The sequence below is a fragment of the Pipistrellus kuhlii genome, unplaced genomic scaffold (assembly GCF_014108245.1).
Source record: "Pipistrellus kuhlii isolate mPipKuh1 unplaced genomic scaffold, mPipKuh1.p scaffold_m20_p_8, whole genome shotgun sequence".
NCBI classification, from domain to species: domain Eukaryota; kingdom Metazoa; phylum Chordata; class Mammalia; order Chiroptera; family Vespertilionidae; genus Pipistrellus; species Pipistrellus kuhlii.
Window position 1 is genome coordinate 21,452,010 of NW_023425584.1, and position 105,705 is coordinate 21,557,714.

Genomic DNA, 105,705 nt, shown 5'->3' on the forward strand with positions numbered 1-105,705 from the left:
AAAATAAAAAAGAGAAAAAATTAACTTAAATTCCATGTACCAATAGGAAAAATATATCTCACATATATATTCATGAATTTAGGAAATCCATTCCCAGATATATATATTTAATTTGATGCCATTTGTGTAATATTTTAAAGCATAAAAATTATTATCTACTGATGCAAACATATAGCATAAAGACATGATTGGGAACAAAAGCTACCAGAATAAGTATCGTGGTTCTCTTGGGGATGGGGTGAAGATTAAAGAATATCACTGGGGAGATTGAATTGTATTCATAATGTTTTATTACTAAGCTGGGGATAGATATATGGATTAATTTTATTCTCTGTAGCTTTTTATACTATGGAAGTATTTAACTTAAAAAAATAAAGTTAACTGAAGTCTATATTAAGTATATTTCTTAGTTATTATTACTACTAAAAAGATTGTAACACATCTATTCTCCAAGAGAGTACAGGAAATGGGAATACATATGTGATAAACATTTTTTCATTCATTGCAGGGTAAATAAACTCCAAGCTCATAAATTTTATTAGGTCAAAAACTTTCCCCAGTCCTGTAAGTTCTTCCCAGAAATCCTGTATATAAAAGACAAGAAGGAAGTTCAGAAAAGAAATGCTGTTTCGCTTTGTTGTTTTTTTAAATCTGTCTTTATAACAGCAACTCTTCTCACAAACTAGGACTCTCTGGTGACTGGCTGGACTTCTTGCAAATCCTCTATATCTTTCTTTGGGAAAGAGGCAAATAAAATGAAAAGCAATCCGGGGAAGGCAGAAATAGCTGGAACCTTCCTCACCAACGATGCCAAAGTCTTGGCGCCAGAGGGACAGCACCCTAATCAATGGCTAAGTGCATGGGGATGGATGATGCTCTGCCCCATCGTAAATGGCTTTCAACGGTCTCCAGACAAGAGACTCCTGGACTTTCGTGCATCTCTGGGCATCCTGGGTCAAAGCTGGTACAGGGGAGGAACAATAGGCTTCTTGTTTCTGAATATTTTCTCATGAGTCCAACGTGGGTCTCTGGGGTAGTCCTTAAAATAGCCAGCAAGGAGAAACTGGACTGGCAGCCAGATATCGACCATTCAGCAGAGTGCTAGAAGCTGTCATCAGGCCAGAGTAATAGGGAGACCATGTACCTGCCCTCCCCTGGCAGAATACATTTCCCCAAATCTTTAACACAGACCCAGAACTAAAAGCCCTCACCAATTTGCTACTTCAGCAGCATGATGTCTAATAATATCCTCTGATAAATGGAGATAAATAGTTTTTGGAAGGTGGACAGCGTTTTCTAGATTGACAGCCCAATCCTAAGAGACACAAAGGCGTCAAGCCATCATCTGAAGTGAAAGTCTCAACAACCATCAGCAGTGGAGGCTCTTTTCCACCCTGGATCCATTGCTTTGGCCTATCCAATTGCTAAATCCATCCATCCACCTGTCATCGAAACATGGCTCAACGTCTTTCTGTGTCAGGTTCCATCCCAGGTTATGGGATATGAAAATGACCAGAATTCTGGCTTGGAGGAGCATGCAATCAATGTTGACCACATATCCACCAGAAATAGGACCTGGTATAAGATTTCTAAGGAAAAGATCTTCCCTCCAACTTTGATAGGCCAAGTCAATTAGATGATGAGATTGATGGTGATGGCTAGATAGTCCAGGAATAGCGAATGAGTTTGTATATTCCTGTGTCACTTAACTGGTGATTACTGTCTGGAACACTGTGATAAGGATGATTCTGAGCATAGATTCAGGTCGGGGAAAAGAATATTGTGGTTGATTAGTAATGTCTGTTACAAGGCAAGAGTATGTGGCAGGACATATTCTTCCCTCTGGTGCAGGGAAAAGCAATGGGCTGGAAGCCTGTACACAGAGCCTCTGATTTTACTTCTATCAATAACTGTGTATCTTAGGCAAGGTAGTTGCTTTCTCGGCTTCCTTACCATAGATCAAGGATGATAATATATGCTTTGCTCTGTCTCTCTCCCAAGTTTGCTAGTAAGAATTGAATGAGCCGAAACCGGTTTGGCTCAATGGATAGAGTGTAGGCTTGGGGACTGAAGGACCCGGGTTCGATTCCGGTCAAGGGCATGTACCTTGGTTGCGGGCACATCCCCAGTAGGGGGTGTGCAAGAGGCAGCTGATCGATGACTCTCTCTCATCGATGTTTCTAACTCTCTATCTCTCTCCCTTCCTCTCTGTACAAAATCAATAAAATAAAATAAAATAAAATAAAATAAAATAAAATAAAATAAAATAAAATAAAATAAAATAAAATAAAGAATTGAATGAAATAAGATGTGAGAAAGTACCAGGTATTCATCACCACATCCTTATATATAGTTATACTGTAGGTTAATAGTGTAAAGGAATTGGGTAGGCTTTAATCAGCTTATTGTTCTTCTTTATGGATTCAATTTTATTTTTCTGTTCTGTTCATATTTATATGAGGCAGGTCTTTTTGAAGGGACATTCAAAATAGAAGAGTGTCATAACACTTCTTTTAAAAGGAGAGGTACAGAGTTCTCACAAAAAACTCAGGAATATTGGGGTCTTACGGATACTGGTACCCAGTTTAAGATAAGGGGTTAGTTTATGATCAAATGTAGCCAAGAGTCTGATCCTCCAGTCAAGACAGCTCTCTCATGGTTAGTGAAACCTCTCTATGATGCTGGAGGCAATAATGATAAGGGAGATGAAGATAGTTATTGATCAGGCACTTTACCAAAGGCTTTGCTGGGATTTCTTCATTTAGTCCTTTCAACAGCCCATTTTAGAGATGAGCTGAACAAAACCTTAAGAGGATAAATGACATCCAAGGTCACAGAGCTAGTGAGGACCATCTGACAGCAAAATCTATTGAGTCCTCATTGACTATACTCTACTGTCACCATAGAAGTCTCCAAAAGAGATGTTATAACCACCTACCAAAGAGTAATTTGTGCCCCAGGCTAGGAGCTGGATTAACAATCCCAGATCCTCAATAGTGGGGAGTTCTGTGATTCTAGCCCCATAACCACTGGTGGAAGGGACCATTTTCTTAACTAGAAAGATTATTTTTCAGGAACAGGTAATACGATGAAGCCAAAGTGGGCACAATTAACCCAGGAATGTTGTAGTTCTATTATTCATGATTTTTTAAGAGTACTTTGGATTAACTTCTAGCAATGCAGCAAAAATTAGAATTTTCTCCCATTTCACTCAAATTAACTTTTTCTGTTCCCAGAACTCATAAAATTTCCATTTTCTAATATCACATTTTACAGAGCCCTTGTCCATAATGTAGATAGACCACATCCTTTTACCATTTACATCCTAGCAGGTAAATAACATTAATTTTAAGGCGTTCCCATCAGATGCTTCTTAAGAACTAGCAAAATTCTATATATAGTGCAGATGCTTGGGCCTGTCTAGACCACCAAAAAGGAACTATTCTGCCATAGGACATGGGGTAAAGGTTTCTTGAATTGACAGCCTCTTCATATTCGCTGGTTTCACAATATCTTGTTGAAACTTCACATTTTATATTGTGTCTATTTTGCCCACAAAGTGATTATAGGGACTTATAGATGGACAATAAGGCCAGATGGAGTTCAGCTGTTCAATCCCAAATTCAACTCAGGCTTAGGGGCCAAAGTCATATCTTTAGGTGGAAGATAACAGAGAGTAATTTATCTGCATTTAGAGTACAATACTTGGTATCTAATCATAGAATTGTTTCGAGGGATAAAAATCAATTTACATGTGCTAAGTGCTCGATGTCTGAGCCATTTAGGCACTCATTAATGGTAGCTTGTAGCTGTTACCATTGCTTTGGTAGCTACCATGACCTTTTTTTCACAATATATAAATCTCTGTCTTAGCCTTTTCATGACTGCATAGTATTTCACTGTAAGAAAAAAAAAAATGTATATATACTGAGTTGCCAGATTATTATGATCTCTGAACACATAATAATCTGGCCACTCAGTGTGTGTATGAGTAATATATATATATTAGAGGCTGGTACATGAATTCATGCATAAGTGGGGTCTAGCCAGCCTGGCCATGGGGAGGGGACATGAGCAATTGGCCCACCTGCTTGCTGGTTGAACTCCTGATTGAGGGGACAATTTTCATATTAGCCTTTTATTATATAGGATATACACTGAGTGGCCAGATTATTATGTGTTCAGAGATCATAGTAATCTGGCCACTCAGTGTATACTTTCTTTATTCATTTATATTATCTGAATTTCTTAGAGTGATTATAATGTATCACATAAGTAATAAGAAAATATTTTTAAAGCCTGATACTTGCAGTCACTTGTTCTTACTACTAATAGTCAGAATCAAAGTCCTCATTAAACACATGCATTTGTAAACCAGTGAAGTACTATTTTAGGATTGTTAAAGAAAGCCTCACCTTACTCATCTTTACATAACAAACAAAAATTTCCCCATGTGATTACCACTTAAGAGAATTAGGTTTCCCAGAGAAACCTAGCACAGGGTTATAGCCTTCTAAAGTAAGACATCTCTTTGCTTATTCTTTAAGTTGTTTAGCAAGATTTAGAGCACAAGCATTAATGTTGAGTTAGGCTAGTTAACTGATTTCTTTAAGAGCCTGAATATAAAATTTAGCCCCAATCTTTAGATAAGCATGATCCTCAACCGTGTCTCCTTCTATTATATTAGACTGGGCAAATAGGCTGGTTAGAAATCCACACATACACATGTAAATAAATACAATTTTGGGCCACCTTCATGTTGGGAGTTATGGGGACACTGAATGGAAGTTCCCAAGTATTTTGAATGTGTGTTTATTTCAATAAACACACATTCAAAATATCAAAGAAATTTTAAGGCATACAAAAATTTCAGACCTATCATAATAGACTATGATAATGATTTTAGAGAGAGGGGAAGGAAGAGAGAGAGAGAGAAACATCATTGTGAGAGAGAAACATCAGTCAGCTGCGTCCAGTACGTGTCCTGACTGGGGATCAAACCCACAACTTTTGGTGTATGGAATGATGCTATAACCAATTGAGCCACCTGGCCAGGGCCACCACCACCTCTTGCCTTCTAACTGACCTCCTGACTGATCTCCTTATCTCCCTGTCTCTCTAGTCGATTCTCAAATCAACAGCCAGAGTGATCCTTTTAAAAAGAGTTTCAACATATCACACCCCTGCTCAAAATCTTCCCATAGCTTCCCAGCACACCCAGAATAAAATCCTAGGACTTTCCTAGGGCCCACAAAGTCCTATGTGATCAATTCCCCTAGCCCACATCTTATCTTCTCTACCACTCCCCACTCCCCGCTCTGCTTCCTGGACCCTAGCATCCAGAATAGCAGGACTCCACTCCTCATTTACTCATCTCTCTGTTTGGAACCTTCTGCTCCCAAGCTAAGCACATGACTTGTTTTCATGCCCATCTCTGCTTTATTTGTTTATGTTCTGCCTCCCTCCCAGGATGTAACTCCACGGGAGCAGAGGACCTTGCTTACCTTATTCACTGATGAGGTCCCACATTCTAGTGCTGTGTCTGGCACTAAGAGAGATGATGATACGAAAAATTATATTTGCAAGTGTAAAACCACAACTTGGATACGTGCAGGTACTACTCAGGGATAGGCTGTAGCAAACAACCCTTATATCTCACTCTCAAATAACAAGACTTGTTTCTCTCTCCTAGTACCTGTCTATCAGATGCCAGGAGATGAGAGGTGGTCTCTGCCCAGGTAACCCACACTCAGCGATTATGGCTGATTGAATCTCTACCATTAACTGCAATTCCATGGCAGGAAGGCGAGATTAGAGCAAATTGTACCGTTTCTTAAACACTTCTAAAGGGAATCGATACATATTGTTTCTGTTCTCATTTTATGGACCAAAGCAAGTCACATGGCCATACTCATCTCCATGGAGGCCAGGGATGCAGGACGCAATCATGTGCCTACGCAGAGGGGAACCAGAAGTACAGGGTCTCCACAAAGTCTGAAAACACAACGAACACACAATGAATAGTTTCTTAATGTTGCAATTTATGACAGAAAGGTATTTTCTTGTTTCCAGACTTTGGATAGTCTGTGTTTGGTCAACAATGCTAATGACTCTCGCAGTGCTGTGCAGAAAATGCCTTTCTCATCCGTGGGGAGTCTGACCCTTATTTGTGGGAGATAATGTTTGAGCTGAGATCTGGAGGATGTAGAGCTAAAGGGAAAAAGAAGATGCCTCAGGGAGAGGGGACCTCTTGGACAATGGGCTTGTGGTTGAGGGAGTCCAGGAGAAGAACAGTTGGAGACAGGGTGAGAGAGGAAGCAGGACCAGGGCTCTGTGTGCATTGGAGTGAGGGTGAGGGTGTGTACACAAGTATTACAGTATCAAAGCCAAGTTATTTCATATCCTGCTTTTCTCTAACTCAGCATTATCTCATGAATAACTTCCTTGTCATGATAAACATTAATACAACTTATTTTTTTCTTTTCTTTTTTTTAATAAAGAGCAATTTTTAAAATATATTTTATTGATTTTTTACAGAGAGGAAGGGAGAGGGATAGAGAGTTAGAAACATCGATGGGAGAGAAACATCAATCAGCTGCCTCCTGCACACTCCCTACCGGGTATGTGCCAGCAACCAAGGTACATGCCTTTGACCGGAACTGAACCTGGGACCTTTCAGTCCACAGGCAGATGCTCTATCCACTGAGCCAAACTGATTAGGGCTAATACAATTTATTTTTAATGACATCATGGAATACCATTATATAACCAAATCATAATTCATTAAACCAATCTCTACTGTTCAGGTTTGAAATGGCTTCATTATTATTTATTTTTTTACCACAGCAAATTACGCTACAGAGAAGACTCTCGTTCAGTTTCCACTCTTCCACCATCATTCATTTTGAATAAACTACTCAAGGCATGGTTGTTGGGTAAATGGGTATGCACATTTTTTAAAGCTGTTACGGTTTGTTTTGTGTGTTTTTTGTGTGTGTTTTGTTTTTGCTTTTAATGAATTCACAAATCACCCTCTGAGATGCTTCTGTACTCACATGATCAATATGGCTTTATTTTCAATGTGAAGACCCCTGAAAGTCATTTTATTTCCGTCTTTTCTAGAACAACACATTACACCAGAATGGAGGGAAGGAGATGGGAGGGGAGAGATCTCCAAGTGCGCGGGGATATTTCATTGAGACAAAACGGCAAAACTCATCTATCAGGCAACAGTTTCCAGTAAGTACCCATCATCGTATCCACAGTATAGATCTCTCTGGCAGCACACATTCAGGGGCCCTATAATTCAGGAGTCGTTGTCGAAACAGATCAATGGGTCCTGCACACGCTAACAAGCTTCCACCCGCAATTGAGAGCGGGGGAGTCTGTGCCTCCCCAACAGAGCAGGCCCGTGAATGGCGTATCTCCATTCAGCCCTCCCGGAGCAGCACTTTCCTCTCCAGCCCGGCCTGAGGCTGCGGAAGGGGAAGCTGTGCGGCTTTGTGGTTTGAGGGGAGGCCTGGGCCATTAGAACTTTACGTTCTCTTTGGGGCTCTGTCAATGGCTTCTCCCAGGGCCTCAGTACTCACTGTCTCCTTCTTCTTGGTGAGCAAATGGAGACAGCACTGCTGGCTTCTTCCACACAAAGCATGCCTCCAAGTGCTTGAAGACTCTTAGTACTCTGGGCGTCCATAAAGGAAACTTTGTTACCCAGAGCAACTAAAACACACACACACACACACACACACACACACACACACTCACACCATCATTGTATCAAAGACTTTGTTGTATCACTTCAGAAAAATCCGAGCTTCCTGGTCACGTTAAAACAGCAACTCAAAATGAAGGCATCAATGAGAAATAAGAAATGTGGCAAATTGTGGGTACCATAGCTATGGGAGAGAAGGGAGTCACTTTATAAAATAAAAACTGTCTGACCACCATGCTGCATATCTGAAACTAATAAAAAATAATATTGAATGTCAACTGTAATTGAAAAAAAAAAGAAATGTGGTAAATTGTCTTTGTCTCCACAAAGAACCTCTAAGCAAAAATGATATTAAAATAGGAAGTATTAAAATGATGTAAGATAAATATTTTTATAATTATGAAAGATAACAACTTAATGTTGAATGAATAGGGTAATAAAAACAATGTACCAACATGATTCCATTTTTTAAAAATTGTGAGCACACATACTCAGTATGTAATTACTTTAAACACGGAGGAAGTAAATCTAGAGGTATACACATAAAAATTATCATGTGGTGGTCTGTGGATTCTCATCATCTACCACTTGGCTAATCTCTATTTTCTGATTTTTCTACAGTGAACATAACTTACTTGAGTGCTAAAAATTACTTTAAAGTAAGTGATGAATATTTTAGAGGACAATGATCTTTGTGAACCTAAATAGAGAATTAAACCGGGAAGCTTTCATAGTATACATATGGACATGGTCCAAAACTGAGTAAGATGAAATATTTGTTTTCATTGGAAATGAGTAAATAAATCAAGGAGGAGGCATTTCCTGACTTGAAGTAGACATACTTGGGGACCTGATTGGGAGTACCTGTATCACCATTTAGAAAACTATCTCTCTAAATGTTGTTACAGATCAGATTCTCCTTGTTCTCTGCCAAGGATGTAAACTTTAGTCACAATCACATCACGAGCCAATATCACTTCATAGCAAAAGTAGTCACAACCCAACACCTAGCACCACGCAGTCTCATGTAAGTCTGATGGCTCTCCTGGCACATTATATGTATCCACACACACCGATTACATGCCTACCATACTAAGTAACACAGAGCTAAGTGTGGTTGATCCGTGACTAGAATGACAAGTCTATCAAGTTCTTATAGACTGCTTGCTTGCAATGCCACTCTTGAAGAGGGGTCAAATGAAATGTTGAGAGAACAGAATGGACAACTGTTTTTAAGCTTGCCACCATCCATTTCCCCTTTGACTGTTACACACTCCAGTGCTGCTTTAGGGAACTAGCCCTTCCTGAGTGGATGCAATCTCGCTGGGCTGTCAATCCGGATGATGGTTTTGTAAGTGGCTCAAGGTAGGCCAGTCACATGTTCTTGGAATGGACACCAGATCCAAATGCACTGACAAGAACTGTAGGAGCTCATTCACAACAATCACAACACCTGAAAGTAGGGACCCTGCATTCCTGTTGCCTTAGAACAGCCTGGTTCTTGCCACTACTTGAGATTTTCAGTCTTCTCTTTGGTTCTGCATGCTACTCTATTTCCATTAAAATATTTTTTGTTTAAATTAGACAGATTTAGTTTCTCTTGCGCACAACCAAGGAGCCCAAAGAGATATCAAGCTCCCTTTTCATGGACCATAATCACAGTCTCTGCAAAGTCATAAGGTGATATGTGCCAGGAGTCTGATGCCAAGAGGACAGAAAATATCTATTATTCCATGAAAATGAAATGAATGCAAACCAACATATATATCATAATATATATATATATATATCATATTACATATATATCATAATATCTGAAAGTCGCACTTTTTGTTTTTTTGTTTTTTTTGTTAATCCTCAACCAAGGATATTTTTTCCATTGATTTTTAGAGAGAATGGGAAGGGGGGAGAGGAGAGAAATATCAACGTGAGAGAGACATGAGGGACTGAACCTGCAACCCAGGTACATGCCCTTGACTAGGCATTGAACCTGTGACAATTCAGTACACAGGGCAATGCTCTAACCACTGAGCAACACGTTTTTGAGATTAAGATGAGTCCCCTGCCCCCATCTGCTGTAAGAAGAAAAACATTCTCAACTACAACTAATGCAAAATAAACTGAAATCCTGGAAACAACCCAAAGCAATGATGACATAGCAGCAAAAGTTTAGTGATCCCCAGGGAAAGCATTGTGAAAAGGGAGAGGGGGATAAAAGAAGCAAAGATGGGACAACCTAACATACAAACTCCTATTGGCTGAGAATCAAGAGCTGGTCTTTAGGAAGCAGTGACACTGATGAGTGAGGCGTTTCTCAGTGACATCTCTCAGATCCAGAGAGGAGACAGCATTATCTCTTGACTTGCTCTTTGTCTAAATCCCCAGAAGACATTCCGGCTGATTCCGCCCACCAGGGACTGCTTTCCCCTGAGTCAGATGTTCACCTGTGGTCCAATCACCTGAGGGGTCACAGAAGGACAAGGTCGGGTCATCTAAAAAAGGATGCAATATGTATGGCCCATAGACACAGACCATGGGGCTGCAAGGGCCTGGGAGGGGGTTGCTGGGGGTTAATGGGGGGAAAAGAGGGACATATGTCACAATTTCAATAATTTAAATAAATAAATAAGAATGCAGCCCTAGCTGGTTTTGCTCAGTGGATAGAGCGTTGGCCTGCAGACCAAAGGGTCCCAGGTTTGATTCCAGTCAAGGGCACTTACTTAGTTGGTTACAGGCTCCTCCCCTGCCCCAGGCCCTGGTCAGGGCTCATGCAGGAAGGAACCAATTGATGTGTTTCTCTCACATCAATGTTTCTCTCTGTCTTTTCCACTCTCCCTAAAAATCAATGGAAAAATATCCTCAGGTGAGGATTAAAAAACAAATAAACAAACAAATAAATACAAATAAATAAATATGCAGAAGCCCAGCCCTGAGGGAGGAGAGGACAGTTATGAAAGGCAGGAGCTAGGAAAACAGGGTAAGTTTAGCACAAGGTGGGGTAGAAAGCAGGTCTGAAGTTCCCAGAGAAAGGTTTCAGCTGCCAGATTCCACCTGCATTCGGAATACAGGCTTTCTGACAGAGGGTCACATCAGCTGTTTCCCACGCCCTACCATCAACAGATCACTATGGTCAAGTGCAAGTACAATTCGAAGATGGGATGTCTTCGTTAGTAAACCAAGAATGCTCATTCACACACGTGTGCCATGGGGTGGGGCCCTTGTTCAGGGAAAGAGCGTGGATTGGGACTCAGACTCCCTCGCTCATCCTGGCTTCGCTGTGTGCCTCCAGTTCCACGGAAGCTCTCCGATGCCCCTGTCAGCTTGTTGTGAGGGATACATGAAACCACTGACGCAAAGGAGTCACTGCAAAGCCTGGTGCTTTATTTTTATGAGACAGACAAATTCATTCCACTGCTGTTATAGCAGCAAAATATGTCTGAATAAAAGCATTTTTCCATCATAGGCTAATTTTGGTGTTTAAGCTATCATAAACTCATAATCTGACATCGACCTTTTGCCATATCAATCTGATCTGAGAGATAATTCCTTATTACAGATGGCCTCTTAGGATAAAGTGGAACGAACAAAGAAATCACTATTTCATCATATAAGCATTGATAACTGACTTCTTTTTTTAAGTGAAGAGAGAAAAGAAAGAACATGTTTCACTAAACCCTGGTCCCCACAGTGAATATTAACACTCACAGCCTCTCCCCCAGACACGTGCCCCCCCTACCCCTCGTCCACCTCCTCCCTCCCTTCATCTTCCTGTTAGCATCTTCCCAGCATTGTCCTTGCTCCTGTGATCTACCCTCCCAGGACTCTCTTCAATAAAAGAAAAAAAATGCACTTCTCATTGATTTCATTTCATATACATTTATGCTGTTGGTTTGCTGCTTTTATGTTTCATCCAACCTTCAGAATCCAGGTTGAACGTGTGGTGCCACGGTCCGCAGGGGGCCTGCCGAGAGGGCGCCCTGGACTTTAATGGGAGCCACGTGCATTCAAAGGGAGAATTTTGCTTTCAGAGTTTTTTAACACTGTTTGCCTAGAGCTCTGTCCCCACCGGGGCTAGCATGGGGCTAGCATCGGTGTAAGACTGCAGGGCGAGGAGCTCCAGGCCTAGGCCCTGCTGAGAACAAAGCCAGCATACCTGGGAATGAAAGGTTCAAAGGTTCCTAAGAGTTGTCGTCCCCTGCACATCCTGACTCTTTTACTCCCTATGTAGGTGTCACTAAACAATTCATAAGCAGCAGCAACATTGTGCAAGCTTACAGACTGGATATAAATGGCATCATATTGAATGCATCCTATTGCTACTTGCAATATGTTTTTGAGATTTATCCACATTGTTCAAGCTCATTCATTTTAATAGCTGCATCGCCTTTTTATTGTCCATAATATTTTACTTCTTAAGCCGAATAGTTATGGTGTTTGTTGCATTCTTTTCTAAACTCTATAGGAAGCCTGAAATAGCATGATTTACAAACTAAAGCGAGTGCTGTCTTTCGGGTATTTCTAGACATGGAACGCTTCTTGCAGCGACACGTGGCCATCCTGGTAGGTGGCGGAGGTCAGTTCCCCAATCACCCACGTTCCTGGCTCTGTAGGCTTAGCCCAGCAACTAATACTTTTGTTGTCATACCTCGCTGTGTTTATTGAACACTTATGCTGTGCCAGGCCCTCTGCCAAGTGCTTGGAGAGAGTGATCCCATTTAGTCCTCATAGCAATACTACAGGGAGTGGGGGTGTCATTATTACCCGGCATTTAGGGCTGAGAACGTTGAAGCTCAGACGTTTGGTAGCATGGCCAACATCTGACAGCTGGGAAGGTGTGGAGCCAGTATCTGAAAGCAGGCCTGGCACTGGGTGAATGTTCTCACCACCATTCCCTACTCGGCCATAGCTGGGGGAGGGAGGATGCCTTTGGCTTGGTCTGGACACTCATTAACCTGTTCCCTCCCCAAGATCCTCTCGTCCAGACACCCCCCAACCCCTCCTCACTATAGTAACTGTGAAGAAAACACACTTTAAGATGGTTTGATCTACCTATTAAAATCGTTTACGGGACCACAGATGACCCCATTCCCACTTCCACTGAACACAGGCATTTGCCCAGGGTCTGCCCTCCCATACTGAGCTCAGACCTGCCACAAGGGTGGTCCAGCAGCTCTTTTGGCAGGGCCTTTCTTTGGATCTCTGAGATTTTTCTCCAAATGAGATTATTATACTTAAATTCTTTGTAATTGTTCTTTTCCCAATTCTTTCTTCCTTCATTTCTTCCACTTCTTTAATTGCTAAAAGCATTTATGCTATTTAATGTGAGGATTTTAAATATGCTGTTTTCAACCTCTTTATTTTGTTATTTCTTTCCTTTTAAATATATATATATATTACATCAGGAGCCTTTACTACATGGCAGTGGTCCAGGCTACTGAGAAGTCTTGCTTGTGCTCAGGGGTAGGGAAAGGGCAGGGTCTTGCAGGCCATTCCCCTGTGTGCTGTGTGTGCTGGGAATGCTCTGGTGCCCTGGAGAACTCTCTAGCTGTGGCCACAACAGACAGAATAAAGCCGCTTCTGCATCCCCATCTGTAGCAGGTCTAATCAAGGCAACATGAAAGAGACCGGATTGTTTGTTTGTTTGTTTGGTCCAACCCAAATTGGCACGGGCTCTGGATGAACACTTACTGCAAATTGCTATTTTAGGACCAAGCTGACAGGTGACACCTCTCACCTGCACCTTCCCCCAAACCCCCTCCAGCAGTCCCACAGCTATTCCTTCTAGTCTGCAGCTGTGTTACCAAAATCCAAACCAGTGGGTGGCAAAAACAACACCGCTTTATGCCTCTGGAAAACCTCCGCATTTCATTCATCAGTCACTTGGACAAGATTGCTTCTGAGCCAGAGGCCTGAGCTGCTGGTTTCATGATGCTAACCGCTCTGAGGAGCACCGCTGCTCCTTCTCAGAGATTGCGGTAACTCCAGGCACTTGTGACAAAGGGTAGGTAAATTATGAGACAATTTCCGGCTGGCTTGCAGAGTGATTAACACAAGTGGCCTTGAATGATAGCGTATGTTATAGAGAGATGGAGCCTTTCAGTTATAAGAGATGTATCAATCAAGGGAAAGAAAATCCAAATTAAAGTTTGATGAGCAACTGGATATTAATTGGTACTAACTCTGCTTTTTATGTCACTTTGATGGGGAGTGGATCGTAAACATGGGAAGCGATACTGATAATGTATATTCACTTCAATACAACTATATGGCGCCGTTTATTAAAGAAACCGATATTGAGGATGAGTTGTGAGTGCCCTAGAGTGCGCTTTCCTTTGCGTATATTCCCCCAGCTCTCGCCTTGCAGACTCCCAGCGACAGCCGTGGGGTGCACTGGGCTTGGTTAGACACGTGGGTCATCCCCGAGTTTTTTCTTCATGTACCAATTCTAAATTATAGTGGAAATAAGTCTTGCAACAAACTAGGCTTTATACTTTTATCCAGAGGTGTGTATTTTTTTTTACAAGTGGCATGCTTTTTTTCTGAATTTAGACAGCAAGCTCAAGGAGAGGAATGCCATTTTAATGTAATTAAGTAGATATGAAATAGGTATGGTAATGTAGACCTATTTAGCCAACACACTTATGTCAAATACAACCCACATGTTTTGTCTAAAATGTAAAAGTAATTTTTTTCCCAATTACAAAAATGAGGAAGTAATACATGATCACTAGTAAAAGAAAAACTGTCTTTTAAAAATTAAAATGGGAGCATACTGAGTAGTTTTATAATGTCCCTTTCTCCTTCAGCAATCAATTTGGACAATTTTTACACTTTTTCTCACCTGAATTCATAGCCGAGTTCTGCCTTTTCTTCACTGGGCAAGTTTCTTAATCTCTCTGTGATTTAGTTTTTCATCTGTAAAACAGGGTTAATATGCACTGTAAGAATTATTGTAAACATAAATGAGACATTTTTAAAGACATTCTCTAAAACTATGCCTCACATTCTCAAAAAGTTAGCTGTTTTCATTATTACAATATCATTTATAATGGGTGGGGTCTGTTCAGCTGTATTGCCAAACTATAGCATTAAATCAATCTACTAATGCTGATCTTTCAGGTTGATACCAACATTTCTCATTAATGCCCGATATTATTAGCTTGGGATAAATCTTCAGAAGCCAGCATGGCTAAGGAAACATCTAAGAAATACAGCCTCCTGTCCTAGTCAGTGTGGCTCAGTTGGGTGGGCATCACTACATGTACTGAAAGGTTGCTGGTTTGATTCCTGGTCAGGGCACATACCTGGGTTTCAGGCTCAATCCCCAGTAGGAGGGTTGTGCAGGAGGCAATAAGAGGCAGCAGATCGGTATTTTACTTTCGATGTTTCTCTCTCTCCCTCCCTCTCTCTCTCTAAAAATCAATTTTTTAAATATATTTTTACTGATTTCAGAGATGAAGAGAGAGACAGAAAAATCAATGATGAGAGAGAACCACTGATTGGCTTCCTCCTGCACGCCACTCCTACTAGGGATCAAGCCCGCAACCCAGGCATATGCCCTGACTGGAATCAAACCCTGACCCTTCCAGGCCTATGCTCTATCCACTGAGTCAAGCCGGCCAGGGCTAAAAATCAAAATTTAAAAAAAAATCTTCAAGAAATACATATTCCCTTTCTTGCAATGGTTGACATTAGAATTTTAGCCCAGCCATGTGGGAGATATAAAATACATCATTTCATATGAAGGCCTTATTTCTGTATTATAAGCTTATTCTACTAATTTTGTTGTTTTATTTTTAAATCAGCCACAATTTGCCTTTGGTTGGGTGAAGTGTGGCCCAGCTCCGAGCCAGGCAAAACCTTTCTTGAGACCCTTGGGAAAAGTCCAAGAGGGTATTTTGTTGACATCTGGTCAGTTTTGCCTCCTCTGGGCATCAGAACCAGGCAAATACAGATGTGCATTTAATGTTTTCACAGGAGGAAATCTAACTATTAATTAGGCTAAAGTTCTTAAGGGAATCATCTCACTGGGCTATTTGCCTCTGAACCTATATTTTTAATAGTTTGCCCATTCATCTGAACAGATTGTTTAAAGGGGATGTGTATTCAACAGCTAGCAGGGAAATGGGGGCGGGGGAGGGGCAGGGGGGGCGGAGACACAAAACACTGGAACAAGGATCTTACTGTATGAATATCAATTTAGAGGAAAGCCCCGCAGGTAAGGAAAGCACAAGGAGGAAGAGAGTCGAGTGTGAAGACAAGAGAAATCCTTGCATTTTAGATTTGTCTGATTAAAAGGCCATTTGTGGTAATATTTTATAAATATGTCCATGCAATAAATCATTACTACTTGTGTTAAATGGGGGTGGGATGGATGGAAGGTCTGTATGGAAAGCCAGAGAAACAGACCACAGAACAGACACCTTAGCAAACAAAAAACACGTGTTGTATTAAAAGAGGTTTCCTTTTATTGCCATCAATGGACTCTGAAGTCATCATTTTCCTTTAAAAGTAAATGGCCTATTTTCAAAATAGGCAGAGTCCCTGCTCCTTATATCTGCTCTTAATTCAAGAAATATATCTAACTGTAGTCTAACAAGAGTCAGTTACAGAAGAAATTAATGAGGAACATCCATTAATTATTTATGCTCTGAAACAGCAGGTCTGCTAATGTTTCTGCTAATCACCAAAGCTAAACAGATGTATCTTCATAAAGACAACCTTGAAGAACAGAGTGAGTATGTAAGAGGCACAAATAGGAAAAAATATGTATAGGTACAGTGATGACAGGGAACAGTAACAGTGGGTGGATCACTGGCCCCAAGACAATACTTGTTTAAACTACAAGGCATAGTAAAATTGTCAGAGCAAGTTCTGTTCACATTTTCTTTTCTTTTTTTCTTTTCTTTTTTTAAAACTATATTTTATTGATTTTTTACAGAGAGGAAGGGAGAGAGATAGGGAGCTAGAAACGTCGATGAGAGAGAAACATCAACCAGCTGCCTCTTGCACACCCCCTACCGGGGATGTGCCCGCAACCAACGTACATGCCCCTGACCGGAATCGAACCTGGGACCTTCCAGTCCGCAGACAGACGCTCTACCACTGAGCCAAACCGGTTTCGGCTCTGTTCACATTTTCAATACTTGAGTGTTATACTAAGCAATAATAATGGAAGTTGAATGTACAAAGGCTAAGACTAATGTTAGAAAACAAAAAGAATGAGATGGCTAATCTTTAAAAGAGCATTTAGAAATCTGCCTGATTTTATAAGAATTCTAAATTTGTTATTGATTTGAGAGAGGTAGGGTGGAGAAAGAGAGAGATATCTCAATTTGTTGTTCCACTTATTTATACATTTATTGGTTGATTCTTTTTTTTATATATATTTTATTGATTTTACACAGAGAGGAATTGAGAGGGACAGAGAGTTAGAAACGTCGATGAGAGAGAAACACCGACCAGCTGCCTCTTGCACACACCCTACTGGGGATGTGCCCGCAACCAAGGTACATGCCCTTGACCGGAATCGAACCCGGGACCTTTCAGTCCGCAGGCCGACGCTCTATCCACTAAGCCAAACCGGTCCCGGCTATTGGTTGATTCTTGTATGTGCCCTGATCTGAGATCGAACCCACAACCTGGGCATATCAGGGTGATGCTCTAACCAACTGAGCGACCCAGCCAGGGCTCCATAATCATTCTAAACTCAGCTTCTTTCCTGAAAGTTAAATGAGTGGTAAGGTTGTAAATTTTGAAATCATCATATACCAATTTGAAATGATTCAAACTTTCATTTTTTGCCTCATACAAATTTGGTCAGCATAAACTCCGTTGGTTCCTTTGAGTTGTAAAGGTTGTGTGAAAACAGCCCCCTGCAGTTGTGTGAGCTGTTATACAGGGCAGCAGTTAAAGTGGGGCTATGTCCGAGAACTGGACCATCTGGATTTAAATCTTGGCTCTTCCACTTATTAGCTTTGTAACATGAGCAAATTAACCTCAGAACCTCAATTTCCTCATTGCCAAAATGAGATACTAAGAGGACCCATCTTAAAAAGTTATAAATGAGCTCTTCGGACAACAGGAAATACATGCTCATTTTTTGTGAGTTATATTATTTCGAAGACAGCTTTGTTTTGGTTTATTTATGAGTACAACCATGCTGGGTATTTTACATAGAATTCACGTTCTGTGCAGCCCTGGCTTTGGGGACAGAATGAGAGGGACAGGCTCCATCTCACCTCCTAGCTCATATTCTCACTCATGATATTTCTCCCAAGCCTTTGAAGAGAACACAATCCCCTTCATGTTCCAAGGAAGGTTACAGGATGGCTGCATCAACGTATTGGCTCAAGTGGGAGTGGTTGGAGGCTGGGCTGCTAACCTCATCCTTTCCCGTGTGCTCTCCTGACTCACTCTGGAGTCTGAGAAGCAGATCCTTTCAAAGGCTTGAAGCACTCAGACCTTGACACCCAGCCTGCTGAATTACGTGTTATCAATTACCTGGAGGGATTCTGGGAAGCACTTCTCATGCTACATGCCAGAACCACGTGGGGAAATTTTTTTTTTAATTTTAATATAAATTTAAAAACAATAATAATATTCATATACTGTGTGTGTACATATGTGCATATTCTTGAGCCCCTCTATAGGACTACTGAATTAGAATCTTCATAGCTGAGACTTAGTAACATGTATTTTTTTTAAATTGATTTTTAAGAAAAAGGAAGCGGGAGAGAGAGAAACATCAATGTGAGAGGGAAACATTGGTTGGCTGCCTCCCGGATACCCCTCCCACCCACCACACACTGGAAATAGAGCCTGAAAGTCAGGCATATGCCCTGGCCAGGAATGAAACCAGCAATCTTTTGGTGCATGGACAACCCCAACCAACAGAGCCACACAGGCCAGGGCAGTAACTAGTACTTTTTAAAAAATATATATTTTATTGATTCTTTACAGAGAGGAAGGGAGAGAGATAGTTAGAAACATCGATCAGCTGCCTCCGGCAATCGAGGTACATGCCCTTGACCAAAATCGAACCCGGGACCCTTTAGTCTGCAGGCTGATGCTCTATCCACTGAGCCAAACCGGTTTCAGAAGTAACCAGTATTTTTTAAAGTTTCCTTGGAACCTCCTAGTGTTCAGTTAGATTTTGGAGCTACTATTCAAAGGCACCCTGTGACATGTCTTGTATCATGCCCTCGATTTAAAGAGTATCAACATTTATATAAGATCCAATGTCATAAGTTAGGATGGACCTGTGGTTATCCCCTGTAATGAAGTCACTCTCCCTCACTCTGTTTCCTTACGTGGAGAGAAGAGGGAGTTATAATGCTGGCGCATAAACCAGCATCCTCTCTAATCTCTGCAGGAGTCTGAAGGAGTGAGTGAGAGCCAACTGATGGACGGTTGGCTCATGTGGTTGAAATATTGCTTTACTTATCAGAGAATAATCGGGTGGGAGGGGACTATTTTCAGTAGCTAGTACAATGCACTCACGAGATATGCATTACTTACCATAGTCTGCAGCAACCAAAGGCATGTTCTCCTATCGGCCAGAAGGACCATCTTATCTTTGAAGTAGGAGCCACACTGGCATGAATCCACTCGCACTCCACCATCCAGCTCTCTTCAGTGCCTCTGTAGGTTTTCCTCTGTGCCTGATCACCTGGGATGGCTTCAGCCAAGGACTCATAAGAGATGGAAGAGGAAATAGATATGAAACAACACAAGAACAATAGATTCCTTTAGTATCTCCATCCTCCCTGCAATCCACCCCCCCACCCCCCCCCCCCACCCCCGCAATACTCCTTTTGCATCAGTGATCCCTGGACCAGTTTTTAGGGTGTGAAATTAAAATAAAAAAACCACCAAGGGAGGAGAACCTACTACCTAAAACCAAGCTCTCAAAAGGGAGCGAAATAGTCAGGGGCCGAGCAAGGCATCCATGCCATTAGCTGCACCAACAAAATCAAACCCAACGTGCAGCCAACGCTTTCTGGGTCACTTCCATGTTTTATTAAACAACACATAGCCTGTCAGGCCATGTAACTGGCACTGCTTTCTGCAGAGACAGAATTCAAAGAGCCACTCTGGCAAGTGGCAACCTCATACTTACATCTTTCTACCCACACTGGTCACGTTTCTATGTCCTTCTGCACACACTTCTAACCTGCTTATGTGCTATGTGATCTGTAAAAACACAAGAACTCTCACAGAGCAGAATGCAATTAATTTGAAGTAGAATCACAAACACTTAATAAACAAAAACATGAAAAAAGGTGAGATAGGTTGCTGATGACCAAACTAGTTATGTGTTTTGTACCACATCACAGCACACATTTTCTAATTTGCCTCCTGCACAAGCCCTGACAAGGCCCAGGCCAGCGAGGAGCCTGCAACCAAGCAATGACACAAGCATGGTATCATTGATCATTCTTCCCAAAGACCAGATTTCACGAGTGGCAGATGAGTTTGTTAGCAGATGAGTTTGGAACTGTGTCTAGCATTAAGTTCCGAGTAAGCAGCCTTTCAGTCCTGGGAGCCATTACATCTGTACAACAAAGACACAAACTTTATAACCAAGTACCTCAAATGGCCTGGTTGTGTACTGGGGTATAATTGCAACAGAAGAAGGAAAGGAGAAGAAAGTCAACATTGACTTTGAACCTTTCAAACCAATTAATAATGCAACATTGTGTCTGTAACAACAAATTCCATACAGAGGCTCGCTCTTACAGCACTCCTTTCAGATGACAGCCAATCTGGCTTCATTGTAATGGATGGTGGTGGTGCGCTTTTTGGCACACTCCGAAGACATACGAGAGGAGTCCTGCACAAACCCACTGTGGATCTCCCAAAGAAACATGGTAGAGAGGGTCAGTCAGCCTTGCGTTTTGCCCATTTAAGAATGAAAAAGCAGCCTAACTACATTCAGAAAGTAGCTGAGACTGCTGAACAGCTGCTTATGACTGGGGACAAAGTGAACGTGACTCTGATCTCATTTTAGCTGGATCTGCTGACTTTAAAACTGAACTAAGTCAATCTGATATGTTTGACCAGAGCTTGCAATCAAAAGTTTTAAAATTAGTTGATATATCCTATGGTGATTAAAATGGATTCAACCAAGCTATTATCTACTGAAGTCCTCTCCAACGTAAAATTCATTCAAGAGAAGAAATTCATAGGATGAGACTTTGATGAAACCAGCCAGGACCTGGGCAAGTACTGTTGTGGAGTTGAAGATACACTAAAGGCTGTAGAAATTCTAATAGTGTATGAAAATCTGGATATAATGAGATACATCCTTCATTGCCAAGGCACAGAAGAAGAGAAAATTCTCTAAATAACTCCAGAACAAGCGAAGGATAAATCTCATTTCCCAGACAAAGAGACAGAACAAGAACATGAACTAATTGAGAGCATGCCCTTGCTGTAATGGTTTGCTAATAACCATAAAAAACTTGGAGATACACTGGAAGTTGTCATAGTTAAGTCACAAGAAGGATCCCAATGTGTGAAAGGAATTGGAGGTATCTGGCAGTACTGAGTAGATTTCTAAGGAATGGAATAGCAAGGAAAGACCACAACTGTTTTTTACCTCAATGACCACTAGGTAGTCTACATGGGTCCAGCAAATTGTGCCTCACCCTCCAGCATTCAACCCAAGGAGCATACATGTGGTGGAATCCAAACAGAGCCCTGCCTTACAATTAGAAATTTCAAAAACTTAATCCATGAGCATTGGATACTGAAAAGAAAATAGAAACAAAACCAAACCCAACTCTCAGTTTGGTTTGTCACGGTGTCAGCGCAGCAGCAGCCTACAACTAAGTTCCTAAATGCCACTTTGAACTAATTTAAACAAGAATCCCAGTTTTTACTTTTACTCGATGGTGAAATTGGTTGCTCTTTTATTTTATGGGGGAAAATGATTTTTTTAAACCTTCATACATAGAAGCAAAAATACTTTAACTGCTGTAAACCTTCAAAAGTTAATAGAAATAAGATCAAATTGAATTGTTTCTTATTTTGATTGGAAAAAAAATTGCTGCATTTCACAGTGACACATTTACATGGCATTCTCAGCTTAGACTGCATAAGAAATATATGTGGTGAAATGTTGGGGGGGGAAATAATCCTCTCTCATCATTGATGATTCTGTATCTCTCTTCCTTCCTCCTGAAATAAATAAAAAGTATTTTTTAAAAAGTAATCTCTATAATTGTACCCATTACTAAAATATCTGTAGAATATATTGCAATAACAATTAAACCAACTAGTGGGAGAAAGGAAGAAAATTAAATGGCTTTTCCAGAATCTCTCTTCTTCCCTGAGATGCCAGCCTTTTATTGCTCAGGAGGAGGAAATGATTCTTATTTAAAACCTGAGCTTAGTAGCCTTATTAGGTAATGCAAAATCAACTCACATGGGGCAAAATGGCTCCTCTATGTTTATAATTTAATATCCCCCTGAAACAAACCAGCAGATGACACTCATGTTTCTGATGCAATAAAGTACAAACATTCTTCAAAAACCTGTAAGTTGATTTTTGTTATTACTACCAATGCATAGACTGACTAAAGTGATCTTTTCCTACACAAAAGCCCCAAACTCCCATGTTCTGTGACCCCAGGTTTGTTGTCTGAAAACAGCAGTGTATTTGGTTATAACACATATTTTTCCTCCTGTAAGTGCTCATATTTTTCCTCCTGTAAGTGCTTCCCTTTTGGGTCACAGTATAGTTAGAATGGAGTCCACAGGTATATTCATGACCGTGGAAAAAACCCATTCAACAAAAGTTCCAGATAAAGTCATTTTCAAAAATTTCACATCTGCTACCTCAGTTTGATTTTTTAAATATTTGAAATGTAATTTTGCCTCTGGCTTCTGGGTAGTCACATTAGGTTAATTACTCCAACATTAAGAAAGAATCAGGCAGAAAACAAAGAAGAATTAAGCATAGTGCCTCTAGCCATTCCTGAGGGAGTCATATGGTCACAGCCTCTTTCCTTCTGAAAGGGAAATCCTTTGCTACCAGGAATGGGTTTTTAAAAAAGAAAAGTCTTGCAGTTTTATGTATAGAAAGATGAAGTATCAAATATATATATATATATATATATATATATATATATATATATATATATATATGCCTAAGTGACCAGTCGACCTGCCACTGTGACGATGTACTGACCACAAGGGGGCAGATGCTCAACACAGGAGCTGCCCCCTGATGGTCAGTGCACTCCCACAACCTGCTGTGGTCCTTCCCGCTGGCCCCGATTGCCAGCCAGGCCTAGGGGTCCCAGTCATGCATGAATGCATGCACCAGGCCTCTAGTAGATATAGAAAAACAGTCTCAAAGAAGGAAGTTTCCCTCTGGTCAGTGGGGTGAGCTAGAAGTGAGGAAGGGGAAGCCAGCACAGGAAAGATTCCATTTTTTCCAGATAAAACATGTGTCTATTTTTGAGTGTTTCAAACTTTTTTATCTTCCAGAATGTTTAATAAATCACTAAATTTGCTTAAATGGTTATAATAGAACTGACAAGAATTAAAAAAAAGAAATCCTTAATAGTTTTAAGAGCATGATTTCCCCCCCAGCATGTATCTTTAAATAATCTTATAAAGATGGACAGAAATGACAGCTTGCTTTTAACTACTTTTTCTGTTTTTATCTAAAAACATAAAATTCATGCACACTTTGTACAATTACTTCGCATACATGTTACTAATAATATATCTACTTAATAGCTAATTCTACAATAGTTTCCCCCCAATAGACCCTGTATGCAAAATAGTTTCAATTTTACTATTATGTTTCTCAATGGCCACATCCTAAAGTACAATTCACTGACCAGTATATAAAAGTACACTGTACAGAATTGATAAGGCAAGAAAAATTTCCTTTTACATACTCAGAGATTCACACTACAGGATATATCAGACTAGAGCAGATTAGATGACAAACAGAACAGCCAGGGAGGGTGATTCTGCAATATGTCTGTTAAGTAAAATCCCAGGTCAAAGGGCTTGAGACTTGGGGAAATATTTATGCTTTTCTGTAGCATACTACATAAGTATGTAAAAATACTTATGTTCTTTTTTGGGAGGCTGATAAGAGGATTCTAGTCAGGAAAGAGACCCCCTTCAACCATCAGCAGTTGAGTGACTTGTGACTGGACTCACTTCAAGGCTAGATGTAATATATACATTTTCAATTGCCAAGGGTTAGAAAAATGTCTTAGTCTTCTATCTAGTTGATTAATGTGGCACATAAAAGTGAAAACTCAGATATGAAGTATTCCTTCTCTTTTTCCCCCAACATTGCTAAACACATTTAAGCAGTTCCACAAGATTTAATAGTCCATGTAGAAGATTCCATTGTAGGTAAGAATAACTCCATTCAGACAATTGGATGATGATTAGATGGTCTGCTAATAGTGGATTACATTTCACAAAGTATTTTCAGAAACATTAACTTACATAATGCTTATTGCAATCCTGTGAACATTAAATGGGCACTAATACTGTAATACTCATTTATAGGAGTAAACTGAGCATTCAAAACACAAATTAACCCAAGCTCAAATAGGTAGCTGGAATTGGAACGTGAACACAGTATGAAGCAATGATTAAAGGACTTACTTTTAAGTCAGATATAAGGGGACTTCAAATATTGGTTTTAAGACTATAAACTGTGCCTCAGTTTCCCCTTGCACGAAAAGGGAAAAATCTTAGAATACCTCAGAGAGCTGTTGAAAGGAATAAATAAGAATGTTTGAAAACACACAGCACAGTGGATCACATAAAGAACAATTAAATGGGAGACAATGTTATTTTGACTATATGGCTGGGGAATGGCCCAGTTGCGGGAGATGAGGTACCTGTATCAGATCTGTGGGACCTCAGTTCTGCTAGCCATGCCTCTTTCAGACTGGGAATATGCACATTAAAAGTACTACACAGCCATGGCTGGTGTAGCTCAGTTGGTTAGAGCATCATCCCATGAAACGAAGGATTGCAGGTTAGATCCTGTTCAGTACACACACACAGGTTGTGGGTTTGATCTCTGGGTGGGACAGAAAGTAACCAATTGAGGTTTCTCACATCTATGTTTCTTTCTCCCTTACCCTTCCTCTCTCTCCAAAATCATGAGAGAAAAAAAAATCTTGCCCGGTTCACGTGGCTCAGTGGTTGAGACTCACCCTAGGTACTAGGAGGTCACAGTTCAGGGCACATGCCCAGATTGTGGGCTTGATCCCCAGTGGGGGATGTGCAAGAGGCAGCTGATCAATGATTCTCTCTCATCATTGATGTTTCTCTCTCTCTCCTTTCTTCCCTGAAATCAATAATTTTTTTAAAAAATTAGTGGGTGATATTAAAAAAAAATACTACACAAAAATGGTACCATGCTTAAGGATTTAAATTAGAAAAAAAACACACACAACTCATGGGGAATATATTGGGAAATAATAATAGTCTTCACAATTCCTTTTCCAAGTTTACAATAATTTCTTAGCACCATTAAAAATGACTAGTGAATGAAATAAAAATTAACCAAATAAAAGGCAGAGGTAGATTGTTTTATATTTCCACTGCTTGGTTCTTCAAGTCATTTATTTACTCAAGGCTTATTCAAGGGCTTCTGTGTACGGAATATTTTACCCTGTTTGATCTATGTTTTAATTTACTTGTGGTATGCACACATACAAAATCATGTTTCTGGGCAAAAATGGTCAATGACAGCTAGAACTAAAATGTTGAACAGAATCAAAATTCTCTGCACTTACTATTTTAAGTGTGCAAATTTTCTGTGGATTTTGATTCTAATAGCCACAAAGAAAAACAAATGAAAACAGCTACTGTACCATTTCTCCCACCTTATGTCCATGAAGCATAAAACCACCATCAGTGAAGATAATCAAATCTCAAAATGAATAAGAAGGCAATCCTGATTGTAAAAAAGAAAAATCAAAATATGCTGTGTATTGTTCCTATAGACAATGTTCAATATTTTCGAAACATGTCTGAATATGCCAGTTAGGTGTGTGTCCCCCCCGCCCCAAGATACGGTCAATTTCCGAGAAATTGAGAGGTGCCTATAACTCACAAATAGCTTTCCAAAATATTAATACTCAGCACAGAAGCTTGCCATAAAAATAGGGCCCTTAATAAATAAATTCTCCATTCTAAGTAGATTTTAATTGTTCACTTCCATCTTTTAAATTTTTCTTGAGCTTTATTTGATTTATCAATAGTCACTTGAAAAAGTAAAACTAAGAGTGGAAGAAATTTCTTTGACATCCTTGGGGCCTCAGGCAACCACACAGCACCATTCTATTGAGAAAACTCTAAATATTTTTCACATGAATGGCTAAAGTGCAGAAATGTATAATTTATTAGGATTTAAATAAATCACAAGGAGAGAAGTGCTTGTCATTCGCAAAAAAATTTTCAAAAAATATGAAATTATGATTCTAAGAAATTAAGTTGTATGTGTAAAATTTCCCCCCATCTTTAATATTTTGAAGGAAAAACATATTGATAATGCTTTAAGAATGGCACACTGTTTTTTAGCATTTGATGACAGCTAAATATTTTTCAATGACACATTCCAAATTTTAGGGGTAAACACCTTTCTAAAGCATGTACTATAACCAGAATGTTATAATCATTTTGTTCAGTAATTTTCCTGACCAACTTATCATATTGGAAATATTCCCAGTGGCTACTAAATTTGTTAAGAGTAAGAATCTTTCCCTGTTGTACCTATTAGAATATGCCTAGTTTTCTCATGGATTGTCAAAGAACAAAAAAACAAACAAAAAACACCCTTTCTCCCAAGGGTGCTTATATCTTTTTTTTTTTTTTGAGATGACAATTACTACCATACCATTAGTAATCAATAAACATTTTATAGTTACCAAAATAGCTAACATTAGAAATCCACAAGGATTTAGAATGGCGTTACTAAGAAACCTGAACATGTAAAAATCAGATAATTCTATAAACAACAGAACATGAACACCAGTTTTATTCATTGAGAATATATTATATTTTGAAAAAAATCTATGGCATAAACATAACTATAAATGAACACTGCTATTCTCAGCACTTTCTGCCTAGAAAATTCAGTATACTATATGAAAACATCATTAAATAAAAGCATGTAACTTATTTATGTGCAACATGATTTTTTTAATGCCAAGGTTAAAAGGAAGAAGGCACCAGCAATATTAAAAAACACAAAGAAACAAGGTAGAAATATTGCAAGATTATCATAATCCAGTTTGCCAGAGAAAATATTTAAGATAAAATTGAAAATAAAATAAACATAGGTTATGATATAGCCAAATCATTGTGAAATGTATCAAATTGGCTGGCTGTACATTACCGAGGTCACAGAAAATTACTTTAAAATGTTTCCCCACAAATTAGCATATATAAACACGGTTCGCTATGGTTTCCAATATGCTATCCAAAAACAGTGCTGCTCCCTACGGAAGCCTGGTACCAATCCAAGGCAGATGAAATAGATGGAGCCAGCATGGCAGTGTTTGACAGACACTAATAAAAAAGACCAGTGACATCCTATGGACTTGTAATATTCCATTTTATTAAAAGCAGCAGAGCACAAAGGTTAAAAGCTGAGCACTAGAGTTAGATCTGTGTTCAAATCCTAGTCCCACCACTCGAGGCTGTGTGATCTCTGGGAACCACTTAATCTCCCCAAAACTCAGTTCCAAGACAGTTGCACTCCATCAAAGTGCTGTGCAAAAACAGGATGCAGGCAAACTACAGAGCCATTCCTGGAACACTCTGCATTCAATACATGACAATTACTTTTTTTAAAGTTAACAGTTTAAAATTATCAATTTAGTTGAAAAAAATATATATATATTTTAATGAGTAGCTTAAAATAAACAGTTTAGTGGAAAATATTTACTTGGTACCATGGTATTACAGGGAAGTCAGGTTTTATTGCTTAAAGAAATCTCAAAGGAATGAACATGGACAGAGGATAGACATTCTAAAATATACAAATAACTTACATTTCATCAGGGCTGATTTCAATACTTTGCAGACTTAATGGTTTTCCTCCTGTGGCTTTCTGAAAATATGTCAACATTCTTATCAACATGTTCCTAATCTTTTTCTTTAGATTTTAGAAACTGGAAAAGCTCAGACATGTAAAGATACAAGTAACACACTTGCCTGAGATTAAGAAAAATGGCAATGATTAGGTAATTATTTTTTATTACCTATTTCTTATAAAATTTTTATTTCCTATTTCTTATAAATTTTCTTATAGAAAAATGTGTTTGAAAAAGGTAAAATTCAATGGCACAAGGCTGAAATGTGTACAATTTTCTCAGAGATAGATATCAAACTTGGATTAGTTTTGATGGCTGATAGCTAAGGTGACTCTAAATGCAAAACTCAAAGCCAATGACTTGAATTTCATAAAAAGTAACACCACTATACTACTATTCTACTTCTTCCCCACAACAAATGACAAAAATATAAAACTGTAGGCAAGTTTAAAGTCACTCACAATTGTCTATTTTAAAATTAAAAATATCTTCACACTCAAGAACATCAAGATATATATTTTTTCACCTTTAATTTTAGACTCAACTACTTTTCCAAGCAAAATATAAAACATTAAATTACATCATTTTACACTCAAAATAGTACTGACAATGTTACAGCAAGAGAGTGATTTAAAAATCCAATTCAGCCCAGCCAGTGTGGTTCAGTGGTTGAGCATCAACCTATGAACCAGGAAGTCTCGATTCCATTCCCTGTCAGGGCACATGCCTAGGTTTCGGGATCAATCCCCAGTAGGGGGCATGCAGGAGACAGGAGACAGCTGATCAAGTTATGTTCTCATCACTGCTGCTTCTTTCTTCCTCCCTCTCTCTCCCCCCCCCCTCTCTCTCTCCCTCTCTCTCCTTCCTCTCGGAAATAAATTTTAAGAATATTTTTTAGAACTCCAATTCACCTTGTATCTCAATAGGATAGTGTTTTCCAAATTGCAATTTTGAAAGTCAAGTTGTGGATCCTGACAAAAATTAATAATTAAATATCACATGCATACTGAGTAATAAGGGTGTTGTTTGATAAACTTTTGTTTGTAGGAGGTGTGTATATACTGTATCATAAAGCAAAATATTTTTACTGTGAGTTGCTGTGGGAGAAAAAAGATTCAGTCACTACTCTAAGACCGACTAAATTTTGTCTCCTAGAGCCCCCTACAGGCTCAATATGTTAAAAACTTGAATCCTACAGTAAATCTTTTGTTCGAGGGGTAGTTCAGAATCTATAATTCAGTAGTTTATACAGGAACAGGTGTTTACACAGATAAATAGGAAGTGTTTGGTCTAAGAACTCACCCTTGAGGCCAAATCATCCTCCAGAAACAGGAATAATTGGGCAAGGTCTATATTAGCCCTTATTCTCTCATTTAATTTAAAACTGGGAGAAATATAACAATATTTTACACTAAGAGCTGTCTGGGGGAAATAAGAAAAGATGGAATAACAAGAACTTTAGGAAACTGCTAACAAGACATTCCCTTTTATAAGGTTTTTACAAAGCAATACTGAGAATAGAAAAAGGCCTAGGCAACTAAAAAGACTTTTTTTCCACACCTGGACTCCCTGACAAATAATTAAGAATAATTTTGAGCAATCAAATACTAAACCAGTACCTCTATATAAAAAATAACTATTACTTTAAATTACAAATGGACCACTATATCAAAATTAAAGAACTCTATGAAGTGGTTAGAAAACTGAAGGGATGTAGGAAATAGAGGCTTATTTTCACGGAAAACAAGCTAACAAGCTCTTGCTCCTCTTTCACAGAAAGATAATAAATAAAAAGAAAAGGTACCAGCCACGTTTATCATGCTTAATGACCACCTCCACATACAAAAAAGGAGAGAAAAATGTTTGCAGGAGCCCAAGAATAGACTCAAACTGCAATTATCTTGCAAACAGACATTAAACACTATTCTAACCTTAATTTCACCTACGTATATCAAGTTACCCATCTCAGAATGCTGGGATGGTTTAGTTAACCTAAGATTGATCAAAGAACCAGTTAAGAGACCAAATGGTAGATGACCCTATAGAAAGATCACTTGGCAATAAAATCAATTTAGCATAAATGAAGGTGATTCACAGCACATGCAATAGCAGTTAATAGCCTTGTATTTTGAGTCAATGCTCCCTGGCTCCTCAAATAGGTCTGACACTAAAATGACACAAGATATGCAGGTCTGTCCTTGTTTAAAGCAAGCCTATCATCTCAAACATTTCAAGTGTTGACATAAATGTTCATACCTTCTGTTTATGGTAACAAAATTACTATTAGATACAGACTAGATACTACACTGGGACTCGTGATTCAAAATTTATCCTTGCTTTAGGATAATTTACATCTAAGACACTAAAAGAAATAATATAAAACCAGTTAATTTTTAATGAGAGGTCCATGTTAGTAAAATATTTGACTTAATATTAAACAGATGTAACTATTTTCAGAATTATGCTTATTCCCACTAAAATTCCCAGAACTAATGTTTATTATAAACATGTAGGGTGTCACCCAAAAATGTATCTCACTTTAAATAACTATTAAGGCAGTGTTAATCAAAATACATTTCATTTTCAAAATTGCGCTATCAGCTGTTAAAGTGTATATACATTTTTGGGGGGCACCCGGTATAAATGAGGATAAATTCTCATCTATTCAAAACAAATGATCATAAAGCTTATTTGCCATTTACCAAATTCATAAAATACAGATTAAATTTATTAAAAAGACTGAAAATGAAATTTACTCCCATTCTTTAGTAATTTCCTGTATAGATTGAAAGAATGACTCTTCTTAGACAATGAATAATCATTTCAAAGGGAATTTTGTTAAGAAATTTTTCAAATGAAAAACATGAGCCCAAATCACATACTTTCCTTTCTCATCACCTCCCACCGAGTCCTTAGAATGTAAGATCACTTCTTGTTATTCTTTACTATTAGAGATCACAATTAAAAGTCATCTCTTCAAGGTGTTTTTCCCCATATTTCTATTCCACTAAAGAAAAATGTCCTTTCAGGCGGCTGGCATGGCTCAGTGGTTGAGCACTGATCTAGGAACCAGGAGATCATGGTTCAATTCCCAGTCAGGGCACATGCTTCTTGGGTTGCGGGCTCAATCCCCAGTGTGCAGTGTGCAGACAGCAGCCAATCAATGATTCTCTCTCATCATTGATGTTTTTATCTCTCTCTCCCTCTTCCTCTCTCCCTGGAATAAATAAAAATATATTTTAGCAAAAAGGGGGGGAAATGATCCTTCCTATTGTTGGCAGGCACACTGAATATCAAGGTAACATTAAAATAATTGCTTTTATAAAATTGTTTGTGCTTTTTATCAGGGATACCAAGACCCATCATGAACAAAGAAATATGGCTATCAAAGCTAACTAATAATACTTTAATCCCCTTCTTTTTAATTTCCAAGACACCCTGTTGAGGGAGTTATTCTACTGAATATTTTACAGCCAGTGGTTTCAATACCCAATTTCATCGAGTAGCATTCTCTCATGTACATGAACCCAACATAAGACACACATACATACCCACTACTCACTCATGGTCACACACAAGCAAGCATACACACACATTTTCTTTCTTTCTTTCCAGAACAAGCCAGAATTACAGCTCTTTTGGTGATTGTTATAATTTTTGGAATGGTTCATAAATTTTCCAAATTCTTTTAAATTCATAATACTTTTATCTTTTTTCTTTTTTCTTTTTTTTCCGATTGTGAACCATTCCATATTGCATCTTTATTGCAAAAGTCAACATGCTTCTTAGAAATTCAGATTGTAATTGATAAAACAAACATTACATATATGAATTTAAATGTATAAACAGTTAGAAATTCAACAATATCTCCTATTATACTATTACACAAGTTCACAATTTTGTAAAAACTATAATACAGGCGTACTATACATAGGAAGAACCACTATTCCTTTTCACATGATTTTTTTCTTCTTTTCGAAATAATGATCCATCAATAGGACCTTTGTTTCATCATAACAAGACCGTTTTTCAATTTATCATCAATGCTTTCCCACATGAAGAAATGCAAAGAAATTCTGCGTTCCCTGGGTTTACCTTTTTAAACTTGGGCAGCAATCCACTAGTGAACCAGGCTGACCTAGGCAGATTGGTCATTAGCTACTTAGAAACTTAGAAAGTTGTCACACTCATTAAAAAGAATACAGCTTGCCTCAGATGGTATATGTTATATCTGTAACTGAAGATACCAAGAAAACAAGTTATGGTACTTCCTTTTAAAATAAATTCTAATAGTTGGGGATAAAAAAAAAATCCTAAAGGAAAAAATACATATTCAACTATTTTATGTTACCATTAACTTAAATGTTCTAATATTATATTTAACTCATTATTTTGAATTCATTTTTGAGAATCAAAAATGTTTTAGAATTCTTAGAACATTTAAAAAGTATTTTAGTCTTATATAAGGTGCATTGAAAAATCAGTTTTATACAAAGGATCTTACTGGAAAGAGTCTGTCTATTCTTCACTTTAACACTCTTCTCTTTCACCCCCCTCTCTCCCAACAACTAAAAAGGCAAACAAATCTCCCTGTACAGAGTGTAATAAGATGTCAATTTTGAGGTTAAAAAAAAAAAAAACCATATGAAAAGGAATCTCATTCTGTTGAACTGTCAGTCTACTGAAAATTTTCTTACAGCTCCATTAATTTACTGTAATTTTCAGTTTCCAAATACAAAAATACAACAATTCTTATTGAAATCTATACGCTGGTAGTTTTAGTTCACAAAAAAACAAAAACAAATTATTTACAAAATTATACAGTTTAAGAAAAAACTTTGTACAAAAAATATATAAATCCTTTGTTCCCTCTATCACGCTTAAACTGTCAGGACTCAAAATATTCACCACAATGAATCTTTCAAAATATATACCGACTGAGCCACAGACATCAAGAAAATTTCATTAGAGATGATGGAGGGAGGAGCAAGATTGCTTATTCTAGGTACCCCACTGTAACATTTTCATCTTTGTATAAGCTTATTTTAGTTTCAGTGTTATCAGAAATATAACAACCACCTAGGAAGAGGAAGTCCTTATTATTGCAAAGGGGAAGTTACAATGAACATAAAAATGATCCTGGTTTGACACATCATTCCAGGAAAATAAGTAGAAAAGATAATCAGAACGTGGGATTTAACTTCTCGTAGCTATGTAAATCTAGAGTCCTGATGGTTTTAAGTTTCTTAGTGAATAGTTTCTATTTTAAGAAACAGTCTTTACTTCAAGAAATAAAATCCTTGATATAGTGATCACCAAGAACTTTTTGAAGCCAACAGGAAGTTTTAAATTTTCATACCACACGTATATAAAAACATAGATGTGTATACTCTTGAAAAAGTGACATCCTATGTACATTAATCATTTTATTTCCTCAGGGGTCAATACAGTGTAGTGTGACTCCTCTGTTTTTCCATCTTACATTCAGAACACAAGGACATACATTTACATATATTTTACTTAACAGATACTCTACTCTATACAGTGTACAGTAAAAATGCACACAGTGAAAGAAACTGTCTACTGAAGGATGCATATGTTCATGGATAGCAACAGCTACAAAATTATAAAAAAATAAGGTCATCTGATCAAAGTCAAGTTATGACTCCCATTTATTACTAGCATACCCATCCCCCTACCCTACCTCAACCCTACCCTACCCCAACACCTCACCATCATGGTTTAATTTTGGAAAAGAATTTCAGACACTTTTTAACCCTTTTGTGTAACTATTAACTAAATTGAAGCATTAAAAAAGAAAAAAAAGCTAGTGACTAACTTTCTCCATGAATCTTCCATTATTCTCATCTAAACATTTATCAAGGTGTTTGCTGGTTTAAACTTTTTATTAGGGGTTGACTTTTGGTGACCGAAAAGAATATCTCAATAATGGGTAAGTAGGGCCTAGTAATAAAAAGGCAGAAGAAAGTGGAATTGAAAAAGGGGCAATGGGTAAAAACCTTTTATATCCTGAGAATGTTAAAAAAGAAAAACAGAACACAAACCAACTGAACCAATACTCACTAATTTCAAAGTAAAGAATCAGCAGCAACAGAAGTGCAGGAAAGTTGATATAATGACAATAAAATTACCATAGAGCTAGCTTCCATTACCTTATAGCATTTAAGAACACAGAGTTTGTATGGTTTACACTAAAGTAGTACTTACTTCTACAGATAAGCCTCCTCCCACCCCAAATTTAGATTTAATACAAATTGGGCTCCTCCTCAGTAAAAAAAAAAAAAAAAGAAAAGAAAATAAATTTACTTTTCTTCCAAGACAACTCTTGAAAGCAGAAGGGTATTTCAATTACAAATGTCTCCTACTGTCTGACGACCCATCCATAATAGCTAAGAGTTAAGAGATTCCAGGCAATTTTGACATTTAAAGAAATTTTATCAGATTATAATCCAAAATAAAATTTCTGAACACCCTGTCATTTACATCATAATCCAACACCAGTAGCAACAAAGACAGGCGGTGTGGAAAAATAAGGCTCTAGAGATTATCCATGTCATCCTGTGGATCTTCACAACTGTGTAAAAGTACTAGGCCTTTGGTGCTATAATATTATGAACAGTTATGAGATGTGTTTAAATAGCAAACTTGCTGTCCTTAAATCTATTGTGTTGAAAGAAAAATAAAAAAAATTTTTTGGCTCATTGACGTCTTTAAATAACTTTAAAAGTTGTTCTTCTAAACAAATATTCCTAAAAAATTATACAGCTCGCTTCAGATTTCATCTTCGCCATGAACGAGACTCATATTCATCTTCATCTTCATCATCATCATCAGGCAAAAACAAATCTGAGGTTTCTGTTTCCTAAAGAAAGAGAGGGTAGAATCTGCTTAGTGGCACAAGAAGTCAAATAAAATACTTTTTTAAGGCAAAGGACAAATAGACTAAATATAAAAGCTGGATTTAAAAGTATCTTTCAGAGAAAAAAAAACAAACAAAAAACCACAAACAAAACACACATATACAAAAAAAAATTTTTTTTTTTACATGTACTGGGGGTAGTAAAAGTAGGTTTACTGTTGTTCATAAGGAAAATAATTAATAAATTAAAATACAGGTTTTAATTAATATATTAAAATTAATAAAAGTAGGTTAAAGTAAATTTGCTTTTGCTCAACCTATGCATATAATATTCTTTCTGCTAACTTTTCTTAGTCTTAATAGGAAAAGATTTCTATCTAAAGTCATCAAAAAATAAAGTAAATAAATAATATATGAACATTTAGTAGGGAAAATAAAAATACCTAAGAAATGTTATTAATAAAATTAATTTTATTTTATTCAATTAAGTTAAAAATTACACAGTAAATGACCATTCAAACTCCTAAACCTTTCCTTTAATATTAGCTTATTAATGAGGGGAGAATATATAACTTCCCCATGACAATGACATTCAAGATTTTATATAAAAATCTAAAAGTTATCTGCAAATATTCCCCCAAAATATCAAGGTTTTTCTTTAACACAGGGACATGTTTCTACTTTTGTTATTTAAAATTACCCATATGGTTAGAAGCCTCTTGACCAACCATTAATGCTAGATATCTTCTAAATCAAAACTGTGATGGAGCAGGAATAACTTGCAATATTGGATGAGTGTTCATTTTAATAAACTAATTAGAAATATAGTAGTAAAAGAGCAGCATAAATTCTCTTATATTTTAGGAAACTGATTATTTAGTACTTGCATTACTTTAAGTCTTTGACTTTTTTAGCCTTTCCTCTTATGTTTTACTTCCTTACACTGACATTTTAACTAACTATACATAGAAGGAAAGAAACTTCCATCTATTACTTATGGAACTTGAATAAACTAAAAGCTTCAACAATCAGCTAAAACTTAATTTATTCATATAATCCATGTCCTCATTTATCAGAATAAAAATATCTAGAGCCCAAATACCAATAAAAAAAATTCTCTCTTACACCAGAAAATAATCCCCAAAGCTTTTTATATTTATGTATCTTTTGATGCTTTAATAAATTTTAAGACTAGTCTTAGATAACTGCATTCATGCAATAATTCAATATTTATTTCAATGTCAGAAAAAATATATAACTGAGAAACAATCTATTGTAATTCTTCTTTTTTCTTCTTCTTTTTAAACTCTTATTTTCAATCATTAAATTTACCTCCTCCTTGACTTCTTCTTCCTCGGTCTCTGTAGATACAGAAGGCACCTTGGCCTTGTGCCATGATATTTGTAGCCGACGGTCTTTAAATTTTGACCCTTGGTTTGCAGCCTAAAATAGATTTTAGAAAAACACAAACGTGTGTACTCACATTTACTAATGATTCCTTTTAAGTGTGTGCTACTTAAAAAGTGTAATGACTAGGAGAAAAATCTATTAAAGTGGATCTATGAACAATCTCCAATGAGAGCTAGAAAAAATCAAATCCATTTTAACTAGTAGAGAATATATTCTGGTTGTCCAGAATGGTCCATGATTAATTTTTCTGCCCTATAAATAAAATCTGTCTTGGCTGGATTATAAATTATTTAGAAAAGTCATCATAAGGACAAATAAATACTGTTTTACTATCAGGTAGTTGCTAAGAGAGTAGATCTTAAAAATTCTCATCACAAAAAATATCTATGTGAGGGGATGGATGATAACTAAACATATTTTATGTTTTTTATTATTTTTAAAATATTTTATTGATTTTTTACAGAGAGGAAGAATGAGGAATAGAGTTAGAAACATCGATGAGAGAGAATAATTGACCAGCTGCCTCTTGCACACCCCCTACTGGAGATGTGCCCGCAACCAAGGTACATGCCCTTGACCAGGATTGAACCTGGATGCTCTATCCACTGAGCCAAACCAGTTAGGCACGCTTTTATTATTATAGATTATTATTACACACTAGAGGCCTGATGCACAAAGCTTCACGCAAGAATGGACTTTTCTTCCCCTGGCTGCTGGCACCACCTTCGCTCTGGCTGGAACCGCCTTTTAGCTCCAGCCCGAAGCTGCTTTTCTGCTCTGGCCTGGAGCCACCTTTACACCTTCACACACTGCCCAAAGGCCTAGAGTGGCTGAGGTGGTGTAGAACGCCCCAGCCACTGGTGCCTGCGTATGCGGATTAACCCACCATCTTTGTTTGGTTTATTTACATACTCACTCCTGATTGGCTGGTGGGTGATGCAAAGGTACAGTCAATTAGCATGTTACTCTTTTATTAGTATAGATTCTTATATTCACATTTTTTTCTATCTAAAGATATCCAAGAACAGCACCTATATTTTAAGAGTAGGCAGTAATTAAGAGAGAAATTATTTTTATTTTTTATTAGCTATTTATATGCATTAACTTTTAACTGTTTACATGTATTAACTTTTCTATTAAAAATACTTTAAAAGATTTAAAACTGGCCTTTTAAATGTGATATGTCCATTAAAATACCTAATTTTTCTACACACACATATCTGTAAAATAATGAAATACTGGGGGAAAATGAGATATCCATCAATATGAGACTGTCTAAACCTAGTATGGTTCATTTATCCAATTAATTATGATGCAGACATTAAAAAGAATAAAGCAACTATATGCACTAGAATAATCTGTACTCGCAATCTTTTACAATTAAGTGGAAAGTACATATATCTTTGAGAAAATATGTGAAAAATAGGTAACAATAATTGCCTATGGGGAGTGAAACTGAGAGATTGGAGGTAAAAGGAAATCTCATTTCTCATTGTATATACTGTTATTTTTTTATACTTTGTATATGTGTGTTGCCTCCAAAATAAAATAATTTAAATAAAATGTTAATATATGAATGTATGTATAGATATCAGCAAATTGTGTAGCATCAATGAAAAGTTATATGCAATAACTTAAAAGTAGGAAAAGAAAATATGACAGAGTCTGTATGTGGTTCTCAAAAATCTAAAATATTTACTATCTGGTCCCTCCAGAAAAAGTCTGCTGACTCCTGATATATACTATTAAAACGTTTATATATTATTCTACATGTTTTATGTTGTTATATGTACCTTGCATTGTATATTAAATATTTTATATATTTTAAATTTGTGTGTACTTCAATTTACACAGATTTTTATATAGGTGCCTGGGACCTAAAAGCTCAAGATTAACACATATACTCAAATTTGGTTTTAAAATACATCATAAAAATGCTGACGCTTCACCTAAAAATGAACGTGATGTTAAAAGGTCTGATTTAAAAAGTAATATATGTTCATTTGGAAAGCTGGGAAAATAGAGAAGCACGTAGAAAGAAAAAAATAAAAAACTTGAATTTTGCCACCCAGAACTAACAACTTAATGCATTTTCATTTTTTTTTTTGTTATGTTTAATATTGTCGCCAACTATTTTTAACCTTAAAGTCAATCCAGAGAATTTTCTCATGGCACTTTCTTTAAAAACATGTTTTTAATAGCACAGTACTTGTGAGCGTTTAGATTGTTTCCATTTTTTCACTAAAAATAAAGCATGCTTCACTGAGCAAATGTGCAGGTATCATTTGCATACAACCCTAACGATACCCTGGTGATAAGTTCTTAGAAATGGATTAATGGATACAAAAACAAACGGAAGAACTCCAGAATTAGGTCCTCATTCTTCAGAATACCTTTACCAAAACCCATCCATACAGATATGAATCTTCCATGATCATTTCACAATTATTAAGGGCAGTAAAAAATATATTGAAAATATAAATTTTTATGTTAGCCTTTGTGGGATATAAAAGATCTTGAATAAGAGTTACCCTTTAAGCCTGCTAAACCAATATGCACTAATATCTAGGCATATGTATTATTTTCAAAGAAAACAAACTATATACATGCTTCTAGTACTCAAGACTACCTGGTAAGCATTTTACAAAAAACAACAACAACAACAAAAAACAACAAACAACAAAATGCCATCAAAACCAAGGAAGTGTCTCCTTGAAGTTTTCTCATCTGCCTCAGCTTTGTTTGCTCTCTCCACAAATGCTTGATAGTTTCCCTTTGTCAGACTTATTAAATGCATTTGTCTAAAAACTGATTATCATTAGATGATCTAGAATGATTCAACTTATGAGAAGGAAAGAGATCTACTTAAACATCTAGCCCTAGCTGGTTTGGCTCAGTGGATAAGAGCATCAGCCTGCAGACTGAAGGGTTCCAGGTTCAATTCCAGTCAAGGGCACATGTCACAGTTGCAGGTTCGATCCCCAGTAGGGGGCGTGCAGGAGGCAGGCGATCAATGATTCTCTCTCATCATTGTTATCTCTATATCTCTCTCCCTCTCCCTTTTTCTCTGAAATAAATTAAACACACAAAACAACTTAAACATCTACATATTACCTCCAGTGACCCTCAGGACAGAGAATACAGCTTCCTACAATTACCTACTTTTTATAACTGAACTTTCTACAGAGACAAATTTATAAAAATTCTGCTTTATATCACCCAGTATCACCTCACCAGAGCTGGCATTAGGTCTAAATGCCCAACTTACTTGGCAAGGAGGTTTTAATTTTATATACTCAACATTAAAAAACAAAGATTAACATTTACCCAGGTTCCACAGAATATCTTGCCCATGTATAGTGTTCAAATATTATCTTCTTTATTTCTCAAAGAAATGCTAGTCTCCCACTTTAAAAACAAAGAAAATAAGGGGCAGACTAGCTCAAGAATAAATAGGCCAGAGCCCAAAGGTTCTAAAATCTGGACACTGTATAATAACCCAAAATTTTCTAATAGTGAGGATAAAACAGGATTATGGCCCCAAACTAATAAGAAACTTTGGAATGAAGTCTTGCTTGTTAAGATTTCCCTCAACATCTTTAGCACTTAATAAGGCTAAAAATGTTTTCTCTTAAAGAAGTTGCCTAAATAATAGGGATCCTGATGCTAACAATTAGGCATTTCTACCTTGATTTTATTATTTATTAACTGTTTATTCTTGGTTAACTTACTGTTTTAAGTTTTAGTTTTCCCATCTGTACATATGTGACTTCACATGAACTTTAGTTATTTAAATGAGATCATATGTGAAATGCTTTAGCACAAATAACAATATTTACCAAATGAATTAATGAGTTGTTGGAAGGAGAATATACTTCTTGTAATATAGAAACCCACACCTAAAACCTTTATGTTCATGTTGAACAATGTCAACCCAATAAATTTAATAAAAAGAGAGAATATATTGTTTATGTGCAAAATAATAGTCATTTATCTGTATCAAACTTCTATTTGCATGTTTTGTTGAAAAATAAATGGGTGCATGTGTATACAAAACATAACTAAATATGTCTCTTATCCTAATAAATTCTTCCTTTGAATTTTAATTCCATCCCAGATTATTCACTTATTAACTATCAATACCTAGTAAACCATGCAATAACTGCAAAATAAAAATCAAAGATAGCTTTGGAACAACTTATCACTACAAATGCATTTATGAGGAGTATTATGGAATTACAGAACATGAGTTTCTTCTTGACCTTCAAATATATTAATAAAATTTTGCTAATACCCATGTTTTTACAACTTCTTTTCTAATGTATAAAACATTTGGCATTTATACAGAATGCAGCCGGGAAATGCTGAATACAGTGTTTTTAGAGTTAGTTTTTGCTACTTTAAAAACTTACTGAGAAATGCTGAAGTAAATCATCTTTTTCCTCTTCAATGAGTCCCCCAACTGACAGTGCTTTGGGCCGGTGGTCCACCACCATGTGATTTAGTGAGCCCCTTCCTCTTCCTCCACGACCTCGGCCTCTTCCTCGACCTTGGGAGGACATGGTCTTTCCACGACCCACTGGTAAGATACCTAATCGTGCAGCCTGAATAACCACCACCAAAGGCAAAGTAAAATACACACTGTTAGATTAAACCTTAGAAAACAGAAAAAGAGAAAACTATTTTTTTGAAATGTTAAATTTTAGTGAGTCAGTAATATCTCTTAGGTCTCACCTCAACCTGTAACTGACTGAGTTTTTTCCGTAATTCTGTTGTGTCTTCTCCTGAAGACAGCCTCTTGTGAAGGTCCAATTCAGTATCTAATAGTTCTTTTTGGGCCTTTGGAAAAATTAAGAGTATTAGTGTATTTTTTAGATTACTTCCAAGATCTTATTCAGAGTATTAAACTTACAGAATGACACACATCTCTTTTGGAAAAATGACAGTGAGAGGGTGTTTTAGAAGTAATGCACATGGGTGTTTTAGAGGAAGTAATTTTATTGATACAGTACTGACAATAGGTGCAGAGCATAGTGATATCAGTAAAAACAATAAAGATTATTACTGCTTAAGATGGCCTAAAACTCAGATTTTGGAAAGTCAACTGAGATGAGAATAATTTTCACCTAATAAAATACAATGGGCAAATTATATAGTAAAACTTCATTCATAGTATGCTGGAAGCCAGTTCCAGCATGTCTTAACTGCAAGTGTTTCATCAAAAGGTTGATGGAACCTCAACCAGTTTGGCTCAGTGGACAGAGCATCGGCCTGCGGACTGAAAGGTCCCAGGTTTGATTCCTGTCAAGGGCATGTACCGTGAGTGCGAGCACATCCCCAGTAGGGGGTGTGCAGGAGACAGCTAATCGATGTTTCTCTCTCATCGATGTTTCTAACCCTTCATCCCTCTCTCTTCCTCTATTAAAAAAAAAAAAAAAGGTTGATGGAACTTGGGGACTCAACATATGTTGAGTCACGTATGTTATCACCTGTTGGGAATGGCTAAAAGCATTTCCCCAAACCTGAAAAGGATGATTGTTTGCTACCTGACAGCTCAGGGCTTCTTAATCTACATGTTATTGCCTCCTGTTGGCCAAACACCTAAACAGCCAAGGCAATTCCCCATTCTGACAATGGACTCTGTAGAGTCAATTCAAAACCATATCCTTTGAAGTGCATATCTACCTTGCCTTAGGACACTTTATGTTAATAAAAAGCAAGGGGTCCTAAGATAAGGAGTCCTGAGATAAGGAGAACTTGGTTTCTTCAGCCAGGCTCCTCTGACCCCAATGCCTTTCAAAATTATCTTTCCTCTTTGGACTCATTTAATCTATGTACGGCCCATCTCCAGATTGCTGAATTCTTCTAGATGCCAGATCAAGACCACTGGCATTAAATGACGCCCAACGTCCGGCATTAATAGTACAAACACAACAGTTACACAACTGCTTTCAGATATGAACCCTATAACTATTGCCACCCTTTTTTGGGGGAGAAGGAGGGAGTATGAGACAAATAATCAATCTTCAGGGTAAGCGACTGTGAGAAATTATTTTTCTCCTATATATATTCTCTTTAATTTTCAAAATGTGCCTGTGTTCTTTCTATAACTGGGAAATTTTCAATAAAAACATTTTTATATTTTTTTAAAAAGGAATCTTAGTAAAACACTTTACATTCGTACTAGAGGCCTGGTGCACGAAATTCGTGCATGGGGGCGAGACCTGCACCATTTCCAATCTGGGACCCCTAGAAGGATGCCTGACTGCAGGCAGTTGGATATCCCTCTCAAAATCTAGGACTGCTGGCTCCCAACCACTCGCTTGTCTGCCTGCCAGATTGTTCCTAACTGCTTCTGCCTGCCAGCCTGATCACCCCTAACCACTCCCCTGCCAGCCTGATTGATGCCTACCTGCTCCCCTGCCAGCCCGATTGCCCCAACTGCCCTCCCCTGCTGGACTGGTTGCACCTAACTGTCATCCCCTGCAGGTCTGGTCACCCCCAACTGTACTCCCCTTCTGGCCTGATCATCCCTAACTGCCATCCCTTGCCAGCCTGGTCACCCCCAACTGCCTTCCCTGCTGGCCATCTGTGGTGGCCATCTTGTGTTCACATGGGATGGCCATTTGGAGTGTTGGAGTGACAGTCAATTTGCATATTACCCTTTTATTAGCTAGCATAATACAAAACCATAGTTTCAAATGTAACATAATATTGAATTTAAAAACTTGTGTTATATATATATATATATATATATATATATATATATATATATATATCTGACAAATTTATTCCCTATCTAATTTATTCATTCATCTACTAATGGGCACTTAGGCTGTTTCCAAATCTTGTCTATTGTAAATAATGCTGCAATCAACACAGGGATGCATATATTCTTTCAAATTAGTGTTTTGCTTTCTTTGGATATATTCCTAGAGTAGAAATGCTGGGTCATATGGCATTTCCAGTTTTAATATTTTGAGGTAACTCCATACTTTCTTTTGACTGGATCATATAAGCAATTTACATTTAATTGTTGATAGGTATGTATTTTATTGCCATTTTATTCTTTTAACTATGTTCCTCTTTTTCTTTCTTCCTTTCTTCTTAAAAAAAACAAACAAAATAAAACAAAACAAGAAATTAACAAAATTAGACTTCAATGGATCTAGTGCTTCTTCCAATTATTCTTTCCTATAGAATGCCACATTTTTGCCCATACTAAAGCAAATGATTATTAAGAGAAATGGTTTCATTACAACTATTATAAATTATTAAAAAATTGCTGAAATAGGAAGTAACCTCTTTGTTCGCCACCACTTTAGTAGTTTCATGTTCAGCAGAGAGAACCAAACATTTCAATTAAAAAAAATACACCTTTATTTATCTCTTTCAAAGACAGTATATATAGCATCTATAGAAATATTTTTAAACTTGTTACTACAATTGTCTCCCTTTTAAATTATTAGCCACCTAAAGGTTGAACTGTACTTTCAAAGTACTAAACATGTAACAGATATTCAATAACCCTATGTTGAATAAAAAATGCAAATAGCCCAGTTAATGTGGCTCAGTGGTTGAGCACTGACATATGAACCAGGAGGTCACAGTTAGATTCCCGGTCAGAGCACATGCCCGGGTTACAGGCTCGGTCCCCAGTGGGGAGTGTGCAGGAGACAGCTGATCAAATGATTCTCTCTCATCATTGATGTTTCTATCTCTCGCTCCCTCTCCCTCTCTCTGCAACCAATTAAAAATATATTTTTTTTAAAGTGCAAATATAAAATTACAGCGGGGAGGGTAGGGAGATTGGGGAAGATGAGAGATCAACCGAAGGACTTGTATACATGCATATAAGTACAACCAATGGACACAAAACTCTGGGGAGGGAGGGCATGTATGGGAAGGGGGAGCAATGGTATATGTACACAAATAATTTAATTTAAAAAAAAATTTAATAAATAAATAAATAAATAAAAGTGCAAATATACCTCTGTTTTGGTCTTTACTTTCGATGGTGTGGAGACTGCAGAAGATGTTTTTAATTCATCTTTCAGTTGTGAGATCTTTTCACCAAGCTCTTTCAAAGTCTTCATTACATTTGCTCTCTCTTCTGGTTTCATGTTTTTGTTTTTTTCTAGCTTGGATATTAGCATCTACAAAACAAACAGGAAAAAGGAAAACTCTGCTTAATAAAGTGTATATAAAAATAACTTTAAAATATTTACCATTAGAAATATCTTTATAAAATCCATTTTACACATCAATTCCAATAGGCAAATAATGAGCTGTTATCTTACCTTCTGGCATTCTATCTGTTTTTCTAATACTTCTTGCCTTTTTTTCCTCATATCTTGTTGTAGCTTCATTGCTTCCTATATGAATAGGTAAAGAAAAAATTTAATAATAGATAACAAAATTTGCCAATGATCCATAAGGCTACTTCATTCTCAATTTGTTTCTTCTGGGCCACCCCTATAATAAGATAAATTTCCTACTGGTCAAAAAATGGCTAAAAACTGCCGAAACCGGTTTGGCTCAGTGGTAGAGCGTCGGTCTGTGGACTGAAAGGTCCCAGGTTAGATTCCGGTCAAGGGCATGTACCTTGGTTGCAGGTACATCCCCGGTGGGGGGTGTGCAAGAGGCAGCTGGTTGATGTTTCTCTCTCATCGACGTTTTTAGCTCTCTGTCCCTCTCCCTTCCTCTCTGTAAAAAAAAATCAATAAAATATATATTTTTTAAAAATGGCTGAAAACCAGAGAGAAAACCTTCAAATATATTGTCCCAACATTTTCAATATAAAAAAACTTTGCATTTATAACTGTACTTTAAAAAATGTCTAAAATACTGAACATTAATTAGCTGTATCGATGATGTTCATTCATTTGAATGACCTAAATGTAACAGGAAAATTAAGAAGTGTTTTCATTTGTCAGTGTAATAAGCCAAATCCTTATTTTTGAAGTTTAAAAATGTGAGATGAGCTACAGATTAGAAACAGCAGCAAAATATAATGTTTTTTTGCCAGGAAAATGTTGCATCCACACCTGTTAATTAAATATCAAATTATGCTGAGTAATATATATAAATATTTTATTTGAAAAACTGTTTAAATCTAAGATGATTTGAAATTCAGATTGAATCATCTGAATAACTACGTAGTTATATGTGAAACATTATCTAACTTGAAAAGCCAGAAAGAACAATAAATAAATAATGAAATAAAATGTCTGCTTCTAGCCCTTGGAGAATGAAAAAATATTAGTTTGGTGTTGTTTACTTTTGCACAGAAAAAGTCTTTCCTTGTGCTTGATGTAGCCACCAAAAGGCAATTGCAAAACATTTTCTCTGTTTGTTAACCTTTAGTTCAAGTGTATACTGCACCCAGCAGCAGCTAAATAAACATGATCATGGAGTTCCATAACAATATCAACAACCAAAGGTGTTAACACAATCACTTAAGAATTCAGTGGGACCTTTCCTCTTTAACAAAAGAAGAATCAAAGCTGTTACCTGCTTCTTTTTAAGAACTTCTTGAACATCGTGAGATTTAGATCCTGAACAAAGTTTTGAAGGGGTCTTTAAGTTTGAGGAGCTATAAACCGTTTTTGGATGGCCTGGAGGTGAAAATACCTGTGAAACATAAATGATTAAATTAGATCTTAGAAAGGACTCTGAGTCTTTTTTATAAAGACTGAGTGTATTTCTTTTTTGGGAGAGTTAAATTTTATATTTTACATTAAAAAATGACATTTGTAAAACTAGTTCTTCACTCCTAAATTTAACTGGCACTCAAATAAAACACACACGCACACACACACACACACACACACACACACACACACAAAAATTGAAGTTTAGCAATTATGTTGTGCTTCTGAATGCAATCACCTTTTTTTCTCTATTTTATCAATAAATAGAGATAAAGAACTGCAAGCCCTAATATCTAGGAGCTGGCCTGCCACTCACAACTAGGTCCTCCCTATTAAACATAAACAGTTTCACAGACAGCATATCAGCCTCAGATATGGCCACTCTTGTGGTCATGATGGATTATGACAATAACAAGATCACCCCATAATGTTATCCAATCCATTAAAATGACTAACCATCTCTTTCTATCCTGGGGAAAAGAAATGACTACAGCTTCTTTACCAATTGTATCCCACATTTTAATCTTCCTTCTTTCTAGCTAGACTTATTAAAACACTAAAGGCCCAGTGCATGAAAATTCATGCACTGGAGCGGGTGTGTGTGTGTGTGTCAGCCCAGCCTGTCTCCTCTCGCATTCTGGGAGCCCTCAAGGACGGGAGGTGATCTGGTGATCAGGGAAAGGCGATGCCCCCCCCTCTGCTGCTGTCACTGCCGGCAGCCTTGGCCAGACCTGATTACCTGAGCCTTGGGTGGCCCTGCAAGGCTGGGCAGCCACCATCCGAGACTTGCCGTGCCTCAGGCCGGCCCTAGGCACCTGGGGCCTGAGGGTGGGTCCAACAGCATGGCACACCTGCCACACTTCCCTCCCAAGGGGGCTGAAAGGACTAGGGGACTCTGGCAGGGCTAAGGGGACTGGGCACTGCCATCTTGTGGCTATGGACACTGCCATCTTTGTGATGGCATTATGGTCAATTTGTATATTCCCTCTTTATTAGATAGTATCTAATCATAGAATTACTCCTGTTTTCTTAAATCCTACTCTAAATAATCTAACACTTTCAGGAGGGCTGTACCATTTAGCATTTCTATCAGCATCTAAATCTCAGATCCTTTTGGAAATTATCCTCATTTACTATGTAATTTTTTAAATGAATCTAAATCTGTTTTCTATATAGCTTTCCAGTCAGCCCTACACCACTCTCATAAAGTCCATATTTCCCCCACTGATCTGAGATACTGTGTTGGCAAACAAATTCCTATTTGCAAGTGAGCCTATTTTTCGATCTTCTATTCTGTTCCACTGGACTGTCTCTCCATGTGCCAAAATCAAATTATGTTATTTATATAAACTTCAAAGCATTTTTTAATGTCTAGAAGAGCTAGCCCCTTTTGTTATTTTTCATAGATTTCCTAGCTCTCTTTGAAATAATAACTATGCTGGAGAGACAATGTTTATAGATATATTCCTAAAAGCAAAAGGAACTACTTAAAATAAATTTTAATGTTCAACTTTTAATTATAACAGAATCTCCTTCACTATGCTCTTCATATTAAAGAGAAAAATTATAAAAGATATGAACTAATAAAGATACCTACCTACTAATAACTGTCTAAAATTATCAAATTCCTATTTAGCTTTGAATAGAAAAAATTTTTTGACTAGTAAATTTCTAGCTAAATCATGGAAATTAGGAAAGTATATCCACCACATTTATGTTAGCTGTCACACTTATCTAAGAAAAACAAGACAATACAAATCTGATGGTAATCAATTTGTTAATTTCCTTGTTCTGAACAACTCTGAACATACTTGAGGCTCACAGAAACACACACCTGGCAATCATCTCCAGCACCACCTGACTGATTTAACAAATGTGCCGCATCACTCTGGTTAGCACTTGCATGTCCAAGACGATGTTTCACAGGAACTTTGTTAAGAACATATGCACCCGGTGTCTGTGGTTTGCTCATCATCTATATATACAAAATAAACACATATGTATAAGTTTTTTAAATGCTCAGGAATGTTAATATTCTCTTCAATATGTAATGCTTTGACAGACTTAAGCATTTTAATTGACAGTAGCTTACTATAAATAATAGTGTGTTAGGATCACTCCCAAAGCATAATACAGTATTAGACTGCAGTAACATAATATGGTCTAATGATCACAGAGGTGAAGATATCACTCTTTTATATACCATTCAGCCAACATCTAGGGAAAGAATTCACCTTTGGACCTAGCATGAAGTGGCACCTAGTCAAAAGAAATGCAGACAGGTGCAAATAAGCAGGATGATGAATAAAGATAAGACTATGTAAGGAATACTTTAAAAAAGTATCCTATAAGGAGATTATAATTATCATCAATATCTAAATGACTCTAATGCATGGTGGTTTGTTCTTTCCTTCATCTACTCATTCAAATGTATTTTGAGCAATATATGCCAGGCCTTGTTTTAGGCACTAGGCATAGAATTAATATAACAGACAAAATCCCATTCTCTTGCAGCTTTCCTTTCGGTTTTAAAAGGAACAGAATTTCTCTACATGGAAGAAAGTAAGACAAAAGGACAGGTACAAGGATGACTTACTCTAACCCCAAAACTCAGTTCTAGGTTCAGAATTGTTCAGTGATGGACAGTTATTATACTTTAGTATTGAGAAAAACCACTCAGGGTATTGCTTCAACATTAAGGTTCATGGGCCCTATAGGTTTGGAAAGAAAAGGCCCAGGAATTTATACCCAGATAAGTGATTTTAATGTAGAACAGGAGAGGAGCACTTCCCAAACCTTAGTGTATAAAAGAATTACCTGGAGAACTTGTTATAGATATACTAGAGGTCTGGTGCATGGATTCATGCACTGTGGGGTCCCTCGGCCTGGCCTGTGGGGATTGGGCCAAACCAGCTCTCCAACATCCTCTGAGGTGTCCCAGGTTGGGAGAGGGCGGCTCTCAGGTGACGCACCCCAGAATCGGGTTCCCTCCTATCTTCTCCAAATATTATGTCACTTTCTGTATCTGTCTAGCTTCTTTCATCTCACTTTACCCTAAGTTTGTTGGTAACTGACAACCTATGGGCATTTAGCTGCAATATGCAATTATTTAGCCAACTATTAAGGATTTACTTAGCCTGGAATCTAGTCAGCCTCGAGCAGGACCTTACTCAATGTCAGGCTCCTGCCCAGGCCCTTCCACCCAGTGGAGTTCCATGGCAACGAGAACCTCTTTCTTTCCAACTGAGCTGATCCTTTGCCTCCTTCCCTCCCCGGAGGAAGTTCAATGGCACTACTGTCCACCTGGAAGGAGGGAAGCCACAGCCAGTTTCCCAGCTATAAGTGGTAACAGAAAAGTTCACTGCCTCCACTGGAAATCGATATTAAGTGGATGGGCCAGCACAGCGCCAGACATTAGGGCCATAGCCGGTAGGTCCTGCACTCTTATCATTTAGCTAAGTCAGAAAGTTTCTGTAAGGGCCAGACCGATGACCTCTCCAATGGGCTAGAGGCCTGGTGCATGGATTTGTGTACTAAAGGGGTCCCTCAGCCTGGCCTATGGGGATTGGGCTGAAACCAGCTCTCCGATATCCCCCGAGGGGTCCCGGATTTCGAGAGAGTGGTTCTTGGGTGACACACCCCAGAATTGGGCTCCCTCCTCTCTGGTTCACCCAAGAACCCCAGCTGCTAAGTCACTGCAGCTCCTGCATTGAGTGTCTGGCCCCTGGTGGTCAGTGTGCGTTATAGGTACCGGTTGGTCAGTCGAACAGTAGGACTGTTGCTTAGGCTTCTATATATATATTCAAAAAAAAAAAAAAAAAATATATATATATATATATATATATATATATATATATATATATAGATTCCTAAACACAGATTCTTGGGCCCCACACAGTGATTCTGATTCAACAGTTGTGGGGAGGCCAAAGAAATTGCTTCCAGAAGAACAGATGCTGATCCAGAGATCAACTTGTGTGGCTCTGGTATATAAGACCAAACGACTGCAAACTGAGGAACACTGATCTATAGGAAGGGACTAGAGGACCTCTAATTCCATGTTAACCAGTAGATTACCTTCTGGATACTTCCATGTACCGTTGCAGTAGAAGATTGCTGATGAAGGTGCTGTGGCAGATGATGGTGCTGTTGTGACATGTGACTAAGTGTTTGCTGTTGTTGTAGGAGCAGCTGTGCTGGAGACTGTAATGCTGGTTGCTCATTGTTTTCTCTATGCCACAGGACTCGAATGAATCGGTTGTTTAGAACAGCTTCAGTGCTAGAAATGGCTTTCCTGGCCTCCTCATTGGTAAGATATTGGATAAGGGCTGCTTCTGGATCTCCCTTAAAAGCAACCTGTAAGAAACAACAAAATCAACAACAAAAACAGATATTAACAAATAGTTAAATGCAAATAAATTGATAAATAATTCAGAAGTAGAAAACAGCCTGCTGAAATCCACTGTGAATCCTTTGTAAAATAAAGTTCTCTAGCCCCTGGTGATATGCCTATTTCAAAATTATATACAAAAGAACGTTAGACCCAATAAATAATCCTACTGTTACCTAATCATTGAAGAGCTATTAGATTCCTCCATGATATCTCACATTCAAACTAACTCCAGAGATACAATAACAAACAAAATAACCGTATAAAGACCCAGAAGAAAAAAGGTAACTGTATAATCTCAAGGTCTGAAAAGCCCCTGTATACATCCCTATAAAGACAAATAGCAGACAATGTAAAATTTAAAAACTGTCAGTCCAAACAAGCCATAAACAAAATAAATAACGAATAGAAAAACTATTTTTAATATAGATGACAAGCAAAAGCTTAGAAAAGCACTACTATAAATGCTTTTGTATAAAAAATGGACAAAGACCAAGGAGTAAATATAAAAGAACTGTAAAATGGTCTATAAAAATTAGTCTACTATCAGGGGTCCTCAAACTTTTTAAAGTGGGGGCCAGATCACGGTCCCTCAGAGAGCTGGAGGGCCGGACTATATGAACTACTAATTCCTACTGTAACACCTCGGCTGCGCTCACTGCCTGGCGGGCCGGATCAGACTCCTCTGCGGGCTGCATGTGGCCCACGGGCCGTAGTTTGAAGACGCCTGGTACGTAGTAATAAAGCAAATTATAACAAATAATTTTGCACTTAAATTCATTACAAAAATCTAATGAATCTATATTACAGTGCTCATGAGGATTTAGACACTAAATTTGGGAGTATCAATTGGCACAACACTTTTGGAGAACAATTTGATAATTCAAATAAAAGGTCTTAAAATTCCCTTTAATTCAGCAATGCATCATAAAAAATAATGCAAGATTTATCCACAAGAAGGCTCACCACAGCATGGTTTTCATATAGAATAAAAAAAATAAATTCCCAACAAGAAGTTATACAGAATTAAACTGTGCCCTCCCCATGCCCAAATTCATATGTTGAAACCTTAACTTCCAATGAGACTATTCAGAAATAAGCTTTAAGGATAGGCTTTTCAGAGGTAAGTGAGGTCATAAAGGTGGGGCACTAATCAAAGGAATTAAGTGGGTAGGCACCACTTCTGCTCTCAGGGGTAAAACCTGCTTAAAAATCTCCCTCTCTAAAAAAAAAAAGTAGTAGTTTGGCTCAATTCTTTGAAATGCCAAATCCCCCAATACAACCTTCTTGTTTTTAATCGTCACCTCATGGTGTGTTTTTATTGATTTTTAGAGAGAAAAATATCAATGTGAGAGATAAGCATTGATCAGACAAACATATACGCCCTGACCAGTAATAGAACCTGCAACCTAGATATGTGCCCTGACTGGAAAACTGGACCCAGTGTATGGAGTGACACTGTAAGCAACCGAGCCACTTGGTCAGAGCTACCTTCGTGAACTCAGTTATATAAATTACTAGTGGCCCAGTGCATGAAATTCGTGCACATTATTGCTATTTGTCCTTTCTCTATAATAGAAGTATCAAAGATGAAAGAAAATTAGTAAAATGTATATAAAAATATTCCTTCAGTCAGAGTCTGGGGCGTGCCATAGGACCCAGAGTCAAATCCCCACCCACCTGTGAGGTGTCTTAAAATCGCACAAGACCCAGACCCAGCTGGCCCAACCCCCATTGGGCAAGATCCATACCTGGCTGGCCCCACCCTTGTCAACCCCTGCAGGGCAGGCGGGGATGGGGGGGTTGCACACACAGCTTCAAGTCCCCATCAAGCCCTGCACCCGGGGAGAATGCATAGCCTCAGGACCCCTGTCAAACCCTGCCCGGGCAGCCTCAGGTCCCCCGGCCCGGCACCAGAGTGGGGAACGGGGCCTGAAGTCCCCTATCAAGCCCCACGGGGGAGAGGGTGCAGCTTCAGGTTACCTGGCCCAGGGTTAGGGGAGCAGCTGAGGTCCCCCGGCTCAGCACCAGGGCAGGGGCCATACCTTGAGGTCCCCCATCAAGCCCTGCTGGGTGGGAACTGCAGCTGTCCCCTGACAAGCCACACTTGGGCGGGGTGGAGGGGGGGGGGCATGGAGTGGTGCAGTCTCAGGTCCCCGCTGATTGCTCATTAAAGCTCATTACAGGAACTCAGCCTCTACTATGGGTGCAGCCACCTTGTGCTACAGAAACTCCACCTTCGCTGTGGGCACAGCCATCTTGTTACAGAAAACCCACCGCCGCTATGGGCACCACCATCTTTGTGACAGCATGACAGTCAATTTGCATATTTTCTCTTTATTAGATAGGCTATTTTTATTTGGTGGTAACACTAAGTATCATGGGTAAATGACTGAAATTCCAACTTAAACAAGCCTCTAAGTACCCTCAATTACAGCGTAACACCAACCACAAATTCATAAATTCAAATATTCACTAAGGAGACAGCAAAATACAAAAGCTACAATTTGATGTTAGAAAATATGTCGCACTGCTTAAAATTCTCAAGATTAGAACCAGCCTTAACCAATAACTAATTTACCACAATATAAAAGTGAGTCAGTGGACAAAATGACCATAGTAGAAATTACCAAGAATCTCACCTACCTAGTTAGAATACTAAAGCAGGCAATCAAGTCATCTGTTTAGAGATAAAACTATAAAAATACAGTAACTAACTCGGTGTCTCTCAGGAAGAGGTTGCAGAGAAGAACCAAATCAATTAAAAAAAAAATTCAGCTTAATTCCATCATTAAGTTGGACATACAGATAGGTAGTGTTAGCAAAGATGATCACACTAATCACTGGCTCATTTAAATAAGGTGAGTTGATAGTAATATTTTCAAAAATGCATTGAATACATGGATTCTGTCATGAACATAGCCACATTTACCTGGATGTTAACAATAGTTCCAAATTTGCTGAAGTGTTCATTGAGCTTGGTAATGTTGTTTAACTCCTGAGGAATTTTCTTGACTTCTAACTTGGTATTTGTATACTGATTCTTTCTTAAGAATCCTGGTTTACTCTGATTGTTATTCCCTTGTCTGAAAGAAAAAAAATGCCATAAAGAATAATGACTTAGGAAATCTTGATTAACTAATAAATCTTGGTAAATTCTCTCTACCTTATGCCTCGCCAAAAATATATAAAAGGTTACAAAGAATGTAAGGTTACGTTTTTTGAAACTGTCTTTTGTAAGCACTAAACACTCTTCATAAAGTACAAAATAATTTTCACATTAATTAAGTGGGATTAGAATAGGCAGAGAGAAAGAAGACTGAAAGGCCAAAATAAAAAATTTTTAAAAAGGCCCAACTAAGTTTAAAAGTAATGCTAAAAAGATCCACCACAACTATCAAGGAATCTAACATTAAAGCAAGAAAAGAATATATTTTTTACAGTGCATTTTTTAACTTCTGCAAAAGTACAGATTTTTTTTCCTTTTTACTTATTTCCAGAGTCTCAATTCTTAATATTGGGTTAGGCCTAGAAATAAGTAGTACAAATTACCAATATATATTATAAATATTTTGTTAACTTTTCCATTTTTAAGACATTCTAAGGATGCCTTGGGGAACCCTAACTTTGACACATAGTTTGATAATCATTGATTAAAAATAATTCTTAATTATACAAATTTACTAATGCAAGCGAAAATAATAAAAACACCAATTCAATGCTACTATCATTAATTAGCAAATTATCTTACTTTCCAAGCCAAGGCTTCTTTGTGAGTGGCCCTTCCAGGCCACCCACAGCTCTTTTTCGGCTATCTGGTTCAAGAACTACTCTGGTTATGTTGCTATTAATTGAAACAGGAACTGGTGGTTCAGTCTGGATGACAATGTTAGCAGCTGTTGGAAACAAAAATTAATATTACTGACATTGCATTATATTTGGGGAAACTCAAAATGATTAAAAGTTAAAAAGCACCGTGAACAGCACCCAACTAGTACCACTTCCTTTTCAGAAACACCCAAGCACAAGAAAACCTTATCAATCGCCTTGCCTTCTTTTCCTTGTTTTAAAAAAATAATATAATACCTAAGTTTAAAAATAGGCAACCCCAATGTAGCAAATGATTCAGGCAAAATTCATTAATGAACGCATACAAAAAAATCAGTGGAAGATTGTTGGAAAACACGATATTTATCTAGTGCCAAAGTATCACTCCATGAATTATTTACTTTACAATGAAGAGATTGAACAGTGATCAAACTTAGCACCATAAGTACAGTAAAATTATTTGTCTTCTGATGTAATTAAGCAAGAAATTCACCTGGATAGGATATTATTATGGAATTGTGATTTTCTTGTGTGCAGTAATAATACTGTGCTTATATAGGACTATGTCTTATTCTTAGACACAAAATAGTTTAACCTGTAGTAATAATACTGTTATTAGTGACAGTAAAGAAAAGTTAAAATCAGGATAGGAAAATGCTCACCATATAATTAAAGCATAAAAATATTGTCAGGTTGGCCCATAGCCAGTGATTAAAATTAAAATTAAATATTGAAAATCTAACTATAACAAAAAAATTAAATCTCATCAAATTCTTCATCCAAACTTTTTTCTTTTTTAAGAGAAGGGGAAAGAAAGGTATCAACCAATACTGAAGGTAAATGCTTGCACTTAATCTTTTAAGGTTTATGACTATACTTTGTTAAGGTCCTAACATATGCTTGTATAATCTTAAACACTAAAAATGGTCAAGTAATTTAAGATTTTATGTTGTCAATCATTACAGCTCTCAATGATACAAAATAGGCTCTTAAATGATCAGTTCTTCGAGGGCAAGGCACCATGTCATTTCACATTTCTACTAGAGATCCGATGCATGAAATTTGTGCATGGGTAGGGTTCCTAGGCCTGGCCAGCAATCAAGGCCAATCTGTGGGGCAACTGGAGGGGTGACGGGGGTGGGGGACCGCTGGCAACCGCCTTGGCTGGCCTGGGGCCTGCGGGCTGGGGGCAGCTCCTGCATTGAGCATCTGCTCCCTGGTGGTCAGTACATATCATAGTGACCCATCGTTCCTCCAGTCCTTCCACTGTTCTATCAATTTGCTTATTAGGCTTTTATTATATAGGATGCCTATAACTAGAACAATGTCCAGTATTCAGTTAAACAGACTCAAGTCCTACAAAAAAGCTATTAAATTCCATTAGTATTATTTTTATTTAAAAATACTTTCTGATTATAGCTTTAAAATAAATTTTGGAGATAAAAGTTATTCAACCGAAACCGGTTTGGCTCAGTGGTAGAGCGTTGGTCTGCGGACTGAAGGGTCCCAGGTTCGATTCTGGTCAAGGGCATGTACCTTGGTTGAGGGCACATCCCCAGTAGGGGGTGTGCAGGAGGCAGCTGGTCGATGTTTCTCTCTCATCGACGTTTCTAACTCTCTATCCCCCTCTCTTCCTCTCTGTAAAAAATCAGTAAAATATATTATTAAAAAAAAAGAAGTTATTCAAATAAATTTATTTGAGGTGACTGTATAGGACCCTTCAGAGATAGTATTTAAATACTTTTAGATTTCAGTGAGGGAAGAAATGCTATATCCAACTCCTGCATAACACTTAGCATCAGAAAGCATTCAAGGTGCTCTCACCTCTTGGATTTGCATCCATATCTCCAGATGTTAGGCCAATCAGGTTTGGGCGCTGTGTCTGTGTTCTTGAAAAGAACTGTCTGTACTGAGATCTACCAGAACTGGTAATACTAGGAGCTTCTGGGTTATAACCATCTGGTTCATATGTATCTGAGGAAAAATAAAACAACAAAACACACAACAAATCAGAGAGCATTTAAATAATCTCCTTTACTATAAAATAACTGCCAAAAATAAATTTTCTTCAATGAATATGTCAATCCATATATATTTCTCTTTGAATTACAGTATATAGACACAACTATTAGAAGGGAAAGAAATAAAAGTGCTTTGCCACAAAAGCGCTTCATCACAAAACAGACACACAAATCTGTTCTTTTACAAAAATTTTTGAAAAACTGTTTTTATTGATTTTGAGAGAGAAGAAGGGAAAGTGATAGTGAGGTAGAAACATTGGAGAAACATCATCAATCAGCTGCCTCTTGCATACCCCCTACTGGGGACTGAGCCCGCAACCCGGGCATGTGACTTCACCAAGAATTGAACCAGTGAGACACACCAACTGGGCTCATTCTTAATTACTGATATATTTCCAGATTCATTTAACTAGTAATTTTTATCCTATATATTAACCACCTTATTCAAACTTCAATGCACATTTTTAAGAGAAATTTTCACATATATGGAACACCATATATAAAAGACTATATGAGTTTCCTCTGTTACTATGTCTCACCAATTTCTAGGTACTCTTTTAATTAGCAGGGGGGGGAAACAGATTAGATTATCTGCACTTTAAACTAGCGAGAGATAATAGCTGGCTTCATACATAATGCAAATTTCAAATGTTTTATTTCAAAAAGCTAATAAATAAGCTAAATTTTATATTTATCAATGTAAGCATTATCTTACTACCACCCACCCCATCAATGACACTTTTATCATGTCCTTTTTGTTTTCTCTACAACTAAAATATTAATTTTTAAAATTCTTATGCTAAATAACTCTTTTGTTGGTATTAATACTGTGTTGGTTTCCAAATGATATATATATCCTCTTCATCCTACATGAAATGAAAGGACTGAGTGAAGATGGTGATTTTTGCAATTGTGATTTAGAAGTCCTTGTGTCTCTTTTTTTATTTTCCTTAACAAAAGTATTCTTTATGTCATTCATATTAAATTTCAGCTACAAGATCTTGACTGACCAATCAGTTCTATGATTCAGAGCATAAGATCATCAAATTAAGATAAAAATAATTTTCAGTGCCCTCGCTGGTTTGGCTCAGTGGATAGAGCATCAGCCTATGGACTGAAGGGTCCCAGCTTCGATTTCCAGTCAGGGCACGTGCCTGGGTTGTGGGCTCGATCCCCAGTAGGGGGTGTGCAGGAGTCAGCCGATCCATGATTCTCTCTCACCATTGATGTTTCTATCTCTCTCCCTCTCTGAAATCAATAAAAATATTTTTTTAAAAAGAAATTTAAAAAAAAGTTTTCAGTTACCACTTAGTTCTCTTAACAGAACATTTATAGGTAAGGCTGCATAAAGTTTTAAAGAAAGTACATAATCAAATGACCTTGTTCTATAATTCCTGGAAATACACAAAATTCAAGAAACTTAAGAGTCCTTTATAATGAAATAAATAAAGACAAGGTGAGAAATTAAAAACTTCATGAGACACCCACAAAGCATTCCATAAGTCTTCAAAATATACATGAAATAGGAGAAAGGTTTTCAAAAAATTACTACATTATACAGCAAGTCCATACAACAAGGTGGGGGGGGGGGTGGACCGGTGTGGGGAGGGGGAGAACAGGTTTGCCCACAATCATCAAGAAACCAAATGTTTTTGTTTTGTTTTAAAGAAAAATTAACCTAGTTTTCCTTGTAATGTATAACTGACTTAGAAAAGATACAAATATATATTCTCTTCCTATCTATCAGATTACGAACTAGTTTAAGGAACAAGCATGACTTTTGTTACCGAAGCAATGAAAGTAAATACAGAAGACAACAGAGATGACAGACACACAGGAGGCCTAATCATCTTGCAGCCACTAGGGACAAACCAAAGAACAGGGGGAAAAAACAACAAAAAAACAACACAAAACTACCTAAAAGTTTTAATGGGAATTTGTGACAGCAGATCAGATGCCAGGTCATCTCACAAACCGGCTAGCTTATGGTACAAAAGAGCAGACAGGTGGATGGCCATCTGTAGCAAAGCTTACCTGGGACCAGAGGGGTGGGGCTGGAGACTGAGGTATGGTACCCAATGGAAGATCCCATGAGGTTTCGAGGTGGCACCAAACGAGCTGCCAACAGAGGAGGTGGTGTCCCCAACTGAAGTCGCTCAGATGCAGCAGCACCATGTTCACGAGAGTACATGGGCTGTCCTATAGAGGAAAGAATAGGAGGGCAACTGGATTCGAGTCACAAGCTTCTCTTAGGTAATGATGTACTTCGCGAGACTCAAGCCAAGAACAGAGAAATACACCAACAAAAATAGTATTCGAGAAAGAGGTTACTGAGATTCTTTCTAACTCAAGAAACAGACATGCAAACTGGTTAGGATGCATTGAGGTATAAAGAAAAGGTAAGAATTAGGTAGTATAAGGGCATAATCTTCATCTTTTATAAACTTAAGTAGAATAACTATGTGCTAATTTTACCCAAAACTGATCAAGCATATCAAGTTATTAGACAAAGAAACCCTGAGCTATTATGCACATAGTTTTGTATCCAATGAGACATGTGGTTATAAAAGCTGTCACATTCATTAAAAAACAAAAACAAATACACTCCTCCTCAAACTCACATAATTTCAGGTTGGCACAAGATATACTCCCATTATCATGGAGCAGGGAAAAAAACACCACAATAATAAAAGAACTTAAAAATATGTAAAAAAATAAATAAATAAATAAAAAGAAAGAAAGGAAACACACCACCACAGGCATAACCTAGCAGAGAATAAGAAATGTTCAAAAGAAAAAATTAAGGTAGTGCAAATTTGTGATCCCATGAGCAGGTGGATAACAAATATAGAGTAAGGAAAAAAAGGACAAACCCCCAGATAAATAGACAAGCCACTACATATGAAATTATCTCAATATTAAGAACCACTTTATGAAAGAAGCACATTTAGAATATATATATATATATATACACACACATATATATATATATATATATATATATATATGCAAGAATTTCAGACACAGTGAAACCAAATTTTGTAGAACAAGATGAAAAAAGACAAGGTATTGAGGAATAAAACCTCCCTTTGGTTGGTCATTTAATAGTATCTTTTTCACAGACTGTCACATATAAGACATATTTCTAAGACTTATTAATTTATATCTAAAGTCAGGCACTCACTATGTGACATAAGACAAAGTGAATTTAAAATCTTTTAAAACACCTGATGAAATGACCTTAAAATTTGTAAAATTCCAGAAGATTTTTAATAAACCTTAATAGGACAAGCCACCAAGCAACCACTTGATTTCATAGTAAATGCAGAAGAGAAATGGATGTGCTAAACTTTATTAGTACCTTTTCTTCCCATGTTTGGAACAAAAGAGGAAGTGACACAAATATACTGTATAACTGACTACACATTGTGTGCTCAGCCCCACTCCCTTTAAAATTTACATTAGAAATGGATCAGCTAGAAGGGATCAATGGGGAAAAAAAGGGGACATATGCAATACTTTCAATAATAAACTTTTTTTTAAAAAAGAAAAGGGTTGATCTATCACAATTCAACATATCCTAAATGATCTAAAAATAGTTGAGAAGAACCTACTGCAGACAATTTTTTGAAGAATGAAGTAGTGTGCTAAAGAGAAAAAAACAAGAAGAGTAAAAAACGAAGTACAAATCTCAGTCATGTGATTAGTTCAGATTTATGATACAGCATTCAATGTAAAAAGCAGTTTTAATTAGTAACTACCTTAAAGTAAATTGGAAACTAAAAGGCTAGTTTGCAGAATGTCTTTTTTTTTTTTTTTAATGACAAGGAACATGTGCTCAAACGCTTCAGAAAGACAGCTATTTATTCAGATGAAACCTAATTTTCTTCAACACATTTTGAAGTCTCTAACTACTATTTCAAAAATAAACAGGTCTTTTAATAAAAGGCTGATTCTAGGTCTGAGCAGACAATTTATAAGATGAGCCTGGTGGTGCACCTTGGTATACCTTATCCTTAGAGAAGTAAGTTGGCTATAAAACACTAGCACGTCAAAAAAACAACCTAACCTGCAGGAGCCACTGGTCAAAGATGAAATTTGGACATTGAAAAGGGCTGTAAGGAGTGAAACAAAGCAAATGCTAAAAATCCATGAGCTCATTATGATATTTTAGAAAATACAGTGGTCCCCTTTGGAAGATACTAGGAAACCAATTCATTATTCTAAAACTGGTAAATGAAATCTAACAAGCATTTATCCCATCTTTCCTATAAAAATTACATTTCAGGTGAATAAAATAACTAAAACAGCCAAGTTTTACTTTGTAGAATGCTAGCCAATAAATGTATAAGAAATTATAAAATTACTAGAGGCATGATGCATGAAATTCATGCACGGGGGAGGGGGGATGACCCTCAGCCCAGCCTGCACCCTTCCAATCTGGGATCTCTCTCTCAATCCAGGACCATTGGCTCCTAACTGCTCGCCTGCCTGCCTTCCTGATTGCCCCTAACCATTCCTGCCTGCTATCCTGAGCACCCACTAACCACTCCCCTGCCAGCCTGATTGATGCCTAACTGCTACCCTGCCAGCCTGATTGCCCCTAACTGACCTATTTACCCCGCAGGCCTGGTCACCCCTAACTGCCCTCCCCTGCAGATCTGGTCCCTCCCAACTGCTCTCCCCTGCTGGCCTGGTCACCCCTAACTGTCTTCCCCTGCAGGCCTAATCGCCCCCAACTGCCTTCCCTTGCAGCCTGGTCCCTCCCAACTACCCTTCCCTGCTAGCCTGATCACCCCCAACTACCCTCCCCTGTCGGCCATCTTTGGCCACATGGGGGTAGCCACCTTGTGTGTTGTAGTGATGGTCAATTTGCATACTACCACTTTATTATATAGGATGTTATATAGGAGAATATGACACTTTTACAACCCCTAAAGAAACAACAGATCTAAGCAATAATCACAATGGTCGCCAAAACCATGAGCAACTGTTAAAATGGATGCATCAGGATGAAAACACTCATTCACAATGATGAATATCTATAACCAGAAAGAAGACAACGTGGTATTATGAATACAATGATGTACTGCAGTAGGAAGTATAACCCCTTCAAAAAAATATTCATGTCCCAAAAAGAAAAAGCCAAACCTAATTAAGTCTCTAGATCTAACCTCCAATTTTCAAGAAATAGAGGGGATAAAGGAATGTTTTAAATGATACCAAGAGATGCAGTGGGCCAAGTCCAGATGTAAAACAAAATTCTGCAGGACAAATGATTTGTTTCTTCAACAAATAAATATGGAGGTGGGTGGGGAATACTGGGAAATTTGTTACAGTTTTAAGGACTTAAGAAACATATCACCTATATATAATGTGTAACCTTGTTTGAATCCAACTTCAAATTCATCAGCTGTAAAAGGACATTTTAATACAGCTAAGAAGTATGAAGACTGACTGGCATGTTTGACAAAGGATAACTGTTATAAAATTTTTAGGGAGTGTGATAAAGTATTATGATAGTGTGTGTTTAATCCTTATCTTTTAGAGAAAATTAAATTTTTACGGATGAAATGTTATGTTTGGGGCTTATTCCATAAAATCAAGTCGGGGTGAATTATAGATTAAACAAGATTAAATACATGTTGATAAACAATGAAGCTGGTAAATGAGGACATGAAGACTACTATATAATATTTGTTCTCTTGTGCATAATTGAAATTTTTCCATAATAAAAAGTTTTTAGCCCTGACCGGTTTGGTTCAGTGGATAGAGGGTCAGCCTGCAGATTGAGGGGTCCCAGATTCAATTCCAGGCAAGGGCATGTACCGTAGTTATGGGCACATCCCCAGAAGGGGCTGTGCAGGAGGCAGCTGATCGATGTTTCTTTTTCATCGATGTTTCTAACTTTCTATCCCTCTCCCTTGCTCTCTGTAAAAAATCAATAAAATATACCTTTTAAAAAGTTTTTAAAAAATCAAATAGGTTACAATAATGGTGAAGATGAGTCATTCACAATTTATATGCATTCAATTTGATTTTTAATCAGTGCACAGTATGATTGGATAATTTCAAACTTCAAACATGCCAAGTTCACCTTTCTATCTTAAATTGTTTATATCTTACATGCCTGATAGCAACATTTTCACATTATTATTAACTTTACTGAGTTGATAGTCTTTATTCAAATTCAAATTTTAGCTATTCTTTGAAGTTTTCTTGATTTTCTCTTTTGGAGTATTCACAGGGGGAAAAAGTCCCAAGATAAGGTTTTTGGTTTTTTCCCCCATATATTTTTCATTGATTTAAGAAAGAAAGGGAGAGGAAGAGATAGAAGCATCAACGATGAGAAAGAATGACTGATTGTCTGCCTCCTGCACGCCTCCTACTGGGGATCAAGTCTGCAACCAGGATATGTGCCCTGACAGGAAATCGAACTGTAACCTCCTGGTTCATAGGTCAAAACACAACCACTGAGCCACTGTGGCTGAGCCCAAGATAAGTTTCAAACTAAAGCCTAACTAAAAAAATATATAAAGCTATACCTTCCAATTATTGGCCATATTTATCATGTGTTTTCTCTATTAGCAAATCCACGGTTCCTGGCACACCTTCTGAAGCTCCAGGGCTTACACCATGTCTGGTGAGTAGGAGCTCAGTAAAGAGTCATTTAAAGAGATGAAAGCTTATTTATTAAAAGTATCCCAATGACAATTATTGCTTTGGATGAGAATCTCTATGTTGAAATGGGCAAAATGACAACTAATGCAACACAAATTCAAATAAGACACAAGGGGAGAAAAACTCTAGACAACACACAATGATTCTGGTGCAGACTGCACCTCTCTAACCATCAAAATCCAGGATTCTGCACAGAGAAATAAGATACCACTCACAGAATTAAAGAAGAAATCTTGTGTTTAGGAATATAGTGTTTGAATAATTTTACATTGTTGATAATAGGAAATTTATTTTCAGAAAGATAGTCTATGTAAATTCATTTGAAGATGAACAATTGCCTTTTAGCTTAAGAATCAGTCTCTGAAATCCAGGATGTTATATTCTATACGAGAAGCCCAGTACACAGATTCATGCACTGGTGGGGCCCCTCGGCCTGGCCTGCAGGGACTGGGCCAAAACCAGCTCTCCAACACCCCGTGAGGGGTCCCAGATTGCAAGAGGGTGGTTCTTGGGTGACATACCCCGGAATCTGACCCCCTCTTCAATGGTTCCAAGTGTGTCATCTGAGAACCACAGCTTCCAAGTTACGGCAGCTCAGCAGCTCCTACGCTGAGTCTGCCATTTGGTGGTCAGTACATGTCATAGCTACTGGTCAGAGTGTATGCACCCTGGTGGTCATTGCGTGTCATAGCTACCAGCCAATCAGCCAGCTGTTTAGTCTTTTATATATATATATATATATATATATATAGAGAGAGAGAGAGAGAGAGAGAGAGAGAGAGAGAGAGGCCCAGTGCATGACATTTGTGCACTTTGGGGGTCCCTCAGCCTAGCCTGCATGCTCACAGTCCAGGAGCTCTTGGAGGATCCCCAACTGATGGCTTAGGCCCACTCTGCTCTAGGCCATCAGTTGGACATCCTTTGCGCTGCCACAGAAGTGGGGGAGGCTCCCACCATCACCACTGTGCTTGCCAGCCATGAGCCCGACTTCTAGCTACTCCTGTACTGAGTGCCCTCTGGTGGTCAGTGTGCATCACAGCAACTGGTCATTCTGCCAATCGATTTGCATATTAACCTTTTATTATATAGGATAGAGGCCCAGGGCATGAATTCATGAACGGGTGGGGTCCTTTGGAGTAGCCTGTGGGGGTAGGGCCAAAACCCATAGTCCAACACCACCTGCAGCTCCTACATGTCACTTCCGCTTATCCGGTCTCCACTGCATCTGCCATGGGCTCACACCCAATCAGTCCTGATTGGGAGAGGTTTACACCGCCACAACACTCACCATCTGTGAGCCCTGCATCTGGCGCCCTCCCAAGTGGAATGGACTGTGGGATTGGGCCAAAACCGGCTCTCCAACATCCCCCAAGGGGTTCCGGATTGTAAGAGGGCACAGGTCAGGCCGAGGGACTCCACTGGTGCATGATCAGGGCCAGGGAGGGCTCCAGGGCATGTCCAGCCCATCTTGCTTAGTCTCAATCTGCCGGACCACAGCAGCAAGCTAACCTACTGGTTGGAGCGTCTGCCCCCTGGTGGTCAGTGCATGTCACAGCGAGTAGTTGAGTGGTCTTAGCATATCATTAGCATATTACACTTTGATTGGTTTAACAGTTGACCAGTCACCAGGTGACTGGACATTTAACATATTAGGCTTTTATTATATTGGATAGATAGATAACTTTTCCACATACCTAGTTCAAGGAGCTTAGTTAGCAGTTATAAAAACTAAAGGCCCGAGCCGAAACCGGTTTGGCTCAATGGATAGAGCGTCGGCTTGGGGACTGAAGGGCCCCGGGTTCGATTCCGGTCAAAGGCTTGGTTGAGGGCATATCCCTAATAGGGGGTGTGTAAGAGGCAGCAGATTGATGACTGTCTCTCATCAATGTTTCTAACTCTGTATCTCTCTCCCTTCCTCTCTGTACAAAATCAATAAAATATATTAAAAACAAACAAACAAACAAAAAAAAACAACTAAAGGCCCGATAAATGAAATTAGTGCAAGAATAAGCCTTCCTTCCCCCAGCTGCTGGCACCGGCTTCCCTCTGGCACCCGGGACCTGGGCTTTCCTCACAGCCCTGGCTTCATCTGGAAGGATGTCTGGTATAATTAGCATATTATGCTTTCATTATTATAGATTATAGATTCTACTCTGTCTTCTTCGAAGAAGGGCGGGAAAAACAGACCAAATTTAGGATAGTAAAGAATTAATTTAAAAGTAATCCTGTGAAAACCAAAATAATAGATACTAAGTTTTGATGACTTCAAATTTGGGTAAAATGTTTAAATACTTCAGAGGACATAGTTGATTTTTTAAAATATGTTTTTAAAATGTTTTTATCAATTTCTAGAGAGGGGGAGGGAGTGGGAGAAAAAAACATCCATAGGCTGCCTCCTGCAGGCCTCCTACTGGGGATCAAGCTCAGAACCAGGGCATGAGCCTTGACCTCGAACTGAACCAGTGACCTTTCAGTGCATGGGACGATGCTCAGCAAACCGAGCCATACTGGCCAGAGCAATAGTTGATTTCAATAGGTGTATGAATTGCTGTCTTTCCAGACAATTCCAATAATATAGCATTTCTCATTAAGTCCTTTTCAGAGTATCTGACACTTTACAAAAACAAAATTACAAAGGTTTTTTTCTAAAGTGGAACCATCTGACATTAACATATCCTACCTCATTTTACGGTGGGTTAATTTATTTTCTTTTAACATTTGATTTTCCTCTTTCAAAACAACTGATAATTACAGACTACATGAAGGTTCCATTTTTGGCAGAATTAGTGCCTTTGTCACTTGTGTTTCTGAATCATCCTGTTCCTTTAGTTTTAATACACTGTAAATGGTTTTGAGTTTTGTTGTTTTTACTTATTTCTTTCCATTATATTTTTTGCTTCCTAAAAGAAAAATCGTTTCTTTCTTTTTTTTAAAAAAAAAAATATATACTTCTATTGATTTCAGAGAGGAAAAGAGAGAGAAAGAGAGGTAGAAACATCAATGATGAGCAAGAACCATTTATTGGCTGCCTCGTATATACCCCATTCTGGGGATCAAGCCCACAACCCAGGTATGTATCCTGACCGGAATTGAACCTTATCGTCTTGGTTTATTGGTCAATGCTCAACCACTGAGCCACGCAGACCAGGCAAATCATTTATTAATCAATATATTCTCAGTATGTAGCTAGCATTAAGCATAGTCCTATTTTTACCTCAAAAAAGTCCAGATTTTATTTTTCTGTTTACTTTGGGTCCCTATTGACATAATTTTCACAACTACAATAAATACTGTTTGTTACGCTGTTTTTCATTTATACTATTTTCTCTGCTGTGACTTTTCATGTCAATTTTTATGATAATAAAATATCCATAATTTAAACTTTCTCAATTTGCTAAGCTTTGAGCATAGTTCAAGTTCTTTATTACAATGCAAACATACATATATACCTTTTTACTACATTTGAACTGAAGCAAACTAATTTTTTGAAATTATTGATTACAGTATTTATAAAAATAAACTTGAATTAATTCACAAAGGCAATTTTATTAAAAGACAAAAATGATTTTTAAATCAACTGAATAGAAAGACATTTAAAAAGTATGACTGAAAAGTAATATTACACTAAAAAAATTTTTTTGTTTTGTTAATCCTCACCTGAGGATATTTTTTCCATTGCTTTTCAGAGTGAAAAGGAGAGAGGGGAGGGGGAGGAAGAGAGAAAGAGAAACATTGATGTAAGAGACAGATCAACTGGTTGCTTCCCATACACAAATTAAAATCCAGCTATATAATATACCCACATAGTAAACTACCCTGAAAATACAAATACAATTTTATATAGCACAATCCATAAAAATATAAATTAACTGAATTTTAAAAAGTATAACACTGATATGAAAAAAAAAATTGGCTTCTATTTACTGAGCAATTTTAAATCAAACAATTTTTACTTACGTTCTGATACTGTATAAAGGAGGTTCTGGGGTAAAGGAGGAGGTAGTCTTGCTCCCACTGGTGCAAGATTGGGCACTGCACTTGACCCAGGCTGGTCACGGTTATTTATTAAGCTTGACTGTGTTATGGGTGGTCCTATGGATAGCAAAAAGTAAAAATCACAGCATTAATATTTCCTAACTAATAAAAATACTCACTATAGCCCTAGCTGGTCTGGCTCAGTAAAAGAGCGTCAGCCTGCGAACTGAAGGGTCCCAGATTCGACTCTGGTCAAAGGCACATGCCTGGGTTGTGGGCTTGATCCCAGTGTAGGGGTGTCGAACTCAATCAGAGAAGGGGCCAAAATCTAAAATCCAGCCTAAATTGCGGGCCGAATGGTTTACTGAACAGTCATAAACTGTCATTGTGATGGAAACGCAGCGGAGTGCAGTGATGACAGCGCGGTGCGGGCCACATTGCAAGGCCTGGCGGGACGGATTTGGCCCGCGGGCCTTGTGTTTGACACATGTGCAGTAAGGGGTGTGCAGGAGACAGCCGATCAATGATTCCCTCTAATCATTGATGTTTCTCTCTCTGTCTCTCTCTCTCACCTCTCCCTTCCTCTCTGATACCAATAAAAAGATAGGAAGGAAGGAAGGAAGGAAGGAAGGAAGGAAGGAAGGAAGGAAGGAAGGAAGGAAGGAAGGAAGGAAATCAGCTGCCTCTTGCATGCCCTCTATTGGGGACTGAGCCTGTGCCTTGATTGGGAATCAAATCATGGCCTCCTGGTTCATAGGTTAATGTTCAACCACTGAGCCACACCAGCCAGGCAGTATATAGTTCTTTCAACTTTTCTGTTTCCTTAAATTTGTTCTAGCACAATATTGGGGGGAAATGACAGTCTTGGATTTAACTTTTAAAAAGTTCAGGGAGATAACTTTTGAGAATTTCTAAACATAAAGATGCTATCTTACCTGGGAATAGCATCAAGTTGAACTATACAAGTATACCATTTATGTGACAATAAATATTCACAAATGCTGAATTAAAAGGACCATATTACTTTTTGTTTTTAAATCTTCATTATTGAAAGTATTGCATCTGTCCCTCCCTCCCACTCCCACATATCCCTTCTAGCCCACCGCCACCCGACCCAGGCCTTCACCACACTATTGTCTGTGGGCATAGGTAATGCATAGAGGCATACAAGTTCTTTTGTTGATCTGTTCCACCCACCCACCCACCCACCCCTACCTTCCCTCTCCATATTTTTATTGACCAAATCTATGCATTAAATGTTTCAAAACCTTTAGCAATTTTAATGAAATATGTTCTATAAAGAACATAGCTGCAGAAAAACTAGGTGAGGGATATACAGAATCATGCTAAAGTATTTTTGCAACTTCTATTATAATTTCAAAAATACAAGGTAGCCCTGGCCAGTGTGGCTCAGTTAGTTGGAGCATCGTCCCATACAAAAAAAAAAAAAAAAAAAAAAAGGGTTATGGGTTCAATATCTGGTCATGGGAGAGGCAACTGATCTCTCTCTCTCTCTCCCCTCCCCCTTCCTTCCTCCCTCCTTCACTCCCTCCCTTCCTCCTTCTCTCTCTAAAATCTAATAAAAGCATGTCCTCAGGTAAGAATTATAAATAAAAAGAAAATTTTAAAAACTACCACTTAAATTGAATGGCAATCATTTATCAAAAAATAATAATTTTGCAATCTGCTAGCAATGTTAAATGTCATCAAGTATATATTTTCTTATACACTTGCATACATGTAAACTACTCCATTATCTTTTCAATTATACTAGAAAAGTTAAGTCTTATTTCTGTTTCTAATAAATTAGCAATTGCTAAGATTTTTTAGATGATCATTCTCAAACATTTCTTAATATTAATTTTGGTATATGTGATAATAGAACATTATTTGCTTATTAAAAAAAAACAAAACAAAAACAGTCCTTTCAGTGAAGAGATTCATATATACTGGTAAAATGATACTGACATATATACTGACATATATACTGGTAAAATGATATAACACTTGACATTTACTCCAGCAACAACTAAGAAGCCAAAAGAAATGTGGGGGGGAGAGGGGAGATGAAACAAAAAGAGATGAATATTGATAATCCACTGAAATAGGATTAACAGTGCATATGGAACATATATTATTCTACCTCTGTGTATATTTGAAATTTTCCATAATAAAATGTTTTTGAAATTATTTCAAGATTCTTGAAGAAATTTTCTTTAAAGACAAGGAAATTTCATTATACTGACATGTTCTTTTTTTTTATTTATTTTTTTATTTTAAAGAGGAGGAAGAGCGAGAAAAACATCAATGTGAGACAAAAGACATTGACCAGTAGTCTTCCTTACACACCCCAACAAGAGACTAAATCCGGAACCTACATAAGTGCCCTGACCAAAAATGGAACCTGAGATTTTGCAATACATAGGACAACAGTCCAACCAACTAAGCCACACCAGCCAGGGCTATTGGTGTGTTATTTTTTCTGACATCTTCAAAACACTGGCTTTCTTAAGATGCTATCAACTAGCAAGATTTTCACTGCAGATAAATATAGGCCACTACTGATATTTACAGTTAGAGGTGCTACAAATAATGCAATGCAACAATAGATGAAAAAAAGGAAACAGCATTTTAATTATAAGAATATATCCTAAATTCTATAATTCACTTTTCAAAAACTATCTTTTTTTTAAATATATATTTTATTGATTTTTTACAGAGAGGAAGAGAGAGGGATAGAAAGCTAGAAACATCGATGAGAGGGAAACATCAATCAACTGCCTCCTGCACACCCCCCACTGGAGATGTGCCCGCAACCAAGGTACATGCCCCCGATCAGAATTGAACCCGGGACCTTTCAGCCTGCAGGCCGACACCCTATCCACTGAGCCAAACCTGTTTCGGCCAAAACCTTTAAATGCAGTGTCACGTAAGCCGAAAGGGATGGATGTGAAATACAATTCTGCAATAAACAGTCAATGAACATATACTTACTTGGTATGGGAAGCACAACAGAAGGTGGAGGCTGGCCATGTCCTTGGGGAACAGGAAGTCTCATATTGTGGCCAGGACCTGGACCTGGGCCTGGGCCTGGGCCTGGACCAGGGCCAGGACCAGGGCCTGGGCCTGGCATTGGAGGCATTAACATGCCAGGAGGTGGTGGAGGAGGAAGCCCAGGAGGAGGTGGAGGGAAAGGAATCATGCTTGGCAGAGCAACTTCATCAACAACCAGGGGATCATTTCCATGATCAAACTGACAAAGGTCACCAAGTACACAAAATCCTCTTTCTGTAAAAAGAAAAAAAAGAATCTTATGATGATCTACCTAGAATTCAGGAAAAAAAAACAAGTCCCTGAAACACTCATCAATCTGATTTATAAAGTGTTTTTTCTCTAAAGAGTCTAAATTCTTCTTAAGTGTTGTTCTGTTAATCATCCTATATCTCCCAAGGTCAGGGCAGGTGTACTCTGCTTTCTACACGATAACACTATGATTTGTTGAGTCAGCAGATAGAGTCAAGAAAAGGCTACTGGCCACCATTAATGCATTTGCTATGAAATTTTCACAATAAAAATTCGGATTTGTTGTTGCTGTTATTAATCCTTACACGGATATTTTTTCCATTGGTTGTGAGAAAGTATAATTCCTAGTGTTTTTCAAGTTAGTGTTTGAAGTAACAAGAACAACAAAAGACAAAGGGTCAAATTTGAACATCCTGTTAATAAGAGCCAAAACTACTAAATCAAACAAGTAAATAAGCATATGCCAGAAGAGATTCACCTTATTCATCCCTTTTAATAAAATCTGAACTACAATGAAAAGATATACAATATGAGCAACATCTGCTTTACTAGTATTTTTGGGTACAGCATAAAAAGAGAATTTTTACCATCATAATCTCTGCATCGCCTCTTTGGTGGTGGGTTTCGACCAAAAGAATTGGAAGAGCTATGATTGTTATAGTAATTAGACCAACTCTCTGTGGTGTTTTCAGAGTGGTGCGCAGGTGCAATCACAGTAACAGTGCTGGGAATAGACTGGGCCCCAGAGGAATACTGCTCCGAAGAGTTTGGAGGCGGTGCGGACACAGGCACATATGAACTCTCCAAGTCATTCCTTTCACTCTTAAACTTGGATCTTTCCCTGTGCTCTGCTTTAGAAACAAAGTAAAAATAAAAAATAAGATCAGACATTTATTCTTTAAACGCATGGGTACTTTCACTTAAAAATTAGGAAAGGAGAATAATAAAGTAAATTTACTGAGCTATTGTTATTTAAAAGTGTTTTCATTATTACTATACCCTAAAAGCAGGAACATCAACGATGTGACATTATTTTGACCAATAACTTATGTAAAACTATCTTTTATATCATCAATACCAATACATAATAAAGACAGGCCAGCTTCTCTGCTGATATTTAATAAAAATGCTATTCAAGAATTGATTTCCAAAACGACATCCAAGGAAATCAGTGGCTAGGATCCCAATAATATACTTAATTTTTTTTTTTAATTTTATAACCTCTAGGCAACCTTAAAGCAAATCAATTCTTTTTGGAGAGAAGAAGGGGAAGAGGGCAGGGGCCAGCAATCCTTTTCCTCCAGCGATAGCTTTGTTGATTAAAGGACATTTGTTTCAATTATACAAGATGACTTAAATCTAGACATGCACATAACTATTATACATTTATGAATAATGTCTTTTGAGTCACACTCCTTTGACACTAACCCAAGAAAAGAGCCTTATCTTTTTAACAAAATCAATATTAAATTTTTGGAGACAATTACAGATTTTACACTGCACAGACATAACAAAGGTACATTTGCCTTTAAGAGAAGTTCGGGTACTCTCGTGATATAGGAAGATAAGCAACTGTGAAGTCTTTAGGAAGAAGTCTCTACTCACCAACATTCCTATTTGGATCCCGGTCTTTGCTGCGCCCCCTACTTCGGCTTCGACTTCGACTCAGGCCTCGGCTCTTACTCCGGCTTTTACTCCTGCCTCTTCTCCAATCATACTTCTCACGGTACAATTCATTCCGTTCAAAGTACCTATCGTAGTCTCTCCACTTGCCATCTTCTCTTTTCTTCTCACGTGTCCTATAATACACAGATATAAAAGCCATATGTAGATATAGAAACTAAGTATTATGAAATGTCCTCTTTGATGCATCAAAATTCATAATACAAATGCTTTTTAGAAAGCTGTAAGACCACTACAAATTTCTCTAGTCCACTATATAAAAAGAAACTGCATTCCCTCAAGAACACTGGGTGGAGAGAAGTAAAAAAAAGAGGTGAACCCAAAGTATGAGAAGGGGTGGAAGGAAAAAAAAACACAGATATTTAAAACTAGAAAAGAAAAAAGGCTCAAAACAAAGTTTTCCTAAACAAAGACTAATTTTTTGATGGTAGGCTGATGACTCAAAATATAAAATGCACTAATTTTAATATAAAATGCTGTGGATGATTTTAATATTAAGCACCCCTAACCAAATGGAACATTTCATTATTATTCTCTAAGGAGACTGCTCTCACCCCTGAGCTCTTGAGGAAAGCATATAATGATGCTTGTTTATAAAAGGAAGACAAAGACAAAAAAAGAGAATGGAAGGAAGAAAGGTAACTTTTCCTTTAATCAGTTCAGAGAGAGAGAGAGAGAGAGATGGGTCAGTTCATATTTAAAAAATCTCTTTAATGCCATTGTAATGTAATTGAAGTGAGTTATCAATATCCTCCTAATTAAAAATATATACAAACCTTCGTTCACTCGATTCTGAACGAGTCTTCTGGGGACTAGGATATTTCTTTTTTCTGCCATCTCGTTCTTCCTCTGCTGGCTCCTGAAATACCTATATGAAAACACTCATTAGAAACAAGAACAGGCCTACAAAATACAAAACACATCCACCTGATGACAATCTTACTGGCATAAAGAGGGCACAAATAAATAAAGTGGAATACTAAGGTCACATCATACCCAAAAAAGTTCGGAAACAGAAATAAAAAGATGCTGAAATTGCATTACCAGCAATATGTTAATTTTTAAGTGTTAATTTAAGGTAGAAAATAGCAATGTAGAAGGAAAACAAAAATCCATTCTTTAAATTCAAACAGCAGAAATAGCAAATCTCTATTTCTAAGCATTGTATAGTAAAATGATTTGTGTTTTCCTAATTATAATTCATTTAAGGAGAACTTTAGGTATATTTCATAGAAAAGGTTACAGGAACAAAAAGTTAATGAATGCTATAAAAATGGCAGCCACAATATGGCAACCATATGGTACTGGCAAGAACACTGTATAATCATTAGATTAGGTTTAAAAATCATCCTACCAATTCACAGGAAATAAAGATGATATATTATTCCACTGGGATGCAATCAACAAAGTTATACTCTACCAAGTACAAAAGAAAATATCTTCCTATTTCCATTACTTGAAAAAACATACCAAGAGCCTCTTTTAAAGATTTTATGTGACAATTAAAGGGCATAAGCCAAAAATTTAAAAAGCATAGTAATCTCAATGGATCTTAAAGAAGTATTTTATTTTGTTTTCTTTTAATGTTGAATCATCCTAGCATTTAAAAATATATCAGAAATGACAACTAAATGCAATATGTGATCCTTAGAATGATCCTGTACTGAAGAGGAAAAAACACGAGCTATAATAAAAGGACATTGTTGGTCCACTGACAAAACTGGAATACAGACAGTAGATTCCAGTATTTTATTGATGTTAAATTTACTGACACTAATAATGGTACTATAGCTAGTTAAGAAAATACCCTTATTCTTATAAAATATACACTATTATTTAGAGGTCAAGGGTCATCATACACCTGACTTAATCCCAAATATTCAGAAGAAAATAATTCTGAGTCTATATAAAGAAAGTGAGGCAAACTTTCAACAGATGAATCTAGGTAAATGGTATATGGGTGTTTGTGGTACTATACTTATAATTTTCATATGTTTAAAATTATTCTCAAATAAAAATTTCATTAAATAATTATTAATAAAAACAGAAGTTGGAAAACATTTCTGTATAATAACCAACACTTATGTGCCAGGCATTGGACTAGGATGTGTGCACACACATAAAATCTCATTTAATCCTCAAAGAGATAAGTATATACTACTATGATCATCATTTTGCTGATATGCAAATGAGCAGCTAAGTAGCTTTGTTTAAAGCTACTACTACTTTAACTCATGCAGCTTGATTTTAAAACTTATATTCTTATCGTAAAACTGTTATCTACACATAAAAAGAATCACATGTGAACTTTGTAAAATTTCTTCCTTGATTCAATTCAAACCATCTATAATCACGTTTTATATCTCAATATTGTGTAAACATTCCTTTTCTTTCCTATGAATGACATTTACGATTATATTATTTAAAAGTTGTGTGGTTAAAAGAGGGAATATTTTCTCTATTTATGTGAAAATGTATAACCTAATGAGTTCTCTTGAGGTTTCATTAGTAATTTTCCTTTAATTAAGACTCGATATTTAATGAAGTTTCATTTTTCTAAAAATCACTGGATAAGATTTCTCTGAATTCCTCAATATTACTAAAATATTTCTTGGATCTCTAAACAAGCTATCTGAAATTCTTCCAATACTTTAAGTTCGAGGAACTAAGAAGCCCTAAAAAAGACTGCACCATGCCCAAACCCAACAAATTTCTACTACTTCTAAAGAGATCAACTTCCAACTAAGAATAATACTGGTAACGGGGCATAAGATGCCCCCGAAACAAAAGAAAACTGCATTACCTCTTCTTTAATTTCTTCTTTTTCTTGGACTAATGGTTTTGGCTCAGGCTTAACTGGTTCCAAAGGCGGAAGGTAGTTCTTAGTATAGAGGCTTTCAAATAGTTTATCCACAAAACCTGAAGTTTCTAAGGAAGACAAATAATATATGTTATATAAACAGAAACCAAAAATCTTACAACACATTCTATTGTCAAATCTGAGGTAAATGGGACATCTCATATACTGTTGTTGGGACTTAAAATAAGTCTAACCTTTTTTGGGAGAGAATTCTACTTTCTAGGCTTTTATATGTTTGCACATGTAAAAAAAAAAAAGACATATATACAAGATTATTTGAGTACAATATAATAAACGACTGGAAACAATCCGAATCTCTGTGAATAAGAAACTAGTTAAACAAATTATATGGCAGACATACAACAGAATGCAGAACAAATATAAAAAGAATGAGTACTGATAATCAGATCTCAAAGTTACAATAAACATTTATATGTTTATATTTGCATAAAAACTGATGAAAGAACACAAAAAATGTGTACTGGAGGTGGGAAGAGAGCAGATGAACAGGTGAGACTTTTCACAGTATACCTTTATATTGTTGGATTAAATATACTGCCTACTCAAAAATTAAATTTAAAATATTTTATATCAGTTGAAAAAATAAATGGTGGCATGAAAATTATATGAAAGTATCTTTTTGTATTTTACTTAAAGGCAGCTCTACTTGAAACTTTTTCAAGCTGGGAGAACCAAATAAATGTATTAAAAACATAAATGTCAAAGTATTTGTTATTCAAATCAAATTTCTTGAGTCAAATAACTTTCAGGGATCCTATCCTAAGGAAAAAGGGTGTATGAAAAGTACAACAGCCCAGCCGGTGTAGCTCTGTGGTTGAGCATCGACTTATGAACCAGGAGGTTATGGTTCAAATCCTGGTCAGAGCACATGCCTGGGTTGTGGGCTTGATTCCTGGTGAGGTTTTGCAAGAGGCAGCTGATCGATGATTCTCTCTCATTGATGTTTCTCTCTCTCTCTCTCTCTCTCTTCCTCCCTCACCCTTCCTCTTTCTGAAATCCAGAAAAAAAATATATACATATTTTTAAAAGGTACAACACAGCACTGGCCAGTGTAGCTCAGTTGGTTGAGCATTGTTCCGTACACAGAAAGCTTGCCAGTTCAATACATGCCCAGGTTGCAGGCTTGATCCCTCGTAGGGGGTGTTCAGGAGGCAACTGATCTATGTTTCTCTCCCTTTCATTTCCCTTCCTCTCTCTCTAAAAATCGATAAAAATATTAAAAATAAAAGTACAACACAATACCCTGGCCAGATAGCTCAGTTGGTTAGAACGTTATCCTAACATGCCAAGATTGCGGGTTTGATCCCAGGTCAGGGAACATACAAGAATGAACCAATGGAACAGCGTGCGAAATCTCATAGGAAAGGTGGGGGGAGGTAAGCAACCAAAAGCCTGTATGTATATATGTATAACCCATGGACACAAACAATAGAGTGCTGAAGGCCTGGGGAGGGTTGAAGGAGGTTAATGGGGGGAAAAGGGGGATATATGTAATACTTTCAACAATGAAGAATTATTTTAAAAAGAATGAACCAATGAATGCATAAATGTGTGGAACAACAAACTGATGTTTCTCTTTCCCTTCCTCCCTCTCTCTCAAAATCAAGAAATTTTTTAAAAAGTACAACATAAACCCTGCTTACACTGTAATTATTACACATTTTACATAATCAGCTGTTTCTAAAGTATCTAATTAATTTCCCTTCAAAAAGCATCTTTATGCTACTAATTTGTGTGGTAACTATTTTTCTTATTATAAAACTATTATCTCTTGTTAATTGTACACATAATTTTTTAAAGTATATTTTATTGATTTTTTTACAGAGAAGAAAGGAGAGTGGTAGAGAGTTAGAAACTTCGATGAGAAGGAAACATCAACCAGTTGCATCCTGCACACCTCCCACTGGGGATATGCCTGCAACTAAGGTACATGTCCCTGACCGGAATTGAACCTGGAACCTCTCAGTCCGCAGGCCGACGCTCTATACATTGAGCCAAACAGTCAGGGCAATTGTACACATAATTTTAAGAAAATAAATTAATCAAACCTTTCAAAAGCTTTATTTTTATGATCAGTGATTTTCTCTCTGGTTGCAAGTTTATGGCAATTATTTTGCTCTCCTTTTAAAAATGTTCTTTAAAATTCTCCCTCACATGTATTGCTTTTCTAATTTTTTAAAAAGTTACTAAAAATCTTTAAAGCTTTTGCAACAAGGAATTCTTAGATACCTAAAGATATATTCGCCTGTTACCTCTAATGTCTTTGCAATGTTTTACTTATTTTTTCATCGCCCTACATTTTACATGATTTGTCTTTAATGGAAACTGAATAATATAAATTAATATATTTAGAAAAAAAAATACTCATCCTCCCATCTGTACTAGGGAGGAATTACTGTGTTTTAGATTGAGAGGCCACAATCACTATCTTTTCTTTCTCAGTAAATATTTGAGTTAAAGGATGACTTCCCACCACCAACAGCTAGATGAACCAATAACTGTGCGTTATCCACATTCCTGTCCATCTATTCAACAATATTTATTGAATATCTCCTACGTGACAGGTACTGTAGGTTCCAACTCTTTCCTCCACGAAGGAAAAGACAAAACAGGGTTGGGGAGGAGAGACATATATAAACAGGCAAATCAACATACAACGTGACAGGGAATAACAAATGCCATGAAAAAAAAATAACCAAACAAGGTTAGAAAGAGTGTCTAGGGGCATGGGATATACTGTACATTCAGGGGAAACTACTCTAAGACAGCATTTTTTCAAAATATGCAACACCTGACTATTTAGCCAGAGACACTGACCTCTTTTTCCTTAGATTGTCAAATATAAAAATGACAACAGCCAACCCAACTATAGCCGTCTAATGTAATAGGTATCATCAAAATTACACCTATTTTTTTGGTCAGATGAGCAAAAATTTATTTTTGGGTGTGCCACAGAATTTTAGTAGTTTGAGTGCCGTGAGATGAAAAAGGTTGAAAATGGCTGCTTTAAGATGACATTTAAGAAGAGACCAAAAACCAAACGGGAAGAAATCATGTTTCAAGGAAGGGTAAAGAATTCAAAAGCCCTGAATTGGGGATATGTTTGCCATGTTGACAAAAACAGCACATTAGTCGATGTGACTAGAATAAATAGTAAGGGGGACAGGTAGAAAATTAGGTCAGAAAATCAGCAGGGGAAGACTCCAGGAATCTCTGTGGATTATGGAAAATACTTTGGTAAGAAGATGAGAAGTTAAAGGCACAAAGAGAAGAACATGTCACCTCTTCTTGGATATAAAACACCCCTAGCCAAGAGGGAAAAATAAAAAACACAACAGAAAGCTTCATTATCTTAATAAACACTAAGAATAAACAGCTTCAATATCCTTCAAATGTTACCCACCCCCTACCATCAAGTAGGATCTGTCACAAGCAGCAAAGGACTAAAAAAGCATTAGTTACCAGTGCCTCAACATAAGAAAGAAACCGAGAAGGAAAAGAAAGGAAAAAACAGTTCTGCCAAAATACATGATAAATAATTAGGCATGAGTGGATATATTTTCAAGTATAAAAGGACCCTGATTATTTCTTTCCTTTCAAGCTTCTATGTTCAAGGTTTTATCAATAAGTTTTAAACTGAAAATCTTAAATATGTAACAAAAGGTCCATAATAATTACCTTTTTGTAAAAAGACGTCAAGTTGATCAGCACAGAAGGCTTTCAATTCTTTCTCAGGTTTGTCCTTCTTGACCAGTGCAACAACGTAGTTGGCTAAGGCTGAAGGGTCAGCATCACATCTAGTTAGATAAGAAAATATAAAAAAATGTTAAACAATTTTTTCAAATGGGTATCATTAATGAAGTCATCCCTATTTTGAAAAGCTAAAAACTTTAAAGTGACTGCAAACACAGGGGACTATTATAACTCACAGCATACAGGTAGTGCAAGTAAATTTCCTTTTCTGCTTATTTTCATAAAATAGTTTGTCTCCTACTTTCAATGTTCTAATTATACCCAGAATTTTTAACTAAATCTATATTTATTTGCTTTCTCAATGGTAATAAGAAAAAAGTGAAAACTGACCCTTAGCTTCAGCTTGACTCCCAGCCTATAGAAACAGTCAATGTCTTTTGGAACCATCTGTTCCATGGGACCAATGAGGGAGGAGGAGGGAAAGTAACAGAACAATTTCCCCCAGTACCTATAACCCAGGCACCAGCATCCAAAAATGGAGATCAACTCCAGTGTTAATCATCTCAGTGAGTACTTAAGGATCTTTTATTTTTAAAAGTGAGAAATAGCCGAGACCGGTTTAGCTCAATGGATAGAGAGTCGGCTTGGGGACTGAAGGGACCCGGGTTTGATTCCAGTCAAGGGCATGTACCTTGGTTGCGGGCATATCCCCAGTAGGGGGTGTGGAAGACGCAGCTGATCGATGACTCTCTCATCGATGTTTCTAACTCTCTCTCTCTCTCTCCCTTCCTCTCTGTACAAAATCAATAAAATATATTTTTTAAAAGTGAGAATATAAGTTTGGCACCTTAAATATTACTGGCAAACACTTTAGCTGCTATAAACAAGAGAGAACATATCTGGGAGTCAGAACAGAAAGGTTAAGAAAGTGGTGGGGGGGGCAACAGAGATAACCTTTACCTACTTCACTTTTCCCCCTTACTTAGTAGTAACCTGACGTTGACAACCTGAAGTATCTCCGATGCCAGGGCAGCACATGATCCTTGAGTTGCCAACTCCTGACATACAGCAATCTGTCAGACTTAACATTTAATTTACATTACATGAAACTAAAAGTTTTATGTTGCAAATATATGTATTTTTTAATATTCTATTTTCCTCATGAATGTGCACTTAAGTAACACATTATATTGTATGGCTTCATAGGGTTGCTGTAAAGGTAAAATGAAAAAATTCAGAACGACAGTAATGAAAGTCAATATTCAAGCGAAGTGATCATATCCCCATAAAACATTTCTCCAATCAACTAACCTTATTCTACAGTCCTTGGGCTTCCACTGTCAACCAGAAAGTTAGACCCAGCTCAAGAGTTTAAGTCATATTTCCAACAACTTTATGAGATCAACAAAAAAGAAACACTAAGCATGAGCACCTCTATTTCCTTCTAGTCTATGTTTTTAAAGTTCTTAATTCAATAAAATAGAATGTTTTCATTGCCACTATTAACATTTTGTGGGAAAGGCAAGTTTTTAAAACATCTATGCACCTTTATGCACCAAGTTCTAAGAAGTAAATTACAATGATTGTCAATTTTACAAAATTCAGACCTAATAAAAATAAATTATGGACAAGGATCAAAGTGTATTAGAAGAGACTTTCAAAGATGATGAGTTACATATTAATAAAAGTATGAAATTTAAAAGAAAGCTACAATTTTTCTTAAGTAAAAAATATAAATGGCTAAGTTCTAAAAATGGATATACAGCATTTCCACCCTCAAAAAAATGTTACACATACATGCCCATTTTGGCTATTCCATAAATACCTCAAGATAGAGATATGTAGGTAGACTTAATTTCACTCCTGAGAACAGGAAGGTGTTTGATCAGTATAATTCTAATTAACTTTCAAATGGGAAGGGGGAATCACATTTCTATCTTTACTTAGAAAGTTCAGATCCTCGATAAGAAAAATATTCTAAGCACAAAAAGAAAAGGATTTTTAAAAATAAGTAATAAATGGCATAAAGAGGCAATGTTATTTTCTCTAGTGTTATGAGACTCTTTAGACGTAGGGGTGTCGAACTCAATCAGAGAAGGGGCCAAAATCTAAAATCCAGCCTAAATTGCGGGCCGAATGGTTTACTGAACAGTCATAAACTGTCATTGTGATGGAAACGCAGCGGAGTGCAGTGATGACAGCGCGGTGCGGGCCACATTGCAAGGCCTGGCGGGACGGATTTGGCCCGCGGGCCTTGTGTTTGACACATGTATGTGCTTTAGAGAGACTCATAACCTGACAGTATAATGCTGGGTAATAATATTTGGGTTCTAGTGAAAAACAGGCAAAACATTCAGATTACTGGATAAATTAGGTGGGCTAAACATACACAGATGCCTTATATTAGGTCTAGTAATAATTAATGTCGTTTTCTAATACTTTTTAAAATCGAATTTATTTAAACAATACAACAAAATTTAATCAACAATATAGTTGCCGTTGTTTTCTACTACTTGTGCCCAACGCTCAGGAAGCATTTTAATCCCTCTGTTGTAAAATTCTTGTGATTTTGATGCAAAAAATTCGGTCAATGCATTTTTGAGGCATTCTTCATTATTAAATTTTTTTCCAAGAAGAAAGTTTTGCAAAGAACGAAACAAATGGTAATCGGAAGGGGCAATATCAGGAGAATATGCAGGTTGAGGGAGAACTTCCCATTCCAACTGGCGCAGTTTTTCAGCAGTGATTCTTGCAGTATGCGGCCGTGCGTTATCGTGGTGAAGAATTACGCCCTTCCGATTAATCAGCGCGGGTTCTTTTTCTCTTAAAGCTTGGGCTAACCTTTCCAATTGGGCACTATACACTGCACTTGTAATGGTTTGGTTAGATGGTAAAAGTTCATAATGAAGAATTCCTTTAAAATTCCACCAAACACACATCACTTTTTTCGCATGCAAGTCAGGTTTTGGCGTGGGCTGCGTGCGGAGCCTCATTTTTGTCCAACCATTGAGGCCGCCTTTTCAAATTAACATACAGCACCCATTGTTCATCTCCGGTAACAATTTGCTCTAAAAACGGCAAACGGTTTTGACAAGAGAGGAGCGAACTGCAAATTGTGACTCTTTGATTACGGTTGTTGTCGGTCAACTCATGAGGAACCCATTTTCCAAACTTTTGGACTTTGCCAAGTGCACGCAATTGATTGGAAATGGTTTTTTGTGAACAATTTAAAGTTGTCGCAAGCTCTTGTTGGGTAATTTGAGGATTTTGCACCAAAAGAGCTTGAAGAGCTTCTTGATCAAAATTGGACACATGGCCTCGACCACTCTTGTCATCTAACGAAAAATTTCCCTCGCGAAATTTCTCAAACCAACGCTGGCATTTTCTGGCGCTAACTGCATCTTGACCAAGAGCACTACAGATGTTTTTTGCAGCCTCACTGGCTTTTCTTCCTAATTGGAACTCGTAAAGCATGCAGTGCCGAATATGCTCTTCATCCGCCATCTTCTTAGCCCTAGTTTTGCAACAAAAACCAAACCAAACACAAACTTTTTCAAGCAAAACTTGTTAATTGCACTTCACACGTTCTGTAGATACCACGTGTTTGAAGGTTATGTCAATACAAGTCAACGCCAAGCAAGATTTTAAACGAATGTTAAAAACGACATTAATTATTACTAGACCCGATACATATATTTACTATTCAGACTCTGAAAAACAAATGCAGAGTTAGGCCTCTTCTGATAAAATACATTTTGATGTGACAGTGCTAAAACTTGGGATGAATAGTGATGAGAAGGTCAAAGAGCATAAAAAGACAAAACATCAATAAAAGAGAGTGAACACAGATTCTAAATATTTAATCTGAGTGAACTAATTGTTAATGGAGAAAAATTGCCAGTCTGAAATAACAACTGACACCAATTGAATGGAGAAACACATTGGAGAATTTTATGTTGTAATTTTCTGTATTTTTATGTTTCTTCTTATTCATTCACCACCCCTTACCATATACACTTTAAAAACTGACAATATTGTAGTAACTATGGTAGCTTGCTAATAGTAGCCCAACAAGACATCCAAATGAGTGTCATAAAAATCCACATATGGCCGGGACCGGTTTGGCTCAGTGGATAGAGCGTCGGCCTGCGGACTGAAAGGTCCCGGGTTCGATTCTGGGCAGCGGCATGTACCTTGGTTGCGGGCACGTCCCCAGTGGGGGCTGTGCAAGAGGCAGCTGATCGATGATTCTCTCTCATCGATGTTTCTAACTCTCTATCCCTCTCTCTTCCTCTCTGTGAAAAATCAATAAAAAATATATTTTTTTAAAAATCCACATATGTCTAAGATCCTTAATAGATTACAAAACAAATGCAGGGCCACCTCTTATTTCCCTTACCCAAGAAGTAATACCTAGGAAAAGTGAACCGTTCAGCTATTTACTTGTAACCAAAGCTTATAAAAATTCATTTCTGCTTACATGTAGAAACAAGCATATCTTGGAATAAAACAGATATGAAAATTTTGGGTCCATGCCTATGACATACACATTTCTAGACAAAAAGGGGATTCTATTATAACAAAGAGATTTAAAAAGGTAATAATACTGTCTAAATTTGCTATTCTCCTAGAATCTTTAAAAAGCCTGATCAGCATAATCAATTATTCATTTTTCCGATAATTAAATTTGCATATAGACAAATTAAGTGATAGACTAAAGATTAGAAAGACAGAACACCCATAGAATTAAACTCAGCTGCAATTCCACACAAGTAAAATCTTTTTCATAGCACATACACTTTTCATTTTTTAAAAAAATACTTTTTTATTGATTTCAAAGAGGAAGGGAGAGGGAGAGACAGAAACATCAATGATGAGAGAGAATCATTGATTGGCTGCCTCCTGCAAGCCCCACACTGGGGATCAAACCCACAACCCAGACATGTGCCCTTCACCGGAATCCAACCTGGAACTCTTCAGTTTGCAGGCTGACACTCTACCCACCGAGCCAAACTGGAAAGGGCCACTTTTCTAATGTATATCTACATGTTAAATTAATATATCCTAAATCTCAACCGATAGTTCCTTTCAATTAAAAAACAACACAACAAAAGAAGTTCTTAAAGTTTAATGGAAGATACAGATATAAGGACTTTAGCCCTGGCCAGCAAAGCTCAATGGTCAGAGTGTTGGCCTGAGGACCGAAGGGTTTCGGCTTGGATTCCAGATCAAGGGCATGGGCACATATGTAAGTTGCAGGTTTGGTCTTCAGTGTTGGGTCGGGATGCCTGCGGGAGGTAACCAATTGATGTGTGTGTGTGTCTCTCTGCTCCTTCCTCCCTTCCACTCTCTTAAAAAACAAAAATCAATGGTTAAAAAAATATATGTATAAGGATCTTAAATTCACATCTTACATAGTAATGTTCTAAGAACATGTCTCAGTAATCTACCTTTAAGTCATTTAAAAAATAAAAAGCAGCCAAAACCGGTTTGGCTTAGTGGATAGAGCGTCGGCCTGCAGACTGAAGGGTTCTGGGTTCAATTCCGGTCAAGGGCATGTATGTTGGTTGTGGGCACATCCCCGGTGGGGGGTGTGCAGGAGGCAGCTGATTGATGTTTCTCTCTCATCGATGTTTCTAGCTCTCTATCCTTTTCCCTTTCTCTCTGTTAAAAATCAATAAAATATATTTTAAAAAAATAAAGTAAAAAGCAATTAGGATTAATTTTTATCAGGGGAAGTTAACAGAAATATCATCCTAAAAATGTCTTACTTGTAAAAACCTCAAATTTGCCTTTCTCTTCCTTAATGAAATTTCCATTGCAGGTATGACACATCTGCTGAGCTGGTACATCAGCTTTATAGATTTCAAACATATATACCCAATCCCAAAACCTAAGAGTAAAGATCCTTCCTTACATTAGGTCCCAAGCTAAGAAACACTGCTAACAAACCACTATAGTCTATTTGTTCTAGGGAAAAGCCAGGACTACTTAAACCTTTTTTACTTTCAGGAAAAAAATCTACATGTTTCTGAATATGGGCTCAATTTTAAGTTCTAACTTTGTGTGGTTTCTGTTTCAGAGGTGAGATAATTAATGAATATACTATTGGGGCAAGGGGAAAAGGACCTCCTGATCCTAATGTGTATCTACAACCATTAAAAAATGTTCACATTCTTACTTGCATAGTAATTGTACTTATGGGAAATTAGCCTCAGGATGAAGTCAAATATAGGAAATATTACTGTTACCTAAGACAAACTAAAAACATATACATTTATTGTATAAAAGTAGCAGTATTTTTAACAGAAAAGGTAAAGTCAAGGTAACCATTTTTATTGTTTAATGTTTATGAAACACTAGAGGCCCGATGCATGAAATTCGTGCAAGAGGCTTGACCCTTGCAGCCCTGATTTCATTCAGAAGGTCACCCGGAAGGATGTCTGGAAAGTCATTCAGCTGTCTGGTCTAATTAGCATATTACGCTTTTATTATTATAGACTAGTGGCCCGGTGCACAAAATTCATGCACATTAAAAGGGAATTAGAGGAAATATTTTAATATTGCTATTTGCCCTTTCTCTATAACAGAAGTGTCAGAGATAAAAGAAAATTAGTACAATGTACATGAAAATCTTCCTCCTGTCAGTTTGAGGGGCCCCGCAGGACCCAAAGTCAAGTACCTGCCTATCCACGTGCATGTAGGCTTCAAAATCATCTGAAACCCAGACCTGATTGGCCCCATTGCCACTGGGCAAGACCCAGTCCCACCAGCCCCACCCCTGTCAAGTCCCACTGGGTTGGGGGGGGGGGCGGCCTCAGGTCCCCCATCAAGCCCCTCCAGGTGGGGGGGCACAGCATCAGGTCCCCTGTCAAGCCCTGCCAGGCGGGGGGGTGGAGGGGGCGCAGCCTGAGGTCCCCCAACCCAGCCAGGCACTCCACAGCATCAGGTCCCTGCTGATCGGTCGTTAAGTGTCACTGTGTGACAATGATTTGCATATCAGCCTTCTATTTTTATGATTAGGCATACAAAGTGATGGTTATAAAAAGCAATACACAAATATTAAAAAGTACTTTTGATGTAAAGTCAATTGGAGAAATCAAGATAAAACACGGTGTATTTGAATCCGATTACAGCTACAAGAAAGTTCATACACTGAAGAGAAACTGGAAATAAATACATCCCAAATTTTTATTCTTTCCCCTCCTTTCTATATTTGCTGTAATATAATAATGCTTTTATTACTTTACCAAAAAAAAAGAAAAAAAGAAAAAAAGAAGTCTGCCCCCGAGATCTGTATTCAGATTATTCCTTTGGTAAGACAGTGGTGGATGCCCAGCCAGTGTGCCTCAGTGGCTGAGCTTCAACCCTGGAACCAAGAGGTCACGGGTTCGATTCAGTCAGGGCACATGCTCAGGTTGCAGCTCCATCCCCAGTGCAGGGCATGCAGGAGGCAGTTGATCAGTGATTCTCTCTTATTGATGCTTTATCTCTCTCCTTCCCTCCCCCTTCCTCCCCCTCCCTCCCTCCCTCTCTCCCTCCCTCTCTCTCTCCCTCCCCCTTCCTCCCCCTCCCTCCCTCCCTCTCTCCCTCCCTCTCTCTCTCCCTCTCTCTCTCTCTCTCTCTCCCTTCCTCTCTCTCTCTCTCTCTCTCCCTTCCTCTCTGAAATCAATAAAAATGTATTTAAGACAGTAGTGGGAAAATAAGTAAAACCTGAACTTATTTTAGCAAACAGTGTGCACAACTATTAAGTTCTAAAAAAAAGTTAACACATATTATAGATAACACAAATATTGGTACTTCTTTTCAAATAGAAGCTTTCATCTTTCCCTTAATTAAGGTTTTCATGAATGAATACAATGTAAAATGAAATACCCATAGATTGTTTTTGAGAATATATATATATACACATATATCTGTCAGCTGCAAACATCATTTTGATATTTGGACTATGGCTTCTAGAGCAGTAGTCACCAACTAAGTATACCCAGAAAATAGGACAATTTTTTTAAAATCTTACTTTTCTAATTGTCCACCAACCTAAATCTACATGAGCATATGCATCCATTTAAACATTTACTGAATATTTACTAAGTGCCAAGCATCTTGCTAAGTAATGGAATTACTTTTAGCTAGACTTTGCCCTCCAGACAGTAGCCGAGAGATGGGTATGAAAACAAATAATTACAGTACAAAATAACAAATGGTTAAAAAGGGAGATTAATAATGAAGTAACCACACTGTGAATGAAAGATAGTGGTAGGAAACAGGGATATAAAAGCAACTTCTGGCTTCTAGGCTATAGCAATTGGGCCAGGAAGATTGAAGTCAGACATATTAAGGAGGCAGACCAAAAGACCTAAGAACAAGTATGTTCGTAACTTATTATAACAAAACTTGCCAATAAGTCTTCGGATCAAAATATGTCCTTTTCTATGAAACAGTGAATGGTCTCCTTAAACAAGTCCCACAGCACTTTAAAGGCAAACTAATTCTTTGAAGCCACTAAGTATATGTTAGAAAATTATCAGTACTTCTCAACCTTAAGAACATATCTTCAAAATACTCATTTCACCCTAGTTTATTTATCAGGGATGTCAGGTCTAACAGTTGCAAGATGATCATTTTTTCCTACCGTTTGAGCAACTTCCGAGATTACTAGTCAGAGTTTAACTTGATAGCAGCATGTAAACTCTATAGAGTTAAACCAAAGTATACCCCCCCATGATCACTGAACCAATAAATAAGAACCAAAAAAATCTCAGTCTCTGAATCTTACCGCTGCCTTTTCTACCAGAGATGGCAATATATTCAATCTCCTAGTACATGCACTAAGTGCATATGGCCTGTACTCACAGAAAATGCACATTAAGTCTATGGCCTATTCAGCCTGCAATGAGACTCTAGCTCTGTCATGCAATAGACTGTTTATTATTTTATAATTGGCAGTCAGTGGTCTTAACATTAGTAAGTAAAATATTTTTGCAGAAAGTTTAGCATATTTTCATATTTCAAAACCATGAAATTTCATTTATATTTAATGATTCAGATGTACACAAAGCACTAAGTCTGCATCATTAATATTCAAACCATGTTTGTGAGGTAGGTAAAAGGCTAATAAAATTAACTCTGTTTAACAGAAAAAGGTCAGACAATTTCTCCGAAGTCCCTCAGTGAATTGGAGACACAAAAACTAGAAATTAAATGGCCTCATTCACATAATGATGTTCTACTAGGATGGATGATTGGATGGATGGATGGATGGATGGATAGGTATAAATCTCCAAAAAGTATTTCAAACCCTTTTTTAAAAAGATTAATCTTTACAATAAGCCAAACAAGCAGTAGTGAACTGCGTATGTTTTTATATATTTAATGTATAATATATAAGTAACTTAAAACATTCCCCATTAATGACATTTTTGGTAGGAATGTGTGTTATTGAAAAATGCTTGCCTGAACTTTTTCTAAACTTGCAGGAATTTCTTCAGTGACTCATTTATCCCTCACATTCACTTAGGACCTTACTTTTTAAGGGGTTCCCATACTTAAAATGAAGTTATTTCTGATAGAAAGAAACCACGGCACCTTCTAGTTGTGCATAATCCCTACATAGCCTCTATGACTAGGATATTTAGCATATTTTTCAAGTGAAGAAAGATGAGGCCCCCAAACAAGATCTGTGAATTCAGTCTGTTCATGCAGCAGTAGTAAGAGAGATAGAAACTTCTTGACTAATATGCTTTTTCTCCCCTTTACTAATGCCAACAAAAATGGTACTGGGTTTTTCCCAGCCAGTTAAAGAGCCATTTCTTCCAGGCTCCCTCCTTCTGTCTTTCCTCTAATACAAATAATAGATATGTCCCCACATCTCTATTTGGAAGGCAATAGAGATGACATGGAAGGTAACAGATGAGCACTTAACAACACATGATATTATTAACTTGTCTACAGGGAATGATCACATGTAAACTGGATTGGTTTAGAAATACCCCGTTACATGCCTTTGTTTTACCAGTGATAAGCTGTAATATGCTTAAAAACCCCTAAAGATTCAAAAACTCTCAGAAATTTAGTTAACTGGAAATTAAGTTAAACAACAAAGTGCAATGGGAAATCATGTGCCACACGGTACCATTCCAACATATCCACTGCAACTACGTTTGTCTGAAAACTTAACTGCTCTGAAATGCTATGTTGTAGCAACATGCCAATCAACCATGGAATATGCAAAAAGTAAATTTACAAATACATCCCTCTTTAGCATATCATTTATTACATTTTAGGATGTCTAAACAAACAAAAAAAAAAATCTCCCATAACAACATACTAAGAATGAAAAATACATGTGATATCTATATTTATTTCTTCATAGTGCTTCCATCCAAAACCATTACTTCTGTGAATTAAAAATAAGTATTCTTGAAATAAAAAAAACATACAAAAAAAAAAAAAGTATTCTTATTTTCTAATTTTATGAATGTCTCTATATTATTAAGTCCAAGTTGTACTAATTCTATATCTTTTTTAATCCTAAAAAAAGTAACAAAAATTAAAGCGAATAGATAGAAACATGATGTGTGCTTTATTTTTTATTTTTTTAAAACAAAGTAGTTTTTCTTTTAAAATATATATATTTTGCCGAGACTGGTTTGGCTCAATGGATAGAGCGTCGGCTTGGGGACTGAAAGGTCCCGGGTTCGATTCCGGTCAAGGGCATGTACCTTGGTTGCGGGCATATCCCCAGTAGGGGGTGTGCAAGAGGCAGCTGATCGATGACTCTCTCATCGATGTTTCTAACTCTCTATCTCTCTCCCTTCTTCTCTGTACAAAATCAATAAAATATGTTTAAAAATATATATATATATATATATATATATATATATTTTATTGATTTTTTTTTTTTTTTTTTTACAGAAAGGAAGAGAGAGGGATAGAGAGGTAGAAACATCAATGAGAATCATCGATCAGCTGCCTCTTGCGCACCCCCTACTGGGAATGTGCCCACAACCAATGTACATGCCCTTGACCGGAATCGAACCTGGGACTTTTCAGTCCGCAGGGTGCCACTCTAACCACTGAGCCAAACCTGTTTAGGCTGATGTATGCTTTAAATTGAGCATAAACTGGAAAAAAAAAAAATGAGGAAACTAAACTCAAATATTCATTTTGAAAGGTAATTTTTACCAATGAAAATTACTAAGTATCTACAAACTTACCAATATAAACAGCCACAAAAGCCTAGTGAAAGACCCTTATGAAATTTAACTTTCTACTCAAACTAAATTTTGACATTAAGAAAAAAAACACACCACACACACACACACACACACAAAAAAACAACACAAAAAAAAACCAAAAGCTATCCAGAGTGAAAACATTTTAGGGAGCTTTAAAAAACAACACACAACTAACTATAATATTAAAACCTGTCACCTTCTACCCCCAAGACATAAAACACATTTAAAACTTATTCAGTGGATAAAGTCGACCTGTGGACTGAAGGGTCCCGAGTTCGATTCTGGTCAAGGGCACGTGCCTGAGTTGTGGGCTCGGTCCCCAGAGTGGGGTGTGCAAAAGGTGGCCTATCAATGATTCTCTCTCATCATTGATGTTTCTATCTTTCTCTCCCTTTCCCTTCCTCTCTGAAATCAATAAAAATAAGTTAAAAAATTTTTAATACATTTAATACTTTAAAAATGATCTCTACCAACGAACAAAATCAGAGCTTGCATGAAACATTGTTACACACACACACACACACACACACACACACACACACACACGGCAACATAAACAGCAGGAGATACGTTTTTGGTTTCTTAAACATTAAATAACATAGAGGTAAAGAATTTTTAAACACTGACTTTTTTTTTTTTCAGCCTTTTCCAAATATGGTCAATTTTACTAAATCAATTTCACTATTTCTCACCTTTATCACACTCCATCTCCATTTCTGTGCTCCAAAACTTTTTACTGTAGAAAAAGTATGATGCACATCCAGGAGGCCCACATTCTTCAACCAAACTTCAAGCACATCAATAAGTCATTTTCACTTTTACTAGACCTCACTGCCCTGGCCGGTTTGGCTCAGTGGATGGAGCATGGGCCTGGGGACCTAAGGGTACCTCAGTTGCAGGCTCAGTCCCCAGCCCTGATCCAAGCTTGTGTGGGAGGCAACCAATCATGTGTCTCTCTCACATCAATGTTTCCTTCTCTGTGTCTCTCTCCCCCTCCCTTCCACTCTCTCTAAAAATCAATGGAAAAATATCCTTGGATGAGGGTTAACAGAACAACAACAAAACTTGACCATCACTAATGTACAGCTCAGACGCCTTTGGTGTACATTTACTCACTCCTGTGCTGTACTCACATCCTCATCTTCAGAAAGCAAACACCACTTCAGACACCAAAATTCCCCTACGCCTGCCTCCCTTACACATCCTGCCTTCACAAGGCTGACACACTGGACTACAGAGGACTCTTCCTAGGTGTTCCAACCTCACCTCAAGAAAACCAAAGCAGCAAAGCAACAGAGGTTAGTTAAGATTTCTCAGGAGAGCCAAAAAATAAACCGGGAAGCAGCTTTCTCAATAGCCCCAACTCTACCCTATCCCCACACTTCCCAAACTATACCCCTCTCTTCCACCTCTGAAACACTCAATTTTTCCACTTAAAATGACGGGACTCGATGAAGCAAAGCCTGCCCATCGCTTCCTCCACCCCCTTTCATTCAGCCACAAGGTCCTCACCTCCAATAGGAAGAAGATAAGCAGTCCATGCCTTCTTTCCCAAGAGGGTGAATGGAATATAGCATTCCTCTCCAATCCTCCCCCTTCAGCCTTCCCTCGAGGAGATGTGCTTCAGAGGCCAGCTATGAAAGTAAACCTCTGTGTCCCAAATACACACACTCCTACCCCTTCAAAATGGTTACAAAACCAACCAGAACTTGATACCTCTTGCTCTCCCTTTCATGGGTCCCAAGTACTACCCACAATATTTATTATCTTGAAACAAGCCCCTCATTCTTTTCAGCACCTCAACAACAATCCTACTCCTCAGGATCTTCAGTTGCCCTCTCGATCTTTCAACAATATTTACAAAACTCCCATGCTTTCTACTGCCCGTCCCGTGCCTCCAGTACCCCGTATCCAAAAACCGCGAGATGCTGCAGGTACACCCCTCTTCCAGCCCCTCCTCCAAGGCTAAGTGGCAGGGCAGCCCTTACAAACCCCAATCAAACGTCTAAACCTCCATTTCCCCCCAAGCCCCAAAGATATCTAAACATCATCAGTTCTCCTAGTACTATCAACTCATCAATAATATCTGAAACCCCTTAAAACCCTTTTATCAGCTCCCCAATAATTCCCCCCAATACTCCCACGCCTACAGTTCCCTTTCAACTACCCCATGTTTTCCAAATACTTTCTTAATCCTGAACTCTGAAGAGACTATCGATAATCTCTAATAAATCCCTCCCCATCTCTCCCCTCCCTCTCTGCCCTGTTTTGAAAAAAAAAAAGAGGCCCTCCCCGATCCTCACTGCTCCCAGGTCTTCCAGTCCCGGAACAATATTGTTTTTGTAAAGCCCTGAGTACCCTGCTCTTCCCCCCTTCAAGATGCCACTCTCCACACTTAAAAAAAAAATCCCTCGACAGCCCTGCTGTGCCTCGCAGCTCTCCAACAGCAATATTCCCCATTTCCCTCGCGGTTCCTGCTGCCCCGGGAGCACCCCAAGACTTCAGGACTCCACAAGCCCTCGCCCCACTTACCATCAGGCCCCACAGCCACCCGGTGTCCGTGCCCCCGGCTCTCCCTCCCCTCCCCTCCCCTCCCCCCCGCCATGGGGATAGCACCACAGAGGAGACGCCGGGACCTGCCGGCAGCGGCCCCTCCGCGGCGCCCCCCGCCCGCCGCCTCCCTTCCCCGCCCCCCGCGCCCCGCGGGCCCCCAACGCCCACGTTCGCCGGCCCCGGCCCAGCCGGGCTCACTCACATCGGCTCCAGTAACTTGGCCAGCCAGGACTTGAGGGCATCCACATCCTCTATGAGCATGGTGCAGGGAAGGCGGGCTCGGCCGCCGCTCTCGTGTGGGCCTGCCGCGGTCTCCCCCTCGTCGCCCCCCTCACGCCTTCTTCACAGCCCCCGGTGCCCCAGCCCACCGGGCATCTTCAGAGACTTGAACCTACTCCCCCGGCCGGGGCCTAACAGGAACTAACCCAAGAGCCCTCACTCAACCTACCCCAACGGCTCGGGAGGGCGGGCGTCAGCGGCCGAGTGGCGGGAGCGAGAGCCAATAAGAGCGAGAGGGCCGCGCACGCAAAGCCAATGAGGAGGCTCGCTCGCCCCGCCGGCCAGTCGTACCCAGTTAAGGAGGGATGTAGCAAGGTAGGTGGAGAGCTTACGTGAACTCCTGGTGCAAGATGGTATCTTGGAGAAGGTGCTGTGCCTCTTAAAGGGGCCGTGGCGCCTTTTTTTTTTTTTTTTTTTTTTTTGACCACGCCGCTGCCGCCTGCTCGGGGATACCGGTGTCTGCTACTGAGAGTGCCTGGGGGAACCCGGCGAGCCCCTCAGCCTGGTTCCTGCCTCTCCTTTTTCCTGGAAACACACACTAGTGTCCCGAAATGACTCAGCTGTAGTAAATCTGCAGCACGGCATGCAACGCGTTCACATTGCAAGGAGTGCAAAATTTTACCTTTCCCCCTTTTGCTCGGCATACGTGCTTGCAGTTTTTGCCGCTCTGCTTAAATTACGAAGAATGTCCTGACAGCCATGCCGTGGGTTCCAATAATCGTCATTTTAAAAACGTGGCGCACGGATGTAAAAGGCTGAGGCCATTTCAATCTTAACCGTTGTGGGTTTTTTTGTGTTTTGTTTTTTTTTCGTGTGTGTGTGTGTGTGTGTGTGTGTGTGTGTGTTTAATATATATATAAATGCTTTATTTAGGCAGAAAAACTATACTAATTTTTTTAAATTCTCTTTTCATTGCATGCCTAAAATTTAGTGGGGTTTTTTTGTTTGTTTGTCTTTTGTTTGTCTTCAGGGAGAATTTTGGTCAGCAAACAAGATTTTTAAATTCTTTTAAAAATCTGTATTACCAAAGTAGGCAACTAATTTGCACTGGCTGAGAAATTCGTTATGGAATTTTGAAATTGGCTTGGCACTGGTGTTAAAATGTTTATTCAACAACAAATACGGAGCACCTGCTGTATGCCTGCACTGTGTAAGACACTAGGATTCTAATTGTGAACAAAACAAACAGAGTCCTGTTAGGCCTCTTCTTAAGAAGCTGGGCAGTTTATGGATTATGCATTACATTAATGACATTTTGAAAAATACCTAATGAGCACTCACCTCATATCAAAGAGATGGGTCAACCCAAAATAAGTAGGTAAACTAAACTAAATATGCATTGAGCAGGTATAGACAAATTTTTCCTGTAAAGGTAGTAAATATTTTTGGATTTGTGGGCCTTAGGTCTCTGGCAACTACTCAATTCTGCCCTCTTGGCATGAAACAGGCCATAGGTAAGATGTAAACAAAGGATTATGGCTATGTACCAATAAAACTTATATGAAAACCTATGAAAATTTCAATTTTAGATAATTTTCATGTGTCACAACATGTAATTCTCTTGACTTGTTTTACTTCAACCATTTAAAAGTGTATAAGCCACGTTCACTTCACAGGTGTACAGAAACAGGTGCCAACAGGGTTTGGCTTGCTGGCTTCAATTTGTTCACCTCCTTACATAAGGTAATAAAAAGCAAAATGTACTTAGAAATTATCTAATAAACCACCTTCACTGACCTCTCTCCAACTTTGCAAATGAGGGAAAAGCACCAGGAGGCTGAGTGGTTCACCCAGAATCACACGTGTCTGCAGGTGGAGCAGAGTAGCATCCAGATCTTCTGACAACAAGCCCAGAGCTCTCTCACATCCAACTCCTGCCTCTTCTTCCCTTTTTCCTCCTCCCCTTCTTCCTTTATGCTTACCTACATTTCCCCCCTTACTTATTTCCCCTTAAGGAGATACAGACTTATGTCAAAGTGACACAAATTTAAAAGAGAGAAATGTACAAGTGATTTGATTAGGCCTAAGGCTAGACAGGAACTTGATAGTATGCTAGAAATGGAACAGGAATTGCCTTTATCACAATAAATCACTCCTCTGCAAGAATTTCAAAGTACTTTTCAAATGTATTTATAGAGCAAATTTTGTAGGGCCTTATTTAGAGTCGAGGTTGCTGAGACACTGGCTTCTATCATGCAGGGCATCATTTAACCAAGAACAGAGATTAGAACAGACATGACCACAGTAATATTTGTATTTGGGACCCGAATAATCTTTTTTTTCCCTTTATTTTTCCAATTGTGATGTTATTATGTTATTTTTCTAGACTGACTACATTATATACATATTAGGGCTACTGCTTTGAATGTAGATATTGAATTGCAACTACATCTTTTAAAAGTAGCATTTATAGAAGAGTTGCTTTTCCAGAAGTGGAAAAGCAATATGGTCAATCCCACTCCCATGCCTGGCTCATTTCATTTGCTAAATAGCTGTTCAAATTTGGTCAGTAGCCATGGCCCAGAATTTCCCATATACTTTATTCGGTAGCATTCATCCTATGCACAGAACTGACTCATTTGCAACCCATGAGTGAATGAGGCATTGATTTCAGCCATACAAATGCAATGCGCGTGCACACATATACATATATTTATAAATTCAATACACTGGTATTGAGTGATTGTTACCATGTACCTGATTCTGTGCTCCTGGGGCAGAGACAAAAGTTTGAACAGTTGTAGTTGTATCCATTTACTGTCTCTTGAGAGCTCAGGTTCTGGTGATTTAATAGGCACTAGAAATAATAATCATAGCCAAAATTATTGAGTACATGCCTTCTGCTAATATTTTCGTGTATTATTGCCTCTCTTCCTCACAGTACCTCTGGGTAGTGAACAATATTTACAGACAAGAAAAGTGCATTCCAGAAAGATCATGAAGCTGATGAGTGGCAAGGACCAGCTTTGACCATGTGTGTTTGACTCCAAAGCCAATACCTATAACCTTCAATTAACTATCAAATAATGAAATATGAAATGTATGGTTCGTTCAAAAGTCATTCAACAAATATGTATTGAGCCCCTTACCATCTATTAGGCCCTTTCCTTGAATATAGAGAATAAGACTGATTTTAAACAAGTATCCTTTCCTTAATTAAAATTATTAAATGGATATTTAATGATTTTCCCCCTCAGTTTTATCTTCACTGGAGGAGAGAGAAAGAAATTTCTTTAAGAAAAGAGAGATTCTTAATATGGGGTATTGAAAAGAGAGAGTGATCACAGAAGAGCAGACATCTAAACCAGCTTTATTCAGGCAAGTTCCCTTTTTTGGCTTGAGAATAACTGGGCCTCAAATCAGAAAAAACTGTCAACAATGAGCTTTCACACAAGGATTGACAGGGTTAGATAGACCTTCCAGGATTAGAGTAGGTCATGCCCACAAATTGTTTTGTTTTGTTTGTCATTATTTTCTACCCTGTGGCCAGAGCTGTCCCCGGTGTATAATAAAAAGAGGTTGCGAGTCATTTTGCAATTTTCTCTGTGAAATTTACAATCACAGTGTGCTTCCCTTACATGCAATTAAATTAAGCTTCAGTAGAATTATAACCTAGGAAGCTCATACTTTAAACAGGCCCTCTTTTGCCTGTACACTTATAAATGATCATTTAATTAAACAATACAACGAGCAAATATCAGTCTCTCTTGAGTCTAGGTCTCCTGGAGCAGTCCAGCTGGCTCAGAGAAAACTTACCTCAATAAAAGTCATTTGCATCTTAGTTATTCAAAGACAAGGTGAGATGGCCTACAAATGAGTCAACCAGATAGTCTCTCTTTGTTATGGAAAAGCAGATTTGTTTTCCTAAGAACTATATTGTAAGTTTTTTTCTTAATTGCTTCACTATAAAAATAGCTAATATTTTTTAAAACTGACAACACTGATTGCTGATAAAGATGTAAAGAAACAGGATCATGCATGCTTTGTCGGTGTAATGTAAAATAGTGTATAGTCGCTCTGAAAAACAATTTGTTTTTTGGTATTTTCTCTAAACACTAAACCTGCAACTACCATGTGACCCAACAGTTACTCTCCTGGGCATTTATCCCAGAGAAATGAAAACTTACATTCACACACAAAAATCTGTACTTGAATGTTTATAGCAGCTTTATTTAGAATAGCCAAAAATTGGAATCAGCCCAGATGACATTAAACCTGTGAGTGGTTAAACAAACTGTGATACATGTGTAGCATAGCATGCTGCTCAGCCATAAAAAGGAAGGGACTATTGATACATGCAACAATTTAGATGAATTAGGCTGAGTGAGGAGAAAAGCCAACTCCCAAAGGTTACATATTGCATAGGTATATATCCATTTAGGTAACATTTTGAAAATGATATTTTAGGAACAGAGGAGGGAGATGGGGAGTGTGGAGGGAAAGTGGGTGTGGTTATTAAAGGGCAACATGAGGGATCCTTGTGCTGTTGAAACTGTTCTGTATCTTGGCTGCGATGGTGGATACAGGAACAAAAGCGGTGATAACATTATACACACACACACACACACACACACATATATATATAAAAGAGAGACATATATGCACACACAAACAAGCACAAACGAATACAAGTACAACTTGTATCCAGGTCAGTATTCTGACTATGATATTATACTATAGTTTTGCAAAAGTTAACAATTAGGAAAGTTGAGAAAAGGGTGCATTATTTCTGCATTATTTCTTACAACTGCATATGACTACAAGTATGTCCATTTTTTTTTTTTTAAAGAAAAGTTGCTTCACCCAGTTGAGAGTAGTGTCAACAGGAAGAAAGGTTCAAAGTGGCTTCTCTGGGTGTGCACATAGAGAAAACAGTCCTTGCCCCATTCACCAAGGACTTTATGGGTTCCTGCCCAACCTGTGTGGGGACCCAGATCTGACATCCTTGCAGATCAGAAAAGCATCCAGGAGAAATGTGCAAAGCTCTATTGCAGTAGATATTTTAAAAATATATATAGTATTTTATTGATTTTTTTTACAGAGGAAGAGAGAGGGATAGAGAGTTAGAAACATCGATGAGAGAGATACATCGATCAGCTGCCTCCTGCACACCCCCTACTGGGAATGTGCCCACAACCAGTATACATGCCCTTGACCAGAATAGAACCTGGGACCCTTGAGTCCACAGGCTGATGCTCTATCCACTGAGCAAAACTGATTTCAGCGACTTTTTTTTTTTGTCACCGAAGCAGTAGTGGACTGACCAGACTTCAGTTCTCTCTGGTTATCGCTCTGATATCGGGAAAAAACTGCCCTCGCTTCTTTGGATTCGATAGCCCCTTGGAATTTGGACACATCCTGTAATAAGAACTTATACTCCTGGTGTGCCAGGCCCTCTGCCAAGCAACTTAGCATGGCGTTAGCCTCTCTCAGTGCGTGTATTCAGCCTTTCTTCTTTCAAAGAGATATTGATTGAAGACCTATCATAGGCAAAGCACTGTTATAGGCCCTGGGGATACAGCAGTGAAGAAAATGGGCATTCTCTTGGAGATTGATTTTAACAGGAGGAGAATGATAACAAGTAAATATCTACAATATATCAGGTGGAACACTTCTATAAAGAAAAATAAGGCAACGTGAGAAGATAGACCGTGGTGGGGAAGCCAAAAGGACTCTGTGCAGGTGCCTGGAGACAGGAAAGGCGTTAGTGCAAATCTGGAAGAAAGCTTTCCCGGGAAATGCAAAGATCCTGAGGCAGGAACTCCATCGGCATGAGTGGGAAGCAAAGGGACTGGCGCAGAGCGAACCAGGAGGAAAGTCATGGTAGAAGATGTTAGAGAGGCAGGTAGAGTCAAGATCATGGAGGACTTGGTTGGTCATGGTAGAGACTTGGTGTTTTTATTCTGAGTGAGACTGCAAGACACTGATGGTTTTAAGCAGATGACTAGAATTATCAGGTCTCCTTTTTAAAAATTTTAATAAGATCATTTATGGCTGCCTTATGGTCATCAGGCTGAAGGAGACAAAAGTGAGATAGGGAAGCCAGTTAGAAGGCAATAAACCAAGCAAAAGTTGATGGTGTTTTGGACTAGATTCACAGTGAAAGAGATGGTGAGAAAAGGTTAGATTGTGGATATATTTTGGAGGTAGAGTCAGTTAGTTTCACTGACACATTGTCAGTATGAAACACAAAGAGGAATCGAGGATGCCACCAAGGTGTTCGGCAATCTGACCCTAGAGTCCACACTCTCAGACACAGTATGGAATAGCAGATATAGGAAGATGCTGACTTCTAGCTAGGGGGAACCAGACCAAAAAAAAAAAAAAAAGTAGAACCATGGTTGTACTCCCAATTTCTATAGTTTAGACCTCTCTAATTTCATTGATACTATAAAAATAGAAATCATAAACATCATAAATGCACAAAATAAAATTTAAAATATACTCACTGAAATTAGAATCTCAATAATATGTGATTGGTTGTCTTTACTTGTTTCTCTGTCCCTCCCTCCCTCGCTCCCTTCCTTCCTCCCTCCCTCCTTTCCTTTTTTCCTTCCATCTTTCCTTCCTCCCATTCCTTAAGGAGTCCTTGGACTATTCCACAAATGATGATGGGATGATAGTAATGGTGATGACAAGCAGTGTTTTGATGACTCAGGTGTCACGTTTCCCATACGATCCCATGACAGGTTGGCCATGCCCCGTGGAATGCTGACAAGGTGGCTGACTGCAGCTTGTGGATCCTGAGTCTGGAGTGGTGTAGCATGAGTGAGTGGTTTCCAATTCCCAAGAATGACAAATATTACCACATCAGAAGAAAAACAAGCAAAAGGGGTTTCTCAAACTATTGGTGCCTGAGAAATACAACTTCTCTAATTTGGTTACATTTGTCAAAATATAAAACACTCCCTAATGAACATGGCTATTTGTTCCTAGCTCCAAGTCAGTCTGTTCAGGCTGCTATGACAAAATACCACAGGCTGGGTGGCTTATAAACAACAGAAATTTATTTCTCACAGTTCTGGAGGCTGGGGGCCTGAGATCAGGGTGCCAGCATGTCTGAGTGAGATCCTTGTTACGGGTCACACACTTCTCTTGGTATCTTCACAAGGCGAAAGGGGGTGGGGAGTTTGTGGGCTCTCTTCTATAAGGCACTAATCTCATTCCTCCATCCTTTTGACCTAAGCACCTGCCAAAGTCCCCACCTCCTAATTCCATTGCACGGGGCATTAGAATTTCAACATATGAACTTCAGGGGGCGGGGATGACACAAACATTCAGACCCTAGTACTGATTGTACTGGCTTCCAGGGTTCTCCACTTTTCTTTCTTTCCTCTTTAGCTTAATATTTCTTGAGCACTTACATTGAACCAGGCATAGGCTAATCACATGGCTTGGTGTAGCTCATTTTCTCATAGCAAGCCTAAGCAGTAGGTATTATGGCCTTCCCCATTTTACACATGAGCACCCAGAAGAATAGAGCTAGTATGGGACAGAGTCTCAATTCAGACCCAAGCCTCTTACTCCAAAGCCTGTTAGCATAACCAAAGCACACACTTTTCCTCTGAGGCCCAGTAACTGGCAGAGGTTGCACACACAACAACCCAGGGTCAGCCAAACCCATAGGTCCTGGAGGGTTGGTTCTTCTTTCTTCTCTTTATACTCACTCCTTGTATTATTAAAAAAAAATCTGTTCACCATTCAGGAAACATAAAAGGGTGAAAAAAATCATTTAAAAACTGTAGTTGTCCATTAGGGTAGGAAAGTGACACGCATATTCATGGAGAGTCCCATTCTTAAGAAACAGAAGTATCAAAAGTAGTGTCCACAATTTCTTCCTGAACTGTGTCATCTAAGGGTGGGGAAGTTAGGAAAATATGCACAAAAAGCAAATACAAAAGTACTCCAAGACAAGCCAAAGCTAATTATAGTTTTATGGGTCTAAATTTAGAAGTGCTGACTCAATCGAATTGAGTAGATTTTCTGGTGGGGTGGGTTTTGGGGAAAAACATACAAGGAGGAAATGAATTCTCTCATGGAGTTTTGAAGAATGATTGTGATGTGATCTGACAGCTGGAGAAGAACTAACCCACAATTATATGGTGATAACTAGTTCACTTAGGCTGGAAAAGAGATTATTATGGGGCACAGGTAAGATTTTTTTCTATTTTAATCAGACCAATGTTTATAGATCAATTTCCTAAAATAATAATAAAAATAGCTGACATTTTAAAGTGTTTACTATATGCCAGTTAGATATATGTGGTTTATACACATATAATTTCTTTAATCCTCATAGCAATCCTATGAGGCACTTACTATTATTACCCTCATTCACAGAGTGGTATAATTGCATTGCCCGAGGTCACCTAGCTAGTAAATGATGAACTTGGTCTGTCTGATTCAGAGCTTGACTCCTATTCACTCTGCAACCCTTCTAATGTCATTTATCTAGAGCAGTTCCCAATTTAAAAGACCATATTACTAAAATAAACTTTGTTTTATGAATATCTCTTGAATCTGTTCACTTTTCTCCATCTTGACTGCCACCACCATCATCTAAACCAGTGTTTTTCAACCTTTTTTGGGCAAAGGCACACTTGTTTCATGAAAAAAATCACGAGGCACACCACCATTAGAAAATGTTAAAAAATTTAACTCTATGCCTATATTGATTATATATAAAGTAATTCTCTTGAATAGGAATCAAATAAACACAAAGAAAGTATTTTATAATTACTTTATTATGAAATATTAAGGAAACAAAATAGTAAAAAATTATAAAATTCTTGTCTTGTCTGCACCTACGGCACACCAGGCAACATCTCGCGGCACAACAGCAGTTGAAAAACGCTGATCTAAACCGCCATCACCTCTCACCTAGACAATTGCAATAGCCTCCTGCTTCCCTCTTTGCTCCCTCCCTACCCTTCTTCAGAATGATCTTTTATGGTAAAACACAAATAGCGCCATGTTCCTCCCATGCCTACAATGCCTCCACAGCATCCCACCACTCCCATTGCTTCAAGGTGTGTCTCTTCCACCAGACGGTGAGGAGAGACTGTGTATATGTTGTTCAGGTGTTGTCTGCAGCATCTCCGATAGTGCCTTGCACATAGTAGAAGGTAAATATTTTTTTCCTGAATGAATGGAATCCAAACGACCCTTAAAAGAACAATATTAGTCACTTATATAGGAAAATTAAAAATGATGAATTTGGAAGTATGGAAGTAGGTTTTTCACAATTTGTAACCACAGTGGTACTTGTTTATGTTCTTCTTTAATATCACTTTAGACTGTAAGCTCCATGAAAGCAGGGACCACGTCTGTCTTGTTCCCTATTATATCCTTGTGATAGCTCAGGTTCCTAGGAGGTGCTTACCAAGTATTTGTTGTATGAATAGTTTCAATGACCAATGTGGATTAGAAGCTGATGAATCAAAGATGACAGACAGTACTGGTTATGGCAGAATTGGAACAGGAAAGTATAATCATAGTTGTAAGAGCTATAGAGGGTGAGGCTGCTTTCATTCACTTAATAAATACTTATAAGGCACCTGCTATGCGCCAGACACTGTGCTCAGTAGCCTGTGCTGTCATGGAGCTTACAGTCTAGTGATAAATAAACAGGCAGATACATTTCTCAAGGGAGGGCAGTAAAGGGAGCACCTAGGAGGGGACATCTAACCCAGATTTTGGCTATTAGGAAGTGATGTCTACATGGTTAGTAGCTAAAGAAAGAGGGTGTGGAAAGTAATGGAGAGTATTTGCATGTTTAAGAGCCCAGAGGCAGGAGTGCCCTGGTAGGTTCTCTACAGCCTAAGATTCCTTCTTCCTTTCATTCAACACATTTTTATTGAGCCCGTACATGTGCCAGGCATTGTGTTAGGCCACCATGAGATTTTTATTTCAAAACTAGTTGCTGAGCCTTGCCAGCATGACTCTGGTTGACTATCAACCTATGAACCAGGAAGTCAAGGTTTGATTCCCAGTCAGGGCATATGCCCAGGCTGGATCCCCAGTGGGGGGCATGCAGGAGGCAGTTGGTCAGTGATTCTCATCATTGATGTTTCTCTCTCTCTTTCCCCCTCCTCTTCCTCTCTCTGAAATCAATAAAAATATATTTAAAAAACTAGTTGTTGAAAAATGTATATGTGGAGAAATGCAATGAAGTCCCTATGGTTAAGCTGCTAAATTACTAAAATAAAGTAGGTTGAGGCATGAGGAAATGATTCTATTCTTGCTTTAACTTGCCTGGGAACTTAAAATTTGAACTTTCTGGTCATGCATCAAAGCCTGGATACACATAAGACCTCCAGATAATCCCCTGATTGCCCTGGAAAAACTGAGGAAACAATGTTCACATAACCAGACCACCTGACATTTATTATCCAGACCACCAGTCACCTAAAGGATTACTAACCCAGAGGCTAAGAATGCAGGATTGATTCTTCTCAAGAATATATTTTTTACTATAGGAACACTTAGCTCTTCTTTCTTCTTCAGACAGCTCTGGTATTACTTAGTTGTGTTTATGATTTGCAAACCCTAAGACCCTTAAATAAATCATCATTTCTAGCCAAAGTCTCCAGACTATATTTTTACAAAAGGAAAAAATCCACTTTTACTTATTTACTTTTCAATAAGTCTAAGTCCTTACGGGATACAGCATTACATGGATTCTGTATCCAACTGCCTTAGAAGGAAGATTGACTAGGAATTTGCTAGGAACCACTGTTTATCTAGCTTACTGTGGTTTTGTTCCTTTGGCCACCAGGTGTCACTGTGTAATGTCCCTTGCCTCGGTAGAATTCAGTTTCTTTTTTTCTTTTTTAAAAATTTATTAAATTATTATCAATGGTACATATCTTACCATTGCCCCCCCTCCCGTATATGCCCTCCCTACCCAGAGTTTTGTGTCCATTAGTTGTACTTATATGCATGTATATAAGTCCTTTGGTTGATCTCTTATCTCCCCCAGATCTCCCTAACCTCCCCGCTGTAATTTGACAGTCTGCTTGTTGCTTTACTGTCTCTATATCTATCTTTTGGTTCATCAGTTTATAATGTTCTTTATTATCCACAAATGAGTGAGGTCATGTGGTGTTTCTCTTTCATTGACTGGCTTATTTCACTCAGCATGATGTTCTCCAATTCCATCCAGGTTGCTGCAAATGATAAGAATTCCTCCTTTTTTTATGGCAGCATAGTATTCCATCATGGAGATGTACCATAGTTTTTCAGTTTCATCTCTAATGTAAACACCTTCAATTTTAAGAGGAGTTGTGTGCTCTGAGACCCTGCGTACAGCCAGAAGAATATGACCTTCCAGACATATTTGCCTTTAAAGAAGACCTGTTCCCAGCAGGCTTCCACAGGCTGCGAGACGGCGGAAAGAGTCCTGACTCTCTGAGTTCGTTTGACAATACATACATAGCATATGTCATTTTAAATTTATTTTTATAAACATTTTATTTTTTCTAGGATAAAGTATTTTTTATTGAATTTATTGGGGTGACCTTGGGTGACGAAATTATACAGGTTTCAGGTGCACAATTCGACAACACGTCATCTGTACAATGTGCTGGTATTGTGTGTTCACCATCCCAAGTCAAGTCTCCGTCTATCACCATTTATCCCCACTATGACCTCTTTTTATTAAAAAATAATTCCCCCCCCCCCAGTCCTTTGGGAAAACACACTTCTGGGTTGCCCCTCCCCTAAAGGGCTTTATAGATGCTTAATGAATGTTTATTCAATTATTAAATGAATGTGTATGAGAGTAACTAATTTGACCATCAGAAAGTAAAAGCCTTGAATCACCACTTAAAAAAAGATAGAAACATCTTCTTTATTAAAAAAAATATTTTTATTGACTTAAGAGAAGAAGAGGGAGAGGGAGGAGACAGAAATATCTATGATGAGAGACAATCATTGATTGGCTGTTTCCTGCACGCCCCACATTGGGGATTGAGCCCACAACCTGGGCATGTGCCCTGGCTGGTTCACAGGTCGACATTCAACCACTGAGCCACACAGGCCTGGTGGAAGCATCACATCAATTGATATATCTCTATCTCTATCTCTATCTATCTATCTATCTATCTATCTATCTCAATTGATTTGAGAGAGGTAAAGGAGAGAGAGAGAGAGAGAGAGAGAAACATTGATTCTTGTTCCACTTATTTATGGATCCATGGTTCCTTCTTGTGTGTGCCCTGACCGAGAATTGAACCTGCAAACTTGGTGCATCGGGGCAAAGCTCCAACCAACTGAGCTACCCGACCTGGGGGAATGGAATTAACACTTTTTAACAGATCTTTCTTTGATGATGGAAATGTTCTATTTCCTCAGTGCCCAATGGTATGGTAAACACTAGTCACATAAACTACAGAGAGCTTGAAAAGTGGCTAGTGCGACTGAAGAACTTAATTTTAATTTAATTTAAATTATTAACTTAAATAGCCACAGACAAGTAGCTAATGTAAGCTGACCAGATTTTAACATTGGTAAAGCGGGACACCAAATGAGGAGGAGGGGCGGGGGGGTGTTCTTGATTAAAAATTTGGTCTATATGGAGCAACAAAAATTTTCATAGAACGTAAAAATAGTATTGTAATATATCTTTTAAAATTTCAACATAAGTACAATTTACAAATATAATAAATAAAAATTTATGTATAGTATTTTATTCTTTGGCATATTTCTCATTCGAGTGAATTTTTTTTTAGATTGCTGTCGTTGTTTAAAAGGTCATGAAATTTTTCACAAGAATTTGTTAAATTATATTTCACACATAAAATGGCTTTCAAAGTCTCAACACTTAATTGTGATTTTTCTGATGTCCACACTTTATTTACCGTAGAAAAAACACGTACAGTCACAGCATTAGTTCCTGGTAAGGACCGCATATATTTCACAATTCTAACAACTGATCAACAATGAGAACTTTGATAAGCAGTTCTCGATAATCAGTTCTCAACAATTATTTGTTATTATTAAAGTTTAACATTATAAAATTAACAAAAATAATATAAAACTCATATCCTGGCTAAATAGCCACATGGCCGCCGAAAACCGTATATTCCCTTCCCGTTCTCCCGCCGTTTCCTAGCTTGTCGTGCATTCTCTCCAAAAATCGGGATTTTTTTAAAACGCCGAGGGACGCGGGACAAACTTAAAAATCGGGAATGTCCCGCCAAAAGCGGGACCTCTGGTCACCTTAAGCTAGTGACTACTGCATCAGAGAGCTCTACTTTGAATGGTAGCCCAGTTGAAATAGTCTGAGATTGAAACTGAGACCAGGTATGCTACCAGCCTCTCTCTTAAAAATGGAGATTTTAATATATGGTTACAAAATGTCTAAATTCTGAGCTGTTAAATACGACCGACAGTAATAAATATCCATGCACAGTGGTAAGCCTTAAT

The 105,705-nt window shown here is 37.9% G+C and overlaps 1 protein-coding gene and 1 pseudogene across 7 annotated transcripts; one reads left to right on the forward strand and one right to left on the reverse strand.

Moving 5' to 3' along the window:
• The first annotated feature begins 20,056 nt into the window (after positions 1 to 20,056).
• On the forward strand, positions 20,057 to 21,422 carry LOC118711878 (annotated as a pseudogene).
• A 10,021-nt stretch (positions 21,423 to 31,443) lies between these two features.
• RBM27 (RNA binding motif protein 27) lies at positions 31,444 to 92,469 on the reverse strand. 7 transcript variants are annotated; one of them, XM_036425322.2, is made up of 21 exons: positions 92,201 to 92,456; positions 78,191 to 78,309; positions 74,435 to 74,559; positions 72,408 to 72,499; positions 71,554 to 71,747; positions 70,536 to 70,796; positions 69,640 to 69,933; positions 66,628 to 66,762; positions 58,024 to 58,188; positions 55,793 to 55,942; positions 53,892 to 54,036; positions 53,073 to 53,226; positions 49,828 to 50,106; positions 47,585 to 47,725; positions 45,611 to 45,730; positions 44,398 to 44,472; positions 44,089 to 44,253; positions 40,832 to 40,936; positions 40,510 to 40,701; positions 36,020 to 36,130; positions 31,444 to 34,690 (listed from the first exon to the last, which is right to left on the reverse strand). In XM_036425322.2, the coding sequence occupies exons 1-21, from the start codon at positions 92,257 to 92,259 to the stop codon at positions 34,607 to 34,609; spliced, it is 3,165 nt and encodes a 1,054-aa protein (XP_036281215.1). In that variant the 5' UTR covers positions 92,260 to 92,456; the 3' UTR covers positions 31,444 to 34,606. The 7 variants fall into 7 exon arrangements, with proteins under 7 accessions (XP_036281215.1, XP_036281214.1, XP_036281219.1 ...); XM_036425321.2 differs by having other exon boundaries at positions 70,536 to 70,799; positions 92,201 to 92,455; XM_036425326.2 differs by lacking the exon at positions 58,024 to 58,188 and having other exon boundaries at positions 92,201 to 92,469.
• Between the last annotated feature and the right edge of the window lie 13,236 nt (positions 92,470 to 105,705).

Excerpts from the sequence above, each read along its gene's own strand:
- RBM27 (XM_036425321.2), bottom strand. The coding sequence starts at position 92,259 with ATGCTCATAGAGGATGTGGATGCCCTCAAGTCCTGGCTGGCCAAGTTA. Across the intron at positions 74,560-78,190 it reads TGACGTCTTTTTACAAAAAG|AAACTTCAGGTTTTGTGGAT; the intron begins GTAATTATTATG and ends TGTCTTCCTTAG. Across the intron at positions 72,500-74,434 it reads AAGAAGAAATTAAAGAAGAG|GTATTTCAGGAGCCAGCAGA; the intron begins GTAATGCAGTTT and ends GTTTTCATATAG.